This window comes from Trichoplusia ni, chromosome 16, assembly GCF_003590095.1.
Source record: "Trichoplusia ni isolate ovarian cell line Hi5 chromosome 16, tn1, whole genome shotgun sequence".
NCBI classification, from domain to species: domain Eukaryota; kingdom Metazoa; phylum Arthropoda; class Insecta; order Lepidoptera; family Noctuidae; genus Trichoplusia; species Trichoplusia ni.
Genome location: NC_039493.1, coordinates 3,989,727 through 4,111,622, shown reverse-complemented (window position 1 = coordinate 4,111,622; position 121,896 = coordinate 3,989,727). Strand labels below are relative to the sequence as shown.

Here is a 121,896-nt window from a genome sequence, read left to right as displayed (position 1 = left end):
GGGAAATTTAAAAATGGGGTCTCGTGATCGGAGTTGTCGCTGTAAACGAGCGACCAGCGATTGCGTGCGGTTACGCCTTTAGAGGTCGATCAGCAACTTTAACTTTAAACTATCAAAATATGAATTCCATATTTTATTGGATCGTTGCAATAACCCTGACTCTATCTGTTTCTAACGTATTGTACACTGATTACCTCACAACGTTGAGTTGATTACCTATAAAAAAAATAAGTAAATAATCATCATCCTAGCCTTTTAACAACTATGAATGAGCTGGCTTACAATCTAGCCGCGTAGTACCAGTATTTTACAAAGAGCGACTTCCTATCTGCCTCCTTAAACCAGTTAGTTATCTGGGTAACACTGTACTCCTTAGTTAGACTAGTTGTCAACTTTCTACCTTCTGACTACTCGTAACATCTGCCATACGACGCGCGACGTATAAGACAACAGTCTCTGCATAAGATGTGTTTATGCGAGCCGGGACCCACAATTTTACATGCCTCCCGAAACACGAGTAACTCTTTATGACATACTAGATTTCGCCCGCGTCGATGTCGGTTATATCGCGTTTCTAAGAGAACTCTTCTAAAGTCTCTCAGTTCTTTCTCAAGGTCAACTCTATCTCTGTTCCAGATTTCATTAAAATCAGTTCAGTGGTTTAGACGTGAAAGCGTAACAGACAGACAGGCAGAGTTACTTTCGCATTTATAATATTAGTAGGGAAGTAGGGATATGGTCCCACGGACCGACCGTATCAAGCGGAACTTACCCTGTGCTAACTGTGATTGATTCACTTGTGCAGCTGAAGCTTAGCCATATGCTCCACAAAAAAAGGCAATAAGTAAAGTTCATATAAAATTTATTTCAATTTAAACCTATGTTACAATCTAGTCATAATAATGTATCTTAACCTAAACAGATGAGTGTAATATAATAAGACAGTATTAGAATCATCAGAAACAAATAAAATGCAACATTCTGACAAGTTTCCTCTGCTAGCATTATATTTCTTTAGCATCAAAAACTGTACAGGACCGTTCACACAGCAGGTCCTTGCAGCTGAGCACCGTAAGAAGAATTTTTTAATTTGATAGCTTGAAATTGTTTCACTGTAAATTAAAACCTGTTAATGTTTAAAATTAGTCAGAGGAAATTAATAAGTTTGTTTAATAAGACTTTAATGAGTCACTTTATTAAGGATAAAATATTTTTTGTACATATTACTTTTTCATAAAATTAATCCATCAAGTGATAGTCAATATTCAAGGAGGTGTTAATCTTGTCTATGGTTATGAGGCGGATGGTGACAGTACTTGTGACACTCCACTGGTGTCAAGGGACATTCTGCCGGAGCCAGTATGGGGGAGGTCGTCTTCATCAAGCAACTCCCTCATTCTCCTCTTATATATCTCACTATCTGGATTGTTCTCTTGATTCCTACATCTGTCCAATTTCTTCTCTATCAGTCTGACCTTCTCCCGCGCTGGACTCTCCACCATCTTAACTAAAGACCTGATCTTCCTCACAGCTTCTATTAGTATTGCCAGTTTGTCTTGTCCTGCATCTCTAAATAACATGTCTGTTACATAACTGTCCAAGTTCTCTTGTTCCTTGCTAGCTGCGTGTAGGACAGCCGCCAGGGCTATCTGTGATGGCGCATACAGGAGACAAGCATCTGTCAGAAATACTTTGTCAAGAAACTCATCAATGCCACCTCTGAGGCGCTCAGGGTTGGCTAAAGAGCATCTTGTTTTTATATCAATTAAAAACCCTTCCACAGGTCTGAAAGGATTGTGAATTGTCAAATGGTAGTTCAATTGCTGCATAAGTAATAATTCATTATTCAAAATAATATCCGATGCTTTATCTCTGTCACCTTTGATATTTGCAACAAACTGGCCAATGGAAACATTAAATTCTTCAACTTTACAAGCTAAGTAGACACAAGTCGCGAGGATTTCTTTTGGATGGTAATCCATGGTAGAATTGTAGAGATAAAACCGTTTGAAATAGTGGAAAGCGGTGCCGACGACTCCTTTAGGCATCGGCGGACTGAATCGCTTACAGAAATCCTTCAGGTGCAGCTCATACTGTTTCAGAAGCAGCCTTTCTTCATCAGGAGACAAAAAAAAATTGTACCGTTGATATTCGTCGATGTGTGTTCCGTGTTTTGCTATATAGTTTAGGTTATGCTTTTCCCGCAAACGAGCCAGTTCAGTTTCATCGACGAACGTCCAGAATTTCCTTTGGGAGCTCGTTGAAAACATGTTTGCATCTACATTCACTTGTTGAGTTCAAATTATAAAATAAATACAAAACCAACACGAATCACAAACGGCCTCGTCCGTTTGATTTTGTTGACATTTGACTGACACTGACAGTGATCCAGAATCCAGATGACAATCCAAACGAGTACATTCAGAACTTATTCAGAAGCACTTTCAATTTCACTTCAGGGTTGTGAAATGTCTATTTGAACGGTCAACTGTGGAAAATAAAAGGTTTTAAGGTTAATTACAATTAATATTCCCAAAATATTAAATTCCGAGATGAGAATACGTACTTAGGTACTTTTATAAATATTAATTCATCAGTCCAGAACGCACGTTTGGATTTCAATATAGATTAAATTGTTTTCGACTTTAATAAAGTATCGAAAGGAAATATTTTAAATTATTTTTAGGATATTAGCTGGATTTTCTATTACATAGAAAAAACAATAAACATTGACCTACAAAACTATGACAGCAACACTCATATTACGCGAAACATAAAATGTATACTCTGTGGCAGTTGAATTTGAGTCATCTTCGGTGAAGTGCTGCTGATTGTCATAAATTAAAGAAACTAGACTATTTTTGTAACAATAATCATTTAAAGACATTATTAGTGTTCAAAATGTCGCGAGCTGGTGAAAGACCTAATCAAGCACAAACCTACAAACTAGTCGTCGTCGGCGGCGGCGGTGTGGGAAAAAGTGCAATCACAATACAATTTATTCAGGTATTTATCGCCGTATTTGGCCGAGATACGCCTACGGAACAGATGCTAGAGTTTCTAAGAATTTCTGCAGATAATGTTTAGAAATTGTCGGTTTCATCCCTAAATTGTTGTGATGCGTTCATGCTTATAAATAGTGTTTGTGAGGCAGTCTATGTCAAGGCCTGTTTGAAGGCGACACCGCCCACTGGCGTCACCGCATCTGGTGTGCTCAAATGGCTATGTTTGATGTTCCAGAGCTACTTCGTGACTGACTACGACCCCACCATTGAGGACAGCTACACTAAGCAGTGTGTCATTGATGATGTTCCAGCCAAACTTGACAGTAAGTGGAACTCCTGCATCATATGAGCTCCTGGTGTTAAGTGCTGTGGGTGTCTGAAACAGAATTATGTATAAGAATGCCAAGGGCATGTTTTTATGAACCTTTTCAATGTTGTAGTGATGACAACCTGTTGCTAACTGTAACAAATTCTGAGAATAGATAACACTGTTCTGTTATAGATTGTTCACAAATAACTCAATAGAAACTTCATTCAATATTGTAATTTGAAATTAGTAAACCCATTTGAGTTATACTATATAATATTGCAAGGCTAAGGTCAAACATTTTATGAAATGTATGAATTATGTAAATAATCTTAAAGCATCTTTTAAAAAAACAACACTAGAAATTTAATTAAAACTAAATTGTAAACAAACCTATACAGAAAAAGCACCAGACAAGTTTTGCAATAATAGTTTATAATCTTTACTTGAGTCAGTGTCAAAAACTACAGCTGTGCAGCAGTTAATTGAATCAAATTAACTGCTGCACAGCTGAGAAAACAGTAACATCCCTATCTACTTCTGCCTTTATCATATAACATGTTTAAACACAACTTGCTACAACTGTTACTGTTTCATAATCTGCACTATCAAAGATTTTTATATCACAAGATAAAGTGATATCTGATATGTTTCTGCATTCTGAATAATGTTTACTTCAATTTGTTGCATTTTACTATTTCATAATGGAAATTCCAAGTAGCAAAGTAAACAAATATGGTAATGATCTAGATTGACTAAGCATTACTTGGTGACTACACTCAGAGACTAATTTTGCCTAAGAATATCTAATATAATAGTATTTTATGTAATTAATATTACATCTTAACAAGGAACTGTTTTAATAGATGGTTTTCTATTTGTTTAATATATTGATTAAAATTTTTAGGCTTAACAAAAGCTTTTGTCTACTTTTATATATATACTATAATTATATTATGTTTAAGATTACATAAAATGGCCTTACAGTTGCTAGTTAATGGCTATCTAGCATTTACATAAGAAAGGATAAAACATTAATCTTACATTAGGTACAGACAGAGCCAGATACTGTAAATTTTGTCCCACACAACACAGTGATTGGAATAAATATTCAGATCATTTATTTTAAAATATGAAATTACTGTTTTTTCTTTATGTAATAGTATGTTTTCATTATTCAGATCTACTTTTAAGGCTTAGAATAAATAACAAGTCCTCATTATGCAGTTGTATCTGTGTCCTTAGCTCAATATAGGCACAAGGATAGATTGCATTGCAATTCTTTGCACAATTTAACTTTACAGATTTTATCTGTAAGGTTTATTTGATTGACTCATTATTAGTACCCTAGCTGTTAGATACCTTATTAATTTACCTATCCTACCTACCTACATTATAAATTTTACATAATTAATTACACGTTTTATGACGCTCATTTCGGGATCGCCCATTTTGTATCTCACACAATGAGAATTCTTAACCATGAGCTGACGCTACTGCGACTTTAATAGATCATCTAACTTTATATCAGTTTTAAATCTCTCCAGTTCGACAAAAATGAATATGTATGGTTTGAGCTGCATGCGACTAGCCGAAGATAGATCTGGATGGCGTGCAATTGGAGAGCCTATGTCCAGCAGTGGACGAATATAGGCTGATGACTATATAGTATAGTATAGTAGTTCTTAATCATTTTTCTCTTCTCCAGTCCTGGACACAGCGGGCCAGGAAGAGTTCAGCGCGATGCGAGAGCAGTACATGAGGTCCGGCGAGGGTTTCCTCCTCGTCTTCTCCGTTGCTGACCACGCGAGCTTCGACGAGCTCTACAAGTTCCACAAGCAGATCCTCCGTGTCAAAGACAGGGACGAGTTCCCCATGCTGCTCGTTGGTAACAAGGCTGATCTGGAGAACCAGAGGGTGGTGAGTAAACCTTAATAGTATGATTTGGCTAGTGGTAAGATCCTAGGATTGACAAAGATTCGATCCCAAAACACGCCAAGACTTTTTGGATGTTTTTATAGTAACTATCGTGAGACTGATTAATTATTAAATGATGCAACGGTCACTCACGCGTATTTATCGGGAGTGCCCGACTATTTTCGGACCCAACCGGAGTCCTTAATCATGATCTGACGCGGCGGGGTCGCAAGTCGAACTGGATGTTGTGTGCGATTCGTAAATTAATATTGCAGTCCTGCGACTGATCGCCGGCCGTATCGGATTGCCAGCCAGTTCTACGAATACGGTAATTAAACGGATCAGCTTCAACATTTTTGATGCTGGGAATGATAATCAGTTATGGAACGAAAAGTTGAGTTTGTTAATTGTAATAGACATAAATAAGGTAAATTAATATTACTTAAAAGAATAAGTGATGACGGTAATGTTGTGACGTCGACTTTAGGTCTAAGAACGTACTCAGGTTAAAAATTTCATGATATAACTCTTAAAAACCTAAAAAATCATATGCATTTGTAATGTACACATAAAAAAAAACTAGTATACCAACCTTTGACCGTCATTCATACTTCTCGTAACAATATGAAATCATCAGAGGAAATAATATATTTATAATAGACAAATAGTAAACAACAACAACACGTTTCTTACAAAATAGTAGCTTACGAGGCACATGTTATGCTGTAAAACAACTGTTATTGGAAAATAATCCATGCGTTGATTGAGTAAGCTTCAAATTGCTTTAACAGTATAGTACGGGGTTTTACGTCAGAGGTAATTCATGACCACAATCTGTGAGTTTTTGTTTTTATGAATGACATTGTTTTATTGACTACTTTACAAAACCATCATACTGTTTACGCGGTTTGTTAATTCCATTATTATAGTGAACAGCAAACAATTTTTATAATGCTTGAATTGATTTATACATATAGCACTTTTTTTTGTAATAGTTTGCGAACAGTTTCTGTGTAGTTAAATCTTAATTATGAAATGATTATTCGCCTTACGCAGTTCACCAGCATATGTACATGTACAAAAATTAGTGATAAATTATAAGAAAATAGAAATTAAATTTTAATTTTAAAACTTATAAGGGATATAAAATAGAAAAGAAGAGGAACAAACAATAAAATTAAATAATAAAGCGTTAAAGAACAAACATAAAAATACTTGAATACGGATGGTATAAGTCAAGGGACTTATAAATAAACTACATACAGTGGAGAATATATTTTAAGCAAAACTTCGTCGTTTCAGGTGTCCCTGGAAGAGGCACAAGCATTGTCTCGCCAACTCAAAGTGCCGTACATCGAGTGCAGTGCGAAGGCGCGCATGAACGTCGACCAAGCCTTCCACGAGCTCGTCCGCCTGGTGCGGCGCTTCCAGGAGGCCGAGCGCATCAACATCAAGTCAGACTACGGCAGCGGCAAAAAGAAAAAGTGCACCATCTTGTAACACAACAATCCATCCGTGACTTTGGTGAGTTCCCGACACCTTCGAAATTCAAACTTCGCGCCGCTACGATGACAGATGATTTTTTTTTATGCAAAGGAGTTTTACTCGTCAGGGATGCACTGCCCACCTAAGGACTTTAGTCGAATAGCTTTAATTTAATATTTATATTAAAAGTGTTTTAGCTTACTCATATTTATAATCTAAAACCGCCAAATAATTGATGGATTAGATGGTTTGTGCATCTCTAACGTTACATATTGGTTGTAATATAATTTTATATGTATTTATCTACACATCTCCATTAGGTTTATAACGAATACAAAATGTCTTCTTATTTTCGCTATGAGATATTTATTACTTTCTGTATTTTAGTTTATAAGTATTATTTTTGTTCTTTAGCACATTTAAGATGCATAAAATGTTCTTGATTAAGAATAATTGTGATATACTTCTATGTTTTTACTATCTATGATAATCTTGAAGTTTGTGTATCATATAGAAACTTGGAATTGAATCATTCATCAAGGAGATCTTAATACTTTCTGGTGTAAAAACAAACGTTCTAAAGGTACAAAATCAAGAGCAATATTTTGTAATTTGATATTCGTAATGTTGTATTAACAAAATTAGAAACTCTTCACTATTATCATACATACGCATCTACTATTCCACCTACTTAAGTGTTATATCTCGGTACTACGCCCTGGTGCCATACTTGAAGTAATCTGTGTTGAATGAAACGCCAAATGCATTAACATTGTGGCTTTAATTTCATATTTATTTTTTGAAAACATATTTTTGCCCTTTATAGAATTTCCAACAAAACAGAAAATTTAAATAATTGATTCATTAAAATTTGAAACAAAATTATATTTATTTAATTAATTGTCGATATTTTATAATCAATTATTTAAAATATCATCAATAGTGGGTACATTTGATATAAGTTCTTGGCTTATATTTTACATTGGTAGCTAAGATATATTTTTGTATGAACTCATTTTGTAATAGCTGTAAAATATAACAGTAAACCTTAATTTATTGGGAAACAACTTGAAATTTTATATGGAAAGATGATGTTACACGGCCATAGGATAGTGGGGCGTGGCATACGTCTTATCAGCCAATCACGTAGTCCAGTAAAATATAAACCACGCCCCAAAATATACCTCCAATGAGATTCGACATACCATCGTCCTAACGTGGAACTGTATAAATTTTCTATATCCAGTTGTTTCCTGAAAATATTGTTAGGTCGTCGACACTAGGCGCATCAGTTACTTCGAGCACAATTTAAATAAAATGGTGCTGATATAGCTTAGTCTTAGCACAATTTCGCGGGATATGATCCCTACTGTTTTATTTGGTTTCGTCTCAAGGGATTTTTCTGTTCTTCATTTTTATTTTTCTTTTAATTTTGGTTTTGATTTACAAGGGTTCTTAACGAATATGAATCTTTCTTAAATACGAAAAATATTACCTCATGTTTTATTAATTCAATTATTTTGGCCTTTTTCGAAGTTCGTTATAAATTAATGACTTGTGTTTTAACTCGTTTTATTAACAAAATGGAGCGGAAAAAATATATAAAATATTTTTATTTATAAATAGACGTCTAGAAACCAAATACTAATGTATAAAACATATTTTTGTTACTTTTTTGTCGTTCAATAATTATATTTTAGGATAGAGTTAGTTGTATGGATTTTAATGTCACTGAAGAAAAGAGAAATAACTGAAATGAGATTACACAATTTTTTTATCAAAAGGTTTTGATTATAAATGTCAAATAGAACATTATAGGTACCTATGTGTACTGCTTAAATAACTGAATGCTATTTTTTTCTATTCAATAGGCATAGTAAATAGACACCATTTGATAAATTTATATCAATGGAACTCTGGTTTTGGTGTGACAATTAGATGATACTGACATACACCTTGTAGCGTGCTGGCTCGCTTCCTCTATTCCACAATGACAAGTCTTACTCCGGAGGTGCTAGCAGGCCCCCTAGTGGAAAGCTAAACCATCATACTGTAGTATGATTAAATTAGTTGCTTTCAGTAAGGTCATTAGACGCATCAGACCTATCCAAGCAGTATATTGGTTCAGAATAAGAGATATTTGTAATTTCAAGGAAAAAAATGATTAAAGCGCTAACGAATTTTATGTTTTGCGGGGGGTTTCACAAACATTCAGGACACATGCAAAAGACACCCAGGCTCGGGACAAGGATTCGTAGATCACACAAACTTGTTCTGTGCGAACTCGCGGAATGTCGCACACATTGGGTCACCTCCTACCACTCGGCTATTCGTGCAGTCAGCCTGCGTTATCACACTTCTTAGGCCACAGCTATAGCCTCTAGGGTCACACTTACTGCCAGAGGACCTAAACATTTTGTAAGTTAATTTTAAAAAGAGATATATATATATATTTTTATATCGTAGTATTGGTTTTTACACATTTTTTGCTAAGCATGTATATTAGTTGGTGCACAACTGGTTTTGATATACATATTTACTGATTTTATATCGATTTAGCTTACAAAGTAATCTGTAGAGAGAGATGTTTTACAATAATTATTGTTTTTATCAGCTTTATAATATTAGGGAGTTAATTAAGAAAAATGATTTTTAAAGCTTGGTCCAGTAATTACAGGATAAAATTAAATATTTGAGTATGACATTTATAACACAAAATAAATATGGGAACATGAGGGTATTTCTATTTCTATGCATCTGATAACTTTGGTTAACGAAACTGCCTATTACTGTATGTAGCTATATACTGGGCCAACCTTTAAAGATAGTAGATATATGTGTAATGGAATCAATAATATTTATTTTCTAGCGACTACAATCAGTGACAGTATTTTGTTGTGTTGTGAACTGAAACGTGTAAATATACCCGATTATGTCTTTATTCATTGGTAACATAGTCCTCAATGTGACTATATCGATTTACCAATGTTTTGAACTATACCATGCTTAATTTGATTTTTGAATTTGATTGTTTTACATGGCAACACCAAAGACGTTTATGTAATAGTTTATTTACGTTCCGTTTTAGAACAAGTGTTGCAATGTACAAATAATTATAAAATAAATTGTACATAAATTATAGTTTCATTGTGAGCTCGCTTGGTGTATGAGTGTTTTCGAAATTTTGGTAGGCATTACCATAGAGTTGGTAGTCTATTGGTACTTTTGGTACCGTTGTCACAGTGCAGGTGCAATAACGTAAGGAGAGCTTTAACTTGAGGCGGTCTATCGCCGTAACCCACTAAAATGAGAACTGTTGTCCAGCTAATTATTGTATTTGTAAAATAAATCATTGTAACATAATCGATTGTTGTTTATTTCTAAATCCTTAATTGATACTATTTCGTAATTTCCTCCTTATTTGTAGAGCAGTTTAGTAGCTATTCGTGAACTCCCTACGGGTACTTGCAGTGACCTTTAAAAGGTTTGTGCACCCAAGACCCAAGATATTTCATATGATTCTCCTTTGATTGCTTCACCAGACTAGGGGCATTCGCAGTGCTATATAGCGATGAGAGCGCATAAGATGTACGCATACGATCTCGTACAGATACATACCAATCCGCGTCGCTGTGAAATGATGTTATTCAAATGTTACTGTATAAATGCGTGTTGTCTTCATAGGGATATTAGTGTGCAGTTGTGTATCATGTGAATCAAATGAAAAACTTAAATATGACTCCTTTTTTATTTTATCTCCTCTACTCAGACTCATAAAGGAAACTCAAGTAAACTAACTCGAACGATGATTTATTACTTTATTACATAATTTGTTATAAATATTCTACGCTTCACTTCCTGCCGGCGATGGCGGCCAGGTCGGCGATGCAGCGGTCGAGGGCTTGCTTCTCCTGGTCGGGGGTGATGGCCTTGGTCACGTTGGTCACTATCCAGTCAACCATGTGCTTCTGGGATAGGCGACGCTCAACGTTCGACTTCTCGAGCTGGTAGTCCAGGCGGCGCTTGACCTGGAAAAGGGGTATTTGGTTACTAATGGGTGAAAAGCTGGTTTGCTTCACTGCTTTCCCATTTGCGATGTTTAGTTTATTCAAACTTAGTTACAAAAAAGAAATGCCGAAACTTCGTGGGTGCGTTACTGTTCAGTCAGCTTTAACGAAATTGGCTAAGATAATATGAAAGACTACAGTTTCGTGCGCTTAGCTCAACCTATAATCGTCCCAGCAACAATTACTTGAGATATAAAATTCAAAAGGCTTATGGCAAAATTGTCTTTTTTTAATTCATGAAAAAAAGAAGTTTAAAACATAGTGACATCAGTCGGGCACTTTCGATTCTCGTCCACAGCTACATTTCCTTATGTTTTAGAATAACTTACCTCAGTGTAAGCGTTCATGAGGCGCTCCCTGTAGGCGGCCTCCAGCTGCAGCAGAACATTCTCCTTCTTGGCCTGGATGAGCAGCTCCTGTCCTTGCGCGCGCCACTGAGCAGTCTTCTCCGCCTCGACAGCATTCTCCAGAGATTTGATGGAGTCTGTGCGGCTCTCGTTCCATTCGGTCTCGATCGCCTTTAATAAACAAAGGTAGTGATATAATTAATTAGTTATAAAAAATATAAATTTTCTGTATAATGAAGGTAGTTGACAAGCGGATAGAAGAAAACTAAATTTAATTATACATAGGATAGGGCGCGGAGCCGTTTTTGATTCGGGCTGTTGTGGCAAGAAAAACTCGGTAGATAAATAAATTTTAAGTTTATAGTAACGCAAATCAATACGTAATCAACTTCAAAATTTAACAAGCTGCTACAATGTAGCTTAAAATTTACACTTCATTATATAAACATACTATCTCTTTTTCTCTTTATCTCTATTCATGTATTCAATCAAAACAACTATTTATTTAAAGTTTTGGGCACTTACATCAACTTCCTTGTCCAAGTACGCGGCTAGGGGAGGTCCGAGCTTCTTGGCGGCGATGTATACCATCAGAGCGAGTGACAGACCGGTGTAGTACTCGTGCTCCATGACGAAGATCTCCTTGCTGCACAGGTAGGTGGCCAGACCAACTCCGAACGTGTAGGGTCCGGTTACACCAGTCTTCGAGTGGAAGAACTGGAACCTGGATTGTATACATTTTTGTGAGTATTTTTATCACGCTCTCGTGTTATTGGAGTGTACGGGACAAGCAAACTACTGGGCAGGATTTCTCGTCATGCTGAGTTCCCTTTGCTTGGAGGGAATGGGCGAATTTGGAGCCTCAGTGGGAAAAAGGCTGCCACCACTAAATATCCACTTCAAATGAAGTTAACCTTCAAGGCTTTTTCAAGGCTATTGCGTCTAAAAAAATACATGAATACACAGGTGTAAAGTCAAGGTGGACATGCCAATAGATGAGTAAAAGAATGGTCCGAGCACGACAACAAAATCCCTTTGCAAAAATAGGTATTGGAATTGGTTGAGAACTACAAAAAGAGAATGAGGATTTTTTTAAACAAGCCCCTTAGCATTTCTAGTGCCGCAAGGAGTTTCAACACACATCCAAGTCCATGCACAAAGACATCAAGCCTCAAGGTAAACATTCGAGAGTCACAAAAATGCTTAATCTATGCGTAGATCGAACCCGCGACACGTCGTACGACTATTTGTGCAGTCAAAAATTGGGCAGGAATTGCAATGGATTGATTTTAAATAAGTACATACACGTGAGTTTGATATTAATCCAAATCTAACTCTTGGTTTGCAATTGCCCTCTTCCATAATTTTCTAGCCCATGCCATGTCAATCCAGCTAGGGTACATGTTTCAAACAGATTCATAATCTATTAAACATTCAAATGGTAGAGAACTCACCATTCTTCAGGGAGGAAGCCAAGTCTGACTTTTCCGGGCTCTCCACGGACGGGCCTGGGGAAGTTCTGCTCATCACGAGCACCACCAACCTCTGTGGCAGAGCCTCGTACCACCAGAGCTGTGGACTGCCTAGCTGCAGCTGAAAATGTATTATATTGAGTTTTAGAAATAAATACCTAATCACCATCATCATTCCCCTACCCTTATCCCAATTATTTTATTTGCGGTTGGCACAATATGTCTCTTTCTTTCATACCTTTCTACATAAATATGTAACTAATTTACTTATTTATTACAAATATATTAAAGTTGAGTTTTGCAGATAGGTAGTTGCTTGATGTAAATTTTAAGTTAAGTAGAATTTAGTAAAACTAACTGGCACCAAGTACTTCTGAATAAAAAAATATATACAGAGCAATGTTCATACATTATAAAATATAGTATAATCCATTATTTTTAATGACAATTTGGTATCAGTAAGTCCACATTGCAAGTAAGTAACAAAGAAATACAGATCTTCATCAGTCCAAGCCAAATTCAAATAAGAATTGAGTATTATTTTTGTTTACATTGTATTTATTAGATGTAAAGTATAATTATAACTATGCTATAATGTGATAATTACATTATATACGTATCACACTACTCTTTTTTAACTATGACATAAATCAGCTGAGGAATTATCAACTGCACTGCAGACATCCATATTATAGGTTATATTCAATTGATTATTGTGAATACCTTCACTGAACGCACTACATAGTTGTAATCTAATTTTATATCTTATAATAATTGAGTTGAAAGCTACATTTTCACGGAAATATTTTCCACAGCGGCGGAGACACCCGTCAAATCAGTGATTACATAAACCTATGTAACCCAGGGTTAAGGTTAAAAACTATACATTTAAAACACACTCCATAACTTTTACTAATCATATTGGTTTGTTACACGTACCTGAACGCAAAGCTACGCGCGATAGCATTTTGTAAAAAGCAATTTACAATTTATTTCACGAATATCGACAGTCCCGAGGAAAATGTACTTTGCGTTAGAGATGTGCTACGCAAAGATTGTATAGGAGTCCTTCGATTAGTCAGTCGATTTGAGTGAAATTCGGTTAGTCGACCGATTTTGATTCAAATCATCTGTTATTTTTTTGTTAATTGGATATTTAATTATGGCTTAAATAAAAAGAAAGATTACTTGCCAATAATTTAGTTAAATTTCTATCGCTTTAGTTTTTTTGCATGTTAGCATCACCGGTGACCTAGTTACAATTTATTACTTGGTCATAGTTTTAGAAGTTGATCAATACTGAACCAGTTTCTATTTTTGTTTATTTGCGGCTTGTTGACCGTTTACCCTTTATCATAACAGTATTATATTTTGCTCAGTTGCTTAGAAAGTATTAACTTAACGTTACCTTAACGATAATGGCTAATATTCACTGGATATGGCACCGCATCGTAAGTTTAATACGTTTGATACAACATTTTTATTTTCTTCATTGTATTTCATGAAATCGTAACTCAATGTACTTTAAAATGACATATTATCAGGTATTTCAATTTTTTTTTTATAAATCGTCATCTATTTCTATTTTCCAGCCAGAACATTTCTGACATTATTTTTGTAGAAATTTTTTAGGGATATGATAAAACAATGTTATTATTTCTGAACGCAACAGTAATCAGCTGTCGATTGTGACATGACTGACGTGTGTGGTATGTGATAGCCTGTTGATAAGGATTTTACCTTTAGTTTTTATGTTTTTTGTGCAAAATCGTAAGGTTTTACTAAAATGGGGATATTTACATCCTGCTGTAGGCCATCCGCGTCAGACATATTGACGCCTGATGCTGTAAGTAGCTGCAAAATATACGTGAAATGATTGTAAATCGTTACAATATTGATCGAATCTTTTGTTATGGTCCGTTCTAGAACCAGCTGCAAAGTTACTTAACTATTTATAACAGGTTATTTCTACGACTTCGTAATATCGATTGTGCATATTGTGTCCATCGGCTCGGGCATGGCTAACAGCTTATAAATAAAATCGATATTCTGTAGGTACTTGGGAGTTATTTTTACTACTTCAAGTTCAAACTCGTTTATAAGTTGCGATTTGATATTAAAGTTTTAATTTGTTTAAATTTTATTTAAGATATCCTAGAATTAATAATCACAAATCTATGCGAATTTGAATTTATATGATCATGAAACCTCAACTTTTAAAGTTTTTCATTTTATGATTTATTAGTAATATTATGATTAATTGCCTTATTGTTGTAGGAGACTAGACGCCGGCAGCAGGTGGAGGCAGCGGAGCGGCGCGCCAACCAGGAGGCGTCCCGCGGCGTCCGCGACCCGGAGAAGATGCGACGCATTCAGCAGCGAAATGAGGAGATGGAGAAAAGGGAGCAGGAGCTCACCCGGCAGGGCGGCGCGGCTTTGAAGGTGGGCCCTCCCTCTAGAACAGAAAACGCTACCACCAGCGGATAGGAAACATCTGTTGTCTGCTACTAGAAGACTTTGTGATGGCCAAAAATATAAAGTATTATTGATATCTGACTCTCATTCTGTTGGTAGAGTAAACAGTACTGTTGAAGAAACACTGCATACCATATTAATGCTGAAATCATGCAGAGTGAGTCATTATCATAATGTTTCAAAAATGACTAACTAGGCTCACTTGAAATAAAACTTTGATAAGACATTATGGTGCACAAACCCACTCTCTCAACACAAGAGACATTTTTTTTACTTTATTTTTTTAATGCAAAAGTGTTTGGAAAACACTTATGCATTAAAAAAAATGTAACAATGCTAGCCTTTTGAGGGTAATGCATGAGCCTACTTTCTTTCACAAAAGGGAAAAACACAAAATTGAATAAAGTTTAATTTTATTCTTATTATTCTGTTACAGTGGACGTCAGACTGAGATCAGGCCCCCGGGAGCAGTCAGAGCGGTCAGGGAAGTCAGTCTGGTCAGGCAAGTCTGCCCGGTCAGACCAGTCAACCGGGTCAGACTAATCCCACTCCCCAAGACAAAAATGACAAATACAGGTACAAAAACTGACCGGCTCCAGATCAAGGATCTAAAGTTTACTGCACAACAGATTACTGACCACACAATCTCTTAGACTAGAATAATACCTGTTATTTATACTCATCATTCAATATTGAATCCTAACTCGAAACACTCAAGGTTTAAACTAGCATTCGATTGTGGTACACTTCATAAATTAGGACTTATGTCCATGACATAAGATTCAATATTGAATGTTTCTACAAAAAGACACCTTTTTCTTGTCTGTTCGCCAATGCAAAGATATAAGAATAATATATTTATAGGTGTTGTGTTACATGTAATTAAAGTATTATTGAAGACAATTGCAGTCATAGACATGAGTTGTATATTTTTAATATAAGTAGTTGTGTTATTAAGTTTGAGTATAGATGTACAACCAGCTGTCATTTTTCTAGGCAATGGCAGCAAATACTTCTGCCATTAATGTGACCTTACATGAGGATACTGTATCAGCTTATTGAGCCTTGCATTCATAAAATTACTTTCGATAGATTTAAAAAGACCAACGTCGACATATCGTATTCAACTTTTTGTAATCTTCAAAATGATTTGTATTGAGAATTACTTAATGAATTTCATTGTAAATGTGTAATTGACAGAGCTTGCGTTGTTGTTTGCTTTCTTCGCCACTAGTCATGTAACCCTGAAGCTTTTTTTAACGTGTGTCATCGACGAATGTAGAAAGATCTCAGACTTGTCACTTGAATGGTCTATCAGTTTTTATTCCTCTGTTATAGCCGCTACACATGGCTCGAAATAGACTTAATTTTCACTGTAATCTCAAATTAGAAGTCACGACTCAAAGAAATGCTTTAAGAAAATATTTTGATACTTAAAAGCTTGGACAAACTTAACCAATAACTTCATTTTCAGGACCTACTTTCCCATATTTGAAATCCGTAAAGTTAGATTTTCCTTCATGTAGTAAAAATGGGTCAGATTGATTGTTATTCAAAAGTTTATTAGTTTATTCTTGCGCTTACTCCAACACCCAACGTGTTTTAAGCTCCATAGGAATCCTTAATCAGCTTGACTTGTCAACTACCGCGAAAGTAAACCATAAAATTCTTCCATACAAAATTGCTATTTATTTGGTGTCTCTTATTATAAATGGTGTTTTATCAAGTATTGTATATGCCTACCTATTTAATGGATATTGTTGATGTTTTGCTGTCTATAATATTCGATGTGAACAGTATAATCAGTAATTTTGCAAACGTTATCATTATTTATTGTATTAAGTGTATAAATGGATGTTTATATTATATTGAGGATACTTGATGTTGTAGCCACTCTGCGTAACCGTTTATTTTTCATTTTGTCTGGATGTAGTATTACTCTAACTATGTTTCTCAACTTGATATAACGAAACAGAAATTTTGTGATTGATATTATCAATTAAAGTAATTTAGATTAGTATCGAAACTGGTCTTGGGAACATTATATATTCAAGGAAAGTTATAACGAATCAATGACTGTATCTTCAGTATTATTGACAATCGAAACTTGTAAAGTAAGCCACCGTTGGCCTATGTAGTCTAAAATATTTTGTTATTTCACGAATTATTCAAAATCTAAATCTTATCTATTGCTCAATGTGTAGAAATGAAACTTATACAATTTTTAGATACATTTAAAACGTCACTATTTCTAACGGACGTGAGACAGACATTGACTTTTGTAAAATGTCGAATTTAGCGATGTGGCTACTACATTCGCACTGATTGTAAGTAATTTAAGGTATATCAAAATAAATGTATTTAAATGTGTTATAAGTCTATCGTGTTTAATTTCCACCTTTATTAAACATTTAATAATATCTAAGTAGCAACAAATCTATACTCTATACTTACTAATATATAAAGCTGAAGAGTTTGTTTGTTTGTTTGTTTGAACGCGCTAATCTCAGGAACTACTGGTCCAAATTTAAAAATTCTTTTTGTGTCGAATAGACCATTCATCGAGGAAGGCTTTAGGCTATAAACCATCACGCTGCGACTAATAGGAGCGAAGATACAATGGAAAATGTGAAAAAAACAATAAATCATAACTTCTACCCACGGGGACGAAGTCGCGGCCAACAGCTAGTAAACAATATAAACTGAATTCCCGAACATGAGAGGTCCGAGTTTTTTTTTCTATAATAAAAGGCATTTATTTATCAAAATACAGGACCTCAAGTTGTTACTAAAATTATAGTTAACCAAGTGTTATATTAAAAAAGTATGATGTTCTCGGATCCAATGGGCTAGCATGTGGCTGTCCCACTATGTCCCACCGTATCGCATAAAGCATAAAGCAATTCAGGACGCTGTGCGCGGGATCTCGGGCGCGGGCCGATACTAGAATAAAATCATCGACCCTAGCCTCAGCAAACATTTTACAAGAGATACAAAAACGTGATAGTTCCATAAGAATTGTGAATGCGTTTTTTTGCATATGGGGGCCGTTGTATGAGTGTCATGATCGGATTGCACGTGTTAAGGGTTTGGCAGTATGCACCGAAAAGAGTAATTTTAACATGCTTAGTACACCGTCCAAATCTTCGGATCAACATATTGAATCGGACAGCCATCGCCCTACCCTCCCTCTCCATAACTATGTTATCATTTAGATCGTCAGACCAAAGTGACTCAGGTACTTGAATTTTGTTATTTTATTTGGGATAAAGAAGTGTTGCACATGGTTACTTTTGGTATATTAGTGTAACATTTCAACATTTGGTACCCTCCTTAAAAATCAATAGCTCGCATTTTTTGCTTAGACCTAAGTCCGTTAATGAAAAGGTGTGTAGGCTTTAGCTATTCTCCCAGTGTGGTTCTATTGAAAATGTGTGAAATTGTGATGAATGGTTTCATTCATTACAAAATTAAAAAGGTATGTCGTAAAAAATCATTAACTCAACTTTTTAACTAGTAGATTTCGAGGCCATTGCCTTATTAGATTTTAAGTAGCTAATACGATACCTAGACACGCTAAGACTGCTGTTAAAGCTGGTAGATCTAGAAAACAAATAGATATTAAAAAATGAGTGATTCTTATGTGCGGTACATGTACGTTACATGTACGTTGTATTTAACACTAGCTGATGGGAATCGGTTTGCTGTCCTTGCTGCGTAACATAATTATAATGAAACGAAACGTTCTTGACGATCATCTGTTTGCCGAAATATCTGTCAAAATTGACAAGTGGATACACCGCGTTTCTTAGTCTCAGTTTGTTGTTATTTCATATTAAATTAGTATTATTACATAAACCAATCATGTCTGACTCGAGAGACGGAGATAAGAAGGTAATAAATAATTTTATATCTATAGCTTGAGTAAAATACACGCGTTATCTCAGGATTGCCAATGTGTTTGTTAGACGCATTTATTTATCTTTAATGACCTTGCTAGGGATTAGAGGTCGATGATGGGTCGCATAAAATCGGTAATATTAGCCGCTAAATCTCACCTAGCCTAATTAAGTTATGAATATTCAACAAATACGTAATGAAATCAAAATACCTTCATTAGTATCTACCTATTGACTTTATGGCTACAAAGAGCCAGACAGTCAGTTTAAAAAAAGTTTTGGCGCCTATTTTAGTAATCTCTCTAAACAGATTATTTTCGTAAATTATTATGAAAGTCGTAACAAATAGGTGCAATAAGATTGAAACAAACATATCAAGAATTGTATCATATTTATTATAGAAAGATTACCTCATTTTAAAGATCCTTGGAGTAATCACGATAAAAAATAAATGCTGTATCATGATGTTTTGCTACTATTTCAGCATAGACCAGAACATAACAACAACTTTTAAAATAGTATGATCTATCTGGGCATCATTAAATTGCAATATAAACTTCTAGTTTACTTTATTTAACAAACTTGTTTTTTATCAATTTATGTAGTTGCATTGATTTAATGTGTGTATTGACTATTTACAACTATTATTAGATCTTCCTGCTTCCAGTTTGACATCTTGCAATAACTTAACTAAACTGTCTATGGTGCTTATTTCTTTTAAATTAATTAAACCTTTCAGGCTGATGACAGCAGGCTGAAGCCAGCGGTAAGCTTTCTGGCTCTATGTAAAAGTTTCTAATTATTTATGTTATGTGTATTTATTTGGTACATGAGATCAATAATAGTTTAATAAAAGAAGTAAACAATTTTTGGTTGACATTGATCACTAACTTTTTATTTAAGACAATTTTAATACTTCTTCGTTTTAAAGACAACCCAATTACTATTTTAAACACAATATTAATACAATGTTTTTTTTTAATACATATAACTTGTTTACTTTTTACTTACTATTATTGATGAGACTATAGATGTTTATAAATATTCTAACAGGGTAACCTAACATTAACATAAATTGGTGTTTTATGTAATTAATATAACTTAAGTTATTGTCTTTAACCCTTTAGTGCTATTAGATTGAAATTGTTTATTTGCTAAAGAGAACCAGCCTGTAAAGTTTAAATTTTTAATAAAAAGTAGGTAACAGCAAACCCTTCATTATGTAATTTATTAAAAAATATATTTTTCTGGAAACTTAATTTTCTGTGCAATGTTTTATTAATTTAATTTGCTTCTAATATTTATTGCATGAAGGTCTTAATTAATAACTTTGGTATGAACAAATTAAATAATTGGTTGTGGACTAATAAACTAAATTATTTTTAACTGCACAAGGATCATCTTGCATGACTTCTTCATATATACTTTAATTATATAGCTATAGACTACCTAGAAAACTCAAGTAATATCTTATTGAGCCATAAAATATATTCGTTTTAGATTCTTCTTTTTTATCTATTCCTCAGTAGGGAAATAACCTTTTAAATAAACAAGCTTTTAAATTATGATAAATTGAAAAAATAGGTATCCTAAAGTTTTCTTTTTTTTCCTGGTAAATTAACAGCCAGTGTCTCTGATAGGATCTGAATTCGGATTTTATTAGTTCACAAGTTAAGATGCAAGACAGACATGCGCTACAGTCTTGAAGCCTGAAAATAACATTATTTTTTCCGGCAGTCATTTAACAAACATTCATGTGCATAAACAATGTGTATCTTTCACATATTTATTTGATATTTATAGGGCGCAATTGATATAATTAGCCTCGTGTCTGCACTATACAGAATATCTCTCGTAGCCTGCTCCATATTCAATTAATTAATATTCAATTTATCTCGGAAAAGTTACAATTGGAAGTCTATAGATACCCTAATGATTATAATCCCCTATACCCCCCTATACCCCTATACCCTAATGAATATAATAAGGTAGGTTCGAGATTAGTCGACGATATATTTAAAAAAATATAAATTATATTATTATCGCTAATTGGTTGTTATTACATGACGACATGACGACATGATGTCAACAATGACATCGACTATGACTTAGCAGTCTTCGATACACGCAATCAAAAGATTTTTAAGGAAAATATAGTAATCAGATGTATATACCGTCGCGTCATCCGTTTTGGCGATAAATATTTAGGACTTTGATTTAGGTATTGATTGTGCTAATTTATTGAATATGCGTCTAATAAGTATTGCCTGACAGAATATTATTATGGGTGTGTCGATACACACCCTACTTTTTCGATAAACATGTGAAATGATAAGAAACAGAGATAGGTACCGGATTTGTAGGATTGCAAGCACCCCGCGCCGGTACACTCGATATATTACTAGGAGCGGTATGGGTTCAACACGTTTTCTCAAACTAAAATGTAGCCCAGGTATTGGTTGACGACTACGGTCTATTTGACAAAAAAAACGACCCCGCTTTTTGTAATTTCTACAATAAAGCTTCGGGATAAAGCTTCGGGTGTACCTTCTAGCTAAGGTCTCAACCAATAATTTCCACCGTTATCCAGTTTGAACTTGCGCTCCTCCTTAACTCATCATCCTATCTAGCACTTGCCGGGTACTTTGCCGTCTCTCGGATAACTACCTTTTTAGTCTCCGGCTCCATTTTCTTTATTTTGTCACGCATCGTATGGCCTCCTCTCTTAAAGCTGAAGTTTTGTTATTAACCTTAGGTCTTTATTTCTATTTTATCCTGTCTTACATAACCAATGTTGCGTGAAAATCGTTCTCTTAGTGATTTGTGATGTCCACAAGCTATGCAGTAGTACCAAATATAACGGTTTTACAAAAATTCTAATGTTTGGTAGACGCGGGACCCAAACTGCGACATGTCGCTCGCTCTCGGGTATTTCTGTGATACCCTATCCCCTTCAGCTGGCTGTGCAGAAAAGACTATTTTATCTTGCTAGACCATCTGGATTTTTTCTGGGCAAAGTTGCTACAGAGATGAGGACGGGTCAGGCCAGAAAAGGGTAATAATTAAGTAATGTGTATTGGAACTTCGTATTTTCATTGCTTTGTTTTCTAGTAGTAATAAAACAAGTTTAAAAGATTTTATCACAATGCACTTATTCACTTAGTCACGTTACAATGAATTTACGACCCAGTTATTTACTTTACCCGGCCACGACATAACAATGGCTAATTAAAAAAAAATATGGCTACTTCTGTTTTTATAGAAGGAACACAAAACAGTACGCAAAGATTTTGATAAGATTCAATTATTCTTTTAAGGTATGATGTAATAGTTGTAAATTATATCAAATTTTCTTTTGTGGCAACCAATTATTATGAAAAGGACCACTCATCGCGAGATTCGTAATCTCGTATGAGTATCGATATACCTAGGTTATGCAATAATAGAGCCGTCAGCAAATTTTCATTACTTAGCAACCGACCGCAGAAGACCTTTCTTGATGACCACATTAAGAAGAAAATACCCCATATTCTCTCTGACGTAGTCGGATAAACATTAGCAGGAAATATACGTAAGTTTTGGCTGTTCACAATCCCTATTAATATATTCGATATGGGGTAAACCAGGGAAGAATAATACGTTTCCCGCCTACGCACAAATATTCTTTCTTCGCAAAATAATCAAAAACTCAATTAGCAAATTGACTGAAAAGTCTTGCTGCGTCGCGTCACTGCCGACTATAATTGCACCATATTTTTTTATGTGGGAAAATCCTTACGTCCTTTTCTGCATGAGGAAAGTGAAGACGTATGAGGACTCCTTAGACTCCCATCGGGAGTACACCATAGAAGTGTTACAACGGGCGAAAGTTGGCACGAAAATGCGCAACAAACTATCGCAGTTAATTTAACATGATTCAATACGCACCATTCCCAATCAAAATATCTCAAATTTAGGTAAACCAAAAAGTAATTAATTGCATACAAGACGAATAGTGGAAGATTTTAGTATTTAAGTCGCTGCAATCGATGGATAATTGTTTGACGCTGGTTCCTTATCAGTGACGTATCCGCTCATGATTATCAATGGAGGTTAATAGCAATAGTAGTACCTAATGCCTTTAAATAGTAAACTAATGTTAAAAATGTATTTTTGAAAAATGTATGAATCATTCTGATAAGAAGTTTTAAGGAAGGTTGCAGTTATTAACTGCATGAGTTGTAGTTTTTACTCACTACAAAATAGAGGTTACCGACTAGTTATTCTAGTTACTCGTTTCGTGGTCAGTTTATGACTGATCAGAATGAAGTCAGAAAAAGGGTATTTTTACATAAAAAAGAGGTACGGGCGTCGCAATAGCAGCGTACACAGCTCACGTATGTATAAAAAATTGAAAAGTAAATTAATTACTCATTTATAGTGTGTTTTAATTATAAAGTTAGTTTAATTTGTTGACTGCTAATAGTCTCACAGTAAAGTCGAACCATGCAGAATTCCTGAATAGTTTTAGTTGCAAACGCTTCGGCTACACTTTTTACGGTGCGGTTATTTTATTCGAAATCTTTATTTATCATAACGTTAAAGGTCTACCACCTCCACACACATCATCGCTCTGTCTGGAATGTGAACAGCCCGTGCTACGTGCAGGTCGTGAACTCCTGGTTCGCTAACCCATCATGATGATAGGTACTTCTTGAGCCTGTGACGGAACACGATTTGTCCACGTTTCAGTCACGGCCTTATGTCTCTGAAAGCTGAGTGTCAGACAGTCAGTCTGTTTTTGGGACCCTGTCCTAGCTTAAAAGATTCCCATGCACCTTTTTATAAATACAAACTAAGTAATACATAAAATACAAACAAAATCACAGCTTATAAATAACTTTATAGTAAACTAACGAACTTCCTTGCACCAATTGTTTGGATCAAACAGTTGCTTCGTAGATAAAGGTGAATGGTCTCGTAACGAATCCTTGCTGAAATTGAAATAACAACCCGAAATTCTGCTTGCCTCACTATATCATAATTTGTAGTAATAATACAAATGATTTGTATTAAATCAAGGGTTCAAACGCACTCGACGATAACTTATCAACTACTTATATATTATTTGTCGCACACAGCAGTCTGTAGTCGGCCATTACTCGTCCCGAGCGAGAAGTCGAGAACGCGCGTTCGTCTCCCGCCAAAACATTTGAATTTCGTACTGTGCTGTCAGTGACGTTTTTTTTTTCAATTAAACTCTGTTCACGGACTACTCTGCCATGGATTTACTGAGCAAGGTTGGTTGTAATGAAATGATTGATTCGTTTATTCTATTGCCCTCTATTATTGTTTGCGGTCGTTGGGTCCCTGCTAATTGATAACGGTGATAATTTTAAAAATGAGCATCAGTTTTGTTTTAATTTAGTTCCGCGACAAACTTTTGAAATAATAATAAGAACCTACTTGTGTGTGTGACGTTTTTGTAGATCGATGTTTTATACGTAGATAGATATTTCTTTACTTAATCACCATCCAGAAAAACAAATATTGTATTAAATTATATGGCGATTAGAGTAGGTACAATATATTGAAAACTGAATAAGTAAAACAAATACATGGGTATCATTGTAATGTCCTGTTTTGTATGTATGTGCCGTCATAGACTAGAACTTGAATTAGTGTTTGTAATAGCAATGTCATTTAAATAGTCATCTAGTACAACGCAAAATTAGGGTTGGCAATCGTGAAACAAAATAATTTCCTTATTAAAGTTATTTATCTTTCTTATTAGTAGAGTTTAGGTACATTACTAAGTTTTTTCGTCATTATACTTAATTTGATAAGAATGTGCCTGTTTTTAAGCCATAATTGACTCGTAAATACAAATTGTTTGTGTTTAAAAGTGGTTAGAAAATGGCGTTCAAATAACATAAAAACACAATCGTTCTAACGAAAACTACCTTTGCTCGTCTCCGCTGTTTAAAACTTATAAACGAATGACAGTTGTCAATAAAATAGTAATTACTATATACACAATAATTAAAATTGTATTGACAATATACCAATTACGACAACGACTTACTATTATGAACTCTACTGCTTTATAATAAAGGCACTATTAATGTCAAAGTATAAGTAAGTAAACGATTATAATTAATGTAAGTAAATACAATAACAGCTGATGCTGAAACATGAACGGATAATGTAGATGAGTTTACTTTAATAATAGTAACTATTTTTTACTGTCAAATTCAACTGGCAAGATAATCCTTGTAATTTTCGAGATCGAAGCAAAGATAACTAAAAATTTTCGAGGGACTATAGAGGCTTGTCGTTGCTGTATTTAATGATACTACACAAGAAATTATCTTAATAGGTACCTACGTTTTTAATACAAGACAAACACATTATCATGCTGACTTCGTGAGACTTTGCACAGTCATGTCAAAATTAAGTACCTAATCGATTTTTTTTGACATACAATTTGTAAGCACACCCCTACGATCATTACGCAACACTGCTACTCTATAGTTTCGTCGTCTGTACATCTATCAAGTGCGCAGTATATTGATGACAATTATAACGTAGCAATCAACTCAACAAACATTTTAATAAACGATACTTATGACTATAACGGTCTTAGTATAGTCAGAAACAGAAGTCGGGAAAGAACGCTTTGTTTGAATATAAAAAAAAAAACTGGGGTAAGGATTTCATCCTTGTGTCGCGGTTGCTTTCACAAGCATTAAAGTCACTCGCACAAAGATGCTCAGTTACAAATCCGATTTGATTTGCAAAGTGACATTATTTTTAGTGACATAAAAGGATATGGTGTCATGCAATTTTTTGAGATAACTGTAGGTATATGGTTAATCAGTGATTTTTTTTTTCGATTTTGAAAATCTAGTTTTTCCTTACTTTACAATTGAACAAGGTAACTCGTTGCAGCTACAATAAATAATTAATATGTGCCTAAGTAAATATTCAGGTTTTTTACTATTCTCTTAAAGCGTCGACAGATACGGTTATACTAGTCAAGTAACTTATTAAATACGGCTTCTTATTTTTCGTGCACAAATATAAATAATTTTAAAATTGAGTATACCCATTACACTAATGTCTTATTTGCCACATTAAGTCCTTTCCAACCGTATGCTTTATCATAAGTCATTAATTAATAAGCAAGGCTCAGATAAGGTAACAACCCGATTTAATAAGCATTGTTTTTAGTCTAAGTTTTCAGAATCAGATTCAGAATATTTAAATAAACAGGATATTTACAAACAGGTGTTAGGGGGCATCTGGGCGCTGTCTTGCCGTGAAGGCATACAAATATGTTTTTAATACCATTCGAAACAATTAACTTCTTTGTAAGCAATCGGGAAAAAAGTTGATTATTTCTAGGTATATAGTATATTAGTATAGTAACAACTTATAATTTATTTTACTGTGGTCTAGCAAATCTCACATTGACCTTCATATCGCAAAAATTTTCGCACGAGTATAATATTTGTTATCTATCATTCGCTGCTTATCCACATCATAAATAATAATTATGGTTATTACAGTACGACAATAATTAAAACCAGTTTTTTTTATAACTTACCATCTGCCCAGACGGCCTTTACATTAACTACATAGGTACTTTTTTAATAAAAATAAATAGTGACATTAGTCAGACGTTAAATCATAGCCTATTTTCCAATATATATATATTTCATACGGTAACCCTAGGCCAGTAACTGTAGGTAGCCATTAATATTTTTCCTGTAGTATTGAACTGTCAATTTTACGCGGGAAATCTTATGACGTATGAGTATGGCACGTTTACACGTGCGCCGTGCAGCCGTCGACGACGATATTTGACCGTTATCTATTTGTTTTTAATTGGCATAAAAGGCTATTTGTTTTGATTGGCTACGATTGGAATATACTAACTTTTTATTCGTTTGAATTAATATCTGTAATTCTTTATTGAAAAGTTCTTAAGTCCAGCGTTTATTATTATACGCGTATTGATAACTTTTTGACCTTAGTGCGGTGTAGTTGGTTTTGGTGGAATCGAATATATAAAATGTTTGAAGCATAGCAGTAAGTATGAAAACATCGTAAAGGAAACCTGTGAAGACTCTAGCTAGCTTACCTCGCGGGGGAAAATCGCAATACCCCTCATCGTACCTACAAAAAATAATTAGCAGATACATCAGAATCAGGAGCCTATCAAGAAATGTCCATCGCACTTGACTTGATTATTATTATCAATTGTACTTATAGATCACTTGAATTTATTTTTATCAATCCCCTCAGACAGTGATGATGTTGCAAATCGTGCAGATAGAGGATGTGGATAAGGCATGATATTGCAAATCGCAAGCTAAGTTGGAATGGGTGACGTACTTGATAAACACTCTTTAACACCTACACTTGCAATGGGACGTAGCACTAAATATAAGGCCAAATACAAATACATTGTTTAGTCGCGCATCTGGCAGATCTAATGTAAAAAAAACTGAAATCTAATAACTAGTGTGAAACCTCTTTGATTTAAATAAGTCTGCCCCAAGTATAATTTTCGGTCTGCAACATATAAATATTACTTTTATTATTACAAAGCAAAGTAAATATGAAAATAATAACATTCGTCTACTTAAAGTAGATAATGGCGCAAAATATTATACAGTTGTACAAATAGTCACGTTTTCTGTATACAATGCACGTATTTATATTCTAATTAAACCATGGAGTATAGACGCTTATCTCTTAAATAGACCTTTGATGACCGGAAGGATACTGTGCAACTAAAGACAGATAAACGTCGTGACGTAGACAACTACTGTCTCGTTTTATTAAAATAGTTTTTTATCACAAACGCGTATCTGTTCGTTCAGTCTATTTCAATATTTCCCTATGGATAGCAAATACGAAAAACTAGGCAAAGTGTTTAGAGATTAAAACGGAGGCTTTTACTCAGCAAGTCCCCAGAATATGTCTGTCGGTGCGTGATTAATTGCAGTGTATTTTTACGCACCGACCAAACGCGGGCGTCGTTTACGGCGGTTCAGGTTAGGCAGTAAAAGTCTGACATAACCCACTTCTTTCTACGAGAAAAATATGTACCTATCCTTGTCCAACCTTCACCGCTTTCTTTATCTTCTGCTTATGGAAAACAAATCTACCATCACTACGAGCTGTCCATTGAAAATTGAAGTCATCGAAATATGACACTCGATCGATATATTGATAGCTTAATCGTTTTATATTCTTGCAACCTATAAGACATCTATATTAATAAATTCAATCTAATTTCATTTTGCTGACGAGGCATGATCTATTGGAACATTACGGTTGTCATGCGCACGCGCAGCTGACACTCATGATCTTCAAGGATGTTATTACCCCTTACCCCCCTACCTAATTACATATCTAAAATCACAAAGGCTTATCAAATCACTCAAATGTATCGACAAGTCCAAGTGAAGTGAATCGTCGAACAGGGTTATATTTTCCATATTTCTGAGCGATACAATCAACGGTAACGCTTGTTAGATTGTCACTTGTCTGCGGTCCCTGGCCCACTTTAGCTAATGGTCTGAGAATGAGACTTCTTCCCACGTGACCTATTTGTACCTGAGCAGCTGCGGGCTTATTGGTTAACAGAACTAGCGCTGACCACTGAATTCTACTCGAAGAAATTTGTATGAGTTATGTATAAATACGTTTAGGATCTAGGTCTGTTGATAGATTTCATAAAAAAACCATGGGATTCTTTTAATTTAACCTAATTGTTTGAAAACAGTATCTATTAGGGAATGCAATCCCGACTCGAGATTGCAAATTCGGGATCCCGTCTAATTTAAAAAAAAAATATGTTTAATTCAGATGACTGAAAAAGCTAATAACTTCTTGTTTGTGATAGTGAGATTAACTAAAATAACATGTTACTCGAAAGAAAATAAAAACCTTTATTCTTTAATTTTACCAACTAAATAATAATCAGGTTGTAAGGAAATTAACGTAGGTAAATTAGGCAATCAAAACAATTTCAAGGGAATTAGGAAAAAGAGTGATTTTGAAAATAAATCCTTAAAAAACAAAGGGTATTAATAGTTTCATCTGCTAAACGGCATCTAATGTTCGTTGCAATGTACCCCGCTGCTGAGAATGCCCTTTCCGACTCAACGCTGGTTGGCAACAGCGTGGCGAAGCAATTACATGCAAACTGCAAAAATCGCTCCCTTGTTCCTCCGCACTCAAACAAATCCATTTCTTTTTTTGGTAGATTCTAATTTGTCTAAGCTCGTGGACGTGGATATACGTACGTGTCTATACCTACCTACTTACGTTTTGCAAACCAAAGTTCATGATTATGAGCTGATGCGTTTTATATTGTTTTTTTTTTAACTCTGATCGTTACTAGTATTGTTATTTCGATCGACAATTAATTTGATAACTGGCAACCAACATTTAAAGTAGTTACGTGAAGTAGTGGCCTAATTATTCTAAATGAAATTGAACTTAACCTCAATTACAGATAAGACGGCTTTACTGATACTGATAACCGTCAGCCAATGAATACAGATCTAAATAAATTATGTGAACGAAGTGCGGGGAGCATGGAATAACGTAGACTGTTGATAGTTATACAATTAAAATATAAACAAATTGTGTATTTTGACTGAACGGATAGCCGACTCGTTGAAACCCAAGGGAGAATTTGACTTGCTTTTGAATATTTTTAGTTTTGGCTATAGATAGATAATCCCAGTTCTAAATGTTTCGGATGCTCCATTTGCTGCGCCGACACAAGTTTGTAGTTTACATCTCTCATTCAAGATCTTGGATCAAATAATAACAAAAGTATAAACTTTACCGCCCGCCCTTCATCGGTTCCTAAGTCTAACTGTGAAGAAGAAACGACACAAGAAATTTTACACACAATAAAAAAATACATAGTTCACATTACGTAGTACGTGTTCGAATACAAATGGCTTAATAATAATAATCATAGGAGTTGAGTTAATCTAGACTAAATCAACAATATACGAGAAAGACGGTCTAATATAGGGACCACTAGGGACAAATAATGAGTGGGATCCCAAATGTGTGTTGTTTAAATCCAGCCTCTGGCCGCAATAAGTCGCTGAAACAAACTAATATGTCTCATGTAACGCGGAAAATTCTAGCAACCACCATGTCTAATGGCGGCTGCACTTACACGGCTGTTTGAAACTCACGCAGTTTATTGCATGGGTACCCGAACTACTCGACAAAGATACTTTTATAGCTTTATTAATCTGTAATCAGATAATAACGTTGTTTTACGTTTTGGTAAAGTACATATGCACCATGAGATAGTTATCAAAGGGTAATGTAGTCAAAGCGAAATGGATACGTTGCTTTAATAAATGTAGGGTTCATATCTGCGTAACCGAGACAAAAAAAAATTGTGCAAAAAAATACATAGAATTTTAATTGCTGAATTGATCTTTGTTTTGCAAATGAGCCAAGCCCATTATAACACGTACACAGTGACCAGTGGTGGGCTTGGCCTAATACATAAGTACGTAACGGAAGGTCTGACTACAAGATTTTGATAAGATACTCGTATCAGCTGATTTTGTATATATCACTAATCTTTCGTCGTCACACTGAGTTTTACAGTACATGATGATTTTCCATATTCGTTTATCAGGTTTCGCCTATCAATAATACCTATTTATAAATTACCTTCACTCCCGTCTCCCATGCGTTTGAGATATAGACTTCCGTAATCTTAAAATCCTACTTCTATTGTAAATGCGAAATTTTGTATGTATGGATATTTGTTCATCTTTCATGCAAAAACTACTGAACGGATTTAGATAAAACTTGGTACACAGATAGTTTATAACCTGGATTAACACATAGGATAGTTCTTTTCGTAGCGGGCGGGCTCCCAGGCTACATATAGTTTACAATATTTACATGTGATGTAAATATTGTACTATCACGTTATTTGAAGTTATAGATGTAAAATACTAACTGATACAGCATAAAGATTACTAATATTTATTCAAATAATATCAGAACAGATCCTACATTAAACAGAAAACAAACGACGGTTGATAACAAATGCATGCAGATGCAGAGAATCGAATCAGTTTCGGCTTGCTTCGTTCAATGAATTTCTCCGCATCGGTTATTCAATGTATTATTAATTGAATGCATCAACTACTTTAATGTTTCATAACACAATGTTATCGTAATTTTACGTTAAACTTGACATTTGTTGCGGTCACATCGCATTAACAATGCGGTCAACTGTTTACAAGTACTGTCCATGGGTACTATTACTTTAATTACTTTATCGTTAGTATAGTAAGTTCCGAAAATAGTTTGGTTATTGATGACATCTATACTCTATACTAATATGTAAAGCTGAAGAGTTTGTTTGTTTATTTGAACGCGCTAATCTCAGGAACTACTGGTTCGATTTGAAAAATTCTTCTTGTGTTGAATATAACATTTATCAAGGAAGGCTATATAACATCACGCTGCGACTAATAGGAGCGAAGATACAATGGAAAATGTGGAAAAAACGGGGAAAATTCTAACCACGTGGACGAAGTCGCGGGCAACAGTTAGTCTGAAATAATATCTATACCAAAAAAGGTTTATAGAAACTGTTATACGCTTTCCCGATATTAAAACTTATTTCCGAAACCATGAAGAGCGAAGGAAATCCTCCTTTATTATTAAATGTTACAACGGTCACTCCCGCGTATTTATCGGGATTGTCCGGCTAGTTTTCGGACCCAACCGGAGTGCCTAATCATGGGCTAAGGCGCCGGGATCGCGAGCCGAATTGATTAGTCAGCAAAGCTTGACTTTTCATCTCTCTTAGGGCAGAAAAAGTTAAGATCCAAAAATTCCAAGGTTAAAAAAGTAGATCATCAAGGGGCACTTGAAACAGATAAGTTATTAAACCGAGTGCCATCATCACGCATACGCAATTAAAAAAACAACGCCGTAAATAAATAAATAAATATTTTATGGCTTTCAATTCGAGTTCGGTGTTAGAAGCGACCGCGGGACCGATAAGCCGACCAATTACTTTATCAAACGTAATCATTGTTGCGACTGTCTTGGTCGCGGTTAAACGTGCGAGTGCTGTGCAGTTTGTAGTCGAAAATATGGACAGGGAAGTTGAACTGTGTCGGTCTTGGGTACGTTTGTGTCTACTACATATTTGCCACTTTTGTCCTTCTTTAACACGAAGGAATATTCTATCTCTCTCTATCTAGAACTATTCTATCCCAGCTTTTGTTTCTGACGTCCTATATTAATCGAGGATAATGGGTAAATCGTTTAGATGGTTCTTCTTGCCTTGTAGTGTCAGTTCAGCGTAAATTGTTTTATTTATTTTCTTCCTTCTAAAACAGTCTTTATAATAACGACCAGTTACAATTTATCGCTGTTCCTTTGCATGATGAAATCTAACGAAATTGGATTAATACGTTAGTCAAATAATTCGAGATCACTACAAAGGTCACTTTATAGGTTGAATATGAATTAAAAGATGCTTTTCTTTCAAGGTTAATTTTAAAAGACTTTCATTTTATGACTTTTCGAAACGAATGTATCAGAAAGAAAAGTTTGATAACGCTAAGCTTCAAAACCGAATCCTTGCTCTATATACTACAACGCTTTTGATCATATAAACGACCAGAATTGTTAACATCTTATTTAGATTCTGGACTTTGGTCTTCACGTGTCATTCATAGTTAGGTCGACACATGGAGGTTCGCGCCAATTTTCCTCCATTTAAATGACTCTGCAATAATGAATTAGTATCCTTTATGTTTCTATACCGGGTAAGTAATTTTTATTATAATCTATAGTGTTTTGTAGTTAGGTAACACTGATAATGCAATCTAATCAGGAGCTCAGTTATTGTTATCATTAACTCGTAGATATAAACATAATAAAACTTAAATTAAGTTTATACATTTGGCATAAAAACAATGCATTTTATAGCATCAGTTCAGTTCATCAGTTTATTACATGAAAAATCTAAGTAAATTTTCCAAAAATTTCGAAAATATCCCAAAGCATATAATTTTATAAAGCGTGTAAATTTTTGACGATAAATTTACATTTTTATGAACTTAACTTTATTTTTTTACCTTTATTATACCTAATGTTTTTACTTATTTGACGACATAATCTCAGTTGTGGTAGTTATTTAGTCACTTAGTAAATATTACGAAAAAGATTAAGTTTAAATATATTTCTAATATTAATTTCAATTCATTTCTTAGATATCTAATCAAATCTTCAATTGTTCAACGAAAACAACCACAAAAAAGGTTTTGTAGTAACATAGTTAATTCGTTTAATAAATTTCATTTATTAACAAAATGCTGTTTTTATATTTCTGCTTCTACGTTATAAAAAAAACATGTTATTTGCCTCGTCATCACAACATACATATTTCGCTTGCCTCGTTATTAGCCACGTAAATTGACGCGATGATTTAACATCACCAATGACATTGCCATCCAAGATCTGTTGAATCGTGAACGGAAGGTCAAATTATTATAGTTTACATGATTTAATAAAACAGATTATGTTTGCGTTGCGTGCTTTGGAATAGCCAAATATTGGTTTAAAACCTGGTGTTGGATAGCTAATATTTTGATTTGCCTTAGATTGGGGTCAAGGGGTTAGGCTTATGATAGTTTTCTGTTTGGGTAAATGTTTTTATGGTATCTCCAAGTTTTATTGAATGTATAGAACTTAGTAAACTAGTGTACCTGTAGACCTTAGGTTATTTGATCGTGCCATAATTATTGTTATCATTGTCGGCGATGTCCCGCGTCCCAATAGTCGTCCCGAATATGCAAAGATGTTCTGTTTAAATTTGGTTGTTTTTATGCATGCAATTTAATTTTTTGTTCGTAACATACTTCTATTATAAACCATGAACGTAGATGGGTTTTGGTCAGTAGTCTGTTGTCCCCTCCTCTTCCGCTTAATCCAAAGCGAAAGGAGTCCTTTGATGATTTCCCATCCGGAAAAAAGGAAAATCCTTAAAACTAATCAATATTTTGTCATGTGGGCCACCGCCAAGACTTCACAATTTATTTTCTCTAACCTCCCTTATGTCTTCAGATCCGCAGTCACCAGAGGACGCCCTCGGGCTCCCGGGACTTCAAGGAGGCCACGAAGCGCGATGCCCTCGCGCGGCTGGAGGTGGAGCTCGACAGGCTAGTGGCCTCCGTCCACGAGACCAGGCGGCCGCTCGTCGAGAAGGAGTTCAAGGGCTTCAAGAATCTATTCGGCAGATTCTTGGCTGAACGTAAGTAATATTTCGTGTCCTGTTAACTTGTAGAAATTTAGAGGTTCGTTTTAACCAGGAATGTGTAGCAAAGAAAGAGTTTTACTATGGGAAACTTATCTACCTGTTTTTGTAACACATTTCATAACTCCTCTAAAACTGAAATACTCTATAAATCGGACCAGAAGAAGAATTTGCGATATTTAGCAATTATTGGACTTTTATCTCTCAGAATATTACAACACCAGTTTTGGAGTTAAAATTAAGGACTACAAAAATTTCAATTTTCTTCAATTAACACTTCGCCAATTTCGTTACAGAGGGTCCATCGGTGACATGGGAGAAGATTCAGAAACTGCCGGAGGGCGCGGTCATAGACTACACGTCCCTCACCACCCCCACCACAGACAACGTGCACCACATGCTGGACAAGTTGGTGGTGGTCAAGCTGAACGGAGGTCTGGGCACATCCATGGGTTGTAAGGGTCCCAAGTCCGTCATCCAAGTCAGGAACGATCTCACGTTCTTGGATCTTACTGTACAACAGATTGAGGTTAGTTATATTTTTAGCTTGGAATGTCCCAATGCTGGGCAAAAGCCTCCCCACTACGACTACACTAGACTAGTTCCCTATTTAATAAGTCTTCCCATCATCTCCGTCTGGGTCTGCCTCGCTGACGTCGGTTTAGTGTCAGGGACCATTCGTTGGTAATTTTTGCCCATTAGCTAGTTGGCATACGACAACAAACAAACTATTGTTTTGGTCCATATTCGAGTACCTATTTACTGTAAAGCGGTTAAGCACTTCCTCAGAGACTGTTGTGACCTAAATCCGTGAAATACGGGTCAGATTAATCATAACACAATTTGTGACTACTCTTGCTGACAATATTAGCGAACTAAATAAGATTTTCGTCACTCTATCAATAGATGATAAGTGTATTTCACTAATTCGGATTTTAGTCGTACCAGATTCTTGTAAAGCAGAAAAGTTAAGACGCATTATAGAACTAAATCGTACACGTTACCTTCGAACAAAGGTCAAGAACGATCACGATACATAATAATTAGTTAATTAACAAACACTGTAATTAGATAATCATGTTTACACAGCTTATCTTAAAAAAGAATGATAAAAATGTTGAAATTCGTTTCTTCTATCGCTTACACTTGCTATTTAGATATTTATCTGATTTATTTAAATAACCCAAGTAAATAATTGAGGCAAATGCCTTTTTCAGCTTTCTATGGTACTATTTAGTAGTAGTATGAGACAAACTTTTTGCCTTATCGTTTTACGATTAAATTTTGGTAATCCTGCGTTTTGCTAATCATGCGTTACAACAAATGAGAAAACTTCATAACTTCTTACTTAGGGTACGTTAAGTTACAAAACCGTTTCCGCTTGGCCCGAACTATACTGATCGGACAAACATGTTGGTGGTTCTAGCCGATAAAGGCATACCTTCGTCTACGGGGTCAAGGAAGTCCAAGAGGATTACCTCTAGTTTACCAAAACACAGCGATTGCGGTTCGTGTCCAATGATCCAATCTAATGAGATTCAGCTAAATGTGTTCTAACAATACAAATATAATACATTTTTAGAGCCCTTAAAATAAGATCCACTTTCCCCTCTTCCAGCATTTGAACAAAACCTACAAATGCAACGTGCCACTGGTCCTGATGAACTCGTTCAACACGGACGATGACACCCAGAAGGTCATCCGCAAGTACCAGGGCCTCAAGCTGGAGATCCACACCTTCAACCAGTCCTGCCACCCCAGGATCAACCGGGAGTCGCTGCTGCCAGTGCCCAGGCATGGGGATGTGCAGGCTGATATTGAATCGTGAGTTTTTGTTCATTACATATACATGCTGATGTATCAAGATGGTAAAGGAAAAACAGTGCCCGACAGAAGACTGATATATTTATCATAGAATATTTTACTTATATACTTGTGTCAATCCACTTCCAATTTCGCTGTGAATAATAGATTAATCTTCTTAAAAAAATCCATAACCAACAGCACGCCGCCATAGCATTTTGTTTTTATGTAGCTTGCGTTAGTGTTCTCTAAGTCTCTTTTGATACATTTGAAAAACAGTCTACTAATAAAAACATATACCTCGCATTCCAGTTGGTACCCTCCCGGTCACGGTGACTTCTACGAATCCTTCTACAACTCCGGCCTCCTCCAGAAGTTCATCAAGGAAGGCAGGACGTACTGCTTCATCAGCAACATCGACAACCTCGGCGCCACCGTCGACCTCAACATCCTGGACCTGCTCCTCAACCCAGACCCCTCCAAACCCATCTCCGAGTTCGTCATGGAGGTCACCGACAAGACCAGGGCTGACGTCAAGGGAGGAACCCTCATCCAGTACGAGGACAAACTAAGACTGCTCGAAATTGCTCAAGTGCCCAAAGAACATGTTGATGACTTCAAGTCAGTCAGTCAATTCAAATTCTTCAACACCAACAATTTGTGGGCGAAACTGGACGCTATCCAGAGGGTAGTCGAACAAGGGTCGCTTAACATGGAGATTATTGTGAACAATAAGCATTTGGCTGACGGACTTAATGTGATTCAATTAGAAACAGCTGTAGGTGCTGCTATGAAGTGCTTCGAGGGTGGCATTGGTGTTAACGTTCCTAGATCCCGTTTCTTGCCCGTCAAGAAGACATCAGACTTGTTACTAGTGATGTCCAACTTGTACAGTCTATCGCATGGTTCGCTAGTGATGTCCCCGCAGCGCATGTTCCCGTCGACGCCGCTTGTGAAGTTGGGAGACAACCACTTCGCGAAGGTCAAGGAGTTCCTCAACAGGTTCGCGACAATCCCGGACATTATTGAATTGGATCACCTCACTGTCTCCGGTGACGTCACGTTCGGAAGAGGAGTCTCTTTGAAGGTCAGTACATGACTTTGATTTTGCCATGCATCCAATGAATACAGCCTATATTTTCACATTAAATTTGACTAATAACGCTGGAACTAGATATAGAAATGTGGATTGTAACTGTTTATTTTTAAGGCATTCTTAAATAGATGAGAAAACATGATACTATACGATTCGTAGTCCTTTTAAGCGTCAATGCAGGACTTAATTAGCAAAAAAACATAATAAACAAGTTTTCACTTTACATCATTACTCATTTTGTCGTTATTTTATTCCGAGTTTAACTTAATTTCTTTCATTTCAGGGCACAGTAATAATAATCGCGAACCACGGCGACCGTATCGACATCCCGTCGGGAGCGCTGCTGGAGAACAAGATTGTGTCTGGTAACCTGCGTATATTGGACCACTAGGCATAGACAATACGGCTGAACTTTAGCACATCGAATATGGCCCCAACATGGTCTTCAGGCCATAACTTATACTTATGAAAAGGTTCTTAATTTATTTGTTCTTTGTATACGCTGTCCGATTGCTGGGCAAAGGGACGGTGAAGGTATGTTTGAAACATACCGTTTATTATGGCACATGAATAATGTTGTCTGTGGTGCATTTTGTGTGCTGGCAACACCATTCTTGTAATATTTAATGTTTATTTTTTGAGAACACGTTGTCTATAATAGATAAATATTCTAGTTAGCACAATTTTATACTCGATTGCATTACTAAAGTGGTAAACACGTATTTATTTAATGTTATATTTGCTTGAGTTCTCCTAAATATTGGTAATATGGAAGAGAGTAGAGGCCGGCAGCAAAGTGCATTAATTATGAAATCGAAAAAGTCATCTTAGTTTTTTCAAAGGATGTTCTTACAAATCTTCTTATCTAAATTATGATTAATGTACAATGTAAACATGAAAATAAAGTGAGTAGTCTATCATGAGGCTAATCGCCAGTCACAGCTGACAAGTGGTTAACAATATATAGGCCATTGAGAAACCGAGTTTTATATAAGTTTATGTTTGTTAAATATTGAATTGGTTGTGTAATTGGGTGTACTCGTTTTGTAATTTTAAATATTTATAAAAATGAATAAAAATGTCTCGTTTGACCTTTTTTTTCGAGAAAAACCAAAATATATATAAATTTCATCACATTTTTACTTGCTTTTATATTTTTGTTAAAATAAAATTTATTTCTTTATTTATAATGCACAGTCGTTATCATACATATTGTAAATTGGAAAATATTGAATTCTTTTATTGTGCCTTTTTAAGGTTCTTAATTATGAAAACGATTGTGTGTAAAACATTAATTTAAAATAAAGCTATTTTTTCATGAAACGTTATGATATTTTATTAAATAAAATAATGCAACGCGTAATATACTTAATATTAAGATTTTTGCTATTGTAGTAATTTGTAAGAAAATATGTGCAATATATAGTAATCCGATCATTGGCGCACACTTTGCCCTTAAAAACAGAATCAAACTGGGAGACGCCGTTAGCACAATATAGAGCGCTGTCTCGCCACCTGCACGGTCTTTTCTCCGGGGAAATCCTCTTGGACTTTCTCTGCCCTGGGGAAGGCGGAGAGTATGCCGGCTTACTGGCTAACACCACTGCAGTGCTTCACCATTCCCTGGTACTAGGGACCAGGGGAACGCGATGAACCATGATTGGCAAAATGGGCTGCTCCAATATCCCTGCTCCTAGAGCTAAGAATGCTAAGATCGTTACTAAAAGGGAAAAATATCACGGACTTTTTTCATTGTCTTGTTGGTGAAAGAATTTTACAATTATTCCATACTATTTTCTTTCTGTGGTATTTATTTTTCCTAGTGTACAAGGGGGCAAAGTTAACAAATATTGTACATCAACACATTCACATTAGTATAAGTGATATAGTGCCATTATTTAGTTGAAACTGTTGTAATAAATGTATGTTTTATTAAAAAGCTTTTCATTGAAATACTAACACTTAAATGTTAATAATATGTTAATGTGTTAAGTCATGGGTGTATGGTGTATGATAAAATATAAGCAAATAAATGGAAATGAATGAAGAAGGATTTTCCAAATAAAAAGAATATTAAAAAAAAACTGAATTTATTTTAAATTTAAGACAGCACCATGATGTAAAAATACAGTTTTAATAAATTAAACTTATAACTATTGCATTGATGACTTAATAAACCCTTTATAATTGCATTTACGTAACACAACCGAAAACCTAACCTTAAACTAAACAGAGATAAGATCTGTCAAATTAATTATGGTAAGTATTTTAATATCATATTTTAAATGTTATTCACAACCATTAATATAATAACCCAAGATGCACTCTTAATGTCACCTAAATGTCTTCATATATTCATTTTTGTCTGGCATTTTGCTTGCAGCCATGCGTTGCAAAAACAACTTTAATTCGTGTACTTAAAGTTGAGTTTGCTAAAATATGTTTTCGTACAATTCCAGCAACGATTTTTTGATAATTAGTAGTTTCGGGGCTGATAGTCACAGCAAAATGTGGTCCTTGGTTGTTATGCTATCTTAATTGCTGTTTAATGTAATATACTCTGTACAATGTGTTTTTGCATACCACTTACAGTGTTGTAATAACCTCTACCCAAAATATTCAACCATGAAAATTGTGTGTCAGTTGCAAGCAATCCTGCATTGCAAAAACAACTTTAAAGCATGTCGTTAAGGTTGAATTTGCAAAAAAATAGTCAATAATACCTACAAATATCTGTTTTTTTCATCATAGCTCTGTAGTGGGTGGTTCGTGTCGGTCGTGCCTAGCCTTGCTGGCGGCCAGGCTCAGCAGTGACGTCACGGCGGCCAGCGCGGCGCTGGCGGCGCCCGCGGCCCACAGCCACGTGTAGTGCAGCTGGCACGAGCCGCCGGACCAGTACATGCACGTCAGGTCTGGGGGAATGTATGCAGTTTATTATGTATGTGTGTATGTTTTTAAAACAAAAGTTAAAAGTGCGAAAGACTTGACTCTGGGGCAGAAATTATGGCCTTAAAAATGAACGGTTAAAAACTTGACTGACTGGCGAAGAGAGTATTCTTAGTTAGGCTTAAATAATTATTATCTTTTGCGAAAGAGTATAAAATTATCGAGTAATTGGGTAAGTGGGTAGGTAGAGTTGCTTCGTGTAAAATATACTGAATTGAATCCGTCAAAACTTTGGAATTTTAATCTTTCTTGCAGCTTAATTAAAGAATTACGCTAAACTACATCATAGCAAGATCACGGTCCTGCTTTGAATCAATAGCACGATACGATAGAGACAACACTCACAGCTGATGAGCATGTAGACGAGATGTCCGAGCCCGAAGCCGAGCAGCGCCACGAGCGCGGAGGAGGCGCCCACCGCCAGCGCCTTGTCCGCCGCGCGCACGCTGCGGACCACCGCCATGCCTTGCATCAGGAAACAGGATGCTAGGGGCACAAAAATAATACTTATTTTATTTATTTATTTATTTATAGTTAACGCTGGCCATAAGACACCTTTTTTTTCCTTGGTGAAACTTTAATGACTTCAACCCACGCCGAGGTCACGGCGTGGGGATATGTCGGACTCCCACCCACTAAAAATACCCCGGGCCTCTTCTACTGCCTGAGCCAAAGCCACGGGATCGATCGCGCATGTTAGGAACCAGAAGATAATTGGTATAAAACGATCATGCTTCTCTGCCGTTAGTAAATGGAGAAGTTAATCTTCTGAACTGTGCTCAATGCAGTAGATCAGGTCAGTCATAAAGGCCTATGATGAGATTGTTTTTCAATGCAGAAACTTATTTAGTAAATATTTCTTCAAATTAGAAAAGTTAGGGGTCAAAACTAACAAAGCTGAAACTATGCACCAATTCAGATACCTAAGTAAAAATAACATCAAATCAAATTGACTTCTGTATTTCCAACTATACACCTCAACATGCTTAAATAGCTGTCCCTTCATACCTGAGACAGCCAGCATGACGGTGTAGAGTATCTGGTAGGCGGCGAAGGCGAGCCGGCATGACGTCATGGAGCAGGCGCCGCGCACCGCCCGCCCCGCGCCCGCCCCGCACGAGCATCTGTCGTACAGCCTGCAGGGAAAACGGGATAATTATAACGTTATAGGGCGCCTTAAATGCTTTCGCTTATTCTGTAAAGAATTGCCATCTGGTTTTAGAACGGGGACAGAAAATAGAAGACTGTATGATGTCTTTTAATGGACAAAGGATTCCGTTTGAAGCAATTTGACTCCAGACTGGTCTGTCCTGATATTACCCTCCATTCCTTCAAGTCCAAAAAAATGAGGATTTATACCGGCAAAGCAATAACACGGATATTATATTGTTAATCTTATATAAGCGATATTTTCATATCATATACGACTACGCCGGAAAAAAGCAGACATTCCTTTTATGAGTTCCAATATTTCTTAATCTCCAAAATACTCACAAGACACCGTTGAGATCCTCGACGCTGGTACATCCTGCGTTACAGGGGGAGAAGTACGTGGTGCGCGACTGCAGCTCGCACACCGGACTGAACCCGTAACGCTCTGAGGTGCATCTAAATGTTAGAGGAAGAATATTTAAATTTTTTTCAAGATAAATATTTTCTTAAAGTAATTTTTCAGCCTATACGGAATGCCATATTCTGAAATATTCCCAGGACGTCACCTTACAAAATATCAAAAGTGACAATTGTATCAATCAATTATTGTGCTACGAATATCTCAATAACTACTAAAGTCAAGCTGTCGTTGCTCATTGCTAATTGTCAATACGCGCTAAGCAAGACACTTTTGCTACGAATGTCATGTGTGTTACGACTGTTTAATTTGCTAAAAAAGCCAATTCGATGTTAAGATTGTCGATTGTGTTACTAATGACAGTTTCGGTGAAAAACGGCTAATTTTGCCTCAGTTCACTTACCCGCAGGCCTGACTGCAGGTCGGCTGTTCGAACTCCCAATTCTTTAGTCCTTGTATCTCTCCGACGTCACAGCCTACAATAGTTAGCACTGTGAAGAATACGGCAACAAAGATGGCGACCACGCCGGCCACGCGCGACGCCGTGTTGGACTTCACGCCGTCGATACGCTGCGCCGAGAAACGCACGCGGAAGATCTGGAGGAAGTATGTTTTTAACCATGGTTAAATAGTGGTAAAATATTAGTCAGTCGTCCGAGCGCATGATAGTTCGACGATATACATAGTTAAGGTCTCAGGTCGAGTCTGGATGAGCGTAGTAATTGGCACGAGAAATTGGGGGCCCATGCCCAGCAGTGGGAGAACAAAGGCTGTGGATGAAGATGGTGAAAGGATATGTGCAGTGGAAAAAATAGTATTAAAGTTTTCCTTTTTGAAACAATTTGAGAAACATTCATCCATGATTCAAGTTATAGTTGGAGGATGAAACGATTCAGGGGAAAAAACTAGTAACTTACCATGACGAAGAAAATGATGACCAGAGATCTGAATATGTCAGTCACGGTGCGAGAGGTGCGAGGGTCCTGTCGTATTGCTTCTATGTGGAATCTCGCCTGGGTAATAAAATGAATTTAAATATGCATGAATTTTAAGAACTACGAGTGAAAAGGCAATATTTTGAAATTTTGACTCTTCAGTCTTTTTTTAATTACTTGCTTACTCCGTTGGCCTAGCGAAGTGTCTTGGCGCTCTGATACGAGAATACTTTTTGGAGAATCTAAATTTAAGGCTACCTGCACATAATCTCTGTCGTAGTGCACGAAGCCGAACACTCCCGCACTGAGCGTGGAGAGCCCCAGAGTCTGCAGCACAAGCGCGCGGTTCCTCAGCAGGCGACCCAAGGATGAGAAGAGTCCTGGCGATATGATGGAAATTGTGTCTTAATTATATTATACCAAATATAATCTTAGTCAATGCAGTGTGGTTAACATTGAAACGATCAGCAGCAAAATCACTGCCTATTAAGTAAACTATTATTTTAAAAATACCTTCAAATGTTCACATACGTGGCCCCAAGGATGACCTGAGAAAAGACCTAAGAATAATACTGTAAAAGGCCTACTTACTCCTCGCTTACTATCAATGCCCTGCTTCATTGTCACATTAACAACACATGCCTTAATCAAGACTGAAAGCCAATATCAGTAACGTCACGATAATGGCGTTCAGTCACATTAGAACACCATAATTATAATTTATGATGGTAGACCCACCTGTGTCAGATCCCACAGTCTCTTCCGTCTGACAGTTAGGCATCCTCCGAGGGAAGAGTGTGAACAGTACGGAGAACATGAAGGTGAGCATGCAGAGAGACAGGTGCGACTTCCACCAGTCCTCGGTGACCGAGCTCGGACGGAGCCAGTTGTGACCGCTCAGGCCCAGGGAGAGCCGGATGGAGATCAGGATACCTAGAGAGAAATTATGACAATGATCATGACTAGTTACAAAATAAAGTAGGTAGCAAGCTGTCTTGGCATTATTAATTAGTGACTTTGAAGCACGTTACCCAAAAAGGTTTCATGAAATCAATCAAGCCATATGTATAACGAAGATCGACTCTTCGTTATAGTGAACAGCCATAGTCAAATGTCAAATGCCAGGACTCTTCACATACGAAATAATTAAGTAGGTACTTAAACAAAAAATATGTAGTGGCTTAATTAAACAGACAACGACCAGTCATTTCTTGAATTGTTTTGAGTATTGGCGATTTAATATCCCAATTTCCTCGTACAAGTAATACTTTTGTCTCGGATCTTCAGCAACATCTCTTTAAATTTAAGGAACCACAAAGTAAACAATCAGGTTACCGTAAAAGTAAGGTCCGTTCTGTGGGTCATGATCGTCGAGGTAAGTGAAGCCGTGCGACCAGATGCTGACCTTGGTGAGGGCGCACAGCATCACCGTGATGATCAGGAACGACGTCCTGGGAGACAGGTTGCCGTCAACTATCTGATTGCTGAAGAAACTAGAGACCTTGTCGCCACCGCATAGCTCTGTACAAAAGAAAGAATAGGTGAAGTAGAGACTACGGTTTCAGGTAATGGGGTTTTTACAAATGCTGAATGATAATTGACTATTATTTTTAGAAAACGATGAAAAAGCTAGTAGAACTGTTGTGCAGACAAGTCGCTTATTAGATCAGCAGGAATATTAAAAAATCTTAGCGCTTATTGCAACAAAAATATTCAATTGTTTAAAATCAGCCAATAGCTATTGGTCTACTCACCCACATCGATAGGATTAACATTAGCATGAGGGAAGGCTAGCACTAGCAGACCAGCTGCTGACGTCACAGCGAGCCAGCCGGACAGCGCCAGGTTCCTCCGCCCGCGACCCCACCACGCCACTACGGCCGCCAGGCAGAACTCCAGGCCCGCGGCGCCCAGCAACACATAGTCTGGGGATGGTGACAACCAGGAAAGTTGGTGACTGGAATAGCTGCCGACTCCTAAGCTTCCCATAAGAAATTTCGAAAAAGGTTTTCCAAAAAAGGATGAGGATGCAATTATGATTTTATCTTTATCGTGAAGGTCAATAGAAACCGCTGGCACTATAAAACTTGAAGTTGGATCGCCGACATTTAACATCGGTTCTTACTTGCTCACAACTGCCTCGGAAAGAAACTTGTCGAACGAACTTTGACTTTGCAATTTTATTACTTGTACTACCTCCATTAGAGTGGAAGTCGTTTCGTGAATTAGTCCAGCATTGCTTTAGTAATGACTCTTTCAACAGCTGTTTTAGAGACAAAACAAAGTTAAGTCGCAAGCATCTGAAATCGCAAGCCACAAAAAAGGCATAATCCAAATTTGGTCTAAAACTATTTCCTTAACTATTTACCTTCTACGAGAGCTGGATGATGTCCGTCAGTGGCGTCTCTCTTCAGCAGCAGATACACGTTGGTCTCCAGCAGGATGACGATCAGCAGCGAGCCTTGCAGGAACAGGTCGAACCGCTTCAGCGTCAGCACGTATGTGCTCAGGAAGTACCATAGCTTGTGGACAACTAGAGATGTCATAATCTGATATTAGAATTTTATTATGGGTTTTCTTTTAACCTTGCAAAAGTTCTACTCGCGATCCCGCCGTGTCAGTTCACGTTTAAGGACTCCGTTTGGGTCTGACTTTAGTCGGGCAATCCCGATAAATACTCTAGAACCTTTGGATCATTTAATAAAAGGTAAATAGAAAAGTCAATGAAACTGTGGAATTTTGAAAGTTTAATGTAAGTTAAAATAATAATAAATAGAGAATTGAAAAAATACGTCATTGAAGTTGAGAATACTTGGAAAAAATACGGACAAGTTGGAGAGAGCAGAGAAAGAAAGAAGGATACGTATATCAAAAACATTATTTAAGACGTTTGCATATCAATTACAATAATACTTTGCCTCTTACAATGGAATTTGTCCCCTTTACCTTAATTAAGTTATTACCTTAAAAATATTGATTAAATAGCTAGTGTTAGTCATCATCTATGATTATTCTCCTTGAAAATATTATAATTATTCCATGTATTTCTACTAATTACTTTAACGTTAATCATTTGTTGTTAATTATGCGATAGCTAAATCTTAATCTGTGCGTTAATTATCTATCGATTAAGATTATTTGCCGTAAGCGTTTTTGAATAATTACATTTTAAGTAAATACAATAATACCTGCTGGGGGCCGAACACCAACTCACAGGCTAAGAATGAATTAGTTGCGAAGAAAACAATAATGACAGGTCTTATAATAGGAGTCTTACTAATTTTATCAGGAATCTAATTTATTTTATTCAGAAAGTAATCTTAAAATATATAAATCTCGTGTCACAATGTTTGTCCTCAATGGAGACCTAAACCACTTAACCGATTATAATAAAATTCGCACACCATGTGCAGTTCGATCCAACTTGAGAGATAGGATAGTTTAAATCTCAAGTTATAGTCGCAATTTCTTCTAACCACGCGGACGAAGTCGCGGGCAACAGCTAGTATATAATAGTAACTTTCGAGAGGCGGATTCAAAATTGCGTAATAATAACGTTTTAATTATTAACTAGAAAAGTGAGTGTATAAAAACATGGAAAAAACTAGTCAGCTGTTCCTAAAAATACGCATGAGATAACAGTTAAAAAGAAAATAATTTAACTTAATTCCTGATTGGATCTGTTTTCCCCCATTTAATTAATGACAATGAAATAAGCGTTGTGCGTTATTTTCTGGAGTCATGTGGCTAGTGGAACAATTTCCAAAAATCTTTTTATTGATACCCCACAATATGTTGCAGCCGTCTTTTTTTATATATAGGTATATTGAAATGGAGGTTTTAAGAAATAAAACTTCATGAGAAGAAAAAAATAGACGTAAAAATTATTGACCACGAGAATAGTTGTAGTTTTTATGATTATAACTTGCCTTCAATAGATATAAATATTGAATTAAATACTTACTTGTTTCACCTTTTAACATCATCTTGACTTTTATATTTTCTTTTCTCAGGCTTTCTCAACTACTAACAAATAAAAACTGTCATAATATCTAAAATGTTCAATCACAATTTCTGTATAAAAAACTGTCAGTTTACAGATCTTGAATTTTCATTATCAATAACCTACAAATATAAAACGAAATGTTTATTTAAATAATATTTTTGTTTTAAAATCGTAATTAATTTTGGGTACACGACACGAGTGGGTACAAAATGTTTGACATTGCTAAAGAGTGCTTATCAGATAACTCGACGCTTATCATTCGGCAATCCGGAGCGATGCGAGGCTAATCATTTGATGTAAGTACGTGTGTACGTATGTCGATAAGTGCGATAATGACCATTGATGTGGTATTCATTATCAAGGTGTCTGTTTTTCCGACTGTAAAAAGGAAGGAGGTTGTAATATTTTTCTTTCTACACTTTAATTTTCTTTTTCTTTAATGAAATTTGTTAAAAATTCTTTTTCGTCAATTTATTCCAAATAAGATAAATTAATATTGTCCTAAGTGTACTATTTTGCGGGGCAGTTTGAGTCCTTAAGTAACGTGTAAGGGTAAAGGGTAGATAGGCATGAAAATCTCAAAAATGGCTCAATAAATAACTATTGAATTTGAATATGAGAGATATTGAAGTAATTTGTTTTTAATTAAATATTTTTTTTTTTCTAAAAATTCAACCTATTTATTACTATAAATTAAACTAAACTAATATTTACATTTTTAAAACTATATCAATATAAAAAGAAAAATATACATTATTTACAAAGCGTCAAAAAAGATTGTAGCAATATTTACACTATCTTTCAAATAATGTATTTTGAGTGTGACTTCTGCCGAAGACCATTATATGGTAGCAGAAATTTAATTATTTTGTTCAAATAATCAAAATAATAAGTACCTAAAGATCTGAACAAATAAAACAATGTAAATAAACGTGAGCATTTATTAAATAAAATCACTTGGATCTCAGAGTATAAAACATTTGTGACAAGAACTAATCTTAACATTACAAATACAACTATAAATTAATTAATAACACTTGTCAATACTTATTAGTAATTATATTATTAACTTATTTTATGTGAGAGCTGGGATGAGATATTTGCATTTCATTCAAGGTCACCTGGATTTGATTAATACTAAATATTGAGTTATTTTAAATAAAAGATTGAAAATAATTAAAAAAATAAAATACACAAATTATAAAATGATTGTCAATTTGATTATTTCTTGTTTTAAATAATCTTTGTTGTTTATAAGCACTTGTAGTTAAATTGAGGCTTGAATTTAAGTTAATTTAAATACGTATATTATGTTACATTTTGTTCCATAAAATTGTTGAATAAATATAACAAACATAGCTTAACCAGTAAACTAATACTTGTACAAGAAGATTAAATCTCATTTCATTTGTTAAATATTTCTAAATGTCATTTTATTTTGCCATAAATAATTTCCCAATGAACAGTGTGAATAGGTTCAATGTGAAGCAAACATTAAATATCAAGTGGTCCGTTTAAGCGTTTTCAAATATCTTTTAGAATTGAATTTTTCATTTGACATAAGTTTATGCCAGACCGTGATTATAATTGTTTATGTTATCAAATAATAAAAAAAAATTATCGACATTTCTTGAGTAGTTACTTACTGTAATAATTTCTGAACACCATTAACGCTAATATTGTTCTTTTCTTGTCAGACTATTTGTCAACACAAACAATAATAAATCTCCTGAAGCTTACAAAAACGGGAATAATTTTCGCTAGCGATAAATAATCTCGTAGCACGTACGTAGCATAGGTATCGTAGTTGTCACGTAGCCCGTAGTCCAGTACCCCGCTACGAAGTTCCCTATTTAAAGGACGCGTAGCCTTGCTCCGAGGTTATCTCGGCTACGAATCCTGTAGTCCCACTACAAGGTGGCGTCTGGTCCCGCTACGAGGTAAACTGAACTACGGTGTGATGTATCCTGGCTACGAGATGGAGCGACCGATGAGTTTCTCCTCGATCCAGGGCACGAAGTGTGTGACCCTGGAGTAGACGCCGGGGAAGCCCGCCTCCGCGCAGCGCTTGCCGTACGACACAACGCCGATCTGGTAGAAGAACGTCTGGTACGTCTGCTGGTTGTACTGCAAGTATATATGAGTATTTAGAAAAGTTTTCGTATGTGTTAAAATAGTGATATTAAAAGCCTGTGTCAAAGTGATAAAGTGCACAACGCACTTAATTGCAGCAAGTATATTTGGTGGAAGATTTATGTGTTTATGTCATTACATTTGTATATAAGAAGTAAATCCTGTTTTGTTACCCTGAGGTTACAATTAGTCTATAATTCTTTATTAATGTTCAAGAGGTTTTTATCCACATGTTGCAGTGGGATACAACTTTGAAGGCAGCCCGATGTATTGAAGTGTCGTATGTCTGTATTGGTATCTGCTAGCAGTGACTCACAATGGGCTGCATGAGCGGGCCGCCGCTGTCCCCCTGGCAGGCGTCCTTGCCGCCCTGCTTGTAGCCGGCGCACAGCACGCGCGCGTCGATGCGCTGCGCCTTGTAGGCGCTGTAGGCGGCCGCGCACTGCGCGTTGCTCACCACCGGCAGCTGCAGCACCTGCAGGTGCGTGGCTGATGGGCCGCCTGCACACACACCACATGAGATACTATTCATGATTCATGATTGGGAGGAAGTATTTGGAAAGGTTGAGAAAAGTTTAAGTAGAACGACTTAAACTTTTCTATGTAATGTAGGCAAAACTTTATCATCTAAAATTGTTTCCGAGAAGTATGTTAGAAAATAAGGATACGAATAAATGTTTAACAATAGAGCACGAATCTAGAATTCTGGTAACCTAAAAATCAGTTTTTTGATTTTTCTGTTACTGTTCACTGCAAAGCAAAAGCCTCCCTTCGATTTTTTCAATCTATTCAGACTATTGCTTCTGCCATCCATTTTTTGTGATATATATCCAAATTTTCGCGCCATCTCATATACTTTTACCATTATTTTTTACCATTAGTTTTTCTACTAAGACAACATCAACTTACGGAACTCGGTGTGTCCCCAGCCGGCGATCATGGGGTTGTAGTCCTCGAAGCTCCTCGCGCGGAGCTCCTGCTCCTTAGGGATGCAGATCGGCTTGATCAGGTCTGCAATTTTAAATGATTAATGCTAAAAACATTAAGAATACAAGTCCACGAAGGACCTCAATTAAGAAATCACATTTGAACAACTTTTTTCCACATAAAAATCGAAGAGAAATTAAGTGCGCAATATAAATTTTTATTTGAAAAGAATTACCATTATCTTTAAATAATTCAAATGTTAGAAAATGGCCTATACCAAAATTCCATCAAGTGTAATAGTAAGGAACTATACCTATATTGGGATCTAGTTCTTACCAGAGAAGGGAGCGTCGTTCTGTAGCACGAGCACTCCGATGTCGTTGGTGAAGGCGGTGGCGCTGTACTGCTCGTGCTTGATCTTCTGCTTGATGAGGATGTCCACGGGGGTCGCGCCCTCCGTCTCGCTGGCTAGGTCCAGCTCGCCAAGACGGATTACGTAACTGGAATTATGAATGTTTGTGATTTTCATTCGGGAATTTTGGAAGAAATTGTTGTTAGTTGTTTAATATAGCTTCTTTAGGGTTTGGCTTGAAGTGGAATAAGACAGTTCGAGTCAAATGGGGAACATTTTAGTTTAGCAGATGTAGGATACAAAGTAAAGGGCAGATCAAAAGTAACACATTCTATCGATGCTTATCCTCATGATCATAAATCATAATCATCATCGGCCTTGAATATCCCATTGCTGGCAATATTTATATTTTTTGTTTAAGCCATTCCCCTCTGTTTCTTGCCTTTTCCATACATCTTATTGATGGCATCGTCACGCCCAAGATATTGAACTAAGGCAAAAGCATAAATACATATATTTTTAAAGTAACTTAAGGTTTATTTTAAACTTCACATTCCGTTCAAAATCAAGTAAAATTACATGTGTCACACACACGAAATTCAGTCAGGATAAACAATATTGGTTGAAAATCGATGTAAAATACATTGGCTCGTCATTACAGTATTATTAGCTGATACAATGGATACAATCTGACAAGTGCACTACAATGGTACATTGACTTACATAAAAACTATTCGTTCGCTCGCGGATTCAATTATCCTTATTCGTTTAGTTGGTAGTTTATTTGGATTCGAATAAGGACGTTTACTGGGTAAAAAAATTACTTACCATCTCTTTAGAATCTATTAGTCAATTGGCTAAAAAATCAATAAGTTATTAAAACTTTTTTGCCTTTATCCCATTAAATTAGACTGTAAGCTTTTTGAAAACTTCCTTTTTGAAACCGGCATATGATAAAACAATTAATTTATATTGTCTTTCAATTATCAAAGAAGAACATCCATTAACAAAATCATAAAGAAATAAAATTATAATAAAAACAAGATCATGTAGCGACCTTCTCTCGTATCGAGACGGAGCGCGGCCATCGGCCAGTTTTACTTGGTCAAGTACAACGAGGATGTAAAGCTATCGGACAGTGTCGCGTGCGCAGCAACATGCACTTGTTATACAGGGTGCTGTAGTTGTTAAGTAACGTAAAGTACATTATTGAAAGCCATGTATGCCAGATTTTTGATCAATGAATTTTAATTATGTAATTTTTGAAAATTTTGGAAATTAATAGCGTTGAACTTCATCGCATGTATGTTAATTTTAATACACGATGTAATAAAGAATTATTAATAAAAAATCTAAGGGAGGAGTAACGGTTAAAAAAAAAGAACAACACAGAAAAGAAGCAGAAGTGACAACATATAAGGAAGTAAAATATCAGGCACGGGATAGTGAAATATAGAAAACGATGCACCAACGAGTGCATTTAAATTTTGAAGATGAATAATATTCAATCAAGCATTCAATAAGGGACTTTTTAAAACAACATCCTGTGCTGACGTCACATTTGACGCGGCGCGGGCGCATCTTGCTCAACGCAATTACAACATAACCGGTTGTGATACGCAATCAATAGCGTGATCTCGATCATTGATGATACCTGATAAGAATTTACTTTAAATATACATTTTCATAGATGATTTGCCACTATAACAAACAAATATGAATATAATAATCGGGTGTAGGAATTGGAGAGCTCGGCCATAAATTTGATGGGGGCCCAATTTTTATTCAAATTGCAATTTTTTTTTCTCTTTAGGCTTTTTATATGGACTTCAATTCACCTTTGACCGGTTTTTATTCAAGGGAATTGTGTCAAATAGCTAAGGATCTAATAGAACAGAGTGAGTCAATTGAATAAGTTCTTTACAAGTAGTGGAACAAAAACTCTGAGTTACGTTTGAGTTTTCACAAGCCAATAGGTACTAATTGCGAATATAACGTCAAAATAAAAAGTCTCGAACAAAATTTTCTCAAAAGACCAGTTCTTTTAACACCTTTAAATACTAAGATCGTTTGATCTTAGCAACAAATTCTAACAAAGAAGTAATAAGGATACTGAAAAAATCACAATCGCTAATGACTCTTAAGAGTATGCTTATGAACAGACCTTGGCAAGTATTTGCAGATGTAATGACGCATTATTTTAGAACAACACTGCCGAAGCAAGTCAAACAGGGTTCGGTAATTAGCAATAACTTAACATGTCTAGTTTGCTAACTGGGAAAGCCCGATAAGATTGAACCTTGCTTCTGGGTTGTAATTTTGCATCCTTATCTGGTAAGTTTATACCCAAAAAGTTTCTTCTTTGTAAACATAATATTATTTATAATTTTTGAAAATATTTATTTGTGTGTCGAATCGGTCGGATAGTCGGCTATGCAATGAGTCCTGACATTTTTTTTTTCAGAAGTGTCTCATAACAATATTACTGCTCCTAACCCATACGATTATATATGGACAATAAATATAAATTGCATTTAAGAACGCCTCGTGTCAATCGAATATTACATCGAGAAAAAAGAATCATCTCCCTGGTTTACGGGTAACTGTCATACTCAGGGGGGAAAGGGAAGTCCTTATGGTAGAAGGTCTCTACCTGATGGTAGAGAATGCCCAAAAGGACTTCCCCAAGTGTTTTCTCGCTAAAGACTATGACACTATGAGCCCTCTTAAGTAGTTCTTGGAAATTATCAGGTAAATGAACTATACAAACATTTACTTGGCGGTCCATTAGTGAATCTGTTAAAATTAGTTTTGCAAACAGACTACACGTCGCACTTGAGTAATAATGTACTTACAGACAGTTTTAGGACCATGATGCTGATACAAAACGTTGAATTCAGATTGTTTTTAGTTTCAGAGACATCATTGCCCGCCTCCGTTCACTACTAAGCAAATGCCTCTACCAATAACTTATTTGATTTAATTTTCAATAAGAATAACTGAAATACCACTCGGGTTCACTAAGGTTGTACAGCAGTTTGTTTGCTTCTAAATGTTTAAATATTCATTTAGCAGTTCATGTAGTACACAGATCATTATATGTACTTTGCTTTACGGAAGTGTTGCAGATATTATGGCAAAGAATAATGTGTTCAGAACGTAACGGTTGTATTAAATGTAAGGGTGATGTATGGGCGTTTAGAGGAACATTGTTGCATTACACTCTGACAACATAATTACAGCTTCATTACTGGCCGCTGGTGGTGTAGTTTACGAGGATTTTAATGGACGCATTATAAAATGAAGACTAATAGCATCGTATTTATTATGTACAAGAGCTAACCTATACGCAAAGGAACTACAATGATTTCCGTGTCACAAGGAATAGGGAAAATGGCAAGGATATTGGAAAAAACAAAATATGTAAGTGTTCATGAAGTTGCAAGTCCGATCGCTAACACAGTTAGAGTAAGAAACCTAATTGCAAAATATTGAAGTCTAAAATCACCAACCCAGTGAGCTAGCGTAGTGGTCAATGCTCAAACCTTATGGATCAGGTAAAAAGCCTGATCACACATTTATGGCCTAGTATTATGATTGAAAAATCTAGAAGTCGTCTGGATTCCTTTAAGCACGGACTTACAGCTGGAATAAAAACGTAACTTACAGATCGTTCTCGTGGTTGTGTATGCAGTGCGCGGCGGTGAGCACATGTCGCGCGGTCACCAGCGAGCCGCCGCAGAGCCAGCTGGTGCCGCCCGAGCGAGCGTTCTTGTAGCCCAGGAGAGCCATCCACGGGAAGTCACCTGGAGGGCAACGGGAGCGGTTTAGATTGAGGCTGAACTAAATATGTGTAAGGAGTGCGGAGGGCGACATAATTCGTCAGAGTGGTTGACCACGATCAGTCTTCCAAGGGTGTAACGACAAAGAAGAAGAGGAAGAGATTCTTTTACAATAAAATAATATTCTGTCCTTTTCGCATCCACGCAGGCTGCATCATTAGTATTCAAAGTGCAGATGAACTGGAAAATAGAGTACGCCATTGGATGCCCCAGTTTGGGTGCAAAAAATAATAAATTGCGACTAACATAGTTATTTCGATGTATTCCTAGCTATAGAAAATCCTGTAGAAAAGTTAACTAGCAAAAAGACCATTAGGATCATTATGGTTTAAAAATTGAGATACACTTATTACTGATTTTCACAGATTTTGATAAAGATTTCCCTTTATTGGAGAGACTTGGATTAGATTACAAAAGCTAGATGAAAAATAATGAAATACATTTTTGAAGATGTTAACTTTTGTACACTACAAAACATTCTTGTAAAACAGTAGAACTTACCAAGCTTAGCATTAATACCGCCAACCACTCTACTGAAGGTGGCATTACTGGTTCCGCAGACCGGGGGCTCGGGGAGGGCGTCCACGAAGTCTCCTGTCGTGGTCTTCGGGGCTGGAGTGGGCGCGGGCGTGGGGGCTGGTGTGGGGGCCGGTGTGGTGGTTGTGCTGACTGGTGGGACCGTGGGGATGCCCGGACGGGGACAGCATACCTGGAAGAGGAGGAAGGTTAGAAAATTTTGTTAAAGTTATGTCTAAGTTAATACGTTGGTGGTTCAGAGAGTGCTGCAATGCATCATGTCAAAAGTATTTTTAATCAGGTTCACGAATAAGTCTTCATTGAATGAGAGATTTTTTTAAGAGATTATTTAAGCCACCCATCTTTAAGTAAACACTAGGTCCATCACGATTTCCCCTTTTCCTTATTCCACCCATTATTCATAAACCACATGATGGTATTAAATCTTCTGCACCATATATGGCATTATCATCCTGTCTATAGACAGAGGCCAGAATATAGGCCAGTAAGCTTAGTTTTACATTAAGACAATGTCTTACCTTAGGCGCGGTTCCCTCGAACCCGCAGTGCGCCTTTCTCAGCAGCTGCACAGCATTGGGGTTAGTCCTGGACGCCTGGATGACGCTCAGGTACGGCTGGCACGTGTACACCGAGATGCAGCTGCCGACACCGCCCTCCACCGTCGTACATGTTTCCTCTGCAAAGGAAAGGTGCATGTTATGATTTGTGGCTGATAATGTGACTGAATTGGCTAAAGGGTAAGTAAATCTGGTTTCAGTCTGCCCGTGACCATGATACCTGTAAAGGTTTTGAAACGTCGGGAACTAAAATCTAAAATTAAACCGCGATAAAATCCGTAAAAGCAGTTTCAATTCAATGTCTAACATTCGCGTAAACCTAAGAAACCACTAAATCTGGTTTGTTTATTACATGTTCGTCTCCCAAAATGTAGTTAAAGTGCAACTGGCTATTTGGAGTAAAAAACTTCCTGTTCTTATTTCTTCTAAATTAGAACACCCAGTTATAATGAGTATCCTAATGAGTATCCTAATGTAATCCCCCTATCCACCAAGGTCTTTTGTCAGCAGTAGGATTTGCCCAGGGCTTTAGCTTTTGAAAAATAATAGTCTTACTACGGGGTAAATAATTACCCGAAGTTTAATAATTATAACAAAATGGATGCTTAACGTTCATCAAGAGTATTTGCTGAAGATGCACGTGCTAACACAAATACCTTTTAATAATGTTTATGAAGTGTAAAATAAATTGGTTGTAATTACTTAAGCATGTTGAGTTGTAAAATAATAGATATAAGGTGATGTTTCATTTGTCAATACAAAGGTGTGGAAACCGGTTTTACGAAGCTATTTGCATGTAACAGGTACCATCTTTAGGTTTAATTATTTATACTTAATGAAACTTTATAGAATGATATATTTTGTTTGATAACTAAAAGTGAAGTGAAATGAAATCATGTATTCTGCAGGCGAGATATATCATTTTTTTTTAGAATGCTGGCTTCGATATTCCCTATAGGGTTGCTCTGATAAGAAATGTCGAAAGAAAACTTGGGGGTCACAGTCTCTTTTAATGTCAAGACAATTTTAATTATAAACTTCAGCAGTATTTCTTTCAACCAGCCTTTTTAGGAAAGCATCAAATCGATATTAATTCATGAGAAAACACGATATAAATAGTTTAATTCAATACAATAGTATGATCAAAAGTCCTTCTTATTAATGTTCTAAAAGCGAAAGGAGTGTGAGTGGATGTTTGTTCCTCTTTAAAACTAGGTACACAGATAGCTTATAACCTGGATTAGGTAAAACAAAGGGTTTTTAGCCCGATTTTTATGTTTGCAACAGTTAGTTTAACTAAAATACCCAATTTTAGACCCAGTGGCATTGGATTGCAATCAATGTATTTGTTGATTTACATTTGTGTTCGGACCACGCCAAGGCAAAATAGTTAACGACAAATATATATATATATTTAAATGCGTCAAACACCAAAGTTTTATTTGCCTTAAAGAACTTGTGAACAAGCTGATAAATAAATATGAAGTTTGTTGAATATTCGCAAAAACTATGAGTGGCAAATGTGTGGGCGGGGAACTTAATGTTATGTACGACAAGTGAGCAGAGGAATAATATTTATTTGAAACTAGCTGTACCGGTAAACCCGTTGTTTTGCGCTTTTAGTTAATTCAATGAATTTCTGGTGTAGAAAAAGCATTACATCTGACTGAAAAAAAATTAAGGAACACTTTCTTCCACATTCTTTATTCTTCTTTCACATTCTTGACTATCAAAAAATACAAAAAAATCTCCATGTGTTTAAGTTAGATTTCTAGTGTATCTTCTTTATGAAATGCATTAACTTTCAGAGCCTTATGTTGGTCCAACCTATATATAGATAGTTACAAGTGCACAATTGATTAACGATCAATAAGTTTTTATTGCTTACAATTGGCATTTGCAACGTTTATTTATGGAGATGGCCAGTGAGTATTATTGATATCATGTTGTGGTCATACCAATGAAATTTCAATGCATTAATAGCCGATTGGTAGATAACCACGCGAATGATTTCAAAATGTTATCGTAGGGGGCAATAAATTTGATTTGTCAATTGTTTATGATATTGCCAATAAGTTCCTATGGAAGCCATTTTATTGATGTGTATCTCAACAAACAAAACAAAAAAGACATTATTCAAGACAGAATCCGCTTTCCTATATTTTGTAAATAAGTTATCAAATATCTACTAGCTATTTTACTTTATATTTTCTATTAGGTAAGATTTAAATTTACCCTTTCAAATACATTTTGATTCGATATACTAATGCAAGTATGTCGCGACTGATTCTAACAAACTTAATTAAATGCCCTTTAGAAGTTGTCACACGCGACCTTATAAAATGGTCATTATATGAACCTGCACTGGCCAACCAGGCGGCCTTGGTTCACAAAAATAATGAATACACACTTTTGTACGAACTGCATTAGACTAAAGTCACAGGCGTTGTGGACGATGATATAAGTCTGGACCATATGAGAACACATTTGATTACAACGCGAAGAATAAACTTTCACAATTATATAGAAATGGCATTTCTTTTGGACAGACTTTTATTAAACACTGAACCAAAACGCATGGGTTTGTATAACGGCCATCATTTGGAGATTAAAATATTAGTATACATTAATCAATTCTCGTTACCAGCTAATTATTAGTGCACTTGTGTACATGTTAATTAACGGAATAACAATTGTAGTATATTTAGTGGTTGTTTATTTTAAATCCTAAATAATAAAGACGTGCTTCAAACTTGTTATGTTGTCAACTTGTAGATAATGAAGTATACAGAGATATGTGTTACGTAACGAGCTGCGCTTGCCACTTGGTTCGCGTGGACTAGTGACGTTGGGCACTATGTTTTGTAGATGTCTTCCTTTGGTCAAATTTTCTATATTAGTCTTCTTCTCAAAATTGGCATGACTTTTTAATTTATGGACATTAACTAAATAGAAAAATTGAGTAAATTAACATAAAAGTGCTTACACCAAAACATCACAGAAAACCGCAATTAAAAGATTTAATCAAGGGAAGGCTCTAACACTGTAACTAATATAGTTGACAAGTTTTCACTTATGACCATCTTTGGCCCATGTTGCCTGATAATAAATTAAATGTTAATATTATTAACCTCTAAACTAAATCGCAGAAAATGTAGTCTTGTCTTAAAAAAATAGGAACAGTTTTTCCTCATGACAACCTATATAAAATTTTTCTAATGTTCCTCTGATAGGTCACGTCACAACTAGTCCGCGAATCGATACTATTAATAAAGTTTACAAGTTTATCGCACAGGGGTCAGGGAGGCCCTTATCCCGATAACCTTGACATATTAATGTGCGAAACATGATATTTATCATATCATCAAAAAGAAAAATATTATTTGTTGCTCTTTTAAGTCTTTGCTTTTAATACTACCCTTCTGGTTTACCTTTAACTGAAGAAGTTAGCCTGTTTTCGCTAAGACCAGAATCTAGGAATTAAAATTCACAATCTATACTAATATATAAAGCTGAAGAGTTTGTTAGACCATTCATCTAGGAAGATTTTAGGCTATATACCATCACGCTGCGACTAATAGGAGCGAAGATACAATGGAAAATGTAGAAAAAACAGGGAAAATTATTCATCTTCGAGGGCTTCCGTTAAAAAATTCCTAACTAATCTTCTAACCACGCGGACGAACTCGGGGGCAACAGCTAGTTCAATATACATACGTTCAGGTACATAAAAAGTGTATACCTTTCTATGAACCTATGTAGATATACCTTTATTCTCACTGTTCTCACAACGGAAAAAAAGCTACAAAATGGGTGTGGTTTAGAAATACAATGATTTAAAAAATTTAGATTAGTATAAAATATCTTGTATAAAATTAAAATATTTTGGCTAAAGATTCTTGTTCGTCAGCTTTTAAATACACGTAAATATTTTAGTGAGTGAGTATGAATCACACAAGAGTGAACTTGGTTTAAATGTGTTGCAATGTATTACAAATAAGGAAAGGTCAGCTAAATCGTATGCTGTTTGATCATCTAATGACCTGTGGTTTAATATTCATAGTCCGAATTTTATATAACGTAGTTCGATAAAGTTAGACGAAACACAATTTTAATTAAATTAAATTAGCTAATGAGACTAAGACTGACTAAGACTTTACAGTGTAGGATATAAAAGAGTTCCCTCCATAACGACCCCTTTGATGTAATTCAGATTTCAAAAATAAAACTAATAAGGGATGTTTAAAAGCTTTTGCAGCATGTGAAAGAAGATATAAAATCTATAGATATAAAAGCCATAAAATAAGCAAAACATAAAACTAGCAAAAAAAAATGTAAGCATTACGTGCGACGTGTCGCGTACGACTTGACAAGCGTTTGTGAGACCCACGAATGCTTGTCCTGAGTCTGGGTGTCTGTGCATGTGGCTTAAATGTTTGTGAAACCCCCGGAACGCAAGCAAACAATTCCTTATTGCGAGAGACGTAGAAGAAGAAAAAGATCGATAAATCGATTTAAAGGTTAAATGATATCATTTCTCTATGATAATGATATAATGATATCACAAATGAAGCTTAATAATAAACATGGGAAGTGAATTTATCTTTATTGGTTTCCCATGTTCATGCCATGCATGGAGAATACTGCTTTAAGTGACCTCAAAAGTAATTTTTGGTTCCATTTTTTTCCATCTTAATTTTTTTTATGAAAGGTTTTTGGGGACGAGTCTTAATCAGAATTGAAATAGATAAATACATGTCTAATAAAGGGAAATAAAGCTGGATACTCTTCCCTATCATCGTAATTGTCGCCTACGCCGCGCCCATACGCAAAATATTAACTAATGAATTAAGAGAAAACTAAATGTGCTATTAAAACCAGTCCTATTATTCTACTCCAATCGTTAGTTACATGTGGACGTCTGTTATTTTGTTATTAATAATAAATAATTATCATACATTCAATTAGTACAACCGTCATAACAATTAAACACAACTCGATTTCAAATTAGTTCATTAAAATAATGTTATTGATTTTTTTTTACTTTATTACAAGAACAAACCAAATATTAGTTTAAATAATAAATAGGTCCTCACTGAACGGGCTCTGAGGTCTGAAGTTGAAGTTGTTCCTGGACTCGGGGTCCGGCACTGGGACGAGTGCCGGTAATGTTGTGGTCTCTTGGACCTTCGGAGTATCCTCGAAGTTTACTGGGTCGTTCTCGGGAACTGTATTCTCTGTAGAATATTACGCACGAATAAAATAAGCAGAATAAGTACCACCGCATCAGCTCATGATTAAGGACTCCGTTCAGTTTGGGTCCGAAACTAGAAGTCACTGATTCCATAAGAATTTCTACCGTGATTATGATAAAAAAAGACCAAGACAATGGGTACACGGTCCGGTCTATTAAATATTTTTAGCTTAATGACTAGCCAACTTTCTTTGCAACTTTTTATGCACCTAGTCATTGGGCATGTATAATATAAAAGTATCTAAATGCTTGATATATATTGTAAACAAAAAGGTTAGGAAGTTATTTTAGTAGAGAATTTAAACATATTTTAACGCAGTACCTACAATATTGTTTGTAAAAAAACTATACTTCAGCTAGAACAAAAAAAAAGCCACTCCAATATTAGAACTGGGAAATTGAAAAATAATGGCCCTGAGTTTTAAAAGATGTTACACATAGAAATATTAAGGATACTTTTGAATCAGCTACATTGTTGTCATGTTAAGGATCGTAGATACCTACTACTAGCAATAATTAACAAAAGCATCTTCTTAAAAGCCATATACACAAACCGGTCAGATGAGTTGGTATTGAAAAATAGTAGTAGGTATTTTGATTTAGTTGAAAACTCGTTTTGAGAACAAGATATCCTATTTCCACTTATTTGATAATACAACAAAAAAAAACGCTTACAATTCTAAAGCTCCTAACTTCATAGTAATGAATTTTATCTGAATTGAAAGGTAACTCACCTTCATTCGATTTCACATCGTTGTTCTGTTTATTTTCATTTTCGTATCCATTATTTTCTCCTTGCCCTTGGTTGAAGTCATTCCCATTCTGGGGGCTACCATTGTTTGGGTTGGGTTGGAAGTTACCATTGCCTGGGTTGGGTTGGAAGTTCCCATTGTCTTGCGTGGGTTGAAAATTACCATTGTCTTGATTGGGTTGGAAGTTCCCATTGCCTGGGTTGGGTTGGAAGTTACCGTTGTCCGGGTTGGGTTGGAAGTTCCCATTACCTGGGTTGGGTTGGAAGTTCCCATTGCCTGGGTTGGGTTGGAAGTTTCCATTGCCTTGGTTTGGTTGGAAGTTCACGTTACCATTCGGTGTATTACCGCCATTACCATTGCTATCTGGAAAGACGACTGGTCTTCCGAAATTCTGTCCATTGTAAATACCATATTGATTATTACTTGGAGTTTCTTCAACAATGATAATTGTATCCTCATTATTACTACTTATTTGAGGTCTATTTGGCTGGTTGAAGAATCCTGTTATCCTGTCCTTTATTCTTCTGGGTCCTTGTATAACTTGGCCGAAGAATGGGAAACCATTCTGATTACTTCTTTCTTGGAAGAAACCTGTGGGATGAAGTTGGTATTAGGACTGTTTTGAATGAGAAGTGTGTAAGCTTGAAGCATTGAACCATATGTCCCGAAGATAAGCCTTAAATTTGGGAAGAGGAATTTTGCGACCAGTAGTCATGGTACTGTTGAGGCAAAGACCGGTCATGTAAGCTTGCAAAAAAGTAAAAAAAAAAATTCATAAAAAAAGTCGTATGGTAAGAATGACCGTATGTTTTTTTGGTGTTGACTTTTGTTGTCCAAGTTATGTGTTATTAAACATTTGTTAGTGATCCTACGTGATATAGCTTTATTCATCGTATCGTAAGAGCAAAGACAATAAAGTAACTGTCAACTTATCATAAGTGATTATAGTTTCTAGTATTTCCTGTTACTATATTTTTTCCGGCTAATTGTTCCGGACTTGTATGTTCTTTGTTTGATGAAAAAAACCTGTTCGTTTGTTACCTGTTCATTTTTACGTGAAATACCAGATTAATATAAAGTAGTTCGAAAGTAAAACAATTTTATGTGCCCGATTATATGACTCATATTATCTTGATAATACAAATACAAATCCTTCTTGTGCGAAAGGTCTTAGATATGCCAATTTATCACCGATTAGTTTAGAGTTCAGATTTCTAAACATAAATAAATAAATAAATAAATGCGGACAACATCACATACATTGTTCTGAACCCAAAGTAAGTTGCTAAAGCACTTGTGTTATGGAATTCAGATACAACGAAGGTACCACATACACCCAGACCCGAGACAATGTAGAAATGTGAATTTTTACATTGACCCGACCGGGGATCGAACCCGGGACCTCAGAGCTAGCGGCACCTTGAAACCGGTGTGTACGCCACTCGACCACGGAGGTCGTCAAAAACATAGAATAACATCGAATTTTTAATTGGATTCAATAAAACAAAATTGTTTGCGTTACAGTCACTAACATTTTCGAGGGCATTTAAATGTAACGAGTTAAAAATAACTTAAAAAATGCACCCAATCAAATATATCCTGTTCGGATAGTTACAAAAAATGGTCGCAATCTAAAAAGGTTTTATTCACGTCAGCAATTTTAAATTTGTAAACAAGTTACAATACAAACATTGTGTTTTGCTCATTGACACTGGCCTTAACGACTCATTGTGTTGTGGCGGCAAAAAATGAGGCAAATACATCAATGGGTAAATATGAGTAGATGAACCTTTGATGAAGTTTAATTCTATGGAGGTTATATAACAAATTCTGTGTTCCGTCTAACAAGAGACCTGTCCTTAAGAAATCATAACTAAGGCACAGTACAGTAATTAAGATTTTGTTATTCACGGTTTACCCGAAAATTATAATTATTACAAAAATGATGTATTAAAGTTGATATGATAAATATAATTATCAAAAACTACAATATTGTTATTATGACACACAATGAATTAGGTGCACATAAAATAACCAAAAACCGACACTCAGTATACCATTACAAGTAGCCACAATCACATGCTTTTACGCAAGTGAACCGTACAAAAAGGTTGTTTACAATTTAAAACTAAATTAGGAAGAGCTAACCGATACAGATAAGTTTATATCTTTACAAAACGGATCCAAACAGCAGTAACTGTTTTACCATGGTAAGGGGAATTCCACGAAACCGGAATTTTATTTAGCTATTAGATATAATTTTAGGATGAATGGTACTGCATCATTATCAAGCATACAGGTAAAATATACCGGATTATGACGTCATACGTTTTGAGGCGATATGAGGAAAATGGAGGTTTTTATGCGCATAATAATTAGTTATGGCCAGTGGCCAGTGTGGTCGATGCGGTTCATGGGCGGACCTCGAGGAGGTCAACGGGTCTAGGGTCAATTTGTCTATGATACAAAATAAGGCGAACGAATAATTGAATGGCAGCTATATTATAAAAGATTTTGTGGTTACATGTCACATATTTTTCTTAACCATTATGCGTTTTTTTTGTTGGTATTTTATCTATTATTTAAAAATATTTCTGTAAATTACTCAAGGTGATTTTTTTTTCGTTGAAGTCTTTCGTTTCTATACCACGAAATAAATCAAATTGAAGTTCAGGCTGGAATATGAAGACAAAATGATATTGTCTTGTTTTTAAAAACTAATCAATAATATAAACATAATAGGCTAGTAAATAGTATTTTTAGAGTCTGAAACTAAATAAAAGATAGTTTAGATCGATTAATTTTTAATATTCAACTGTCAATGCATGCAGTTTTATTCAGCTAGCAAATGTTTTGGTACGTGCAAACTTTTAAAATCGAAAACTACAAGCAAAAATGTTTCTTATTACCACCACCAACACCACAAATTCATAATTTCCTTTAAACTAATGCATTTCATGACTTCTTCTGGTGCTATACTTACCTACGTCATAATTGTGGTCATATGACATTATTCACACGATAAAACAACATTAGATACTCTAACACGAAATTATTTTGACGCAAAAAATAATAAAAAAAATTGCAAAAAAAATAAGTTTCTACAAAATGGCGCGCTTTTCAATAAATCAACGCGCATGCGCAAAGCGCAAATCAACTTCCAGCCGCTATTTGCCGAAATCTAACTTTTTTAATGACTTGTGACTCAGACATATTCTATTCGGCATTATTAAACTATTCGGATACACACAAGGTCAAGATGCGAAGTGACCAGTGTTTTTATAGCCCTAAGAACTGTTTATCTTTTTTGTGATTCTATGTTGATAATCAAAATTATACTTTTTGCTTATTACATAAGGAAAATTTAGATTTGTATTATGGGTATTCCATTTAATTTGTAGATATTTTTGTGGGTTAAAAGACAGCATCTCAAAGATGATAACATGTATAATTTAGATGATAGGCCCTTGTTTGTGTTATTATTCCTATGTTAGTTACTTATACACATTGTAGAAGGACATAATTAGTAAATTACAGTTGTATCGTTTCACTATTTTTCATGCCTATTGGCGTAAAAGGGGAAACCCTTCCGATCTCCACTGTGCCAATGACCTTCTGATCTCAAGATAACACTTAATATATAATTATACCTAAGTGAGTACACTGTGTGAAGTAATGTTGAAGATGTTTTAACCTTTTTGCTTCTAACGATCATTTAATGTTTATTTTGTTTCTACCTACAGTGTTTTCGTTAAGCATCACTGGCCGATGTCATTGTGTCTCGAAACTGACAGCAAAAATTCTCTTTTTTGAAATTAGATTTTAAAAAAGAAAAAAAAGCATTACTTATTTATTTTAACTTTTTAAGTTTAATACGTAACAGCTTGCGACCTATGTTTTTCTAGAAAACGATCAAATTATCAACAGCTTATTGTGTCTTTCAGCTTGAATCAAGTAAATATGATTTATAAAAATGAATCCATAGGTAAGTTTCTGTTTTTATGTAATTAAAGTGCGTTAAATGTTAAGCTTAAACATGAAATAAAATATATTATTGTTTTTACGTATTTAAGGCAAAATAATATTTTATATTTTAGACATATTTAATGCTGTACACAACACAACAATTCCTTTAAATCAACTCCTAAGTGATAGGTTTTAAGTACAAGATAAATAGTACCAATCACATCCGTGTTTACAAGAAAGCTGTAAACTTGGAAAAACAAACACAAAAAAAACTATCAACCAACTTACCAAATTGACCAACCACAATTTGAACACACAGACAAACACACAAGAAAGCACAAAACCCTTTAGCCATGATCATAACACTTCGCGGCCGCGATTGGACGCGTTTTTTTTTCGGACAACGAGTCGGACGCGCGCGTCCGTCGGCACTTGACACTGTACTGTGGTCAGACGGTTTAAGATGTGATATAAACCATGATCATGTACGTCATCCGATAGGGAAATTCATATTGTATTAATCGGAAACTTTGATAACCTATCCGGTGCAGTGGAAGTAAGCGGTGATACATTTTTGGCCTTCGTTTAAGCTTGTACGTACTTATGGTGATTAATATTGACTTTTTAATTATTATGTTACACAAGTTCATTAAGTATTATAGAGTTGGTTTTTATGTGGGTTGGTGCATTGTGTGTACATTTTTGGATATCTATGATGGTGTATGTTTTAGGTAGTGCAGCTATTTCAGCAGGCAGGAACTTTACAATTACAAAATCCTGATTACACGATTGGCCAAAAACATTCCCTGATCCAAATTTGAAACTTTTAAGGATAATCTTTAGAATTCTTATTCCCATGCCAGTAACACTGGTCATCATAATCTATGTGTCATTCATAATACAAGTTTTTTTTAGTTTGGAACTAGGTAGTGTTGTGTAATACATGTGGCAAAAAGCTTTCATACGAAAGGTGTAAGGACTTTTAGTTATAAGCTTATATGAAAAAAATAATTTAAAGGGCATTTTAAAATTTTACGTTACGTACGTTATTTTAAGTCTCTTTTAAAACGAGGGCTTTGAGGAAATTTTGAAACGCAAGATCTAGGAATAAAATTTACAAATTTTGTTTCAGTAAATAAAATGACGGTACAGCATAGCCTAGTACAGCCTAGCGCAGACAGACATCCAGCGCAGCCTCAGCAATAGGGTTCCTGTTCAACTCTTCGGGTACAGAACCCTAATAACCAGGATATAATACAACAATATAATTCTACAAGTCATTATAAAATATTTACGAGAATCCTCTACAGTTTAGAGCGATCATGTGTTTATGTATTTATCTCAAGGATTGACGATAAAATATCATAATTGTTATAAGTGTGCGATCGTCATTTTTCATCTGAACATGTAGCGCAAACAAGCATATTTAATACCTCAGAATGGGAAAATCATGGAGCTTAATATGATTTTGTGGAAGCATACCCCGTACCCCGTATGTTTGTTTCATCTTTACTCTCAAACAGCTCTACCGATTTCAATCATATTTTGTATGGAGGTAGACGACATATCGGATAAGCTACTTTTATCCACATTAGAGAATGTTTTTGACATCCAGGCAGGCTGCACTAAGTCATAAATTGTAAAATCATATGTTAATCCAATATATCTTACCTCGCTGTAACTTCCCATTTTTCTTCCTCCCGCCTATCTTAGTCTTCTTCACGATCACTTGGTACCTATTCTTGGTATTATAAACCTGATTCGGAGCATATCCAGTAGTACTAACATTCCCATTCAGTGAGTATATATTTTCTTTCTTCCCCTGTACCGATTTATAAGCACTGTAGCTTGGAAACCCTTGGTATGGGGTGCCATACGTGTGGTACTTATGCCCAGAGGTGTACACATACTGGTAACATGGCTTGCTACCGTATGAGCCGCCGTAGGACACGCTAGGTGTCGACCACTTTTTGCCTTGGGTGTAATGTGCGCGGCCATATTGGCAGGGGTGTAGTGATGGTTGTGGCTGAGGGTACCCGTAGCTGTAACCCACGTCATGTCCGGGCGAGCCATGGGATCCGTGCCCGTATAAATTCTGGAATAGAGCTTCCAAAGCTTCGTAATACTCCGGCGACGGCGTAGGACTCGGTGGCTTGTATACAAGCGGCGTATTCAAACATCTCTGAGAATTTTGAGCCAGAATCAGGAGCACTGGGAAGGATTGTATCAAAGTGCAGATAGTTGATTGTTTCATCGTCATGGTGCGGTCTTACTGAAATGTCGAACTAAACTGATCCAAATTGATGTTTTTCTGGTATTTCAAAATTGGGTTATCGGAAAATCGCTCACCATTTATTTCGTAAGCCTTATTAAAGTATTGAGTAACGGTTATGCATGCTGGCATGGAATTGAATAGCCGTAATAGATACATTGTCCATGTATTGTAATGATTTTATCAATCTGATATGATCTTACACTTTTAAAATAACAAGCCTACTTTCTATTTTATTGAAAAATTACCTGATATAGCTTCATCGCATCTGGTTTTTTCCATAAGTATTCATGACAAATTCATGAACTTTTCTCATAAATGTAATATGTTTTAGTCTTAGTTTACCTAAATATTGCATGTTGTATACGCATGTTACGCACTGTCTATGACATATATATTTCCCAATATGGTGCAAGTTAGAGCAAGCTGTCAGTCAACGACAATGTATCACATCAAGGCTGCAAAGACAGTTTATCTTAAATAACACTTTCGAATATCCTTTTCTGACCATTATTCTATTAATCAGACCAAAGTGTACACCGACAGTAAAAACAGTTGCATTATCAACCTTATGACTTCGAAATAAGGTGCTGAGATTTTGTGTCTATCTACGTAATATGGAACCCTAGATGGAAATTCCTGACATACGGAATTCCATACAATTTATTTCACATTATCGGGATTCTTTTAAAATGTATGACTAAGTACGTGGGTGGAATATAATGCGTGAGTAATTGCTTGTGAGACAGTTTTACCGAAGTATTTAAAATTATTGTCATATGATACAGATAGTCATGGCTTTTTCCTCGGGTCCTGAGTTCCGATTAAAGGTAGTAGGGTTACATAGTGCATAGGTACAAAGAATACTCTCATACTCTAATACACTCCAATTTGTTTGTGCATCAACAGAATTACAGTTGCAGTTTTTTTGCAATTTGTTGCTTTTTTGTCCGTCTGTTATGTGCAAATCTTGTCTCACGGCAATTTAGTCCAATAAAATGGACAAACCGGTTCAAAATTGTCGTCAACTGAATAAAATTTGTTTGGGACGACCAATGTTTCTTGGAATGGACTGGCTGACTGGTTGGTTACCTTAGACAAAGTGGGATTTAAACTATGGAATAGTATAGAATAAGCAACTCAGTATAAGCATGAAATGGATTGCACCGACAGTGTTTGAGGTCACCTAGCAATCTAGACCCATGGTTCTGACTCAGTGTGCATTTGTGTTTGAGACTTGAATTTTTATGAAACCCTCGACACAAGGATGAAATTCCATAGAGCGGAAACAGTTTGTAAAAAAATATCGAGCCCTGTAGTTAATCGGTTCATTTAAAAATACCAAAAATAATGGTCAACGCTGACCTAGGCAAATTTCTAGTCTAGCTCAAACACATACTAAACATTCTTGGAATATTGCAATCTAAACAATGTCCTCGTATAAGAATAGTTTCAGAGCAAACCTTGCCATCAGATTGAATATTATCGAATAAATTATTATCGGAATTGGTGTAGGCTATGTTGAGTCAGGCGTATCTAGTCATCGCTGTAGTTTTAGGTTTTATTTAAAAGAACATAAAACGTATTTATTTCAATTTAATTCAATCATTCTTAGAATAGAATGACAACTCGAGTTTCTAAGATAAAACTTCTTTGATGAGGAAAAAGGTTTTGTCAACGTAGTTGTAGTTACCAACTGTTAAGGTAGTTATATCCGTCAGTGGGGTTCTGTACCCAAAAGGTTAAAAATAATAATTTGATAGGTGTTTAATTTTTGCTGTATTTTAGTTTTCTTTAAGCCTATTTGAACAAAACTCCCAGAGTCGAGAGTCTACTCCTAAGAGAATATATTCGTATTGGCATACATTTATCTAGGCGGTATTCGGCATTTGACACTAACAAATAATGTGGCTTTTAATTTTTTTTGTTTTGTAGATGTTACAATTTCCTCCGACAACGTTCCTAACTTGAGTTCTTTAAAATAAGTATTTAATACTAGCTATTGCCCGCGGGAACGCTACAAATTGAGAATGATCCCAAGGAAACATAAAATAGGGATAAAAACTATCCTATCGGTTACTCCTGGTTATAAACTATCTGTGTACCAAGATTCGTCTAAATCCGTTCAGTGGTTTTTGCGTGAAAGAGGACCAAACATCCATACAAAACTTTCACGTTAATAATATTAGTGGGATTCTTTCGTCCGGGCAGTAGGTCTTCTATTCTTAGTATTCTTACCAGATTTTTCTGGATACCTTACACATGTCATAAAACGGTAGCAACGTTTTACAAGTACCTAAGTCCATGTTATGAGTAACAGTAATAATTTATCTAGGACATACATAGGTGGCAAGGTTTTGTCATTAAGTTGCATTATATTTTGATTTATTACATGTCCGGTTGCCTTTCTTGTCTGAAGGTTTGTAAGTTAACAACTTAGCACGTGTATGACTAAGATTTGTCTTTTCTCAAGATATTGGTACCTAATGCCTTTTCCACGGAGAAAAAGGAAACTGAGATGTGTAATATCAGAGCTAATTATTCATTGAAACCTGCGGTTGGAAAATGCGAAGGTTTTAATAAAAAAATAATGCGTAATAAATAAAATAATGAATTAGTAATTCTCTTTATTAAGTAGTTAACATTTCAGTATATTTTTAGTGAAAGCCTTTTTTTTCTTATAGACCATGCTAGACTATTCAATTACTATATAAACGATATGTAAAATAAAAGTAAGCAGTGGTCTGCGACTGTTATGAGCATGAAGTTCATGAAAGAATCAGATTACATAGATTAGGCATTATTGTTATTTGTTACTAGGATCTACAATGCGACCAGTGAAAACCAGCGAAGGACTTAAAATCGGTGTGTCCCAGAGGATACTAAAAAAGGAGGCGTAAGAAAAAATATATTCCACTTCCCTCCATAGCAAGAGGTATAATAAAATGTAGTTAATTAAATAATTAGAATAATATTTGTTGTTCCGGCTGGTTTTCCCAAATATACGTTTATATCCGGAAAAAACCCCATCGGTCACTTATTAGTACTATTTAGAATGCGCTCCGCTCGGCCGTGATGGTCACAGTAGCGCGGAGGTTGTATTACCGGCTTTATGCTTTCAAGGTTCCGAGTTCATTTCTCATGTGGTGTAAAATAAGTTATAATGCTTGACTTGATATCATACTAGCTGTTGCCCGCGACTTCGTCTGCGTGGTTAGAAGATTTCGATTTTTCTTCGCTTCTATTAGTCGCAGCGTGATGGTATATAGCCTTATATATCAGTATAGAGTATAGATTAAAAGTAAATTGATAAGTTGAAAAAGTCTGTGCTGTTTGTTAGTTATAGTTTTAGTAATCATTAGTAACATTTGAAAGGTCGCGATATTTTTTTGGTTATAAAGTCAAAGGTTCCATAATCTTTAACAAATCCTAATACAATAATAAAAAAATGAAAACTAAAACTCGTAGACAAGTCTCTAAGATTCGTAGACCCCTTCTAATTTTCTTTCTCAAATGTCACTGTTATTTTTTTAACTACTCCCGTAGTAAGGTCTTAAATCCTTGTGTCACGGGGGATTTTGCAAAATTCAAGTCACAGAGACATAGATACAAACGCTTGTCCTGCACGGAGATCGAATCCGCAACACGTCGCGCTCAGTGGGTTTGACGTGGTGACATCAACCACTCGCCTATCCGTTTTACTTTAGCAACATATTGAACTCGTATCAACAATAGACATAAAACCAGTTTACATACGCGGGGATTACAAATAAACTCGTTTTAACAGTTTTTTTTTATCTTCAAATGATAAATTAATAACCACCGAACAAGTTAGCAGTTATTGTAAACAAGGATATGATAGTTATGAAATTAGAATTAATTAATACAAATTGTTTAAGTGTGTTGTGTTGTTTTTATTAAAATATTCGTGTAAATGCTAATAAAATGTTTTTAAGTGCTGTGAGTCATTAAATATGTTAAGAATCTGTAAAAAAATAAATAAAATTTCATAACTATTAGTCATGCACTTTAGAAGTCCGAGGTTGGTGTATTTGCTTCATTTTAACTGATATTATAAATACCAAACTATGTGAGTGTTTGTATTTGTGTTTGTTTATTAATTCTTCGCGGTTAAAAGGCTATACCCATTTTAATGAAATTTGGAATTAAAGTAGTTGATACCTTGGATTAACGCAAAAGCTACTTTTATACGACTGGATTAATGAAGCGACGAAGAGGCGAGAAAAAAACCGACAAAAGCGGGCGATTGCTCGTGAAGCCGTGACAGCTAGTAAATATGTATATACAATTTTAGAACCCAAATGAATGTCGTAGCACTAGCCTCGTCGCTAAACTAGTTCAAGTTAATTAAGGAAATGCTTTATCAACTTACTTATTTACCAAATATATTGGAACGATCCATTTTACAATTCAAGTGACTTACAATGACGTCACGGCCTTAATATGGCCGCCCGGTGGCGATTGCTCTCGCATAATAATATGCAATGTTAGTTTTTTGTTTAAATTGAAAAAATCCGCGTAACGCACTGGTTTTTCCTAATATAATTCAATTTTACTTTGTGTACGGCCTTCTTGCTGCAGATATATGTTTTGAAGGCATTGTAGGTATTTTGGTTAATAAATACGAATGAATTAAAGTTGAGTAGAGTCAGCTTTTATTTGTTAAATATTAAGCTTCTAAATCAAATGCAAGTCCAAATGAAAGAAAAAAATACTCCACGAGTAGGATAGACGTCATCACTTTTCTATTTTAGTTTTTAAGCTAATTGTGCCGATGTTTCGTAGCTCTCTACCCTGAGAAGAAACGTCAAAACAACTTCAGGGGTCATCGCCTCTTTTAAAGTAATGAGTCAATAAATGGACTTTCCTGGACTGGCCTTTGAAAAAAATATCCAGATCAATCTGAACAAGCCGCTCTATACACCTAGATCGGCGTCTCACGTTTACAATCACAATAGTTTTGCTTCAAGAGATCTTGGCAGAATCTGTGCTCCAAGGTTCACATCATGACACAAATTAAATTGTACTATTTTTTCACACATACATATATGTATAGGTATTTTGCTGATATACAGGGAAATCTATAAGTTTACTTAATAACATAATTACTAACTGCAATTAACTAATCAACAAATAGCTCAGATGTTAAACACGTAAAGAAAAATCCATATATGTATACATATATAACAGTTAATAATTGAAGTAACTTAACTTAGATGTATATGCCTCGATACCCTTTTTTGTTTTAACGAGGTCCTCCGGCTTTCGGAAGGCACGTTAAATTGTGGGTTCCGGCTGTTATTCATACATCTTTGACAGTCGTTAAGGGTAATCAGAAGCTTGAAAGTTGACAGACTTTCAACCAGCCTAACCAAGGGGTATCTTGTTGCCCAGGTAACTGGATTGAGGAGGTCAGACAGGCAGTCGCTCCTTGTAAAACCCTCTTACTTTCCTGAATCCGGTTAGACTGGAACCCGACCCCAAAATAGTTGGGAAAAGGCTTCGCCGATGATGACCCTTTTTTGTCTGGCGTTAGAATCCCTGACACTTATTCCGCGGAGGAAGCGTCTTACTGACTAAACCTAAACGCTACATCATTCGCGTTTTCATTTTTCGAATAATCATACAGTTAAATCAATTTTATCCTTCAATATATCCAAATCATTAAGTTTCAATGCAACATTGTCAAGGTACAAAAGGATACACATTTTGAATGAATACTGCTTTAGGAATGTTCCGAAGGCTTTAATAGTTTTTCGATGAATGTACCAATTTACTGCGGCTAGATAGGTAGCTATTTAAGCGAGTTAGTCATAGCAATTGAATACTGAAGGTTGATTACACACGTATCAGATTGGTATAGCTTTGGCCTCAAGTAGAAGGATGACGCTTCTAAGAAAGACTCATGTCTCAATTTAATTAAGTTTCGTAAAAGTTTTGATTTGAGAGATAGAGGGTTACAGAGATTTTTAATCGAGTTAAAAAAGGTAAAGTTTCACTTTCTATCTTAGTATATTTTTTTAAATTCCAAAGATCACAGAAGCTACGTAGACTGTAAGTACAATCATAATTCATATTCTCAGTAATGTGGTTTAATGTACAAAACACATTTTTGTTTTGACTAAACATAAAAAGGATTTCAAATATAAAACTACGGTTTCAAATGAAAAAATAAAATTAAAATCGATTCATCCAATACGAAAATCTAAGGTACCTACAGACTTAAAAAAATAACAAAGGAAAACTAAAATTGAAAACAACCTCCTTTTTAAAGTGGGCTATATACCTACCATAGAGTAAAATGATCTTGTAAGACAGTGACTAGCGTTAGTTTAAAAGTTACTACGAGGACTATTACTATATATATATATATTTTTTTTTTTTCCGGGGTGAAACGCTAATATCTTCAACCCACGTCGAGGGCACGGCGTGGGGATATGTCGGACTTCCACCGACTAAAAACACCCCGGGCCCCTTCTACTGCTTTAGCCAGAGTCACGGGATCGCTCGCGCATACTCTGCGCAACTCTGGCTGATTACTATATATATACCTACTATAATACTATTGTTACTTAACCTCAAAATTTGTTTTAACTATGTTTTTTTTTAATATTTTACCTGAATGACTTTAGTCTTGAAACATTTGATTGTAATGCAAGGTGAGTATTGGAATAAAACACAGTCTGGTATAAACATAGTATTTATTTTCCTTACAATAAAACTATTTAAACACGTTATGGCTCGCAATGGTCGTTTATATCTAAGCTAACCTTTATATAATATTTACACTTCATATTTATACTTTAATGTTTGCGTTTTTACGACTGACCGTTAAAAGGTTTGTATTGACAATAATGTTTTGTTACTTCTTGTGGTTTGTTGCTTTTTTAATATGTACACATAATATAGGAGAAAAAAAACACAAAATCACAAAAAGAGATACTGGGGATGCTACTTAATTCTTAATTCTTAGTGATAGGAATTCAACTTTATTTAAGAACCCGGCAATCTCAACCGTCAAGGCAGCAAGATTGAAGACTTTTGTTCGCCGATTACACAACACACGTGATTACACAAGGTACAGGTAAATCTGTTTTATATATCGTAAAGTGACCTTTATACAAGATTCCTCATAGAACTACCTATCGAAGCAATAGGCAAAGAAAAAAGTCTAGTTCGAAAGCTAAAAAACAGATCTTATTTTGCTTTGAAATAAAAATAAATCTTATAAAATAAGTTACATCGTCCCTTGTTTAATAAAATGTATTATTTACATCGTACAAAAACAATATAGGAGAAATTGACAACTTTAATTGGCAGAAAATTAATGGATATTGTGTCATAAAAACGCAAACAATAATAAAACAAAACACGTCCAAAACATCGTAAATCAGGTTGCACTGGAGATCATTTGAATTTTAAATATTCAATAAATTAATTACGGTAATCTTAAATACACTGGTACCTGCTTAGTGGCAATAAGGATATCTGCATACATATAAGTGTTGTGGTCTTTTATTTTTTTGTAAAATATTGGGTTATGATACATAAATAATTAAATTGAATGTTTCTGATAGATAGTAAGTAATATAATTAATCTAAAAAATATGGTTGTACATGAGGTATGAAGGGACAAATAGGTATTTTTTCACTTTAACAGTGGCAGAGACAGCATACGTGCCATTACAAATATGCATTTAGCATTATACACAATTTATGATTTGTTAATAAACACCTACGTTTGTTAAGTTATTAATATGTCTTTGTCAAACCGGTCACGGCGAATACATGATTAGTGTCCAGTGTCCAACGAATAAATACCTATCTTTATGAATCGTATGCATGTTGCATATTTATAATTATCACTTGGCTAATTATAATCCATGTAATTAATGAATAGATTTTCTTCTGAATAAGCCGCATTGCCACGGCAAATTGGATATTATAAATTAGTTGTATGACAAATGTTTCCAAACGAAAATTCGAAAATGCAATATAAGTGCATAATAAATAATCTGATCTAAAAATGATTGATTGATTCATTAAAATTTGCAGAATAAACGATTTCATTTCAAACTCAAGAGCTTTGTTAGAATTATATTTTTTAAAAGCACATTTGCATGAAAATATTTTGCTAGTAGCTAGCTATTAGATAAGGGGGAAATCTGCTCTTAATTAAACTTAGAAGCAGATTTTCACCTCAATCTTATCCAAAAAGGACATTGAGTAAAAAACATTAAATTTTCATGTTATCTATTCACTGTCAAATGATATGTAGAGACATTTATGCATTTCAGAATGTCACTTAGCAAAGTGTCGTTGTTGATACGCCCATCTTGCTTTTTACAAATGCTTGTCCTATGCGACACGTCGCTCTCAGTGGATTTGGCATGATGACATCAACCACTCTGCTATTCGTGCTGTCATCTCGAGAAATTATTTGTTTTAAGTTAACGATCTCCAGTACAACCTGTTCGTTGCCCATTTGATTGAGATAATGACTACAAGGCATATTATGGCTTTACTTACATCTAAGCTAAATATTTACAACATTATATAAATTAATCGTATATTTGGTGGAATGTATTTTGTACACTCTGTGTCAATTCACATTTCGTGGATCTTATAAAGAGTTCCCCTTTTGTGTAAGTTTTCTTGGGTTAAGTAATCACCCATTGAGTAACGTTGCGACGTTGGGTACCCATGAAATAAATCATTTATATTTCCAGATGTTACAAACCAAAACCTTCGTTCGTTGTATAATTTAGGTTTTTTCCGAGTTTTCAGTACTTACATAAGTTTGCAATATCTGTTTTGTTCTTCGCTTTGTATGTGTTTAGATATGATACTGTAAAGAAAGTAGTCCTTCCAATTTGATATTTAATTCGCAATGATGGAATAGATTGGCCTCACCGAATTTTGGATACCCTTTAAGTTTTTTGCGATATTACCTCAACTAGTGGCAGGATTTAAGGAATTTGTCAAGAAGTCAAGTCAATAGACCAATCATCGAATCCAGGAGTAGGTTACATGATAGAAGTTGAACAGCTCCTATACGCCCCAGTGTGTCATTTAGTTGGAGTGGTTCCTGGCGGGGTGCGGCGTGTGGGGCGCGTGCGGCGCGTGCGGCGCGTGCGGCGCGTGCAGCGCGGGGTTGGCCACCGCGATGATGCTGTCGCCGCGCGCCGCCACCACCTGCGGACGGGACTCCTCCGCCTCCTGCACCACAACACTCTTAGTATGGGTAGAGACTTTTAATATGGTCTTATAATACTATCTAAAAAAAGTGATAAAACTGATATTTTTAACAGTAAGAACGCAATTGCAATCTATGAGTTTCGTCTTGTTAGTTTGTCACTAGGTGGCACTTGTTTTCGAAAAACTGTTGATCGGGGCCATCTTATGTAGGGAAAGAGAGATAAAGAAGAAGAGAAGAGAAATAGTTAATAAGTGTTCTCACCGGCGGAGGAGTACTCGTACTAGAATATGAACACCTGGAGTCAGCATCATCACTTTCTGCTTTCACGCCCCACCAACTAAACAAACATTTTCATTAATAAACTTTTCTAATAAAGAACCCACTTAAAAATAACTACAATACTGAATATAAAGGTGCATTACCTATTGGAGTTGCCCCTGGCTGCATCAGGACTGGCTCTCACGCCGTTGCCTTCCTCGCCATCCTATATAGGAAATTAATGGTTAATATCAAAATAGTTCATGGTGAAGCTTTAATCCAAAATGCAGCACATGCTCACATAATTTATTTATCGAGAATTTAGCGGGAAATATTTAAATCATACTTTATTTCTATAACATCTTTATTCATAACTTTAAACGATACACTGTTGTGAAAATTAGAAGAAGGTAGTGGAAGAACTCCAGATTTTTTTTACGGAAATGTCGCAAATTAATTTTATTTGTAAAAAGAAAACATGCAGTATAATATGTTAGAAGTTATAGTTCTACTCACCAGTACATTTGCCTTTACCATTCTAAAACAAAATATTCTACATTGCATACCAAATAAATAGAATTAGCGCAGGCGTTCGATTGATTAGTCATGCTTACCTTTACTATAAAAATGCAAATTAAATGAAATGAAGGTTAACGAAAAAGTTATTAGAAAGAGTGATATGATAATTAGTGCGTATCGAGTACCGTTACTGAGAACATTATTTTAGTTTCTCTAGTCTGAATATGGTGTTCCTCATGTGCATATTCTAGGTCCCAAATTAATAAGTCCCATTTGTGACTATGTGCCACTTTTTGACCTTACAAGAATGCATTGGCTCGTCTTGTAAGATTTTATGTCATTTGCCTTTACAATATTCCAATTAGTAATTATTTCCCAATTAGTTATTGCCAGCTTACAATGTGTACTTTGGAATCTTTTTTTGTTTCAATATTTCATCGACAATGTTTTTGATTGCGGCCTACTAAAACATCGCCCCTTGAATTAATGTTTAAAATGTAAGACCTTGATTTTTTCTTGGAATTTGTTAAGTAGCCTTTCCAAGTAAGACCAGAAATATATCAAAATCGAATATTTGTTATTTGATGGAATCTTTACGAGGCAAAAATACTCTTAAGAGAACATTTTTCGTCCTCATTAGATTGAACATATTCGTTCTGATCAAACATAGTCAAAAGATTCCAGAGTACAGTAGAAGCCGCGACCCGTGTTAGTTTGGTGCTAGTGTTAGTCGGTGAGGTCTACGGTAGGGGGCGCGACCTGGCGCGGCCGCTTCGCCGGCGTCTCCTCCTCGTCACGGTCCCGGTCCTCGCCCGTCGAAGCTGTTGGCGGGAGACTGTGAAGAAACGTATGAATGTTTATTACAAGAGGATTGAATATGGAGGTTTTGTTGATAGGAATAGGAAAATGTCTTTGAATTTTTTGATGAAGAACAGGTTTGAAAATGTCTTTCACCATAAGGCATAAATTAAGGAATGAAGAAATCAAGTAAGTGAGTATTTTAGAAATATGTTGTTGTCCAGGCTCTTTTAAAACATCACAATATTGACTTTACATGGACTAAGATTTATTTTATTGACAAAAACACAATATTCGATGAAGATAGGTCAGATAAGTGTCAAATAACAATTAATAATGTAACGAAAAAAAAATAATATGACAACCGTCGCTCCTAGAATTTGAATTAATAACGAAAAAGTGATATAAGCTTACCAGATAACTAATTTAGTATATAAATATTTATCACCTATCTTTTAAAATGAAAAAGTATGAAATTATTTTTAAGCACCTCAGATTTCCTTATAAAATCTATTATTAATGTCTTACGTGGTGACACATAACGTACTATTTAAACTAGAATATGTATTCGTTGGTTGAATACAAAGCAGTGATCTTATATCGTAAGGAATTTAACATGCATCTCGCCTCTCATCGCTATGTCCGGCTATCATTCATCAGCTTTAAATAGAGTCCTATGTATCACATCATCTGTTTTAACTATTTCCAAGAAAACTTTATTAAGTATATATCAACGCTCAAAAATAAAAAAATAAATATTTTGTGGAATGTATTGATCAACAATACAAATAGATGACTTTATTATATTTGATACAAAAATATTTTACCGTGTTCCATTCTGAAAGGAAAATCACTCAATACGTAACTAAATAAGGGTACGTGTTTATTTTTGAGTAGAATTGAGTAGTTTTTTGAACTCCATCAAACGACTTTAATTCATTCGGACATAGTGGGCCTTTTAGACTAGCTGTCCCCTGACACGCGAATGAGCACACGGTCTGAATGTCCGGTTTGGCACGGTCCGGTTTGATCGGAATTCGGCTTTTAATTGTTAGCAAATTTTCTTGCTTTCTCAGTGTTTATAAAACTTACCCGTGCTTAGAGTAGTGCAGGCCAGCCCGCCTCACCAGCTGCCGCGCGAGGGGGAACAGCTCGTCCCGCCGCGTCAGCAGCGCGGGCACGCAGCGGCAGATCTGAGCCGCTGCCTCGTTCACCATCACCTGGAAGATTGAAGGTGGGTCTAAGTTTAGGATAAGTCTTAAAGTTATATAACAATAGTTGCTTAGGATTTATAGGTATTAATTTTGATACTTCTAATTCGTTTTTGAATATATTTTATATCATGTATAATATTGATAAAAGTAACTAAGTAAATCCTCTTATCAATTACAAAATGGACATATTTTTAAAATACAGAGGCACAGAATCTCCATGTGTGCACTGAACTCACCTCATGTAACGTCAGCGGCTTCTCAGGTTTTCTTTTACAATCAAACCTTCCATATATTGCCGCATACTTCCTGATCTCCTCCATCCGCCGAGGGTCTGACTCCGGCATCATCATCACCAGCTCCAAGTCCTTGCACATCTTCTTTTTAGTGTTCTGCGGCTTTGGTTCAAGTTGGGGCAAATGTTTGCTTAACTTCTCCGCCGCCGCCGACAACTTTTGAACATGAACGTCAAGCAGAACTGGCGTTAGCTGAACTGGTGATGTGACTGAGCTTGGACTCGAACCGGCTGATGCAGGAGGACAGGCACTTTGAGGTGAGAAGGATCTAGAAGCGGTCGACGTGACAGGCGCCGCGGGGGCAGGTGACGGTGGTAACACTATCTTTGTGAAGGTATTCGTTTGATGGACGGGACTGGCGTTCGGTGCTGACGCTGTGGAACCACAGCTGTTGTCAGGGGCACCGGGAGACGGACTGTACATGGGTCTACTGCTCTCTGGAGACGCTACGGTTCTAGGTAACACGTTAGGCATTGAGGGGGGCATGTTTAGGAGTCTTTGGTTACATTGGATAAAAGGATTCTCAGTAGGACACAGATTGGGAACGATGGGGATTTGGAAGAGGGCGGGGTTGTTCACCCACTCCTGAAGAGCCTTTTGTAATCGTCTGACATGCAGAGGTTTGGAAGCCATGCCCACGAGAGCCATTATCTCAAGGAACTCTTCCTCACCAGCATCGCATAATTGTTGTACGTCGTCTCCACCTGAAACCCATAAATAAAAATTAACATAACCAGCACACAAAGTCAGTATTCTCAAAAGCATTCGAAGATAATGTAATTGATGCAAAAACACTGGATCCAAGACAGCACGACGAGAATTACTTATAATTTCTCAGAGTCCAAAAAAACGGACCGCGATAATAAGTTCCATACATTCACATGACAGAAAAAACTAGACCATTGTTACAAACAGATAGATTAGTCCCATAACATTAATATGCAAGACTTTCTTGTGCCACAAGTTCATTTTGCTGTGATTGTTCAACACAAAAACGTGAGATACATTAAAAAAATATAAGCTCACATACCCAGTTTTAATTTAGGCAAATATGCAAATACCTACGTGACCATTTTGCAAAGGGGCGCCGAGAAAAAAAACAAAAGGATAAGGCTGACTGGCCAAACCCTTCCTTAGCTCGAGTAATCGGCGGTATTAAAAAGTAAAAGATTAAAAAAGTAATTTGCATGTCGACGCTGAGCGCGCGTTTTTTAGCGTTATGGAGATTTTGTAAGGTTTTTTTCTTTATCTTTATTTCGTTATGAGAAAGTGTTTTTTCTTGTGTTCCTATGATCTTGCGTTTAATATGGACGAATACGTTTATTATCTTTTGATGGCCAGTTTTTTGTTCCATAATATTTTTATTACTTAAATGAATAACTGAATCGGCAATTGCGTTGTACATTATTTTTAGTTAACTGTGTGAAATTATGCTGTTTTGTTATAACTTGTAAGAAATGGTACCTTAATTAATTTTAGGTTAAATGCAGTAGCACTAAGCTCGGATGGCGAGCTAATATTGTTTTCTTTACAATGCGCATAACTTTACCAAATCGCCCACCAATCTGATAGAAATATCTAGAAATAGTATATTGTTTTCAATACCAACCCATTTCGAGTAGCGTGTCGTAGTATGCCAGCAGACTGGCGCGCTGCATCACCCGGTACAGCTGGAGCTCCGCCTCGTTGGCCGGCGCTGATGTTACTACCACTGGAAGTACAAGAGACATGTTCTTAAGGGTGGGAAGATGGGTAGACTTTGGGACTGGATAACATATTGATGAGAAATACATTTTAAGTAGGTATATACTTTTTAAGAATCCTGCTTATTATGTAATTATACTAATTATACAGATGACACTGATCTAGTAAAGTAATTGGTTTTTATGCGGAAATAGTTGGATTCATGTTTTGTGCCTTAATGACCAGCATACCATTTAAAATAAGAGCGAATCTGGAATCTTAGATATTTGGTACAGTGCGTTACTGCTCTCAGCAAGCCCTATATTCCAACCAGAGTTTTATAATCAAACACTAAATAAAATACGGATAACAGGCATCCAATATCAAGACGTAAGGCTTAACCATCGACCTTCCAGAGAATTCCGTGCCAAAACATCCTTTAAATTCAAAACAAAACTAAACAACTAACAGCGTGTATAATAAAGCCGATGATTTGCGTGCCCCAAACAATTTGAACCGGCCCAAATCGCGTGAGGAGAAGCGCAACTAAAAAATAACCCCTTTTTAATATCAACCCTAACTATTAACCAAAGAATAGCAACGGCAACGGACGACCGTTACCAGAATAAAAATAAATGAATAAGTTTTACATAAAGACCCCTTTTGTTAGCCGACGGGTTAACCAATGCGAGTTGTGCGCGGGAAAAATATCGATCTGGGTTGCTATGAAAAAAATGGTGACACCCCCAAAGGTGCACTATTGGTTTTTGTGTAGTAAAAAAACGTGGGGTGGGTAGACTCCACCCCGGGTGCAGGTAAAAAATTACATGGTGTAAAAAATTATAGAATTTTTGGGTCGTTGTTATAGGCCTAGCTTATTTACTTGTGTTGCTATTATGTACGGATTATGTTATGTTTGTTACATAATATTAGTCACAGAGTACTTGAATAATTTATCATAATTTGACAGTTTAGACATCAAACCACTTAATACCCTTCCGTGCCAAAATATCAGTTCTTAAAATAAAGTGTATAGGTATTTTACTTCTGGAAACTGCAGATTTGAACATAAATTACTTTATAAAAATACTTTTTAATAAAATAAATAATATTTTGTTTTCAAATAAGAAAAGACCTATGCCTACCTACAGGACTTATTAAACTACTAAGCCTTTTTGAACTTAGGAATAAACGCAATGACTAAACAATAAAGAAGTTTTGAAAAAAAAAATGCATGTTAAGTATGAGAACGCATCCTTTCCTTTAGATAGGGTATCTTAGGCGACGCAACTTTTTTACCACCAAAAAAAGTAATTCTCACTCATCCGATGTCCAAAAAACACATTTGCATAATCTCTTTTTATTCTTTGTGTAAAAAAATCGCCACAGTCGTATGCAAATTTCAATTTGATTCAGCAAAGGGGTAGAATCGACCACAGCGGGTACTTCGTCCTGTTTTTTCTTTAAAAAAAGTGGTCACGTAGACATTTGCATGTATTTATTACGAGTTAATTTTATGCGTATCTCACGATGTCTTGGTTTTTTGCTGATTAGTATGAAGTTTTTTTTCTTCGGTGCACCTTTGTTTAATTAACGTGTGTTATTCGTGAGAAGATAATGTTGAAAGTAATTTTTGTGTTTTTTTCTTGGGACAACAACATGTGATAGTATGAAAGTGATTGTTTCCTTGTTATTATACAATGATCTGTCACGTTTGATATTTAATAGTAGATTGTTAAAGATTTTTTTTAAGTTACCAGGTTACAGTTTTTATTTTAGATTGACGTAAAAAAGTCTTAACATCGACTGGATAAATAACCAAAAAAGACAAAAACCATGCTTCGAACCTGTATCCCTTTACCCACAAATCGCGACGTAATCTCGTCTTAATTATCAGCGTCCTAATTGAATTTCGGAATGCGGAAATTCAACAAGAAGCCGACTCTATTCCACCCCGCTCCGGTCCGCTTTAGAATTAGCATATTGTAATGTCAGTCCATTTTTATCAAATCGCTGATCATTTAGAGATAGGGCTATGCATAAACGTGGACTAGGGAATGCCCTGAGGACCGCTAACTTTTCTTTGTGCATGTGAACTGTTTGTTTGGAGGAGCTCGTGGCTAAGCTATAACCGCATAAGTGATTCGATCACAGGTTAAGCTATGCTTGACGCGGTTGGTCCGTAGATGGGTGACCATCTTTGTCATAACGAGTTCCTCCGTGTTTCGGAAGGCACGTTAAATTGTGGGTCCCGGCTGTTATTCCTACATCTTTGACAGTCGTTACGGGTAGCCAGAAGCTTGAAAAAGTCTGACAGCCAGTCTAACCAAGGGGTATCGTGTTGCCCAGGTAACTGGGTTGAGGAGGTCAGATAGGCAGTCGCTCCTTGTAAAACACTGGTACTTAGCTGAAACCGGTTGGACTGGTAGCCGACCCCAACATAGTTGGGAAAAGGCTAGGCCGATGATGATGTGAATTGTTTGTTTGTAAATCCCCCACAACATAAGGATTCAATTCCTTAGAGCGGAAGACGTTTTTCTAAAATGATTGCAGTTGTGGAAGAGAGATGCCGCGCTATAACGTGTAGTGCGCTGTCACGCTTCCACAAATACAGTATTATTAGCATTAAGACGTGATGGTTGGCCCTCTAGTCATGTATGGGAAGTGGCTCGCTTATAAAGGGGGTATTTGTAGGGTTTCATACCGAAATAGTAAAAACGGAACTTTATAACTGAGGCTCCTCTGTGCTTCCATCCGCCGGTCAACTACGAGACTGTAAGTTAGATCAACCGTAATCGCTCCGCTGCTATAACAACAAAAATATACCAAGTAAAAGTTAGGATAGAGGTCAAGTTTAGTATCGGATAGTAAGGTGTACAAATAAGTCTAAAAGACCTAAAAAATAATTTGTCCAACCGTTTTGTCTCTCTTTAGCCTATTTGAAGGGAACTCTCTAAAGCCGCCAGCTCGACTTCCACTTGACATGTTTTTTTTTAATAATCCAAGTCATTATTTTTCTTAATAGATATAGAATACGTAAGTATAGGGTGGTTCTATAATAACTTTGCTTCTAGGAAATGAGTTTGACCTAATTTGCTACAAATTGCGGGTCTGTCGGGAAGTCGCCATATGTGTTAAGCATTTGATCGTTGCTTCGTCGGGTCTTGGATTCGATTATTTTTCCTTTATTTATAGACAGAGGCTTACAAAAATTGGCTACATTATAATATATATGTTGTCATGATATTATTATGGATTGATAAGGACATCGCAACTTTGGGAGGGGGGGGGGGGCAAGGGTTCTCTCTGGCAGTGGACCTCGATGGGCTGAAATGATTGATTGATTAAAACAGCATGCTGTTTTTTTATTTCTTCCCTTCCTACAGAACCAGAGCACTGAGGGCGAAATAGGTTTGTTTGTGTTAAGATTAGCCTCATTTGAATAAATTAATGTTGTAAAATAACTATTTCAATGTTGCTACCATCACAACTACCCTAATTTTAACGTTCTTGTAACCAAACCAACCTAATAATTACCTCAGAATCTCACATTAATAAGTTTCAAATTAATATCGAATGACGAAAACCGGTTGCGAATAACAATAAAGTAATTCCCGCGAAGACACAAGTATTACCATATTTACCATAACAAATAACATCCTATCTAATTACCTACTCGGTTACCGCACACACGTGCACCGCGCACCGTGCGAAAATACCGACTAATTCTTCAATACACCAATTAGCCTGTGAGGGTTAAATCCGAAGGCAACTAAAAAACTTGTTCTTTATTCTAAGTTTGTGCGCGCGCATAATTTGAACGCATCTTTATTGTGACGGGAGATTGTCTTTGGTTTTTGGCGCGAATAACTGAAGATTTTTAACTGCAACTTTTTTTGTTTTTTTAGTTTTGAGAATGAATTATTATATTATAACAATATCATGTTTTATTTTTTTATCTAGGCCTGTGTTTTTCCGAGATACGTTATAGGCCTCAAAAAACCAGCCTTATTAAAAAAAAAAGTAATAAAATCATAACAAACAAACGGCAGGTGACCAAAGACAGTAAGTAGCTTTAAAATACCTTATAGTTATTAGAATTAGTATCTTGACATTAAACCTAAGCCTATGTCTTACAAATTCCCCCCAATATTCCAATACCAAAAGCAACTTTACATAATCATCAAATAACGGATTAACAAAAACAGTCTATTGTCAGTCATTTGAATAAGCCGCACAAAAACAGTACTCGATGAAAAGGCGCTAATGACAGCGTAGAAAACAAAATGGCGGGGTGTGCTTGCGCATCCGATTAGACGCCTTTTTAGCACTTGCATAATGATTGATATGCGTAATATTGTACCCAGATATGAATATTTATGAGCCTTTGTACAGGTTAAAGATGATTTTTTGTCTTCGTTTTTTGTTGATAAACTTCCGTGCGAAATTTGCTTTGGAACGTCTTACGTCATAAAAAAGTTTCGAAGTTTTTTTTTCAAAGTTTGTGAATAATGTAAGCGGATTTGAATCTGTAATTAAGATAATAGCAGTTAATCGGTGCTAGTCTGCCATGGAATTAAAACTAAATAATTAATTGTGTGTAGGTAATCGTTTGAGTTAAATTCCTAATTAATTATCGATGTCAATGTGTTGTACTGTACTGTATTCAGTAAACTGCAAATCACAGACGTAACACTTGACTACATCTTTATTCCAATGCAGTAAGTTCGATATTCGATATGTAATGCTACTTTTATGACGGTGTTGAGACCAACTTAGGGACCTATTTTAATAATCACACATAGTTTATAATAATTACAAATAGTTTTGATTTTAAGATAAATATAGTGTCTCAATCTGGTACCACTGTCAATACGGAATTAATGCGTTTATTTATTGCAGAAACATTTTTTTAATTTTCTACTTTTACGAATACACACCGATTAAACTAAATGTTTAACAAGAAAAAAATATTTATGGATAACTTATTTGTCACGCAAATAGATTTAACCGTACTTTAGAAAAGTTTGTGAATTACAGCTTTGATAACCATCAGTAATTAAAGACTATAATAGCAGAACGCACGCTTCTGTACCTACGCATAGTCCAATGGTTCATTGAATGGTACCCCGACAAACCCACTGAGCACGACATGTCACGGGTTCGATCCTCGCGTAACACATACATTTTTGTAATTCACGAATGCTTCTGAGTCTGGTGTCTTGAATTTTTGTGACATTAGTAGTTGCAGGAGTAGGGAGTAGTTTGAAAAAAAAACAACTTTCTTTGTCTTATCAAACAAAAATAAAGTCAGCTAATAAAAAGTCGTGATTATAAAAGTTCTAAGGCCACATGACTTCCGCCGAGATGAGTTCAGAAAAAACCGACAAAAGACAATGACTAGACGATTTACATACGAGATTAGAACCGAGGAGCTTTCTTCATACGATTTGGGGTTCACACAAAAAATACGAATCCAAGCTCAAATCTATCAGCTAAAGTTTGGATAATCCATTATTATATATGTCACTATAAAATCGTGAAACAAAAAAATATATCGTTCCATAGATTTATCTTCAAAGTATTTTTTCATTAACTTCACAGGCACACAGGGCCGTAGAAATTGGCACAAGAAAGGGGAGGCTTATGCCCAGCATTTCGAGGACAAAGGCTGTGGATGATGATGACGATGGAGTAATGAAAAAGGGTTATTAACATTTCGCGGGATCGTATAGCCAACGCGCGTAGTCGCAATAAAACTTTAAACATTGAGTTCCTTACATTTTCTTTCATTCAATATTTTTATTAAACAATAATATTACAGCGTACTTACTTCAAAAAATGTACGGATCCCTTAAACACGTCTCATTAAATCCATAACATTTTTTTAGTTATTTTTCCATCAATCGAAAGTGAGATTTTTGGGCAGGTGGCACTGACCCAAACGCTTTTTCTAGTAATTAATCAGTGTTGCATCTGTTCGGTAATTACGACCCACCGGCCGCATTTGAAGGGTTAATCAAATATAATAAAGAAATTAGTTTGACCGACATCGACATGTGTTTCCAGCGGTATTCAGCTCAAATTAAAATTGAACTGAAAATTTTATTTGGAGGTAATTAATATCGAGAAACTCTAATAATTCTATTTTCTTTCAAGCTTGACATATTAATTACCCTCGCAACTATGTACAATGCCGGCTACCATATACCTATATATTGTATTACGAGCCTAAAATTGTTTTATGACAACAATAAATTCCTTATCAGGGAAGAAATACAACCTAACAACTAACTATATGATTGCTAAATACATTGTACTAAATTCAGGAACAAGTAACAAATTTCCTTTATTGTAGATCACAATTTAACTTAATCCGTTAAAGCAGTCCAAGTCCAAGAGAACAAATATTAAATAATCTTCGTTTTTCCTAAAAAGAAGATATTTCAATACGAGAGAATGACCGCGGATTTACAAATAAATCGCCAGCCTTTGGGTTTTTTACTACTATTCATCCCTGTTTTTGTTCGCTTATAGGGTCATCACACAGTAATGTTGCTGTTGGATTAATATGCAGGATGTGATGGTTTATTGTTTCTCTTAGTTAAATCATGTGTTGCAGTTTGGTATAAAATGACGATTTTAGTGTTTTAATATAAAATAAAACAAAAACATATTTCAGTCTGGTAGCATATACGATAAACAAATATTTTTTAACGTCTATAAATTCAAACAAAACATAGTTTTTAACTACTTTATAAAGTAACTATAAACAAAATCAACATTAATCGCAGTAATATTATGGTCGCGAGGCAACCCTACGTGAACCCACGGTCGCATTCAGTAACCCGTCACAAAAACCTGCTTTTTGTGGACCCCCAAGTAAACGTGAAGTGACCCAGTGCGCCAGTGAACTATACAAGCGCTTGTTTTTGTACTAGTCCCGTCTATTACGCGGAAAGGAAACTATTTCTATTATGCTGGACTGTTTTAGTATAATCAAGGATGTATAGTCCAGGACTTAATTAGGAAAAAGTATTATTTATTTCAGATTTTTTTTCGGATGTAGTCTTGGGATATATTTTTCCCTTGATAAAATATGATAAGTATTTTAAGCCAACACTTGTTTAAGAACTTTTTTAAATTACTTCAAACTGTCCTAGATTGATTGAGCTGAATAGAAAGATTCTTTATGTATGTCAGTTCTTTATTTAATAACTGAATGTTTATCGTTATTCTATAAAAAAAACACAATTTAACTGGAATACGCATCGATTGAAATATTAGTATTACATAAAATATACCAATAAACAAAGAAATGTTTAGTCTAAAAACACAATAAACTATGTAACACCACAAAAACGTTGTGCCCGAGGCGCCACTTATAACTTTTACACATGTTTCCATTACGAACAGCGTCTAATTGATGCCCTAGGCCCGAGGGCTCGTACTTAGCACCTCACTGTTGGCATTTTTAATAAAAAAGCCGAGTTTCAAACAATTAACGCTCTTTTTGACCACCATCAGCAGCGGTAGGGTTGATTGTGGGTTAGGGCTGGCATTTAAGTGAAAAACGTTCTCATTTTTATTTTTCTCTAAATTTGTTTTATGGTTCATTACGAAAAATATATGTAAAAAATAATTGAAGTTAGGTATGTGTTTCGTACTTTTAATTTGGATCGTTCATTCATTTGATGAAATAAAACATGTTAAGTGCTTTACTTTCAGCTGTCAGAAATGTATAAGAAATATAACAGGTAAAATTAAAATAAACCTTTCTGAAACACCTCTACTTTGACGCCGATAAAATAGCTATTTCGATTTTAAACTTTAATTCCAAACTACTAAACGCAACCCAAACCACAGACTATCTAAAACTAAATCTAAAAAATTATTACATCATAATAAAACAATAAACAAAACTTCACTTCCGTATCATCGAAAGACCAACAAAAACTTTAAATGACAGTCAACCCTATCCTCGCTACCCGCCATCTGTCAGTGTGTGACAGGCGCGGGTCAACCCTTCAACGGCGGACGAATGTTTACATAGGGCCTTATTGACACGCTCTAATAATTTATACGCAGTATTATAGTGTTCAATGTAGTTCTTATTGTATAGGTTTATTAGGTTTTCGGTTAGGTTAGTAAGTTAGTGGTTGATTTTATTGTTGCGAATAATAACATAAAACGGGTGGATGGAAACATTAAAGTGTGAAATAAACATTTGATTTTTTATTCTTTTGTGCTACACACGTGCTAGAATATTGATATTTGACCTATGTCATATACTGTCACAACTTGAAATTTAACTTTTTTGTAGTCTATATATAGTTAGAGAGAGATTATGGTAGTTTTAACAAATTAATCTAATAATCTAGTTAAAAACTTAAATTGAGATGATAAAAATTTGTTTCGCAAGTAATACAATGTTATATCGCCCATCTCTAGGAACCGTTACTATTTAACAATGAAGTTTACACTCGATAGAGAATGAAAGTATTTCTTGCTAACCCCTCGCCATGCATTACGCTTAATCTTGACCATGAATTGCCGGAACAATGGAACCCTTTTCTCCCCATCCATTCAACATAAGTAATCCAACACTCGCAGTCCACTCAATAATGAACTTTTTATCTCCATATCCTCTCATTATACCTAAAACATCTTCCCGGATGTACAACCAGAGGGTCACTTATTCCCACCAACAGCACCTTACGAAAACAAACTAATAATTTTTAATACTAGCGACGTTCAACCCTTCCGTGTTTTTTTTTTAAGTCTGGAAACACCAGTCCATTCAGCCTCTTCCGTGAGAACTTCAAATATGACCATAGAGAAAAAGTGAGGAGTAAAAAATAAAATGAGGGCGAGTGGACAGTTGTCGGATAAAAAACTCCTTGCTTAGAAATGAATAATAAATAGCTCTGATAGAGTATTATCTGATTCAGAATGTAAAGGTGGTCTTAATGTTACATTTAATGGTCGTTTTAGATTTAAGGGCTGTGTAAATAGTTAATTGCATGTTGAGAGGTTTATAGACGTTAATAACATTGCATTTTATGATGGGTGACGTCCGACTATAAACTTAGATATTCTTTTATTAGAGATTTTTCTAGTGCGAAATCAATAAATTGTTTAATTGATTGACAAGCGAGGTTGGTTAAAATATCTCCAGATATACTCGTAAGCATTCCGATTACATTAAATGATGATTTTACCTATGCTAATGTATTTAATTACTAAATAGACGAGTTAAGTATGCAAACACACTTTATTATATGAATATGCAACAGTTTGAAGTCCAGTCTTGAATTAATCGACCACACACAGCAACCATAATCATAGGAATACCACCAGCAAACGACGTTAAAAATCAGTTTCAAAAATTAAAATTACACTACACAAAATGTAACCCTAATTTCTTCTCCGTATCAAAACAAACCGCACCATACAAAATTTATTATCAAACATACATTCTCACGTTCATTTCATTAAGTTTTTTCAAAAAGAGTTTTTTGGCTCATCCTCAGGCACTCCCTCCCTCGCCTACAGGTGTCGTGGTAAAAAAAGTTAACCATAGACTGTGAGTCAATGTGAGATCCCGCGTTTTTTCACGTCAGTCCGTCAAATTTCTTTCTTTGTTCTAATTATTTGAATAAATTAACTTTATACTCTAATGGATTGATGAAAAGTACCTAATCTCGACGTTTTTACACATATCACTAAAACTGAAAGTTTTAAAAGATCTAAGTGGTTAACAATTGCAACTTAGTTACGATCATGACATAATTATGTTAAAATAGACAACAAAATAGAAAAAATAGTATTACTGGTGGCTAATATGTACTTAGTGAAGTATAAGTAGGTATTGTGAAAAAACATCTTTAGTTGATTCGATTAAATGTAATACATATGGCATTGTTTACCATAATTGTCCTGCTCACCCACGAAGGAAAAAACACCGCGAATATAAATAGAATGTCATCAACAACATATATTTACATTAAAAACGCGTAATAGCAACATACGCATAATTGCAATAAATTCATACATCCATAAAATTGACATTATATGACATACGATAAAAACGAATCCTTGTTCAAAACAATTTGTTCGTCTGTCCATACTAAATCATTGAAATACTGGTGCTATAGATAAAAAAAACTGGAAGCGAACAATAAAATTAAATTTAATGACGAACGCATCGACACATGTCACTTCCGACGCGGGAACCATTAAAATCAGTTAACCCTTAAACTGAAGCCGAAATCCAATGTCTCAGATCAACAATTAAAAAGAAATAAAACCAATCCTGGCGGGAAACAACTGTTGTCATTCTTTACTTCTTTTTACTTTTTTTTTCTAACAGGTGGCAAGAGGTTTTGAATATAATGCCGATTAATGCCTACAGAGAAAGCGTAACAAATAGTATGTCTAAACATGTGTTAGGTACGTTAATTAATTAGTTGAGAAATTGAAAGTTACCCCTTTGCCGCGAGCGAGGTAATTTTTTTTCGTAAAATTGAAATCGAATGGGTAATGAAGGATGTAATTTATTACGCTGTAGGTGTGATGTATTTGTCAGCAGGCTGTTTCAGTAACGCCGTGGTCATATCCTTGTGGTAAAAAAGTTACAAAGCTCTGTCATTGCGGGAAGTTGGTAACCGAAGAATAGTTTTTTGTTATCAGCTATTTTTTTCCGATTTAGTTTAGAAATGAACAGAGTGAAGTCTAAATAAATGAAAAGATCGTCACTCAGACGCCAGCCATGATAAACTTATGTTTAAAATTACTTTGAAGAAGAAGAATCCGCAAAGAAATGTGCCGGTAAAAAACGGATCAATTACATTATTAAACTTTAGTGTTTTACCAAAAAACTCGTAATTTAAACGTGATTAAGTTTTTTGAGTCTCATCTGCTCATTCTTTAGGTTCTTTCAGAAAATGGTAAAACAATAAATAAGTGGCAATCTTGTTAAAAAACATTTGTGTAATTATAAAATCTAAGTACGAAGTTAACACTATAGCATTATATTTTTCTAATGACAACTATAGAGCAAATTCGATAACTGGTAAAAAGAAAGGTATTTGAATGTAGAAGTTTGAGTCATAGATAGATAGAGTCATGAAGCCGACTGCACGGATAGCCGAGTCGTTGAGTTCATCACGCCAAACCAACTGTGCGCGACGTGCCACGGGTTCCATCCCCGCGTAGGACAAGCGTTTGTGTGATCCACGAATACTTGTTATAAGTCTGGGTTGCTTTGTGCACGTAATTTTTATGTTGTAAAACCCCCGCAACACAAGGATTATACACCTTAATGAGGGAGTCGTTTAAAAATAATAATATGCGTTCTACAATCAAACTATGATGTCAAGCTGACGAGGTCCATAATTTACCTAATAGAAAATCAGTTAAATTAAGTATTTAAAACACTTCACAAGCATCGAATCAAAACGTCAATCTGCAACCACAACAAAAGTTCACTTTTTACAACACACAAAACAAATCACATTTTATATCCTGTCATTACCTTAATTACAAACACACATACAAAATACTCGTACTACTAGTCGACCTTATCACCTAAAAAATAAGGTCGAGAATCGCATAAATGTAATTTTAATATGAGAACTATTTCTATAGGTTGAAGTATGTCATTTGGGTCAAACGACAGTTGGCTGAGATTTTATTTTTTACCGATTTTAATTGTAACTGGTTGGTAGTAAACTATATTAAATTTCGTGGTTGTTGTTCTATTAATATTTACGGTGTTATGAGTATAATAGTTTATGTTTAATTAAAGACGTAATTGCGTTTTCTGAAAGAACAAAATTTTATTAATATTTCATTACAAAAGTTACTACAAAAACATACAATATTTATTACAGAATAACTTGCCTGAAAGAACAAAAAACAACATTTATAGCCTTTACTTCTAAGAAATGATAATATTATATTATAATGTATATTCTTAATATTATATAAGAAATATTTTACTAAAAAGACAAACTGACTCTTCTTCTTAAAATTCAAAAATGTCATTGACAAAAAAAACAAATAAGTAAAAGAGGTGGAATAACACTGTCGTGGCCAGTGATATTCCTTACATCTCCCACCCTCGGAGAGAACATCATTACAATGATGGTTCGGTCAAGAGCTACTCCTCACTGGCGTTAACTTTGTTATATGATAGAAGTTCGACTCCGCCTTCTTATGTCCGACATCAACTTCATAGATGGAATTTGAAATCTTCCTTATTATTTTACATGGGCCAATCCTTAACTCATCCATTTTCTTCCTATTAAGCCGGTTCCCATTTTCTACATATACTCTATCACCCACTTTAAATGTATATTCTTCTCTTTTTAGATCGTATTTTTTTTTATTATAGTTGTGAGACTTTATTGTATTTTCAAATGCTAGTTCTCTGTCTTCCTTGAGATCTTCTACTATGCATCTTTTTTTTAATTCCAGTGGCAAAATATCCATTTTCTCTCCTTCTAAAAGATATTTTGGGGCAAACTTAGTAACTGTATGCTCTGTTTCGTTATATTTTTCCACACATTTTTGTGCAATAGTTGTCCATGCTATTTTCTTGTCCCCTTCATTTATTTTACATCTTATTCTATTGATTAAAGTTTGGTTCAGCCTTTCATTAAGACCATTTGAAAATGGCGCGTCCACAGCAGTAAATACAATTATTATGTTTTCTTTTTTCAAGTAATCTTTAAATTCTTTGGAATTTATTCCAGGATATTGGTCTGTTAGTAACATATTTACAGTATAGTTTTGTGTCACTTTTTCCATCAACTTGATAAAATCATTAGAGTTCTGACTTTTTGATGTCAAAATGAATGCATACCGTGTAAAATGATCAACCAAGAGATGTAAATATTTTTTCGTAGACCTTGATCCTCCAAAACCTCCAATTGTGTCAATGGATACAATTTCAAAAGGGCGTGTTGCGGGACCCAAATGGGACATCAAACCAAATTTTGGATTCCTTCTTGATTTGTTTTTAATACAAATATCACATTCATCACAGAGTTTCTTAATATTTGTGATGATATTCTTTGCTGTATAGAAAGGAGTTATTTTATTTATCATTTGGGTTCTACCAATGTGGCAATACATATTATGGACATTTTTAATTAGAGTTTTGCTAAATGCTTCTGATAGTATTATTTTCTTTCTTCTTTTATTCGTTTTGTAATAAATGTTATTTTCCAGTATAAACTTTGATTTTTCGTCTTGTAAATTTAGATTTGTGTCTTGGTCCTTTTTTATATCTTGCATGGTTATTAGGTTTACAACTTTAAAAAAATCTTCAGTATTGTCATTAGGTTCTAAGACTGGATTTCTACTTAAACAATCAGCTTCTTGATTCGATTGTCCCGGATTATATTTTACCTTAAAATTGTATTGGGATAGGTAATATATCAAATCGCCCAGTTCCTCATCAGTTCTAGACTTAATGTTAAGATTTTCTAGTGGTTTATGATCTGAATATACGATAAATTCTTTATTCATTAGCCAGTGTTGCCAATATTTTAAAGCTTCCTTAATTGCCAAGCATTCCAAATATATTGCTTTTTTTTTCTTTTCGGTGTCGGTCAATTTCTTTGAGAAATAAGCTACAGGTTTATTTATACCATTTTCATCTTCCTGTTTTAACACAGCTCCCACTCCTTGAATGCTAGCATCAGTGTATATTTTTATTGGTTGTTCTGGGTCAAATATTTTTAGAATTGGTTTCGAGCATAGTAAATCTTTTATTTTATCAAACGATTTTTGGCATTCTTTGGTCCATAAAAATTTAACATCTTTCCGTAACAGATTGTGTAATGGTTCCAAGATAATTGCAATGTGTGGTATAAATTTATGATAAAAATTCACTTTTCCTAGGAACTGGCGTATATTTTTCTTTGTTTCTGGAATAGGAAAGTTCCTGACAGCTGTTAAATAATCCTTGAGAGGTGTAACTGAATTCTTTCTTATTATATGTCCCAAATACTTTGCATGATTATTTGCAAAAGTGCATTTCGAAAATTTTAGTCTAAATCCTTCTGATATTATTGCGTCAAGTAGTTTTGATATATGTATTATGTGTTCCTCGAAATTTTTAGAAAAAACCAAGATATCATCTATGAAATTCATTGCAAAATCTGAGAGATTATATTTTCTTATTATATTTCTCAATATTCTTTGGAAAATAGCTGGAGCCGTCTTTAAACCAAATGGGAGGCATGTCCACTGAAAATGACCTTCTTGCGTGACGAAAGCTGTCTTGTATCTATCTTGAATTCTCAATGGAATGGACCAAAATGCTGAATTTATATCAAAGGTAGAAAAATATTCACAGTCAACAGTCTTTACAATCAAGTCTTCAATCAACGGGAACGGCTGTGACTGTGGAACAACTATTTTATTTAGTTCCCGGAAATCAATACATAGTCTTGATCTTTTCCCATCTTCTTTCTTGTACGCTAAGGTGACCGGAGCAGCAAAAGGACTATATGACTCTTCAATTAAGTTTTTCTTCAATAATTTTGATATTTGATTTTCAATTTCCTTTCTATCTTCAGCTGTGCATCTGTATGGGCGCTTGTAGCAGTATTGATCTACTGTCAAGTCTATGTGAGCCTCATAGCCTCGTACTGTACCAACGTCGTATTTGTCTTTGGCGAAGACTGATTTGTATTTGTCTATTAATTTATCAATTTCAGTTTGTTTACTTAAGTCTAAGTTGTTTACTGAAATTTCAAATTCTTTTAAATTAATATGTTCATTGAAGTTTATTTCACATTCATTTAAACAGTTAATTTCTTGTTCATTTTTGTCACCCAGTACATCGGGAATTTTGACATTCATAATATTTTCACAGTATTTATTTCTGTTATCCTCTTCATTTTTTTTTTTTCTTCTGTCTCTGAATTATGACATTGTATGATATTTAATTTTTCATCTTGTTTTAATCTAAATTCTTTGATACAATCCAAACCAATGAGAAAATCATAGTGAAAATTTTCATTATCTATCACAAAAATATTCATTTCTTTTTCAATATCATATATTTTTATTTTTAATGTTACCATACCTTTTGTTTTTTTATCACCATTAATAGTTTTTAAGTTTGCTGTTTGTTTATTAATTGTATCTTCTTCGTTTTTCCGTATTTTCAATAACTTTGCATTAATTAACGACACATTTGAACCAGAGTCATATATTGCGGTAACTTTTAAAGTGTCATTTAATAATAACTTTAGTTTTATTAATGGTGATACTTCTAGTTTTTTGGATTCTCTTCATTAAGTTCAACTTCTAATTCAGAATTATTCACACTTTTCACGGCATATTTTTGATTCTTCGCATTAAACCAGCAGTTTTCCTCAGGATGAAATCGTTTTCCTTTTTTCTCATTGACACAAATTGGGCACGGTTTTTTTTCTTCATTTCTTTTTGTTTTTATGTCAGAGTACAAGTGGTTCTTTTTTTCATTTTTGTTCCTCCCAACCAGATGTTCTAATTTGCCTATCTCATTGTAGAGATCTTCAGTTTGATGCAATGTCTCTCTGTCAATTTTGTCACTCAGATAATTAGGCAGGCCTACGGATATGAGGTCAATAAGAGTACCTGTATCAATCGTCTTCCTAACTTCTAATAACAATTTTTCTTTTTTTAGTGCATACTCAAGCAATGAGCCTGTTTGATATTTAAATCCCAGAGCATATCTGATCGGCGACCAACCTTTGTTTCCGAATGTTTCACAGAAGTTCTTTTCCCATTTCATCCACTCTGATTCTATTGTAAATTTCATTAACATACAGCTGTACCAGTTTACACTTGGATACTCTAAAAATTGTTTTAAAATTTCGATTTTTTTCTGATCTTCATCAATATGAAAACGCTCACATTCTTTGTTGAATTCCTTAATCCATTGATGAGCATTTGAGTTTTTGCCGGTAAATTTTTCAAGCACAAAGTCTTTTGCAATTTTTCCTAAATTTCGAGTTTCGTTTTTTTTTTGCTTATCATCGAGTAATGTTTCTAAAAGTTTTTCCAGTGTTTTATTTGAGCTTTCAATGAATGGTTTTGGGTCATTTGTGTTCTCATCAATCTCTTCAAGGTAAAAATCCTTAAACTGCATATTTTGTTCCTCGTCTAAATATACTCTTGATATTTCATCGGTCAAAGTTATCCAAATTTTCCTTTTTTGATGTCTTTTATTCAAGGTTTTTTTTATCTTAGCATAGTAAGATGTATTTGTTATGACTTGGTGTAAATTAGCAGGTTGATATTCGTCCGGTATACCAAAAGTTAGACCACTTGGTGTTCCTATCGAGGTAATGCAAATGATGTTAGATTTTCCATCGGCTGCTGTTTTCACACAAAAATCAAATCTTAATTTCTCCATATTTATTTGTTGTAAGTATTTGTATTGCGAAAATGTTGTTTTATAATAGTTTATGTTTAATTAAAGACGTAATTGCGTTTTCTGAAAGAACAAAATTTTATTAATATTTCATTACAAAAGTTACTACAAAAACATACAATATTTATTACAGAATAACTTGCCTGAAAGAACAAAAAACAACATTTATAGCCTTTACTTCTAAGAAATGATAATATTATATTATAATGTATATTCTTAATATTATATAAGAAATATTTTACTAAAAAGACAAACTGACTCTTCTTCTTAAAATTCAAAAATGTCATTGACAAAAAAAACAAATAAGTAAAAGAGGTGGAATAACACTGTCGTGGCCAGTGATATTCCTTACATGAGTTATAATAAGTCGGTATGGTTTTGTTGCGAGTAGCTTAAAGATATTTAATTTTTATTGTTTGACATATATTATAAGATTTTTATTATGCAATGTGCATGTATCTAATCCGTATGTATTATAGAAATATTATTCGGGTTTTTCTTATGTTGTGTTTATGGCTCTTAGAAATAAACAAAAAGTGATAAAACACCTACATATAACATATTTCACCTAAAATAATAACCTCAAAAATAATGTAAGGTAAGTAAAATAATGTATTGGTCAGAATGGAAAATAACTAATAATATTATCCGCATACATTTAAAATTGAAAAATGATTTCATTTAAATGTTTACCATTCAACAATAACACCTGTCAATAAAGAAAAAATAAATTGTACTAACACGAAATTCGATGGAGACGTTGACCTCTCGTACAAAAGGACCAGAAAAGGTTATAGCTATTTGAAACTTTCAAGCGTTGCTTTACGGTTCATTTTTGTTTGCAACTCATATAACGTCTTGTATTCGACTAGATTTTTGTAAGGAACTAAGCTTGAATTAACTTGTATTGATTTATTAATGTAATTAATATGACGATTACGCGCCAAAAAAAATCTTCCGCAAAACGTTTAACACAACTCTATAAAAGACAAAAAAATCAAAATAATTACCCCAAACAATACAAGTAACAAGAAGCAGAAATATTTCAATTATCCTTCGGATATCCGCCTTAACCCCAGCACTGGCAACAGTCCACAATGGTCCGGTAACATCTGCTATACATCTGCCCGATCATATCGGACCTGTCCGAAATCAACGCGGCGAAGGGTTAACTTTATTAAAAAAATATATCAACTGCTTAGCTGAAAGGTTGAGTAGATCTAAGATTAAGGATTTATGGCGTGTTTTTGATGGTTGTTATTTTCTGTTGGATTATAGGATTTAGAGGAACCGAAAATTGGTACGCAGGTCAGTTATGCAATTTTCGTGTTCGGTTCATAAAAAGACTACCTAACTAATTAGGTATTTTTTGCCACATTAATTTTACTATAACGTGTAATTTTATACTTATAATAAAAAATACATATGTAGATCATTATCTATACCTTATCTAACATAATACTTAAAAATGTCATTAACACTATTGTATTTTATAAAAATAAATGTAAAACACACCGCGTACGCAAGGACCAGGCATAAGGACCTCGTACGTGCATTAATTAAGATAAGATAGTAATATGTTAACTAGGTGTTAACATAATTCGTTATTACAAGGAGTAACGTGTTGTTTCGTTAATTATAAAACTACTGAAGTGCTGATATGACTGCCAGATATCATAAAAGATATACAGACTTATAGACACGGAACGAAGGACCAATCATACGATTTTAAAGTTCACAAGATCTTCAAGAACGGTTACGTGAACCTCATTAGGTACTTATTACCTTGGCCAGCAGATTTTTTTTCCATCTGTTACAAAATAGAATTCTTATAGTTTTGCGGATTGTGACTCTTACAAAGCCATACTTAATTTTTGCAGACAAGACAGTCCATAAAAAGCCTACAATGGCAGACCTATAGCAATACTGCGAAAAATACAAATTGCTATTCAAATAATTTCTTGTCCACGTCTCTTTGCCGTACTAAGAAATTAACTAAGATAGATTTAGTCTGCCTCACAACCTATAGCACCAATTACTTCATCAACTAACCCGAGTTAAAAGGGTTTTTGCGCTGTCACAAACTTGAAAGTCTGCCTACCCCCCAGAAAAAGCTGCGAATACGCACAAAACCAACAGCTGTGATTGGCACAATATCGCTAACGATCTTAAGCACACGAGTAACCTACTTTCCTGGCTGCAAAAAACTAACAATCGTTCTCTTACGGCGAGAAAAACAACGCGGCCAATTGCAGTCAGTTTAATGTGAACATTATGGAGGACTTAATAGTTGGCGGGATACATGTCGGCTGAGTAGGTTCCGTAGGTAACTAACACAGTAACACATGTATTAAGGTGTACATAAATCTTTTAGTATCAGTTAATAATGAGCTAGGTCGAAGTCATCTAAGATTTTGGTAGGTAATCCTTAAAGTAATGTGACAAAGAAATATAATGTGAACATTCCGATTTCTAAATATGAAAAAATATAAGTAAATTACAACATCAAATTGTCATTTTTAAGCTTACTTTGTTGATGGCAATCAGTGGTCGGCGACCAAAGCGCGCGAAAATAGCAGCCGGCAAAAAGTCTGATGCACAACTTTCCGGACTAAAATAAACATGAACGGCGCGATTCGGCGCTAGCCACTTATTATAAATAATTAATGATTCCGTCCGCTCTTATGCACGATAAAATGCCATTACGGTTTTCATCGGTGGACTTGCAAAAAATAACGTGAGCCGCCGCCCGAACCCGTCCCAAACAAAAAACACGCTTAAAAGAGTGCGCGAGCATCGCTGAAATTCCCGCCGTTTCTTACCGCCGCCCGGTCATTTGACTCTGACCATTATCTGCGGAATTAACAACGGTAAAAAAATACACGATTCGATAAAAGTATATAGGCGTTGTCGCGGAGGCTTTTTGTAATATAAATAAAGGGTACTGCGGGCGCTACGGCAGTCACCGCCAGCGGCCGTAATGGCGTCAAACACGATAAATATTGCTACTCATGAAAATTCAGCGACACATTATCCAAGCGAGTGGCCCTGAAAAACATCGGACCTCATTCCTTTCGAGATGTTTCATCACATCTTAGACTAAAAAATACATCATCGCTGCAGTTGCGCGTTTATTTTTATGCGACAAAAAAGCACAGTCATTATAATGTTCCGTTTTACGTATGTGGCAAGAGAAGCGTTATAATATCAGAAATGACAGATGCGTCATTCCAACTTAGGTCAACGGACAGTAGCGTCGCGCACAAAAAATTATAAAAACTCCAAGACAATTATACGATTTGCATATTCACACAGCGGTATTGTTAAATAAGCTGATTCAAAGAATGAAAGGAGAAAAAGGCGCCTTTTTTACAAGTACGTTTTGCTGTTTTCGAACGCATCTTTGCGTAACCGAGTTCTTTATTGAAATTGAATGAGTGAAAAGGTATTGTCTACGCGGAGGTGTGTAGCTCCAGAAAAAATGAGCCTCAAACAATATTTGTGCCTTAATCTCATTCATGCGTACTTAAATGTTTTATAAGTGAAGTTTATTTTTATCTTATCTCTGAAAAGAAAAAACGCTGCTCCTCTTGTAAATGTCACAGGTCGTAACGAAGCAGCAAATAAGTCATTCACGTTTAAAATTAGGTACTGAAAGGAAATATTTTTTCTAAAGTCTGGCTACGTGACATTTAAAGAGATTGAAATGAAACGACTTTTACGGATTTTATCGCGGTTTAATTTTTGGTTTTAGTTCCCGACGTTTCGACACCTTTGCAGGTATCATGGTCACGGGCAGACTGAGATGGTGTTCGTCTTGACAGAAGATGTTGCTCGTTCTACCTTCATATTTTTAATTAATTATTTATGGTCCGACCTACGCAGTATGAGCTCACTGTGTCGTGATGTCTTGCAGCGCTGCTCTTGGGTTTAGCTTTGAGTTTTTGTATTATTGGGTCCCAAGTAGGTGATATCTTCCAGCCATCTTCTCTATTGAAATTAGGGTGTTTTTTAATCTCAATAGCCTCGCGAAACATCCTTGGTAGGAATTTGGATTCTTTAGCGAGGATCTGTGGTTGATCAAATCTAATATAATGGCTGGAGCCTTCAGCATGTTCGGCGACTGCAGACTTCGTTGAGCGGCGGTGTTTGACGTCAGCTATGTGTTCTTTTACGCGGGTCCCTATGCTTCGTTTAGTTTGACCGATATAAGAGAGGCCGCAGTCACAATCTAGTTTGTATACTCCTGCATCTTGTAGAGGTATGTGACACTTGACAGATGGTAGGGACTGGCTAATCTTCTTGGGCGGCTTGAAGTATGTTTTAATTGAAGCTCGCTTCAGGATGTAACCAATCTTGTCAGTGACTCCTCGGACGTATGGTAGTACAGCAGGCAAACGATCAACTGTGGCTGGCTTCACTCGGTTTCTGTGATGGGGCCGTGGAACTTGGAGCTTGTTGTCTCGCAGTACTTGCTTGACGTGTTGAAGCTCAGCGGCAAGGTGTCTGTCATCACAGAGTCCGTGTGCTCTCTGAAACAAAGATTTTCCCACGGTAGCTAACTGTTTAGGGTGGTGGTGAGATTCACCGTTTAAGTACCTATCTGTATGGGTCTTTTTGCGATACACGGTGTGACTTATGGTTTGATCAGGATTCCGTTTAACTAATATGTCTAGGAAGGCAAGAGATTTGTTATCCTCCAACTCCATAGTGAATTGAATTTTGTTATTTATGGAGTTGAGATGTTTTAAAAATGCATTTACTTGGTTAGATGGTAAAATTGTGAAAGTGTCATCTACGTACCGTTTATAAAACCTGGGAGTGAAAGGAGCTGTTTTTAAGGCTGTCTCCTCGAAGTCTTCCATGAATATATCAGCGACTACAGGGGATACAGGCGAGCCCATCGCTACACCATCTACTTGTACATAGAAATGATTGTTCCACAGCAGGTAGCCAGATGTGAGGCAGTGTTCTAAGAGTTCTGCATATGCTAGAGGTAAGTTGTTCTCTGCTAGCTTCTTGGAGACAATTTCAATGCAATCCTTAACTTCCTTACTTGTCGGACTCAAGTACATATAAAGCAGTGAAAACTGATCCTACCAAGAAGGTGTTAACAACCACCACCGCCTTGGTTAAGAAACACTCCGAAGCATTAAGTCTAGATGTCACATACTTAATACCTACATGCGCGAAACCACCTAAACTGTATGGGTTGCCTAAGATACACAAACCAAACGCCCCGCTTCGTCCTATTGTAAGCCAAATCGACACACCAACCTACAGATTGGCTCAACACGTCGCGAAAACACTCTCACCACTCAGAGGCAACACGACAGCGTTTGTGAAGGATTCATACCACTTTGTCAATGAGATTAAAAATCTACATCTTCATGACAATGAAGTAATGGTTAGTTTCGATGTACAGTCCCTGTTTACATGCCTACCAGTTAAGGATTGCATTGAAATTGTCTCCAAGAAGCTAGCAGAGAACAACTTACCTCTAGCATATGCAGAACTCTTAGAACACTGCCTCACATCTGGCTACCTGCTGTGGAACAATCATTTCTATGTACAAGTAGATGGTGTAGCGATGGGCTCGCCTGTATCCCCTGTAGTCGCTGATATATTCATGGAAGACTTCGAGGAGACAGCCTTAAAAACAGCTCCTTTCACTCCCAGGTTTTATAAACGGTACGTAGATGACACTTTCACAATTTTACCATCTAACCAAGTAAATGCATTTTTAAAACATCTCAACTCCATAAATAACAAAATTCAATTCACTATGGAGTTGGAGGATAACAAATCTCTTGCCTTCCTAGACATATTAGTTAAACGGAATCCTGATCAAACCATAAGTCACACCGTGTATCGCAAAAAGACCCATACAGATAGGTACTTAAACGGTGAATCTCACCACCACCCTAAACAGTTAGCTACCGTGGGAAAATCTTTGTTTCAGAGAGCACACGGACTCTGTGATGACAGACACCTTGCCGCTGAGCTTCAACACGTCAAGCAAGTACTGCGAGACAACAAGCTCCAAGTTCCACGGCCCCATCACAGAAACCGAGTGAAGCCAGCCACAGTTGATCGTTTGCCTGCTGTACTACCATACGTCCGAGGAGTCACTGACAAGATTGGTTACATCCTGAAGCGAGCTTCAATTAAAACATACTTCAAGCCGCCCAAGAAGATTAGCCAGTCCCTACCATCTGTCAAGTGTCACATACCTCTACAAGATGCAGGAGTATACAAACTAGATTGTGACTGCGGCCTCTCTTATATCGGTCAAACTAAACGAAGCATAGGGACCCGCGTAAAAGAACACATAGCTGACGTCAAACACCGCCGCTCAACGAAGTCTGCAGTCGCCGAACATGCTGAAGGCTCCAGCCATTATATTAGATTTGATCAACCACAGATCCTCGCTAAAGAATCCAAATTCCTACCAAGGATGTTTCGCGAGGCTATTGAGATTAAAAAACACCCTAATTTCAATAGAGAAGATGGCTGGAAGATATCACCTACTTGGGACCCAATAATACAAAAACTCAAAGCTAAACCCAAGAGCAGCGCTGCAAGACATCACGACACAGTGAGCTCATACTGCGTAGGTCGGACCATAAATAATTAATTAAAAATATGAAGGTAGAACGAGCAACATCTTCTGTCAAGACGAACACCATCTCAGTCTGCCCGTGACCATGATACCTGCAAAGGTGTCGAAACGTCGGGAACTAAAACCAAAAATTAAACCGCGATAAAATCCGTAAAAGTCGTTTCATTTCAATGTCTAACATTCGCGTAAACCTAAGAAACCACTATTTAAAGAGATTTCAAAACTCTTATAAACTGGATTGCCTGTACGGTCCAAAAGACAAAAACTAAAAACATCCTACCAACTGCCAAATGACGAAAAAAAAAATCGAGTTATAACGCTAGACAATTGAGCGTACTGTATAACAAAATTTCAGATGAATAAAAATACATCGAACTTGAACTAAACAATTACCTCCAATTTCGAACCAAAAAACGTAATTAAGTTAAAAGTGACTTGTTACACAAAACACAGTGACATCTGTAGCATTGTTAGTTAATACGAAGTAATTTCGAATCCACAAAACGATTATCCTTAAAATACACAGAAATTAATTAAGCTGACCTTTTTAACTCTACTCAATTTCTTTTAAAACAGCAATATGCAAGCTTAAGTAGCGTGATATTTCACACGGGCCAAAAAACTAAAGAATTTGTAGTACGTCAATATATGGTGACCATTCACGAAATTACCTTACAGAGAGTCAATAAAAGTAATTACAGAACTTATTAAGAAGACATTTATCGTTGATGTGGCTTTCGGGAAGAGGAGGGGAGATGTTACTAGCTGATGTCTTCACGTCCAGTGCCGTATTATTGTGCCTAGGGGCCCGCTATGACCAGGGGCCCACCACTCCCGATGAAATAAAAAAAATGAGCAACCACGGTAGGAGCCCACAAATTTGGGCCTCCACTCCTTTGTTGCATCGAGGCCTCGGGGCCAATGGGCCTCTAGATCCGGCCCTGTTCACGTTTCTAAGTACAAATTAAAAAAAAAATCGTTTTAAAAATTTTCTTTAAGATATCAACCTGTATGGCACACCCTACACACCATATCCTAAGTGCTCTATCTTCTGAAACTAACGGCTCAACAAATAGCATAACGCTAAAGATATTGTATAAAGATATGACTACTGGTAATGGATAGGTCAATATTTTAATAATAATCCTTACTAAAGCTTAACTAATCCTTAAATGAATCACAATGGTTCTCTTAGTCATATAAGTTGACGTTTCACTCTATTTTCCAAGGTAATTTTACCTACAGCAAGCACTATTTCCGTACCGAAGGACCACACGCCCTATAATCTAGTCTACATATTCTAATTTGCTTTACAAAAACTTTTGACGATGCCTCAGGGAAAAATGTGACATGTCATCCGGTACATTTTTCATTTTAAAAGTAAATATAAATGTTTTTTATTAGGAAGCGTGAATGCAGGCGAGCGGACCAAGGCGCATACATTAGTTTGTATTAAAATATTATGTATGATATCAAACTAGTTTCGTAAAAATTGGCTCACATCTACATATTATGCAGATTTTGTTGCGCTCGCTTAATGGTATGTGCTTACATGACGAGTACTGACGGACTAAGGATAAACTGTGTCTTATGCTGTACTTATTAACAATATTAACTCTTTTAAATCTTTCTTACAATCGGAACTAATTAAAATTTTATTAATTAAGAAATAGATTTAGTTGGTGTAGCCCAAAAAATTCTGTAAAGCAATAAAATCTAACTTTAATCAAATAAGGGAACAACTCAAATTGTTACTCTATTTCACAGATAGAAGTCATAATTCTAGTTCATAGTTATAAACACACCCGACCATAACAACTCCAGTCACTGCTATTAAAGCAGTATATATCAGTAACAGAAAATTAAATTAATTACTCCAAAATTACTCTAAAATTTGCTACTTATAATAACCACAGCACTCTCCCTTAACACACATTAGTTAGCAAGGCAAGGAGTGGCTCCGTCGCGTCTGCCCGCGTAAAAAACTTCACTAAAAATAAAAGTATTGCACCGCGCCTTAACAGGGTTCCTTCGGAGACGGAGCGAAACGCCTCCGGATTACTAAGGGGCTTTTAGTAGAATTAGTTTTGTAATGTAAAGTTTGCTTTTTTATTTATTCACATAAATAGGATTCCGTAAGGTTTACGTAGATTAATATTAATTTAGTGTATTTACATTTTTAAGAAATTTATTTTGAAGTAAGTTACAGACAGTGTTAATTGTTTTTCTCCTGGTCCTGGTTTTAATGGTGGTTTGTTCCATGCAATCCTCCAAAAGTTTCAGATGAATAAAACTAGATTTCTGTTCTCTCTTAATTTAAACAGACATTGTTTTACCAAATTATTCGGTTAGTATTAAGTCTTAAGATATTATTAAATGCTTGACGAGTAAAAAAAAATGTAGTCAATATACAGAACCACATATTCTTTTACAATTCGTGATTGTATTTTTTTCCAGCCATTTTGTTTCATTTCGGTGTTTTTAAGGCGCACAGCAGACATAGTTATACTTTATTATTGTATGGATTAAATTCAGCCGACATTTGTTTTTGTTAGCTTGCATTTTTATGAAACCATTTTGCATAATGCCCTTTTTTACGAAGCCATTCGTACAACGAAAGAGGATTTGGCACTTCGTACCTACTTGGTGAAAGAAACTTCTGTTATTAAAGTTGGTTTCATTTGAATTTCTGCAAAGAGGTTTTATATGACTGTTACTCACGACATTTATGGGCCCGTCGGTTTTTAAATAGGTAATTTTGTGTATTGGTTTCTTTTTTAAAATTAATTGACATACGAACTAATTCTATTAATTGATAAATCCGCCATGGTTGCTTAATGCATCTGTAAAATGTTTTATTTTCCTCCTTTCTACTCGACTAACATATTCAAATGTATGACCGAAATTAGCGATAGCTAACTATTAGTAGTTATTTGTAAGAATAAACATTTATCTGAAGTCTGCCGAAAAAAAACAACTCTTGTGTTACGAAGGCTTGCGTAACAAATTAGTCCTTTTATATGAGGCAATTTTCGGTGACTTAGTTTTACACTAAAAGAAGGATTTCGGACACTTATGTTGCCTCGTGTGTAAAACGCTTACGAATCATCGTTACCTACGGCATTAGTAATAAAAGTGTAATAAATAAAGTTTCAAATTTACATAAGAACGATTCAAGCAAGACTAAAGAAATTAATGAAGTTGATAAAAATCAAACAAAAACATAGTAACATCCGACTTAATTAAAAATACACAACATTATACATTTACAACAATAAAAACAAACAATTCATCATAATACAAAAACATTTTTTAATAGGTTACATTTCCATGAGAATGTGACAAAAACGTATGATATTCAAAGACGCACGCGATGGGAATCGAACCCGTTGCGTCGCGTAATTTGCGTTTTTCTTAACCAACGTGGCGTCGGTTTGTCTTGGGATGAAGGTTGTTGTCTCTGCCCCGCTTCTTGATGGAGATAGCGCGGGTAAACAGTTTTGATAGTTGGACATGACAAAGAGATGATATAATAGAATAGAATAGAATTTATTTCAACATAAGTGTTACAATGTATACCATAACTAAAAACTAAGTATTTCTAACTAGACCGACAGAGATGATGATTTTAGCATGTCAAAAATTGAGATAAAATCGGTTTAAATTCATATTTTGTGGTTTTCTTTTTAATTGTGAGTGAGCTAAAAAATCTGTTTTGTACAACACATTTGGATATTTTTTTAAACTAATACCAAATTAACTTATGATATTAAATTGTAGGACGTTGTTTCTATGGATACTGTAATATAGTAGATAACCTTATGTGGTTTCAAAGTAATTCTTGAAAATTCCACCTTATAATTTGTCTATCGCTGATGCCTATCCGAATGTATAGCAGGAAAGTAACACTCACTCTACGTTCGTCGAACTGTTACTCTATCATTGCTAAATAACTAAACCGTTTCTGATAAATTGATGTATGTTTGTAGTATTGATTCTTATTGTAACAGACTAGAGGCACTCATTGCGTCTAGATCATCCATTCGTGAAAAAGTATTCTATTAAATACAGGTATTTAAAAATATAATTCATGAACGACCATACATTTATATAACTGGCATGAAATACTAATAATAAAATTTGTAATTCGTTACGTTTTAATAAAGGTAGTCGTAGTTTTTACCGACAACACTTAAGCGCTACCAAATTTAGAAATGTTACTTAATTTACTAAAGCAAGTAAAATAGTTATTTAATTCAAGGAATCACTTATTACATGTTTCACGAAATGTTTTTCTTTGACAGTTAATAGCGCCATTTTTATCAGTAATTCTGATAAATAAATATGGAGGCGCAAACGACAGATGTTTTATTTTCAATTTAGGCTTAACTCAATTAATGCCTCTACTTAATATTGGTTGTAACATAGAGAAACGGTTTAATTGAGACAGGATTATAAGGCTGTATAAATTAAACCGTTTCTCTAGTGAGTAGTTAATGTTAGGTATTTTATAGTTACAGATACTTTTTTTTTATTTACAACTAGTTTCTACCAACTTAGTCTAATTGTTTGGTTTACTTAATTCAATTATTTTTAGTCGGGTCTCCTCACTGTTCTGCTATTTACAATTGTCGATGAATAAATTGAAATTGAAAATTTATTATACCTATTGACAGTGAGTATTCCGCCCCTTATTGAATATCAAATATTGTGTTGACTTAATAGCTGAATTCGGGCTCTAGTGGTAAAATAATATTGCTTATAAGTTTGTCTTCTCAGTCAAAGATTGATTAGATAAGACGCCTTATATTTCACTTTTCCACAACCATAATAATATTAATTTACGACCTGGTGAGTGGCAGACCCTTTTTGTTATCTTTTGGGGCAAACGGGCTTCTTTGAGATTTCTCTGACTTTTGACAACCAGAATATCTTTTTCTCTACCTTTGAAGTTTAATTTTTGTTTTTTTTTTCTACCGTTGGCATTTAAAATATAAAATTACATAAGATGAGCCAGAAAGAATAATCTAAGAAAAGCCAATCAGAGTCTCAAGTATCAAACCTCATCGCACTACACACAGCTAGAGTCAGGTCCGACAAAAACGTCTAGTTGCATGGATATCGGAAAAACCGTGGAAACTGAGGAAAAACTGCGCTCACACTGAGAAGCGAGAAAAACTGGCTCCACTGTTGTCTTAGTATTGTTCTTACTGACTAGACTTGTTTTAATTAGGACTCCTTAGACCTTCCTTTAATAGTTTTACGTATTTACTTTCGTGATTGCAAAACAAAAGCAGAGTCACGTCAAGGTTTTTGTAACACAATTGAGAACTAAGTGTTCAAACGTAGTCGAATAATGTTGAGTAATTCACAATTCTTCTACTTAGGACGAAATTATCTTATTAAATGTTTTACTTGATGCATGTTTGAAAGGACCACAACAGGATTCCCGTACGCGAATTTGGTCCTTTGAGTCTAATTTTTTGGCCTTGGGAAGGTCACGTTACTTGTTCCTTATTTCCCCCTAACAAACCTTTATAGTACAACTAAAATGTTCTTAAACTACGTTAAATAATGCAATTCACTTTTTTCTACTACCAAGTAAAATATTAAGAGATATGGTTTTTGGTCTTTCCTAACAAAAATATTTATAAATAATGTATTTTAGTATATCGACTATGGTGCTATGGGTTAACATAATGCCACTTTCATTTAATATCTATTATTTCAAAACTTATATTTCATAAACCGAAAGCAAAAACAGATATAAATCATTGACACTATGAAGAAATATTGCATGTAATACAACAACCAAAAACAAAACAAAAGCTAAAGGAAGAAACATGAAATTGCAGTCATTCTTGTAAAATTCCTATTAAAATAATTGCAAACAATTAACCTACATCCTTTAAAGCTGTCCATATCGGATGCACGCCTGAGGCGAAAGGTGCCGACTTTAAAAATTACCGAAAAAATACAAAACATTAAGAAAAAATTAAATAAATTGCACTTCGTGACTTACTGGTCCCATTCACATTTCGTCCGATGATCTTATTGGAGCCATTGGGCTGCACGGCAGCGGGGGTGTGCGGCGCGGGAGGAACTGCCCGTCCCGTTTCCTCGCCCGGGCTTTCCATATCACACCTCTCGCTCGCACACATCAACCCGACACCCGCCAATTCGAAAACTTCACAAAAATATTGGCAACTTTTTAAGAAAAAAAAAATTACATGTCTAAATTAAAAGCCAGATATCACAATTCGAATTTTAAGAATATTTGTTTGAACAATAGCGTATCGAACTCGGATTTGGCGGTATATTTAGAAGGGTAGCCGTGACGTGTCGTGATGACGCGCGCGCCTCGACTGGCGGCCGCCGGCGGAGCCCTAGTGCAGCTGCATCGCCCCGCCCAGCACCCCACGCGACCCCTCCACGTGGCCCCACGCTTTCCTTGCCCTCGGCTTATGTAAAAAAACATAAAGGCCTTAAATTCGGTGAGTGTGTGCGTTAAGTTTGTGGCGTACGAGTGCGGAGGGAAGGGGCCGAAAGGGTACGACTTGAGGGTCGACGAGTGATCATTATTGCGTTTTTTTAATCAGTCTTGTTCTTATCGATCTGCGCTGCTTAAATTTTCGGTCATGGCAATACTTCGAGATAAAACGATGTTGTTATTTACTAGTTTCCTTTACCGGCAAAGAAAATGAGGAAGATTAGTTCTGTACAAATTAGCTGTCAATTAGAATGATTACTTACCCATGTACGGGTGTGCCATATAAAGAAAAATGCGTAAGTAAATTGAAGAGTTTAAGAGAGACAACAATTTTAGAATAACCGGCAATACCGCAGTAAGTGACATACCAACAAATTAAAAGAAATTAAATGTTCTCGTTTATGCAATGAGGCCTTTTTTTCGATTGACAGATAGATGTGTGATAGCTATTTTATGTTCCAATACTGGCTCTGGAATATTTGTATTGGGGTTATTTATTTTTTTATATAAGGTTGTGAAGTCGCAGAATTCTAACAAATGCTGACTCATGTAGTAAGGTAGATTTAATCCTGCATGTATTTTTTATTATCTCGAGATACCCAAAAAGTCTAAGACAGTGCACCGATTGCTAATTTGAAAAGACAACAAACTTCTATTTTATTTCGAAAACCTTGAAATCGATTCCTTATAGTTAGAACCAGCTACTGCTCTATATTTATGCTTTGACGAATTAAGTTACAAAAAATTACATAAGTACACACCAATTAAAACTTACTCAAGATTTGTACTTAAGGCCAAGTAAGTAGACATAATTAAAAATAATTTCACTTTTAAAACCAAACAGCGGCAATACGTGACTTACATTCAACAAAAAACGGGCAGTACACAGTTGTTTAACCCTATAATGCAGCGGTACAAAAAAACGCGTATTACATACATTCGGTGTACTTTGGTGTACGCAAGCTGTGACTATAATAAATCAACGGACGGAAACGGGTTATTTATAAATTCTCAGTTTGGACATAATACGACGAGTTAAAAACAAAACTGTCCACTTTATTACAGTAAAATGGAGATAATTAACTAGGTTAATAAGTGAAATATAAATAGTGCACAAAAAATCAAGTGCCTTAAATGTTACGGTATGATAATAAAATTATTTAAACTGTTATTGTTAATATACATAATTAAACATATTTCTTTTTGTTTTATCACAAGACTACAAATAATACTGTGTTTTACAAATGCAAAGACAATCATTATGAGTTTACTTTTTTAATATCCTCTTTAACATGTTAGTAGACTATTTACAAAAATACCATAGAGTATACGCGGGAAATTGTTACAATAGTGGAGCAGCATACTTCTTATGCAAATTACGAATAATATTAAGGCAAAGAAAGTGAAGGGTCCATCAGTATTCGTTACGTCTATGAATAGACCAATCACTTCGTGGATATACCGTCCCTACCTAAATATAAAGAAAGAGACATGACTAAGAATAATTATAATTAGCCGAATGCGATTAGTACATTAGTGTTAGTAATCTACAACGCGACGGTTCAGTGTCAACGAACAAGGATTTTAGAGATATCAGAAAACTGTATAATCGTGGTGGTCTTGCGGTTCTATGCATGGACTTTTATGCACGACGTGCAGGTTCGATCCCAATGCAGTTCGAAGTTGTATGTGTTTTCTTAATTATTCTAAGACACCACTGATAAAACAATGAAGAAAATGGCCATGAGAAGACATATACCTATATACATTTTTTAGACGGAGCTTTGTATCTTTCTATAAGTATCGCCAATGAAACCGCTTGAAAAGACAAAGATAAAAATAAACCACTAGCAATATCCAAACAAGGTCATCTTTTTATTAATTTGACGTTTACAATCTAACCTCAAAAATCAGGTAGAAAATGTTTAAAATAAATTCAACAAACTATAGAGGCATCAGAAAAAACAAAACACAGAATGCTTCGTGTCCGTATCAAATTAAAAATGATAATCAGTTTGCAAAAGCTTAATTCAGTTGAGATACGAAAGCAGGCCGTTCTTGGAAACTTTAAAAAAATACATAAAGCCGCCGACCCGAGAACGGTATACGGTGATGTACAAAAAAATCTATATTTCGGGTTAACAGGCCGTCAGTAAATGGGTTAATATAATTTTCTTGTGGGCTTATGGGCTGGCTGTTATTTTGTTTATGTACACAAAGGTCAGATGGGAGTGGGTTAATATATTTGCAAATCATAATCAAGATGTGCAAGATAAGTTTGTAACGTGGAAAGTTCATCTGCAATCACTTTTACTTGATATTCGAAGAAATTAGCCGTGATAAAAAAATACTTATTTTTTTAAACAAGATATTATCTTGATAAGTTCCTACTGACTGAATTCTGACGTAAACGTACGTTCCTGAATACTGACGTAAATAAGTACTAGTCAAAAAACACCAAAAAATAATAGTAGCCCTAATTTCCTAGACCTCAGCCATCGATAGGACGCTAAAAGTAAACTAAAAACAGCCGATACAAGCTCTGAACCGACCTATTGTTATTTAATAAAAAAAATATGGCAGTAGGTCAAGAAAAACTCTTCAAGGAAATGGAGCATAGACAAAAAATACTATAACGTTATCTCGTGGCTCTAGGAAACCGTGTATTCAGCCTTTTTCACATTGAGTGTACAAAAAGTTGTGTGTGTTGGCACTATGGTTTTCCCACAGTTCTGCCGTTAGTTTATCATCATATCGACATATTTCTAGCTATCTAGTGTTGCGACAACCTTTCACCGGCTCAAGGAAAAACCTACACTGCCTTAAGAGTCGGTCGGATATTATTTACAGAAAAAGTGAGGACACAGAAACAGCGAGTGGCTTAACGAAGTTTCGAAACATACAAATGGTTGAAATGCTCAGCACAGCTAGTGTATTATATTCATCAAAATTAAAATCATTATAAAAAAAGTGACTGCACGTATGACCGAGTGGTTGAGGCAGTCCTTTTTTTAAATAACGGGTCTTAGACAGTCTTAGTCCACCCACTTCCCCCTGGAAATGTTAAAAGAAAAAGTAGAATTAGTATTTCTAAATTTTCATTATTCGATAGTTTTTGGAATTAAGTAATCACTCTATGTGTTGTCAACCGCAGCGTGACCCTCTAATACAATTTCCTAGGCATCACAGTGTGTACTACGATCCCGCTGCTCTCGTGGCCCGGCTCCCACAGCACAGACACTCTCGAATGAGTATTTTCTCACGGTGACCGGCCTCTCGCTTCTCTACATAGTCGCCGCTAATTCCTCACATTGCTAGCTAAACATTTTCATGCTTTAGGCCACGTTTCGTGAATCTGCTATCTTACTTTCTATACCGTTTATTTACCAGTCTTGACTTACAAGTCTTAGCGAGCGGCTTCGAAATGTGAGAAACAGTTCGTTAAGGTCTGCTGTCATGAACTCATTAGACCTTTCGAAGGATTGGAGAAAGTGAATTGGACTTATTTTTATCAACCTTTTTTTGTTTTTTAGCTGGAAGCTGTTTTGCCAGCTGAAGATCACATCAAATCTATCTTGTTTAATTCCTTAAAAAAAAACTTAACCGAAGTCATGTTTTGTGTTATTTTTATTCGAAATCATGAATTTTGTTACATGAAAGGTTCCTATAGTTCAAAAAAGCGGACAGTTTAGGCTCATTTACCTTCTTTCGCATTCTTGCGAGCAGTCTCCTTAAACGTTCTCATGGCACTTTTAACACCTTATTTTAAAGGTCGTATAGCTGGTCAGATGAATGTTTCCTTGGGTTCTAATGTATTTTCCAATTGACCCTATGTTAGAGCTTTCACTGAAGTTTCCCGTCGGAGAACCTACGTCCATTTGCAGAGGCTGTATGAGCATTTGGTTTTCTAAAATTTGGGGTAATTATTATTTTTAAGTACAAAAATAGCTAGTTTTATTTGCAACACAAAACTATAAATAATATACTCCAAAATTAAAATCAGTTCCTTAAAATATTGCAATAATCAAACAAGAAACATGGGAGAATAATGTTATTGGCAGTCATTGTAACTACTCACATAAATGTTCTGTTTTACTGTAGTTTGTGCAGCGCAAAATTGCAGGTATTTCAATTAAGACCAGCTAACCACTTGAATTAACTCAGATATTTATACTTTTTACACGCTCCGTCAAAATAAAATACGAAATGTAATATTTATAATATTAGGGTTAAAGCAACTATAAAAAATATCATTATACATAAACGCCCATTCTCCAAACAAGAATTTCATCGGTAACTTTTTATCCGGTCGCAATTTTCGGAACGCGACCATCATTTCGAATCGTTTGCGCGGGAAAAACTATAAAATGGCCGACGGCGTGCGTCCGATGCAAATTGCGCGCGGAAAAAGCTCGCGAGCGGTAAAAACTGAAAGGAACTCATAGTATTTCATCGACGTCGCCAGTTATTGAGCGGGGTTAATGTTTTTGTGTAGATTCCAGTGGTGGCGACAAGGCGACTTTTTGCGCGTTGCGGAGTCTGGGAAGCGCTCGGCGGCAGCTCTCGTCGCGGGCAAAAAGCAAACGAGGGCCGCCATAACGCTGCTAACCGAGGCAAAAACGTTGCGACATACGGATAGAATTAATGCGGCGACTCTTTAATTTTCTTCAAGAAAGCGCGGGAGGAAATGGTGTAGGTAATGAGTGTTGCCAGTCGCAAAAACTATCTGTATAATGACGTTGCTCATTTATCCAGTTTATTTTTCTGTTCTTGTTGGTGTATGGAAAAAGTACAAGTTGGAATGTTTTAAAAGCCTTCCTATTAGACACGATTGCGGAATGCTCTATCTAATATGAAATGGTAGCGTATAATAGCCGTCCATTTCTAATGGGGACGGACTATCTACAACAATCTACATAAGCAGTTGCGGTGGATGGAACTTTTTGCTTCGTGTTTGAGATACATTTGTGGTGTGATTATAAAAGCTCACTAAAATACTCCCACCTAACAGCAGAAATTAATCAGTATTACGCCAAGTACCTACATTAATTTCCTGTATGCAGGATACAAGTTTTTATCTGCTCATTATCTTTATTACAGGTTGATTCGTTAGAGCAATAGAGGAAAACTAGGGAAATCGGTTTTTTACTATTAGCACTTACAGTTTATTGGTGTCGGAAATCAAACAAAATGTATTTATTAGTAAGTTTGGATTATACATACGTTTTATTATACACCAATTAACGTAGGTGCAACAGTATCTTCTATGCATAAAAATTAAACAATTATTAATGTATGGCCGTTTCATCGTCGATGTAGCAAAGAAAATAAATCTATCTTATTATAATACTTTTAAGAAATACTAAACTGCGATGCAAAATATCGTTTGCATAAGAAATAATATCTTACATGTAAATAGCCTGTCTATTCGAAAAAAACCTTTTGCATTTTACATCATTTGAAAGTAAAACCTTTTTGCAGTAAACCTATTTCCATATCGGACGGAAATTATAAAGCCATCTGTGTATTTATTAAATTTTGTATAACCCTTTTTGTTTGCCACTCCTCCCCGGAACTAAATGTCAAAAATAAAATGACAGCAGGTGAAGGTTGTCAGGAAATGGCGTCGGAAAATATTGTTTTTTACAAAACGAGTTTTATCTGCATAAAACACTATATTTGATTATTCTATAAACGAATACAGATTAATAGATATATTTTCTATGTATCAGGAATCAAAAAACAAATAAAAACCGAAAAAGTATGTATATTCTACTAGTTGGAAGTTTTTAAACCCATCCTGTGAGTTAGATTACAAGAAATATACAAATATTGAAACCAAATATTGAGAACAAGGGCCTATGCTATCTAATTACGTAAACAATTACATGAAAGACGTTGAGATGTTTATAATAAAACCACATAAACATTGACGTGGCAAAGCATTGAAACAACTAGTGATGTTCCATCACTTTTTGAAATTTTATCGATAATTGGTCTTTTTGCAAGGTATTTAGTATTTGAGAATAAAAATACAATATAAAGAGAAAAAATATTTATTTACAATAAAACGTAAAAAACAAGTAAAAAATTGAGAGTAAAAAATAAATTACTTAAAAAAAACACAATAATTAAAAAACATGAATACATCGTAATAGGTACAACAGACAATATTATTAATATAACAGATATATTATCAATTTATAATTAAGTTGTTCAGATGTGTACAAAACACAATAATGCAAAAACATTAGGACATCGTAATAGGTACAACAGACTGTTATTTATATTATCAATTTATAATTAAGTTGTTCAGAGGTGTACAAAACACAATAATGCAAAAACATTAAGACATCGTAATAGGTACAACAGACTGTTATTTATATTATCAATATAGAACACTTTCACACCTATCATTCATCACCTTGCACTCTGGTTTCATAAAATACCTATCACAAGAGTTATTTATGCATAATTGGGAAGAATTGAAATGGAATAGAAAGCATAATAAATAAATTCTAAAGCTATTGTGATGATCGTGTATGGTATGATTTAAAACAATTCTTTATACACAGTGGCACCTTACAGGACTCGCAACAGAACTGTGTCTTTTGTGACTTAAGGCCTTTCTCTAGGCAGACTACGCAACGCTTTGCAAAGTTGCGATTGCGCGCTAAGCTGCTGTCCGTCGGTTCCAGTAAAACGGGCCAATGTGTAGAAAGAATGAATCTATCGGGTTGTTGGCGCGTAGATCTACTGATGGTAGCAGTATGACCACGGCTTCGAGGACAATGAGTAAGATGATTTCGGAGGATGGAATCTACAAGCTGAAGGCGAAAAGCTAAATGGTCGTGATGTTTTTGTGTGGATGACTGCAGAAGAATGCGACAGTTGAGGATAGAGACATTAAGAAGACGTTTAAAAAGTTTCATATACCATTTACTACAACGTTTCCTTTCTAATAAGTAAGGCTCGAGCATTTGATCCTTTAGATCTACCCCCCCCATGAACTTATTGTAATCCAGTACCACTTGCGGTTTAAATGGCACTGGACGAGATAATGGTCGTGATGAAACTGTAGGCAAGGCAGTAGATGCACCATGACAAGTAGAAATCATGGTTACTCGTTTCTTGTCTTGCCACGATAATATTGAGACATCCCCGGAATGTCTCGCAATGAATTCCCCCCTGTTAAGCGGAGCCTTAGTTACTATTAAGGGAACGTCTCTACGTGAAGATCTCAAAGTACCGACGCAGTCGGTGCCATTGAGCTTCAGAAACCTAGCTAAGAAGGGAGAATTATACCAATTATCCATGAATAATCTATAACCTTTGTTCAGTAAGGGACCAATGAGCTTCATCACTACAGCTGTGCTTTTAAGCATCCCGGGCGACTGATCCAAATCAGTCGCGGATTGTTTACCGGTGTAAACAATAAAAGACCACAGGTAGCCGGTGGTAGCCTCGCAAAGCTCAAAGGTTTTGATACCAAACTTAGAAGCTTTGTTCTGAATATACTGTCTAAAGCTCAATCTTCCTTTCCATAGGGTTAGACTTTCGTCTATGCAAATATCTTTACTTAAAATATAATTAGACTGAAAACGTGAATTTAAATGTGTTATTATTGGTCTCAGACGGTGTATTCGGTCAAAGCTGCTAGCGCCAGTATTGGAGGGATTTAAATTATTAACAGCGGGGTCTGAATCTACAAAATGTAACGCTCTAATAAGCATTTCGTACCTCCTTCGTGTAAAAATGCGTCTGAAAACTTCCGTTTTCAGAAGGGGATCGTCAGAAAAGCAACTTTTTATAGTTGGCATTTTGACGATCCCCAACATCATCCAGAACGAAAAGAGGCACAAAATTTCGTGTAAATTAGTGGGGAACCATTCAGACTGGAAAGCAGCAGATGCAATTTTCGTAGCATACTGGTTCGTTTCAGTCACAATTAAGTTTAAGACGTCATCGTTCCAATAGGAACGAAAAGCGTCATAACCCGAATTGAAAACATGAACCGAACCAGTGCGCTCTACTTTAAAATTGTCTTCCTGACCTTGAAAGGTATCCATAGGATACCATTCAAAGAGAAGGTTCTGGCCTTCCAGTCGTGGGAGATCATCTGCTCCATTACTAGCGTCGAAAAATTCATCATCATTATGACTCTCGCTAGCATTCTCCCTTTCAGCGTTTCTCTCAGCATCTTGCATTCTCGCCTGTCGTCTCCTCAATACATCCGTCGCCAAACTTAACAATTCCGGGGGTACGTCAGCATCGTCCAGGAATATTTCGTGGATTGGGTTTCCCACGACCCACTGACGACCCCCTCTTCGACCCTGGCTTGGATACCCATGCCCACGCGCACTCCGCCCTCGCATACTAGCACCCGTTCGTCCTCCTCTCCGCCCAACTCTACGTCCACGTCTAAGCCCACTCACACTCCTTTCATTTCTATCATTCTCCTCAGGGGAAACATACAATGCATGGGTATCCGGGTCTAAAAAGACGTTATCGTCGCCGTCAGCGTCCAGTGGCGTCCCATCTTCGTCGTACAGCCTGATGACAACAGCCGCGCTGAAAAATATAGGAAGATGACATATTTCTATTTTTCATAAACGATATGAACACGAGTAAAACTTACGCTTCCGACGAAAATATAGGCGACCGGGACCTATCACGAGACGCTGATGGCGCTTGTTCATCCTAAAACACGGAACCATAGTGAATTAAAAAGTACTATTGCGATAAATACAGCAATACAGCAAACCTAGCACAATAACAAAATACATTACCATTGACGGCAACCTGTCGCGGCGCTCTGGGGACGTGAGAGGAGAGTACTGCGGAGCCTCTGGCGACTGGCATTCGTTAACCTAATAGGTACATTATAAGCATTAGTTCCAACCACCCAAGCAATGAACCCCACCGCAAACACAAAAGAACAAACACATATTTGTATCCAAAACCATTCAAATAAAATTACAATAAATACACATCACCGTGGATAGAAACTGACACCAGGGCTCGACTCCCCATATGATAAGCAGTAGTAATAAACCAAACAAGAGTAAGCAATGAGTATTGTAACATTGCATATTATATACTTACCTCATCGTCAATTATTTCCGACTCATCGCAGCTCTCCTCTTCACATCCACTCACCTCACCACCTTCATCGCCACTTTCGTCTTCCCCGTTGTAAAGAAGGGCGATAAAGTCTTGAGGCGCCTCCTCACTTGCCACACGCCAAGCTGACATTCTATAAAACAAAACGTAGAAAACTATACCTATCGAAACACTATACTATCTATTCAAAACATTTTATTATTATAATAAAAAAATATTCCAACATGCAATCATCACTATCGATAAAAGTTACTAAATATTCAAAACCTAATATTATTATAAGTAATAAAAATAATTAAATAAAATCATATAAAATCATTACAATATACAATCATCACTATCGATAAAAATTACTAAATATTCAAAACGTAATATTATTATAAGTACATAATAAAAATAATTAAATAAAATCATATAAAAAATCATTACAATGTACAATCATCACTATCGATAAAAAAATATATATCGTACATTTATCGACACACTACATTCCCTAAGAAAAAAATAAAAAAAATAAACAAAAAAAAAATACACGCGGATTTAGACTTTATAACTAACGGGATAAAGACGAAAATCGACGGGCTGAACATTTGTCAACAAACCGCCATTTTTATATATTTTTTTTATAAATAACAACAAATTTTAGCTTACTATTATTTTACAAAAAATGGATAAATACATTAATAAATCGCCGTGAAACCTTGCACAAATTACTTATTAGCTCGTAAATAATGCATTTTACTGTATTTACTAAACATAATCACAATAAATCACTCCGAATTCCTAAAGATTCTAACGGATTTTATCTGGCTTTATCTAATTGTTATAACAATGTATTTCTTACAACTAATTACCTAAATAGCATAATTATAAACAAAATAATCACATTAGTAAGAAAAAACAGCACTAACCTCAGACAAATTTGTGAAATCCGCAAAAAACAACACTGCACCACACTGCGCAACGGCCCGCGCAAATGACAAATGTCTTGATCAAATTTTAAATAATGGCGCGTAAATTACGTTTCGTTTTTGGTTCACGACATAGAAAATGTCACAAACGACACATGTCACTCAACTTCTTTATACAAAAGTAGTTTGTAAACAGTGATTTCAAGTGTTAAAGTCGAGTGGACAGGTGCGGTGCCCGGGCACCGCGCGGGGCTATAGGGAAAAGTCGCGTTATGTCAAACGCGGTGCCCGGGCACCGCGCGGGGCTTTATGGATTAAATAAGTAAACTCAGCCTTTTTTCCTTATTTTACACGTCTGCAGTTATTAGCTAGGTGTTGTTACCCTTTTTGTATATTACTTGGAATATATTTAAACAGAAAACACTAGTTAAAGAGACAATTTATTACGTCAGGCAATATCTTATTAAACTAACCTCATTAAAATAATATGTAGCAAGTAGAAAACTGGTATCGTGTATCAATTATTGTTCTTATAAGACAAAAATCTTATTTGGTTGTCTAGTATGAGTGTATGAGAGTCGTAGTTATTAGATTGTATGCTTCCAAATAGATTGTGGAATCTATATTTTTTAACCTAAATATTAACGTAATCTCCATACATTATCATTTAGCTCTTATTATGAATGTTGTTATTGTATTATAATATTTTGTAATGATATGTTAAAAACACATCAAATAATACAAATAATAGAGCTGTAGGTCCAACTTGAACAGCGCTGAGCTGCGAGTGCCTGAACAAAAAGAAATAGCAAAATTACTACCTTGTGTAAGTAACTGAGCACTAATAAGGCTCTTTTAGTTAAAACAGTAAATACATCATTTCGTAATCATTAAACATATTTTCTGATATTAAATTATTAACATTTAAATGGGCTTTTATCTTATAGTTCTTTAAACATTTAATTTAGTGATGAATGTTACCTATATGAAAGAAATAAAGACTTTTGATCTTTTTGAACTCATAAATTAAAAATGTTGTAATGCAATAAACAATTAAACGCTAAATTTCGACTTTTTTTT

At 35.4% G+C, this 121,896-nt stretch overlaps 8 protein-coding genes across 12 annotated transcripts; 3 read left to right on the top strand and 5 right to left on the bottom strand.

Annotated features, from left to right (window-relative positions):
- Positions 1–845: 845 nt before the first annotated feature.
- On the bottom strand, positions 846–2,384 carry LOC113501981 (cyclin-H). Its single transcript, XM_026883321.1, has one exon. The coding sequence runs from the start codon at positions 2,268–2,270 to the stop codon at positions 1,293–1,295; it is 978 nt and encodes a 325-aa protein (XP_026739122.1). The 5' UTR covers positions 2,271–2,384; the 3' UTR covers positions 846–1,292.
- A 404-nt stretch (positions 2,385–2,788) lies between these two features.
- On the top strand, positions 2,789–7,020 carry LOC113502222 (ras-like protein 2). Its single transcript, XM_026883712.1, has 4 exons — positions 2,789–3,006; positions 3,241–3,328; positions 5,021–5,232; positions 6,532–7,020. The coding sequence occupies exons 1-4, from the start codon at positions 2,902–2,904 to the stop codon at positions 6,727–6,729; spliced, it is 603 nt and encodes a 200-aa protein (XP_026739513.1). The 5' UTR covers positions 2,789–2,901; the 3' UTR covers positions 6,730–7,020.
- Positions 7,021–10,448: 3,428 nt separating this feature from the next.
- Positions 10,449–13,672, bottom strand: LOC113502221 (ATP synthase subunit b, mitochondrial). Its single transcript, XM_026883711.1, has 5 exons — positions 13,540–13,672; positions 12,583–12,721; positions 11,654–11,852; positions 11,111–11,299; positions 10,449–10,742 (listed from the first exon to the last, which is right to left on the bottom strand). The coding sequence occupies exons 1-5, from the start codon at positions 13,565–13,567 to the stop codon at positions 10,566–10,568; spliced, it is 732 nt and encodes a 243-aa protein (XP_026739512.1). The 5' UTR covers positions 13,568–13,672; the 3' UTR covers positions 10,449–10,565.
- Positions 13,673–13,933: 261 nt separating this feature from the next.
- Positions 13,934–17,452, top strand: LOC113502223 (small VCP/p97-interacting protein). 2 transcript variants are annotated; one of them, XM_026883714.1, is made up of 3 exons: positions 13,934–14,051; positions 14,878–15,042; positions 15,512–17,452. In XM_026883714.1, the coding sequence occupies exons 1-3, from the start codon at positions 14,019–14,021 to the stop codon at positions 15,524–15,526; spliced, it is 213 nt and encodes a 70-aa protein (XP_026739515.1). In that variant the 5' UTR covers positions 13,934–14,018; the 3' UTR covers positions 15,527–17,452. The 2 variants fall into 2 exon arrangements, with proteins under 2 accessions (XP_026739515.1, XP_026739514.1); XM_026883713.1 differs by lacking the exon at positions 13,934–14,051 and adding an exon at positions 14,284–14,446.
- A 1,387-nt stretch (positions 17,453–18,839) lies between these two features.
- LOC113501660 (UTP--glucose-1-phosphate uridylyltransferase) lies at positions 18,840–38,314 on the top strand. Of its 4 annotated transcripts, XM_026882837.1 has the most exons (7): positions 18,840–18,969; positions 19,714–19,740; positions 34,110–34,296; positions 34,596–34,828; positions 35,918–36,123; positions 36,415–37,189; positions 37,482–38,314. In XM_026882837.1, exons 1-7 carry the CDS (start codon positions 18,940–18,942, stop codon positions 37,587–37,589), a joined length of 1,566 nt encoding a protein of 521 aa, XP_026738638.1. In that variant the 5' UTR covers positions 18,840–18,939; the 3' UTR covers positions 37,590–38,314. The 4 variants fall into 4 exon arrangements, with proteins under 4 accessions (XP_026738638.1, XP_026738639.1, XP_026738640.1 ...); XM_026882838.1 differs by lacking the exon at positions 19,714–19,740; XM_026882839.1 differs by lacking the exons at positions 18,840–18,969; positions 19,714–19,740 and adding an exon at positions 24,069–24,253.
- Positions 38,315–39,625: 1,311 nt separating this feature from the next.
- On the bottom strand, positions 39,626–46,891 carry LOC113501659 (solute carrier organic anion transporter family member 2B1-like). The gene is made up of 12 exons (XM_026882835.1): positions 46,614–46,891; positions 45,018–45,182; positions 44,404–44,574; positions 43,985–44,170; positions 43,388–43,582; positions 42,908–43,029; positions 42,632–42,727; positions 42,118–42,311; positions 41,639–41,752; positions 41,153–41,280; positions 40,490–40,630; positions 39,626–40,110 (listed from the first exon to the last, which is right to left on the bottom strand). The coding sequence occupies exons 1-12, from the start codon at positions 46,633–46,635 to the stop codon at positions 39,944–39,946; spliced, it is 1,701 nt and encodes a 566-aa protein (XP_026738636.1). The 5' UTR covers positions 46,636–46,891; the 3' UTR covers positions 39,626–39,943.
- Positions 46,892–47,868: 977 nt separating this feature from the next.
- On the bottom strand, positions 47,869–65,401 carry LOC113501706 (venom serine protease Bi-VSP-like). Its single transcript, XM_026882909.1, has 10 exons — positions 65,264–65,401; positions 60,992–61,600; positions 60,100–60,240; positions 54,965–55,122; positions 54,411–54,618; positions 53,735–53,873; positions 50,052–50,215; positions 49,698–49,799; positions 49,105–49,289; positions 47,869–48,782 (listed from the first exon to the last, which is right to left on the bottom strand). Exons 1-10 carry the CDS (start codon positions 65,334–65,336, stop codon positions 48,627–48,629), a joined length of 1,935 nt encoding a protein of 644 aa, XP_026738710.1. The 5' UTR covers positions 65,337–65,401; the 3' UTR covers positions 47,869–48,626.
- Positions 65,402–76,340: 10,939 nt separating this feature from the next.
- On the bottom strand, positions 76,341–82,170 carry LOC113502076 (NGFI-A-binding protein homolog). The gene is made up of 7 exons (XM_026883456.1): positions 81,159–82,170; positions 79,493–80,253; positions 79,135–79,262; positions 78,004–78,079; positions 76,890–76,951; positions 76,729–76,804; positions 76,341–76,487 (listed from the first exon to the last, which is right to left on the bottom strand). The coding sequence occupies exons 1-7, from the start codon at positions 81,340–81,342 to the stop codon at positions 76,341–76,343; spliced, it is 1,434 nt and encodes a 477-aa protein (XP_026739257.1). The 5' UTR covers positions 81,343–82,170.
- Between the last annotated feature and the right edge of the window lie 39,726 nt (positions 82,171–121,896).

Excerpts from the sequence above, each read along its gene's own strand:
- LOC113502076 (XM_026883456.1), bottom strand. The coding sequence starts at position 81,342 with ATGTATTTCTCATCAATATGTTATCCAGTCCCAAAGTCTACCCATCTT. Across the intron at positions 76,952-78,003 it reads CGGCGAAGCGGCCGCGCCAG|GATGGCGAGGAAGGCAACGG; the intron begins GTCGCGCCCCCT and ends TTTCCTATATAG. Across the intron at positions 76,805-76,889 it reads GCCAGGGGCAACTCCAATAG|TTGGTGGGGCGTGAAAGCAG; the intron begins GTAATGCACCTT and ends ATGTTTGTTTAG.
- LOC113501706 (XM_026882909.1), bottom strand. The coding sequence starts at position 65,336 with ATGATCATGGCTAAAGGGTTTTGTGCTTTCTTGTGTGTTTGTCTGTGT. Across the intron at positions 50,216-53,734 it reads CACAACCACGAGAACGATCT|TTACGTAATCCGTCTTGGCG; the intron begins GTAAGTTACGTT and ends TCATAATTCCAG. Across the intron at positions 49,800-50,051 it reads GAACGACGCTCCCTTCTCTG|ACCTGATCAAGCCGATCTGC; the intron begins GTAAGAACTAGA and ends TTAAAATTGCAG.
- LOC113501660 (XM_026882837.1), top strand. The coding sequence starts at position 18,940 with ATGTCTGACTCGAGAGACGGAGATAAGAAG. Across the intron at positions 36,124-36,414 it reads GTGCAGGCTGATATTGAATC|TTGGTACCCTCCCGGTCACG; the intron begins GTGAGTTTTTGT and ends CTCGCATTCCAG. Across the intron at positions 37,190-37,481 it reads GAAGAGGAGTCTCTTTGAAG|GGCACAGTAATAATAATCGC; the intron begins GTCAGTACATGA and ends CTTTCATTTCAG.
- LOC113501659 (XM_026882835.1), bottom strand. The coding sequence starts at position 46,635 with ATGATGTTAAAAGGTGAAACAA. Across the intron at positions 42,728-42,907 it reads ACGACAGAGATTATGTGCAG|GCGAGATTCCACATAGAAGC; the intron begins GTAGCCTTAAAT and ends TTTATTACCCAG. Across the intron at positions 42,312-42,631 it reads TCATCATTTTCTTCGTCATG|ATCTTCCGCGTGCGTTTCTC; the intron begins GTAAGTTACTAG and ends TACTTCCTCCAG.
- LOC113502221 (XM_026883711.1), bottom strand. The coding sequence starts at position 13,567 with ATGCTATCGCGCGTAGCTTTGCGTTCAG. Across the intron at positions 11,853-12,582 it reads GGCTTCCTCCCTGAAGAATG|GTTCCAGTTCTTCCACTCGA; the intron begins GTGAGTTCTCTA and ends TATACAATCCAG. Across the intron at positions 10,743-11,110 it reads TCATGAACGCTTACACTGAG|GTCAAGCGCCGCCTGGACTA; the intron begins GTAAGTTATTCT and ends CCCCTTTTCCAG.
- LOC113502222 (XM_026883712.1), top strand. The coding sequence starts at position 2,902 with ATGTCGCGAGCTGGTGAAAGACCTAATCAAGCACAAACCTACAAACTA. Across the intron at positions 3,007-3,240 it reads TCACAATACAATTTATTCAG|AGCTACTTCGTGACTGACTA; the intron begins GTATTTATCGCC and ends TTGATGTTCCAG. Across the intron at positions 3,329-5,020 it reads TGTTCCAGCCAAACTTGACA|TCCTGGACACAGCGGGCCAG; the intron begins GTAAGTGGAACT and ends TCTCTTCTCCAG.
- LOC113501981 (XM_026883321.1), bottom strand. The coding sequence starts at position 2,270 with ATGTTTTCAACGAGCTCCCAAAGGAAATTCTGGACGTTCGTCGATGAA.
- LOC113502223 (XM_026883713.1), top strand. The coding sequence starts at position 14,387 with ATGGGGATATTTACATCCTGCTGTAGGCCATCCGCGTCAGACATATTG. Across the intron at positions 14,447-14,877 it reads ACATATTGACGCCTGATGCT|GAGACTAGACGCCGGCAGCA; the intron begins GTAAGTAGCTGC and ends TTATTGTTGTAG.